The sequence below is a fragment of the Neovison vison genome, chromosome 4 (assembly GCF_020171115.1).
Source record: "Neovison vison isolate M4711 chromosome 4, ASM_NN_V1, whole genome shotgun sequence".
NCBI lineage: Eukaryota > Metazoa > Chordata > Mammalia > Carnivora > Mustelidae > Neogale > Neogale vison.
Genome location: NC_058094.1, coordinates 49894342 through 49999844, shown reverse-complemented (window position 1 = coordinate 49999844; position 105503 = coordinate 49894342). Strand labels below are relative to the sequence as shown.

At 37.3% G+C, this 105503-nt stretch overlaps 3 protein-coding genes and 1 pseudogene across 7 annotated transcripts; 3 read left to right on the top strand and 1 right to left on the bottom strand.

Annotated features, from left to right (window-relative positions):
* Positions 1-8948: 8948 nt before the first annotated feature.
* Positions 8949-46144, top strand: LRRCC1 (leucine rich repeat and coiled-coil centrosomal protein 1). Of its 4 annotated transcripts, XM_044245375.1 has the most exons (19): positions 8949-9316; positions 11908-12113; positions 12397-12462; positions 15437-15604; positions 17849-18024; positions 18115-18321; positions 26800-26996; positions 27248-27395; positions 28554-28702; positions 32190-32394; positions 33089-33228; positions 34905-35106; positions 35491-35676; positions 36465-36639; positions 37533-37696; positions 41494-41702; positions 41793-41930; positions 43399-43534; positions 45256-46144. In XM_044245375.1, the coding sequence occupies exons 1-19, from the start codon at positions 8964-8966 to the stop codon at positions 45376-45378; spliced, it is 3348 nt and encodes a 1115-aa protein (XP_044101310.1). In that variant the 5' UTR covers positions 8949-8963; the 3' UTR covers positions 45379-46144. The 4 variants fall into 4 exon arrangements, with proteins under 4 accessions (XP_044101310.1, XP_044101311.1, XP_044101312.1 ...); XM_044245376.1 differs by lacking the exon at positions 18115-18321 and having other exon boundaries at positions 8952-9316; XM_044245377.1 differs by lacking the exon at positions 11908-12113 and having other exon boundaries at positions 9171-9316.
* Positions 46145-51337: 5193 nt separating this feature from the next.
* On the top strand, positions 51338-51437 carry LOC122905783 (annotated as a pseudogene).
* A 5836-nt stretch (positions 51438-57273) lies between these two features.
* E2F5 (E2F transcription factor 5) lies at positions 57274-86694 on the top strand. Of its 2 annotated transcripts, none has more exons than XM_044245383.1 (8): positions 57274-57762; positions 76977-77086; positions 78055-78216; positions 79734-79777; positions 81200-81264; positions 81806-82073; positions 84470-84514; positions 85897-86694. In XM_044245383.1, exons 1-8 carry the CDS (start codon positions 57529-57531, stop codon positions 86004-86006), a joined length of 1038 nt encoding a protein of 345 aa, XP_044101318.1. In that variant the 5' UTR covers positions 57274-57528; the 3' UTR covers positions 86007-86694. The 2 variants fall into 2 exon arrangements, with proteins under 2 accessions (XP_044101318.1, XP_044101317.1); XM_044245382.1 differs by having other exon boundaries at positions 57275-57762; positions 84467-84514.
* Positions 86679-91622, bottom strand: RBIS (ribosomal biogenesis factor). Its single transcript, XM_044245384.1, has 4 exons — positions 91532-91622; positions 89262-89378; positions 87098-87214; positions 86679-86807 (listed from the first exon to the last, which is right to left on the bottom strand). The coding sequence occupies exons 2-4, from the start codon at positions 89373-89375 to the stop codon at positions 86736-86738; spliced, it is 303 nt and encodes a 100-aa protein (XP_044101319.1). The 5' UTR covers positions 89376-89378; positions 91532-91622; the 3' UTR covers positions 86679-86735.
* Between the last annotated feature and the right edge of the window lie 13881 nt (positions 91623-105503).

The following is a 105503-nucleotide window of genomic DNA, read 5'->3' as shown; positions in this document are numbered from 1 at the left end:
GTTAGTAAATCCAGGTACAAAAAAAGTATTATATTTATAGTGATAACTCTAAAGGCATGTCTAGTTTAATTAAACCAACACACTTCATTTAGCTATTATTCGTTAAAGATTAATCCTAGATCATGTGAACTAAAAAGCATTTAGGTTAGTTTTTATATTTCTGAGGGTTTTAGAGTAGCCAATCCTTACAAGTGCTTGCCTTCAAACTAACTATACAGAGCTCTTCTACGAATTCTGGCAATACACCATCTGTAAAAACACTCCAGACATCTACAACATACTATACACATACATATACCTATATATAGATATATGAATTTTCTTATACATAGTTCTATAAAAAACTTCATACACATATAAGAACTTACATATACAGTGTATATATATCTATATATATAGATATATATAAGAACTTTCCCCTGTGTCCATTAGTTTTGTTTCTTAAATTCCACATGAGTGATACCATATGGTATTTGTCTTTCTCTAACTGACTTACTTATATATGAGCTTCCTCTGACTTATAAATACATTTAACTTTCTCCGACTTATATACATATGAACAGATACAGAGACCCGTAGTTACTAATATTTATAGTGAAGATTTTTCATTTGTCCAATTTCCAAATACTTCCTCTTTCCTCCAAAATTTCTTTTTTTCTTTTCCTTCAGTTGAGAAACCTCTCCCTCAAGTTTGCATTTCAAAGTATTGCTCTTTGGTTGAGCTGTGAAAAGAAAATCTACATCACAAAGGCACAGAGAGTATCCAAGTTTCTTTGGTTACTTTGGAAGAACTTTGATTTTTTTTTTTTTTAAGATTTTATTTATTTATTTGACAGAGAGAGATAACAAGTAGGCAGAGAGGCAGACAGAGAGAAAGAGAGAGAAGCAGGGTCCCCGCTGAGCAGAGAGCGCAATGCGGGATCTGATCCCAAGACCCGGAGATCATGTCCTGAACGGAAGTCAGAGGCTTAAGTAACCCACTGAGCCACCCAGGCGCCCCCTCTCTTTTTTTTTTTTTTTTTAATTTAAATTCAAGTTAGTTAACATATGGTGATTATTAAGTTCAGGGTAAAATTTAGTGATTCATCAGTTGCATATAACAGCCAGTGATCAGTACATCAAGTGCCCTGCTTCATGCCATCACCCATTTCCCCATCCCCCTACCCACCTACCAAGCAGCAACCTTCAGTTTATTCTCTGTAGTAAAACTCTCTTTTAGGTTTGTCTTCTCTGTTTTTTTCTATTTTATTTTTCCTTCTCTTCCCCTATGTTCATCAGTTTTGTTTTTTTTTAACTTCACATGAGTGAAATCGTATGGTATTTGTCTTTCTCTAACTGACTTATCTCTCTTAGCATTATACAACCTAGTTCCATCCACATTGGTGCAAATGGCAAAATTTCATTATTTTTGATGGATGAATAATATATACATATACATATATATATATAATGTATAAACACACACACAAACACACACGCACGCACGCACATATACATACCACATCTTTATCCATTCACGGTCTTGGCATTGGTTAAAAAAAAAGAATTTTAGTATATGTGCTGCCGAAGCAAGCACGGTTAAAAAAAAAGAAAAAGACAGATTGACCTTGAATTCTTTCTGGGTCCATATTTCTAGTTTTGCAAAGATTTGTAATATAAGGACAGTAGTTCTCAATTTCTCAGAATATCACATTGTAACTTAAATGATAAACTGATATATCTATCCAACTTTATTATCGTCAATTGCTCCTTTCCTTCTGGTACATAATTTTCTTTTAGCTTAGGGGAAAAAGTCTAAAAAATTCTTATCAGCTCTGAATATCGGCTTCCCACCTGGCCAACTTTTGACTATGGAGCTTTTTTTTTTTTTTTAATTCTTTTAAGTATCTTGTCAGTTTTCAGCCAGGATAAATAGCAATTTTTCTGGTAGCACTGAATAATCCTTCCTTGGGTTTAAGAGGAGTCCCTAAAGAGGATTCAAAGGATACTACCTTCCCAAGATCCAGTCACTCCCCAAAATAACCAAAAGAACCAACAATCCGCATGCCTCAGGTAGGCAACAAAATGAGACAAGCAAAAAAGTAATAGTTATCCCTGGGAGAGAAAGGATCAATAGCCAATGGGTTTGATTTAGAAAGGAAGGATCATTGCGAAATTTTATTTTCCTTTTCTATCAGCCCCTGAAAATCAGTCTTCAATTGATTGATCATTTGTAGGAGGGCATATGAGAAATTCTGGTTATCTCTTTGCACTATGAGAAAGAATGACCAATGATCTTTCTAATTCTCATCTAAATTTGGTAGAATCTTCTGAAAAGATATGCTGCTCTCCAGGGGACATGAATTCTTTTAATGGGGGTCTAAGATTTATTCACAGAGGACATTACATAAGAAGGCCAGAAGCTGCAAAGCCTGATTACAGAGTAAAGGACAATGAGTCCTACTGTCTGTCCCAGGGGCTTCTGCTAAATTCACTTCCTGACTTTCAGCATTTGCTTGAGTAATCCACCCACTCTAAATCTTGCAACCAAAAAAGTTAGCTAAAACAGGAAAATGGGGCCAGATTTTGAGAAGGAAAATTTACATTTAATTTTTATTCTGAGTCTAATTTCTGCTCTTATTCTTACATCTTATGGGAGTCTCTAAGTGTAGTCATTGCATTTCATTGTGTACTCCTTTTAATTTGGTCTTCCACAGATGCCAATGAATCATTTAGGATGACAGCTCCCTAAAAATTTTTTCTTTCAAATACAGCCAAATCAAAGGATCCATCATCTGATCATTGAAGAGGAGTTCTCAATAGTGACTTAAACCAGTAGGCCTTTTCATGGAAAGACCTGGAAATAGCTTTCCTAGCTCAGAATAAATTTTTACCACAGATTCAAGAGATATTCCTGGAGTAGGTATAGACGATGTAGCCCCCATGATTCAAAAAGTTCACTCTCAAAATTAGTCTAAGACACCAAAGGCCTTCAGTGCAGATGGTAAGGTGTCTCTAGTCTCCTGAGAAAACATGAGAAGCCTCCAGTCATAGACTTGCTAATCTGTGACAGTGGGCAGGCACTACTGGAATGGGATTTTTTCCAACATAAGCACAGAAACAAAGGTTGAGATGATGAAAGCCACTTTGGACTAGGGTCTTTTAGGATGATTCCCCTGAGAGCTGACATAGTTGGACGAAGACTATTGGATCCACATAGGGCTGTCCACCAGATTCACAGCAGTACATGCATCCTCCAGTTGTCAGAGATCAAAGAGAGTATTCTCACTGGCCAAAAAGCCAAGCTCTCAGGATACAGAATGACACAGCAGACAGACCATCTCTGAAAGGAAAAGGATTAATAAAAACCAAAAGTGCTCATATCAAATAACCAGTCACTGAAACCAAAGAGCTAGTTCCTCAGATTTTTCTCCTGCTAATGTACGTTTAGAAAAGGAAAAAAAAGGACTCTCACCACTCTGCTTCCACTGGACTCTGCAGGAGTCTGATGTGGTAAGAATTCTTACCTTTTACAGTTCTATGAGAAGTCCCAGGATCTTTCTACTGCAACAGCTTCAGAATGAGCCATGCCTAGCCAGTGAGGTCTCCCGGGCTCACCAAAAGTGCTGGTGAAGAAAAATTTTCCTCTATCCTTCAAAGGTTTTTCCAGCTGTTCTAAAATTTAAAGTGACATGAGACAGATTAACAGAAGAAAATCAAATTTAATTTTATACATATGGGAATCCCACAAACATGAGAGGTTCAAAGTCTGAAAGGTAACATGAGGCATATATGGGGTACCTGGGTGGTTCAGATGGTTAAGCCTCTGCCTTCAGCTCAAGTCGGTCTCCAGATCCTGGGATGGAGCCCCATGTCAGGCTTCCACCTCAGTGAGGAGTCTGCTTCTCTCCCTCTGCCTCTAACCCTGCTTGTGCTCTTTCTGTCTCTCTCTTTCAAATGAACTAAAAAAAAAAAAAAAAGGCATACATGCTATCCTGAGATAAGGAATGGAAGAGGAACGGAGGCCGTTAATGCACTGGGCAATAAGAAAAGATGATGGTTAATTAGATGTTTGCCCTGTGATACAGATGGGTCATTCAGATAAAATTTCTCTCTATTCAACTCTTACTCAGAGAAAGACTCCTCCAATTTAGATTCTTCTAAGTAGTTAAGGGAGGGGCAAAATGTTATCTTGAGCCCTTAGGGTCTTGAATGCCTTCAGCTCAAAATAGTCTGCATGCTAAAGTGGCATATTTTGAAGAGATTTGCTCTGAACCCCTTTGGCCCCATATATTTTAGGAATTTGTTGCAATTTATTTGTAATCCAGTGAATGTTTAAATTTACTACAATGAATTGTATTACTTCTCATGTTCACATTTATGTACATGCATAGACATGACTAAATAGATATAACAAAAGATTAATAGTAGTGTAAGATAACAAGTGGTTTTTACTAATTTTCATACTTCACAACATTTTCTATAGTTAGCCAATATTATTTTCATAAGAAAAATAATTTTCGGGCGCCTGGGTGGCTCAGTGGGTTAAGCTGCTGCCTTCGGCTCAGGTCATGGTCTCAGGGTCCTGAGATCGAGTCCCGCATCGGGCTCTCTGCTCTGCAAGGAGCCTGCTTCCTCCTCTCTCTGCCTGCCTGTCTGCCTACTTGTGATCTCTGTCTGTCAAATAAATAAATAAAATCTTAAAAAAAAAAAAAAGAAAGAAAAATAATTTTCTAATACCAAAAATAATGTTTTATATAATACAGTAAATTTTTATGACAATAAGATTTTAAGAATATATGAAATTATATTTGATAAAATTTAAGAATGTAGGATAGCATATAGAGTATATTAGAAAATATTCCACCAAATTTAAAATTTTAAGGATTAGTTCCATGTGAAAGAAGTCCAGATATCCAGAAAGTTCAATTTTGTGAAAAGAAATAACTCTCCAAATATTCTAGATAAAGTAATACACCAACAAAACACAAATTACAAAACTATTGTACGTAATGGTTGGCATAGAGAAATGTACAAGCACAGCATGTGCTTGGAAGGGGTGGCATAGTCGACTAAATGACTGGAATCCATGAGTAATGCAATTTTTTCAAGGCCAGAGGTCACAAACCTGATTGATTTTACAGGCCCACACTACTCACTGGAAGTTCTACACTGAGATCTGAATGTATAAAGTCACTGTAAAATTTTAAAAGGTTTGGGTTTTATTTTTTTAAAAGCTTAACTATATTTTAGATGATTAAAAAGCTAAATGATAGCCTGGTGTATCTTGTCAGAGAAATTAAGATAAAGTGCTATGTAGATTCTAATAGAAAAAACAAATACAAATTATAGACTTTAAGGGCACCTACATGGTGCAGTCAGTTAAGCATCCAACTCTCGGTTTTGGCTCAGGTTGTAAACTTGGGGTCATGAGATAGAGCCCGCGTGGGGCTGAGTGCAGAGTTGGCTTAGGATTCTCTCTCCCTCTCTTCCTCTCCAGCCCCCCTCACCTGCTCTCTTGCTCTAACTAAAATAAATATAAAATAAATCTTTAAAAAAAATTACAGAATATTAAAAAAAAAATTACAGAATATAATACCACCATTATATTTTGATCCTTCAAGAATTCAGTAAAACACTAAAGGATATTCCAAATCAGAAAGGAAGGAGAAACAACCATGGTTACCTTATACGCTATATCCAAATCAAGAAACAAAGCTTATAAAATCTAACTTACTAATTACTCCTCAGGTATTCTCCTCTCATCATTCAGACCCCTAGGGACTTTGTCCGGTCCTCCATTTTCCTCATGTGGTTTAATGCAACAACCTTATTAATTTATATAGTCACCTCTAATCTCCCTCCAATTCAGCCTCTATTCAATCTCTAGAGATGTCATAAAACACAAATCTAATCCTGTCACTTCCCTGCTTAAATACCCTGTCTTGAGTTCTTGCATCCCCTCCCAACCTCACTCACAGCTGTTTATAACTACCACACTCTCACCCCATCCCAACCTTCCTTCAACAAGTATCAACTTCTAAACTGGCCATTGCAGGTTCTCAAGATCTGAGCCAAGCCTAACTTTCTAGGCTCACCTCTTGCTTTCCCATGTGCACACACACCTTCACCACACATTAGTCTATCTAAGCAACTTACCATTTCCAGAATAGACAGTATTCTTTCGGCCTCCCCCACAATGCTACCTTGCTGACCCTTCTGACTGCCTATCTCATCCCCAATCTCACACTGGTAAGTCTGATTTCAAATATATTACCCATTTTGCACCCATAAATACTTTACAGATCGCATAAAAAGCAAATCCAAAACAAACTGAAGTTTTGTTTAAAAATATAAAACTACTTGGGGCGCCTGGGTGGCTCAGTGGGTTAAAGCCTCTGCCTTTGGCTCGGGTCATGATCCCAGGGTCCTGGGATCAAGCCCCACATTGGGCTGTCTACTCAGTGGGGAGCCTGCTTCCTCCTCTCTCTCTGCCTGCTTCTCTGCCCACTTGTGAACTCTGTCAAATAAATAAATAAAATCTTTAAAAAAATAAAATAAAAAGGGACGCCTGGGTGGCTCGGTTGGTTGAGCAGCTGCCTTCGGCTCAGGTCATGATCCCAGGGTCCTGGGATCGAGTCCCACATCGTGCTCCTTGCTTGGCAGGGATCCTGCTTCTCCCTCTGCCTCTGCCTGCCTCTCTGTCTGCCTGTGCTCGCTCGCTCTCTCTCCCTCTGTCTCTGACAAATAAATAAAATCTTAAAAAAATAAATAAATAAAAATTAAAAAATTAAATAAAAATATAAAACTACAGAGCGTAGTAACTGAGAAGTGTTGTTTACATATTGTTTAGAATATTAATGATAGCCTCTTTGAATTTGAGAACTAAAGTGTCCTATAGAAACTTATTTAACAAATTTTGTTTAACAAGAAAGGAATTTTTTTTAAAGATTTTATTTATTTATTTGAGAGAGAGAGAGACAGTGAGAGAGAGCATGAGCGAGGAGAAGGTCAGAGGGAGAAGCAGACTCTCCATGGAGCTGGGAGCCCGATGTGGGACTCGATCCTGGGACTCCGGGATCATGACCTGAGCTGAAGGCAGTCGTCCAACTGGCAGTCGTCCAACCAACTGAGCCACCCAGGCATCCATGCAAGAAAGGAATTTTGAAGCAAAACCAGTTTCTAAGCATTTGTGCTAAAAAACAAAACAAAACAAAACAAACCAGACAAATAATAGTAATACTAGTTCATCTAACTATCATTTTAAAAATTCAATTCTTGGGGCACCTGGGTGGCTCAGTTGGTTAAAGATCTACCATTGGCTCAGGTCACCGCCAGGGTCCTAGGATCAAGGCCCTGCTGAGCAGGGAGTCAGCTTCTTCCTCTCCCACTTCCCCTGCTTGCGCTCTCTCTCAAATAGATAAATAAAATCTTTAAAAATAAATAAAAAGTCAATTCTTAAGTGCTAAGGCAATTCAGATACAATCTACAATTTTTGAACTCCACTAACAATAATCAGTATTTTTATTAATTAATTATAATGCCCATGACTTTGGAGGAAAGACGCAATACATTTAATAACATTGCAACATAATTTGTTTCTTATATCAGTTATTTGGTTTTGGTTACAGTATAATCCTTATCCTCTTTGAAAATTTAGTTTAATAGATATTCAGTCATGGATTATTACTCATACTATTATCAATCATGTTATCCTACATAACACATTTTCTCCAGAATTTACTGGCTTAACACAAAACACTTTATTTAGCTCACATTTCTGTTATTTTGCACTTTGGGGTGGGTTCAGCTAAGTGCTTCTGAGCTCATGTATGTATCTGTGCATCCCTTGCTGGAGTGACTTGTTTTTGCTCTGTGTAGTAGCTGTCCTCCAGTTGGCTAGCCTGGTCTTGTTCAGATGGCAGGTCAGCCAGTTTTCCAAGATGGGGAACAGAAGCATACAAGGTGTCTTGAGGTCCATCACTAGAATTAAATGAATTCTATTGGCAAAAAAAAAAGTCACCATTGAGAAGTCACCATCAAGAAGCCACTGAGAAGATTCTACTTCCACTTCTTATTGGAAGGGGCTGCAGACATATGGCAAAGCTCATGGTTATAGGAAACAGGGAATTGTGGCTACACATTTTATGTGAAAGGTATAGCTAAATAATAGGAGACTAATGGCATTTAAAGTCTGGAAATATCTTCAATATTAGAGTAGAAAGGTAGGTTTTTATTTGACTGCTAACAGATGCCACCAAAGATTTGAGTTCCAGATAGTAACAGGTTCAGAGTTGACACAGCTTTTTTTTTTTTTTTTTCATTTTTTAATTTTTTTAAACTAGGCTCTTTGCCCAAGGTGGGGCTTGAACTCACAACCCTAAGATCAAGAGTCAGATGCTGTACCCACTGAGCCAGTCAGGCGCCCCTGATATTTTTTAAAAAAATATTCCCATGAGTTAGAGAGCAATCTAACCAGGTTCCCCCCACCACCACCACCACCTTCTACCACTATTGTTTTCCTACCTGGAATGCCATTCACTTCCAGAATTCCCCTTGACCTAGCAAGGATCTGCTCAGTCACCAAAAAACTTTTTAGAAAACTGTCCCGCTACGCACATCACTATACAGTGGGTTTAAATGCTCCTGTGCTATTTCTAGCACTCACCCCGTTGCACGGCAATTCTTTGTTTCCTCCATTGAACTGTGAATGCTTCCAGAGAACGAGAATGGGCTTCAACTTATTCCTCCTGTCACAGGGAAGTGCCTGGCATTTGTAAGGCATCTCATAAATGCTTACTAAATCAACAGTAGGTGCAATGGCCAGTGGGGGAATAACTTATGGGTATGTATGACTACAGTTCTGTAAAGACAAACTGCTGTTAACTCGCCTTCAAGAAGTCAGTCGCCTACAACGCAAAAATCATACAGGAGAGCGTCTCAGGAAAAACCCACTCTTTACTCAACAACCACACACACACGGGATGATGTTTCCCTTTACGGAAAGTCCCAAGAGTCGCGCCGTGGATACCGTAAAAGGGAGGGAAGCCCTTGGGGAAGAAAACCGGGCTTCCCGCTTTACGGCACTCGTCAAGGCGGCAAAGTGCCCGGCTGTCAGTTGGAGGGGGGCGGGGGGCCTTTGCCCCCGCCCCCTCGGACTGGACTTCCGCTCACCGAGAAGGCGTGTTCCGGGCTCTCCCACCCAGCTCTGGGCGCCGGTTAAGACCACGGTCCCCGTCACCGGTGCCATGGAGGCGCCGGTGGAGGCGGAAGTCGAAAATGAAGACGGCGACAGCATCTGCGGGGATTTGTGCTTCATGGACAAAGGCCTGCGGAGGTAAAGGGTGCTCCGCAGCCGGGAGCGGCCCGCGCGTTCCGCAGGCGGCCGCCGTAGATAGCAAGCCGCCCCGGAGCCGAGGCGCCACAGCTCTACCCAGACGGCACACAGACGCTGTCTGGCTCCCCGCTGCCTTACTGCGCCGTAACTGCTCTTCTGAAGTGCCAGGTCCAGCGAGTCCTCATTCCTTTCCTCCTTGGCCTTCTGAGTAGCCTGGACACTGCCCTACGATCTCATTCTCCACCAGTCTTTGGCCGGCCTCCCTCTTCACTGGTTCTCCTTTCTTTTTTTTTTTTTTTTTTGTTTTTTTTTTTGTTTTTTAAAGATTTTTTATTTATTTGTCAGAGAGAGAGGGAGAGCGAGCGAGCACAGGCAGACAGAATGGCAGGCAGAGGCAGAAGCAGGCTCCCCGCCGAGCAAGGAGCCCGATGTGGGACTCGATCCCAGAACGCTGGGATCATGACCTGGGCCGAAGGCAGCTGCTTAACCAACTGAGCCACCCAGGCGTCCCTTTCTTGACGGATTATTCTTCCTTTGCCTGCGCTGTCGTGGTTGGTCGTCTCGGGTTCCTCTTGTGTCTGCTACTCTTTCTCTTACCTGGACAAAAAGTGGCGCTTTGGTTAAATTTGGCAACCGTGGAGGGAAGGTGTACTGCTCTTAATTAGGTTTTCCTCGATTCTCTTTGCCTCCCTTCTAATTTCTCCTTTGCAAAGCACTATGATCCATATATACATAAACTTTTTGAGAGTACTCAACATCATATTTAGCTAATCATTTCCTTCTTACATGCAGCCCAGATTTATACATGTCTTACTAGGGTCTTGATTCTTTACTGACTGGTCCCTGTCTACCTTTTCGGCATTAACCTCTTACGATTTCTCCATTTCTCTGATTAGCCATAGTGATCTACAGGCAGTTCCTTGCTGTGCGCGAACAGCACTTGCTGTTTCTTCGTGGCATGCCCTGCTTTATGCGGAACCTTGCTGCTGAAAATTAAACCGTCCTTTTCTGGATGGTGATCTCAAATTTGCCAGAAGACCCCAGGGAGATGGCTTTTAAAGGAATATTTACATTTATGTTTAATAGGTGCCATTTACTGAATGCCATCTGTGTGTACATACCATATATGTTATCACTACTCCTCACAATAATTCTACAAGGTAGTAATTTTACAAGTGACAGATCTGAGATTCAGAGGATGTAAATAGTGTTCCCAACTTCTTCCGGTTGGCAAGCCACTAAGTGCAAATTCAAAGCTATTTCTATCTAATTTCACTTTCTGCTTTTTCTACTGTGGCAGATTATCTGCACAGTACTAATTTCCAGAAACTGAAATGTGTGAGAAAATAAATGACCGTCATTAAGAGCATGTGTTAATAGGAAGCACAAGGATAGCTCAGTAAACGACAGGAGCCAGGGAATTGGAAAATACTTCAGCAGTCACATTTAGAGATTGATAGTTTCAAATTTACAAATGCTTTTATCTTTTTCTGCCACACGTTAGTATGTGCTTCATTCTGAAGTTTAAGGGAGGAGCTGAATGACTTTATGACATACTTAAAGTGGTTTTGATTTTTTATTTTGAATTTGAGATTCTTGATGCTAATTTGGAAGCACACCAGAATTCTTCATTTTTTTTTTTTACTCCCTGACTGCTAAACTTCTCACTTCTCTGCTGCCACAGTTGTTTCCTCCACAGTAGCTGCTACAGAACATTGAACAGATGCCCATGACGTTGTGTGGCCCCATTCCCCACTGTCCCTCTGCCCAGCACTACTGAACTATAGGCACCATAGTTTTTATTCCTGGAACTACCATCTTTAGGAGAGGTTCTGGTTATAAATAGCTGAACTTGAGAGAATGAAGAGATGAGTTCTATTTAGGGGAGGTGCATTCCAAATGTATAGAAGGAAGGATGGACTTTTTTTTTTACTAAAAAGAGTAATAACTAGTGGTTTCTTTTGAAATCCGACTACATTCTGAGTTAAATAGCTGTTGCAGACAGTAAAGAAAGTAAGATTACAAAGTACAGTGCCAGATCTGGACTTACACTGCCTCAGGTAATAACTATAAGAACTTGGACAAGTTATTTAATTTCTGCAAACTTCAGTATCCTTATGATACCTATTGCTTAGAATTGTTGTGGAAATTAAATTAAATTAAATGAGGGAACAGAGGTTTAGAGAGGTTAACTCATTTGTTCAAGTAATTTAGCAAAAAAAAAAAACAAAAAAAGTAGTAGAATGAAGATTTGAACTGGGGTATTATGATTCCAGCATCATTACAATTATAGCTTTCATTATATGCTCATGACTTGGTTGCTTATAGAAGGGAGAAATGCCCAGGGTCACTTGCCTCTCTTGAGTGGGTTTCTTCTTTATCTGTATGGTCCAGAATACCGATTAGTGGTAAGAAGCACTGTACCTTACAAGATGTTAAAAGGCTACCACAAGTAGGAATGATTTTATTATAAAATGAGTAGAGCACATGCATATCATCTACATGCTATTTGGTTGATCTTAATTACATTTGGTCATAATTTTCAAATCTGTTTTTTACTTGCTTTTGATAATATATATTTTCTCTTGTAGCATATCAGAATTATCTTTAGATTCATCCCTTCATGCCATCAATCTTCATTGTAATAACATCTCAAAAATCGAAGCCATTGATCATGTTTGGAATTTACAACACTTAGATCTGTCATCTAATCAAATAGATCGAATTGAAGGGCTAAACACACTGACAAAACTGTGCACTTTAAATTTGTCCTGCAATTTGATCACAAGAATAGAAGGTTTGTAAGTGATTTTCATGTGATATTTTGCCTAAGGAAGATGATTTAAGTCCACTTTCCTTCTTCCCAAAAGAATGGAATAAATACTATCATAAACTTTTGAAAACTGACCTTAAAATTTACTACATAAAAGTTTTCTTCCAGAAAAGTAAACAATTTTTTAAGTATTTTGCAAAATACCAATAAAATTGATTTTACTGTTACCAGACTATAGATTTGCTTCAAAACTGTCTGAAATAGTATTGTAATCTATATAGCATTATTTTATCTTATTTTATTTTAGGACTTGAAGCACTAACTAATCTGACTAGACTGAATTTATCTTATAACCAAATAAATGATCTTAGTGGTAAGTAGATAATCTTGTGTTTTCTATAATGCTGAATGTTTGCCAAATGTGAGGAGTTAGGCTAAGCTCAGCATGCTGAAAACTGAATATTCCTGTTTTTGACCAAAAATGCCATCTAGAGAGTGTGCTTCAGTCTTAAGTATTTTTTTGTTGGTCCCAGAGCTATGGCTAAATAAAAAATAGGAATACAAACTAGGTGAAACTAGGTGATCAGTAACAGAAAAAAACTTGGAGGGCCTAGCTTCAGGAGAATAAGATTTTAATCTTAAATAATTGATCAATATGCTATCATATAAAGAATTATATAAATTATTATATATATTATATTTATTATTATTGTATAAAGAATAGTTCCAGTAGAACTTTTTACAGTGATGAAAATATTAAATATCCTTTCCGACATGGCGACAAATAGCCAGATGTGTCCTTGAGTGCTTGAAATGTGGCTTGTGTAGTGCGGAACTGAATTTGTAATTTTAGTTTAAACTCACAAAGCCACATGTGACTAGTGCTACCATATGGGATCATATAGCATATTGAACCATACTACATTCCAAAGGCTATATTGTAAATTGAAGATCAAATAATTTTCTTTTTGACTTTTAAGCAGGTCTAAGAAGGTTAAACAATTTTACCTATTTTTTAATTGATTAAAGTGATACACTGATAAAATGAACAAAGTTTAATGATTATTCTAAGAATTATCTCTTAGAATTGGCAGAATTCTTCTAATTATCATCATAATCCTGGCAATATTTGAAACAGTCTTATTCATGTGTTTATTTTTCTCCCATACTAGAAAAATACTAGCCGATTCCAGGTATTTCTAATACAAAAAATTAAAGCAGTCTACTCCCTGCTGTTAAACCGGAATAGCAAAAGTATATTAATTTTTTAAAACTTTTGCCCCCAAAGATGTGAAAGTAGTGGAGTTGAGTATTAACCCTAGCTCTGTCACTGCTGTGTGATGTTGAGCAAAGAATGTTACTGTTTGGATGCAGTTGCCTTATCTGAAAAATGTGAGTCTTGGATAAGATTGCTCATTCATTTACTCAACAAATATTTATTGAAGATAACTGTATCAAATAATGTTCTGTAGTGATAAAAAAAACAACAGATAGATAAGGTTCTTGTCATAGGGCATACCCTGTAGTGGGGAAGAAAAGCAAAAAATAAGATAATGTCAGCCCCTCAAAAATAAGCAAAAGATTTGAGCTAACCATTTCCCAGGAGGAAATCTAAATGGCAAATTAGTAAGCACGTGAAAAAAAAAATGTTTAGCATCTTTAGTGATTAAGGCAATACAAATTACTACTTCATACCTACTAGAATAGATAGTTTAGAAATTTGTAATTTATAATACAAAATACTGATGAGATTATAGAGCAACTAGAATTTGCACACATTGTGAGGAGAACTGAAAATGAAACAACTACTTTGGAAAAGAGTTTGAAGGTTTCTTACAATGTTAAACATACACTTACCATATGATCATGCAGTCCCTCTCCTAGGTATTTAAGAGAAATGAAAACATGTCTGTTCAAAAACCTGTACATGAAAGTTTATATCATTATATAGCTTTTTATATAATATTGTTTATATGATTCTTTTTTTTTAATTTTTTTTTTAATTTATTTGACAGAGATCACAAGTAGGCAGAGAGGCAGGCAGAGAGAGAGGAAGGGAAGCAGGCACCCCCCCGAGCAGAGAGCCCAACACGGGGCTCGATCCCATGACCCTGGGATCATGACCCGAGCCGAAAGCAGAGGCTTTAACCCACTGAGCCACGGAGGCGCCCCTGTTTATATGATTCTTTATAATTTTCTGAAACTGTAAACCATCCATATGTCTGTCACCTAGTAAACAAATTATGATTCATCCACCTGATAGACTACTGCTTGGCAGTAACGTGAATAGATCTAAAAAGAATTAGGCTAAGGGCAGGGAGTGAGACACAGAAGGATGCACTATATGGTTTCATTTATATGACATTCTGACCAAGACAGGCTATAGGAGCAGAAATCTGATCCCTAGTTTCCAGGGGTTGAAGATGGGACACATTGGCTAGAGTGATGGAATGTTCTGTATCTCAGTTATAGTAGTAGCTATACAACTGTATATGCTTGCTTATGTAGATTGAGCTGTACACCTGAAAGGGTTCATTTAGTGACTTCATATTGGATTATAATAAATATGAAGAAAATATAATAGGCAACCATGTAAGTTTTAATAGATAATTCTTAGAATGATAATAATTTATGTGTTCAATAAATAAAGGCAGTGTATATGATAAGTGCATGCAAAGACACTAAGGCATCTTTAACCTTGTCATGATAAAGGAAGAGAAAGACAGGTAATATGGCTAGAGCATAGCAAATGAGGGATTAGTGTGCTAATAAAAGAGATGAGAAGGTAGGCAAAGGCCAGATCACAGCTTCATACTCTGGGTAAAAATGTTTGCATATTATTCTAGGTGCAATAGGAAGCCATAAGAGGGCTTTAAACAAGTGACGTACTGTTTTTAAAGGATCACTTTGGTTGCTGAGTGAGTGAAGAATGGATTTTAGGAGAATCAGAGTGGAAGTCAGGTGACCAGTTAGGAAGCTATTTCAGTGGTCTAGGTGAGAGATAATGGAGACTTGGACTAGGGTGAAAATAGTATAGAGGAGCACATGTACTTCTCACAGAAGTACACAGAAGTACTTCTCACAGAAGTATGGGAGGTCCATACATTCTGTTTGAAGAGAACCAGGGACCAGGAACCTCTGGGCTAGGGCTTTAAGAGATGCTAAACCTGTTTCTTCAAAATAACAAATGTCTTTACTCATACTGTTTATTAGGTATAGCTATTGGCAGACTTCTTATTAATGCTTCTTTGCCTCAAAATCTACTCTGTATAGAATTATTTTGAATTAGCTGTTGGAAAAATGACTTTGGTGGCTTCAAAAGAGTTTTTTTTTTTCCCTTACTGCAGGTTTGATTCCCCTTCATGGAATTAAACATAAACTTAGATATATTGACCTACATAGCAATTGTATAGATAGTATCCATCACTTACTTCAGTGTGTGGTAGGATTGAACTTCTTGACTAATCTTATTTTGGAAAAAAATGGAGACGATAACCCTGTCTGTCATGTACCAGGTATGAGCAATTAATACTTTTTGTAACAGTAATACTTTTGTAACAGTTAATATTCAGAGCTCCTTTGTTTCCTGTAACTGGTATTTGTCACCCTTTAATTTGTCTTAAGCTTTGCAACTTTTTATAATATATTTGGAAAAACATAATTGCTATTAAGTAATTTTATCAAGACAAATTCAGTTAAAAGAATGTTTATCTGATAAATAATTCTCTTTAGACAGTTTTATATTTTTTTAATTTATTTTTTATTTATTTTCAGCATAACAGTATTCATTATTTTTGCACCACACCCAGTGCTCCATGCAATCCGTGCCCTCTATAATACCCACCACCTGGTACCCCAATCTCCCACCCCCTGCCACTTCAAAACCCTCAGATTGTTTTTCAGAGTCCATAGTCTCTCATGGTTCACCTCCCCTTCCAATTTCCCCCAACTCTCTTCTCCTCTCTAACTCCCCATGTCCTCCATGCTATTTGTTATGCTCCACAAGTGAATGCCTCAAAATTAGATTGTTATGATCTATTCTTAAACAGTATAATACTATGCAGCCATAGTATTATACTAAAAAAAAAGAATGTGGAATCTTTAGCTATTGATAGGCAGTTATCTCCAAGATACACTGTTGATAGAAAAAAGCAAGCTCGTTTGAAAGCATTCCATGTAATTGGTTATCATTTGTATGCAAAGGGTAACATATGTGTGTTTATTTGCTGATTATATATATAAAATATCTAGAAGGCTATACCAAAAATTGTTAACAGTGGCTACCTGCAGTATTAAGTAGGTAGGAATCAGGAAATGCAGAAAGAGTGGAAAAGGTAGCTGGGAATCAGGAAATATTAAGAAAATTTTTTCCTGTGTACCTTTTTTATTTTGTTTGTGAATGTGTTAACTTAATAATATGATATATAGAAGATTCTGCGAAAAAGCCATTTGATCTAATTCAGAATCACTGAAGTTGGTAAGTACAAAGCAGACCAGACTACTATTTCTTATTATCACTTATTTCAAATGGCTTAACCAAGCAATAAGATACAAATGTAAAATACAAATATATACTCTAAAGATCAGCTTGAATAGAAGTTGGCTACAGAGTTGGCTCCAAACTGTCATTAATATGCAACTTTATGAAGGCTTTTCCCAGAATAGAAACCCATTTTGATAATTTTATTTCATTGAAGAACATAATAGATGTGGGATGAACTATTTTCCTAAGGCCATATAATAGAGAGTCTACCTAAGTATCAGGACAGACCTCAGTTTTCTGGGGAAACCCTGTTTTTTGGGGTGGGGGAGGAGCTTATTTCTAAAACAACTTTATTTTTGTTTTCTGTACTCACCCAAGTTGGATTTTTTCCCCTAACAATTTGTCTAAGAATCTCTGGTTCCTACAGTTTGAACCTTTGTTTTTCACTTTATTTGATGAGGTATTTCAATACGGTTGCCCTCCCCCTAGAATTGAAAGGATACTTACTATTACCAAAATAACTTTTTTCCCCTCAAAATTTCTAATATTGATTTGCCAGATTCTTTCTTTCTTTTGGAGTTCTTCCAACCACTTCATTGGCCTTTTTAGAAATACTTGGTTTTAACATTATATTTCAGCAAAGTTAAAGTGTTTCTTTTAGCCTAAACACCAAATGTAAATTTTTCAGATTTCTCATATTTCATTGTATGTAGAAAATATTCTTGAATAGTTTATAGATTGCCTATCTTAATCTTAATTATATCTAATTTCAGGGAGAAAGATGGGGACCTTTAATTGTAAAATAAAATAAAATAATACTTATAATACTAAAATAAAATAATATTTAAGGCCTCATTAGCAAAATCTGAATTTCTGGTGGTTACCACATTATCTTGATTTATATTTATACTACTCATATTACAAATAAAAGACATGTTTGGCTTTCTGTTCAGAATAAATTTACCAGTACCGTGCATTTATAACTTTAAAGCAATTTCACAAAAGATAAATTCAGCAATAATGATTTTTAACTTTCTGATCATCACCAGGAGGATTATGTGGGAGGCGTGGTGGAGAGTGTTTTGTTTGTTTTATAGTTAAAACGATTACATACTAGAGAAGGACTAAGTAGCTTTTCTTACAAGTATATTAGTTGTATTCCAAGACTAATTTTATCATTCAGGTGATATAGCTGGTAGGTGATAAATTTATTGTATTTGAGAAATAATTAACTTTTTAATGCCTGACTTTTCATTTTGAATGATTTGTTTCCAAGGGTACAGAGCAATTATGCTCCAGACGTTGCCACAGCTTAGAATCCTAGACTGCAAGAACATATTTGGTGAGCCAGTAAATTCGTCAGAAATAAATTCATCACGCCTACAGTGCTTAGAAGGTCTTTTGGATAACTTAGTTTCTTCTGATTCTCCTCTAAATATAAGTGAAGATGAGGTATGGTATTGTTTTTTTCTAATAGAAAAGATACCTTCAAATTTTAATTCATGTAAATTTAAAAGATTTTGGTTTGTTTCTGTATCATAGATAATTGGTAGTATGCCAGTGGTAACACCACCCATTGATGAGATAGTTCCCTTGGATCAGTTTGCATCACCAACAGATACTGGTTTGACATCATTTATATCTATATGTCCATCTTCTGAGCCGGAGAAAGTTAACAATGAAAACAATTTTCATAACGACATGAAACTTCAGAAATTAGATGATCAAATTTTACAGCTTCTCACCGAAGTAACTATTTTTCCTATATTTCTAAGCAGTGTGTGTTGGGGAAAAAAAAAAAATAGTTAAGAAAAATTTAAAATAAAAATAACATATAAGCTAACCAACCCAAAACGATTTATACTTAACAGTCTGTTGTGTATGTATGTTTTTTTTTCCTTTACAGAAATAAGATTCTGTTTCGTAATAGTAGTAGAAAATCATGGCATACTTTTTTAACTTTTTCCTTATTGTCCTTCAAGAGTTTATTATTAATTCCTTTATTCTGCTGTACATCACATTTTTTTCTGTCCAACCAACCTTTTGACCTTGAGCAAACTCAGAATTCTTCTGACTCAATGTTTATAAACATAGAGGATATGTGAGTTACTTTGGGCCTCTACTATCTACAGTTGTTTAAAGGTCAAAACTACTTCTAGAATTTAGAGCTGAATGACAGGTTAACTTACATAGTTCCTGTTTCAGTTTCTGTTTACAGCAGACCCTCACCAAATTAATCTCTACTTTCCTGAGATATTCTTTACCCCTGCTACTAGTACACTGGCTTTTAGAATCTTGGAATTGTGAGAATGGACAATGCCTAGATTTTATTGGTGTTTGGGTCTCCAGTCTGTGCTGTAGCATTCTTGAATGTGATCTACAATAACAGTTGTTTTCTTAAGCACCACACTTCTCAGAATGCAGTGGATTATTATTTAGCCCCTATCTGGATAAAGGATAGACATATTGTGGTACAGGCTAAAGAAGCTATTAGTCAAATGTCAGTTTAACCTAGTTATTGTAATTAAATTTTAATATTCAAAATTTTTTTCTCCAAATGAGGGGGGGTGTGGAGTAGAAAATGCTAATGGTAGAATTATGATTCAAAAGGTTTTTAATACTTCTGAACTATTATCATAGTTATAACACTAACATAACAATGCTAGATAAACAAAAAGTCTGCCTTGGGGCAGTAAATGAATAGGGCTGTAAGGATTTGTGTGTGCTAGAAAACCCTAGACACCACTTGAGGCGCAGAGGTAGGTAGGAATAGACCTAGGATAAGAATGCCAGCTTATATATTCTTTGACATCCTTGATAACGTGTCACTGAGCTCTTAGTTCTTAGACTTACTGTTTCCTCAGATTTCATCGTTCCTCTTTTCTAAAGGCTGACTCTTCTGCCAGTGTCAGAACTTAGATTTAATTTTAATAACCTGAATTTGAAGTGAGCTTTTGCAACTTCTTTAATGCCATCCTCATTTCATTCTTACAACAACCCAATCAAGTAGCTAGGGATCAATATATCATTCTTATTTTATAGAAAAGAAATTCAGGAGTTTATGTAAGTGTCCTTTAGTAGTAAGAGTTGAAGCTTCAGACCCAAATCTCTGATATCCAGCCCAGTATTCTTTCCACCAATATGCTTCATACTCTGTTATAGTGATAATTCTTCCTACTTTGTAACCAAAAATAGGAGTCTAGCTATCTGGGGAAAAAACATGATTCATTGCTCTGCATATTAAAAAAATTAGGTGAATGCTAACTTGTGTGAAAGGTAAACAAACAGTTTTAATTTCCATTGATGTATATACTCAGTGTAATTTCAAAAGTAGTAATTTATAAGTCAGGTCATAAAATTACTGAAAATGTGCTATATTACCATGATGTTTTTTCTTAACTATGAGACTTAAAATTATTTCACTGATTTTGAGGTTCTCTGTGAAGACTTATTATGTCTTTTAGTTTTTCCCTATCATTTTACTACAAAATTTTCAAACTTAGAACAAATTTATAAGAATTTCATAGTGGATTCCAGTATACCCAGAAACTAGATTCCACTGTCAGCAGTTTACTTTGCTTATATCATGATATATCTATCCATTTATTCGTTGTTCAAACTATCTTATGACACATTCCAAAGCAAATATGTGCATTGGTATATTTCCCTCAAAATACTTAAGCATGTATATTATTAACTGTAAAGTTCAGTATTTTTTTAACCATATCTTTTGATGTAAAATACAGGTACGTGGGAGTGCCTGGGTGGCTCTGTCATTAATCATCTGCCTTCTACTCAGGTCCTGATCCCAGGGTCCTGGGATCAAGCCCAACATCGGGCTCCCTGCTTGAGGAGCCTGCTTCTCCCTCTCCCTCTGCCTGCTGTTCCCCCTGCCTTGTTCTCCCTCCCCCTTTCTCTCTCTCTCTGTCAAATAAATAAATAAAATCTTAAAAAAAAAAAATACAGATACATGTTTTCCCTGAATTGACAATATACAAGTATATACCTGTTACCAACTTCTATGAAGATAAACGTAACCATCATCAACCCATTCCCAGTCTTCCCCCACCCAAGGCAATCACTTTCCTCCCTTTTTCACCATAGATTATTGAATGCTTCTTCCAGAACCTAATATAAAAGCAGTTGTACAATACTCCTTTGTGTAAGGCCTCTTTAATTCAGTATAACTTTGAAATCATTCCATGTTGTATATCTGTTCTTTAGATCTTTATCACTCTCAGTAGTAGTTTCAGTATATAAGTTTTACATACCTTTTATTAAATTTATTCATAATTATTTTCTTTTATAACATTGTAAATTGAACCATTTCTGTGGTTTCATGTTCCATGATTGCTGCTTGTTTGTGAAATACTGTTTATTTATTTATTGATCTATATCTGTATCTATATCTTGGATCCTGTGACCTTGCTAACTTTATTTAATAGTGTTAGTACTTTTTTTTATATTTTCCTGGTGATTTCCTACATAAACAGTCATATGGAAACAGTTTTCCTTCTTCTCTCACCTTTATGCTGGCCCTTTATGCTTTGTTGCGATAGCTAGGGTTTGCAGCGCAATACTGAAGATGAATGGTAACAGTGAGCACAAGGATCTTATTCCTGATCCTCAGAGAGCCTTCTATATTTCCCAATTAAGTATGATGTGAGTCTTGTGTTTTTCATAGATGTCCTTTATCAAGTTAAGGAGTTTACTTCTCTTTCCAGTTAGCTGTGTTCTGATGTTATTGAATTTTTTTTACTAAATGCTTTTTCTGCATCTGTTGAGATGATCATATATTTTTTTAATTTTTGACTCACATGATAGTATGAATTACATTGATTAGTTTCCAGATGTTAAACAAACATTACATTTTGGGGATAAACCTCATTTAATCATGATAAATTATCTCCTATATAATTGGATTCAGTTTGCTAATATTTTATAAAGGTTTACAATTTCCTCACGAGGGATATTTGTTTTTACTTTTATAGTGGCATCTTTGGTATCGATACTAGATTAATGTTGCCTACCTAAATGAGTTGAAAACTGCCCCACTCCTCTAAAATTTTCTTAAAAATTTTTATAAGATTGGAATTAATCTTTCTTGAATGTTTGATAAAGTTCACCAGTAAAGTTATCTGGGCCTAGAAGGTTTGTGATCATGAATTCACTCTCTTTAATAATTACAAGGCAACTCATTTTCTATCTCATCATGTGTTGCTTTAGATAAGTTGTGTTTTATAATTTGTCCATTTCATCTAATTTGTCAGCATAAAATTATTACTAATATTCTCTTATTGTCTTTTTAACATCTATAGGATATGTAATGGTAGCCTTTCCTTTATTATAGATAATGATTTGTGTCCTCTCCTTTATTTTATAATTTTTTAATTAACTAATTAATTAATTATTTTGTCTTGGTCAGTTTAGCCAAGTGTGGGGTACCTGGGTGGCTCAGTTGGTTAAGCGTCTACCTTTGGCTCAGGTCATACTCCCAGGGTCCTGGGATCGAGTCCTGTATCACCTGCTTCTCCCTCTCCCTCTGCCCTTCCCCTTTCACCCCCACCTCCTGCTTGTGTTTCCTTGCTCCCTCTCTTGCTCTCTCAAAGAAATAAAATCTTTTTAAAAATTTAGCCAAGATTTTGTTTCTCTTACAAAGATAGTTTCGTAAATTTTATTTGCTTTCTGTGTTCTGTATTATTGATTTCTACATTTTATTTTTTCTACTTACTTCGAATTTACCCTTCATTTTTAAGCTTAATGTAAGTGCTTAGATTATTAATTTTAGAACTGTCTTCTAATTTAAATTAACCATCTAAAACAGTGAATATTTTTAAGCACTGCTTTAGCTACATTTCACAAATTTTTATACATTTGTTTTCATCATTGTTAACCTAGAAATATTTTCTAATTTCTCTTGTGATTTATTTCTTCATCCAAGGATTATTTAGAACTGTCTCATTTAATTCTCAAGTATTGTGGTTTCTAGTTCTGTTCTGTTAGTAACTTCCAATTTATTTTCATTTTGTCAGAGAACACTTTGAAATTTACTGAGACTTATTTTATAGCCCAGCATGTGGTCTGTCTTGGTGATTGTTCTTTGTGCACTTGGACAGAATGTTTATTGTACACTTGTTAAGTCAGGATGGCTGGTAGTTTTTTCAGATAGCTCATGTCATTACTGATATTTTTATCTAGTTCTATCAGTTACTGTTACTGATTTTTAAAAAATTTACTTGTCTGATTCTGTCATGTGTATGGAAGATGTTAAAATCTCCATCTAAAAGTGTTTCTCCCTTTAATTTTCTTAACATTCACTTATTATATTTTGAACCTCTGTTATTAAGCACATACATGTTTATGGCTGTGCTGTCTTCCTAATGAAGTATTCCTCTTTGTCTTGGGAGTATTCTTTGTCTTGAAGTCTGTTTTATCTGATATTATATAACCATTTCAGCCTTCTTATGCTTATAACTTATGTGATAAATTTTATCCATCAGTCAGGTTTTTGTTTTCTTTTTAAATAACAGCGTTACTGAGTTATAATTCGCTTACCATGAAATTCAGTGGTTTGTACCCATTGCCAGTCACTACCATTTTCTTCCAACCCTAGGCAGCTACTAGTGGATTTTATTTTTATATGGATTTGCCTGTTCTGGAAATTGCATATAAATGGAATCAACTATATGTGGCCCTTTGTGATTGTATTCTTTCATTTAGCATGATGTTTTCAAGTTTTGTCCACTTTATGGCATATATCAGTACTTCATTTTTTTTAAAATGTAAGTTAGTTTATTGTATGGATATACCACATTTTATCCATTCTTCATTTGATATGTTAATTTGGGTAATTTCCACTTTTTGACTATTATGAATAACACTACTGTGAATATTCAGGTATATGCTTTTGTGTGAACATAGGTTTTCATTTCTCTTTGCTATATATAGTAGTGGAATTGCTAGGTTAGATAGTAACTGTGTTTAACCTTTTGAGGAATGACGAGACTATTTCCAAAGCAACTGCACCATTTTACATTCCTTATATCATTGTATGAGGGTTCCAGTTTCTCTACATCTTCACCAACTTGTTATTATCTGTGGTTTTGATTGTAGTCATCCTACTGGGTATGAAGTGGTAGCCCATTGTGGCATCCATTTTCTTTTTACTTGCTTTATCTATATATTGAAGTAAGTTTTATATATTGGTGTGTCCTGTTTTTAATTCAGCCTGGCCATCACTCCTTTTGAAGAGTCCATAGTCCATTGACATTTACTATAATTGTTGATGAAGTTGGACTTAGATATACCATTTCATTGCTTTCTGTTCACTTTTTTATTCATTTTTCTACTTTTTCGATCTTGTATATTTGTTATAATCCAGTCTTAATTTGTATTTGGTTCTTTAGTCATACTTTTTATTTCTGTGTGTGATAGCTCTAAAAATAGACTTTTCAATACTATATTCATATAAAATGTAGAATTCTTATATCTATTACACTTTGTTATAGTTGCCAAATGTATCTCATTTGGCATTATAAACTCCAGAGACAGTGTTTTAATTTTTGCTTTAAAGGAATTAAGAGTAAAAAATATTTAAAAATTATTTGTATTTACATGTATATAAATCATATACGAAGGGCTCCTAGGTGGCTCAGTCAGTAAGCATCTGCCTTTGGCTCAGGTTACAATCACAGGGTCCTGGGATTGAGTCCCACGTCCATCTCCCTGCAAAGTAGGGAGCCTGCTTTTCCCTCTCCCTCTGCCTGCTGCTCCCCCTGCTTGTGCTCTCTCTCTCTCTCTGTCAAATAAATAAGTAAAATCTTTTTTAAAAAATAAAAATAAATCATATATGATACTTTCTTGCTGGAGATTTAATTTCCTTGTGTTATTATTTTCCTTCAGCCAGGACTTTCAGCCCGTACTTACTGTAGCAAATCCTATAGTGGCCATCTGAGAACAACAAATTCTCTTCGTTTTGCTTTTTTGAAGGACGCTTTTTGCTGAATATAGGATTCTATATTGACAGCTTTTTTTTTCTCTGTCTCCTGGCCTCCATAGTTTTGAACTCAAAGTCAGCATTAATTAGAATCCTTGATTTCCTGTATATAATGTCTCATTTTTCTTTGGCTGCTTTCAAGAATTTACCTTTACTTTTGATTTTCAGCAGTTTGGCGACATTGTGCTTAAGGATACTTTTTCTTCATATTTATCCTACTTAAGGTTTCTCTGAGTGTTTTAAGTCTGTAAATTGGTCTTTACCTAATTTAGGAAATTTTTGACATCATTTCAAATATTTTTCTGTCCCATATTCCCTTTTCTCAGATTCTGCTTAGACCTTTAGATACTCTTCTATGGTTCCCTGAGACTCTGTACATCTTACCAACTTTTTTCCCACTGTGTTCATTTTAAATAATTTTAATAATTAAATAACTTCAATAAACTGATCTTCAAGTACACTTACTCTTTCATCACCCATTCTCTTCTTAAGACCAGCCAATTTTTACTTCGGGTGTTGTATTTTTCAGTTGTACAATTTCAATTTTTTATAATTTCTTTTTCTCTACTGAATTTTTCTTTTCATTAAAGACAAGCATATTTTATATCATTGAATATGGTTATAATCTTTATTTTAAAGTTCTTATGATTTTTTTTTTTAATATTTTATTTATTTATTTGACAGAGAGAAATCACAAGTAGACAGAGGCAGGCAGAGAGAGAGAGAGGGAAGCAGGCTCCCTGCTGAGCAGAGAGCCCGATGCGGGACTCGATCCCAGGACCCTGAGATCATGACCTGAGCCGAAGGCAGCGGCTTAACCCACTGAGCCACCCAGGCGCCCCAAAGTTCTTATGATTTTTAATTGAAGTTTAGTTGATAAACAGTGTTACATAGTTTCAGGTATATAACATAGTGTTCTGACAAACTGTGTATTATGTTCACCACAATTGTAGCTACTATCTGTCACCATAAAATGCTATTACAATACCATTGACTGTATTCCCTATTCTCACTTATTCACTCCAGACCTGAAAACCTCTACCTTCTAATCTCTGACTCATTTCACCCACCCCTTCATTACTTCCCCTCTGGCAACAGCCAGTTTGTTCTCTGTATTCATGGGTCTGTTTTTGGGTTTTTTGTATGTTTGTTCATTTGGTTTTTTTTTAGATTCCACTTACACATGAAATCATAGTGTTTGTTTTTCTCTGACTTATTTCACTTAGCAGAATACCCTAGGTCCATCCATGTTGGCACCATGTTGCCATCACAGATGGCAATATAATTCTTTGTTATAGTTAAGTAATATACCATTGTTCGTTGCTTATTTGAACATTTGAGTCCTCTCAGGTTAGATCTCCATTGATTGTGTTTCCTTGGAGAATAGGAGAATATCCAGGACATGGTGGACGTTATGCTGCGGAGACTTTGGACGCTATTATAGCTAGCTCTCTGAAGAATGTTGATACTTTTGTCATAGCAAACATTTAACTTGCTTTCACTTAAACTATAAATTTGTCTCTTGGGCAGCAATTCTTTTTTTTTTTTTTTTAATTCTGTACTGGGCTTCTTACGGTCTGTACTATCCAGTGATTGTTCAGGCCCAAAAGTCTGGTTTTTCAACCCGAGTTTTAAGACTCCTTGTGTACTGCTGATTGTGGTAAGCTCTCAAGTGAAAAGTGTAAAAACAGAAACATCCTGTTCTGATCATTTTTTCCAACTGTCCGCTCCTCTCAAGAATAAGCCTTCTTGGGATACCTGGGTGGCTCAGTTGGTTAAGCAGCTGCCTTCGGCTCGGGTCATGATCCTGGCATCCTGGGATCGAATCCCACATCGGGCTCCTTGCTCGGCAGGGAGCCTGCTTCTCCCTCTGCCTCTGCCTGCCATTCTGTCTGCCTGTGCTCGCTCGCTCTCCCTCTCTCTCTCTGATTAAAAAAAAAAAAAAAAAAAGAATAAGCCTTCTTTTGTTTGCTGTCCAGGGCCTCCAAATAGTTTCTGTTTCTAGTTTTGTTTATATTTTTCCTAGAGTTTATCATTGCTATCTTGAGAGTCAACCTCGTAGGAGCTTTCTTGTGCACACCAGAAGCTAAATTCCCTGTCTTTAATTCTGAACGTACCTAGTTTACGAACTTTTAATCTTGTAAAAAGTCATAATGTCCTGGAAATTTCACATTTAAATCTTATATACTCTACTGAACTTTTAACAAACTTTGTTGGTTTTTTTATTCTAGACTTCTGATTCTTTAGTAGATAATGTTCCTGAGAAAGATCTCAGACCAAAAAGAGATACAGATATGACTTCTGAAAGTGACTATGGCAACAGAAAAGAATGTAATAGAAGAATTCCTCGAAGATCAAAAATCCCATATCATTCCAAAACTATTCAGACTATTAAGCACCACAGTAAAAACAACAACCCTTTTATGAGGTAATTGTTTTTGTCTTAGAAATTCAAATGAGGCACACAGTCAGAAGTTAATACTGTTGGCTTATTCCTTTAAGCTTTTTCAGAGTGATAATACTTTTCTAATGTCAGAGATTTGATTGGTTCAGTATATATATATAAATTTATACAAAAGGATCTCTTTCACTGATAGACTGTCATTACCTAAGTTGTGCAAACTAGTATAAATAACTGTACATTTCTTTGGGTTATTACCTATGTTTTATTCTTTGCAGCTGTAATCGTAAAATGAAACCACCTTTCTTTAAAGATTTATATATAAGATCATCTTTAGCAAATTGTAATATGTTAGAAGAAGCAGAAGAACAGAAGACTGAAATCATTAAAGTAGACAACAGTAGCTCAGAAGATCCCACTTACCGGGTATGATATGAGAGATTAAGTGGGCATCTGGGTGGCTCAATTAGTTAAGTGTGTGACTCTTGATCTCAGCTCAGGTCTTGATTTCTCTTCTTAAAAAAGGAGAGAGATTAAGAAAAAATGAATGTGAATAGTCTTAGTTTTAAATATGAAATTAGTCCCAGTAAAATAATGCATGTTTTTATGAGCAAAAAATATTGAATATAATTTTACGGGGGAGATGGATTGGGTCATTTTTCCCTTCCTGACTTCTAGATTTTGTGTATTTTTGTAATTTGTAAAGGAATGGAAATTAAACATTTATCTAAGGTCAGATTTTAGTGAAGTCATTTGTGATAGGTTTGTGGAGGCAAAAAACAGATCAAAATTTTCAAGTTCTTATTTCTTAAAACAGTGGTTCCAAACTTTGGGGTCTCAGACCCTCAGATCCATAGCTAAGGAGATTTATGGGTCTTCTCAGAGAAGCTTTATGCACAATCAAAAACTGTATTTAATGTCAAGGTTTTCATGACTCTGCTGAAGTCTGGTTTTGAAAGCATGGATCCCAGATTAAGAGGCCCTAAAGAAGGGTACCTGGCTGGCTCAGTTGGAAGAGCATGAGACCCTTGATCTCAGGATTGTGAGTTCAGGCCCCCACGTTTGGCAGAGAGCTTACTTTAAAAAGAGAAACAAAACCAAGAAAAAAAAATCAGGCCTTCAGGAATTTAAATATTCCTCAGTATTTGCCTTAATAATTCTCATGTTGTTAAGAATTTTTAGTACACACTGATTTTTGTTTTTCTAATATTAACTTGCTTTTGTTTTACTTATGAAGTGCTGGTTACACTTTCAATTATAATGTGCACTGTTCTTCCAGTAGTATAATTGCTTTTTTAACAATTTCAAACCTTCCATGCCTGTTCTCAAGTAAAGTGCCTTTAATGCTTGAAAATAATAATTATCATTAGGACAAAAGTAATAGCAGCTAGCATTTATTGAGTGACTATTATGTACCACACACTGTTCTGCCCTGTTCTGTATACTTTACTTCCACTAACTTAATTCTAACCACAGCCCTTTGAATTAGATAACTATTATTCCTATATTATAAATGAGAAAACTGAGGCAGTGAGAGGTTAGGTAACTTTTGCTGGTTCATATAACACTATTGTTTTCTTTCAGACACTTATTGAACAACTAGAGCAAGAGAGAGAGAAGAGATGGAAAGCTGAACAAGCTGAAAAGAAACTTATGGATTATATTGCTGAACTACACAAACATGCAAATGAAAAAAAAAATATTCATAGCCTGGCTGTACTCACCACAGATAGGTAAGGGGAAAATCTATAAACTGAAAGATCTCTCCTAGAGCAAAGAATACTAAACCTGGAACTGGAATACTTTAGTATACGGTAGGTGTAGTAAGATCAAAAACAATGTATGTGGTTTTAGTTTGTTTTCAACTAATTTTAAAGATTTAATGCTTTTTTGTCATATAGATGGAGGATTCAGGGTACACTTACTTGTGCCTTCAAGCTGGGAAGTGTTAGATTGAAAATAAATATAATAAGTGAAGAAGAGCAAAAGACTAAAACAGGGATTGGCATTTTTTTTTCTATAAAGTGTTGGTTTCTATAAAGAATAGGGATTGGGAAACTTTCAGCTTCGTGAGTCATATTTGGTCTCTCTTGCATATTGTTTTCTACAGTGGGCTCTGATACCAAATAACCCTGGTGTCTCTGCTTTTCTATCTTCTCCATTCCATTGCTCATTTTATCTGTTTTTTTTTCTGTATACTCTAATACAGTTTTGTCTTATTCTATTCTCTGAAAATACCAGTTTTCTGAATTATAGTAACTTTTATCTTCTGTTTCCTGCAGATAATTATTTCTAAGGTTATACTTTTCCTCAAAGGGTTATAAGACTTCTCCATAGAGTTCTTGTTGATTTTTATCTCCCTTATTGTTCTTGAATGAGCACTGTGTTTCTGGATTTAGTATTTGCCAACAAGTACAGTTTGGGAAGTTGCTTTCTGTTTCATTTCCTGTCTGTTTATACAGTGGATAAATTCCTTTCTACTATCTTAATAGATTAGTAAGTTCATATACACAGCTGCTAACCCAGTTCTCAGGTTCTTTTAGGTATTTAACTAGTAAAATTTTATGATACTCATGTGGTATTTTCTATCCCCAGCAGCTATTTTTCTTGTACTTTGTACCTTTGGATTATAAGGAAAATTATAATACCCATCATGAGTTCTATGAGAACCTCTCAATTATGCAAGCTGTGATGCATTATACTATTACTAGCCCTTCCACACCACCCACCAACTTCCTGCCTTATTTGTTTTAGGAATTGCTATCTTTGATACAAGAAGATACTAGACAGAGGTAATGGAACAAGATGGATAGATTGACAATCTCTGACTACCTCAGAAAAACAGCACTCTCGTTGCCATTAAGTACCTAGGTAGCTAATAGAGTGGGATAGTAGATTTATAGAGCTTCTGTGACCTTGAATCATGAAAGAGAGAGAATTTATCTTCCTTTTTCCCCCCCAGAAAGATATGGTTTTATGAGGCTAAGCCCGAGTGTTCTAGCTGTTTTTCTTTTAATTTTGTTTTGTTTGCCTTATAATTGAAATTTTTTCTAGACTTTGACATGTTTTTTCTTGTTTTTAATTTTATGTGTATGAATTTTTGCTTTATTCTGTATTGTAGGTATCTTTTAGTGGTATATTTGAGGAAGCAGTGTCTGGGGCTGCTAGCCAGATTCCATTTAAATCGAAATTTGGGCACACTTCATCTTTATCCTTCCTTAACCTTTCCATTGTTGTCCATGTTTACCATGTTACATATAGATTATTTTCTTGAAAATCCAGCATCAATCTTTTCTGATTCTGCTTTTATTTATACCTCAGATACTTGTTTGGCATTAGATCCTCACATTTTTTATTTTCTTACATAACTTGGTAGGAATTCCTTATCCCTAATACAGAGCCTATCATCTAGGTGCCATGCTTGAGTATACATTATTTCAAAGACCAAATTTTCTTACTGTGATTTTTAATACCTAATCTATAAGCTCCCAAATCTTTATCATCCAAACCTCCTTGATGAACAAATTTTTTTTTAAATATTTTATTTATTTGCTTCTCAGAAAGAGAGACCACAAGCAGGGGACGCAGTAGGCAGAGGGAAAAGGAGGCTCCATGCTGAACAAGGAGCCCAATATGGGACTTGATCCAAGGATCCTGGGATCACAACCCAAGCTGAAGGCAGATGCTTAACCAACTGAGCCACCCAGGCATCCCCTGAATGAGCAAATCTTACCAGCTAATAACCTACTAGAAATGCCTTGTGTACATTGCTCATAAGTGTCTTAAATCAATATGTCCATACTGTACTTATCTTGCTCCTTATTTTATATTCTCTGTCCTAATAAATATTGTCCCATCCAGTCAGCCACCAAGGCTAGCAATTCAGGAGTCTTCTTTTTATTCCTTTCTTGTTCTATCCCACAATCAGTTGATATTGCTGTCTTTTTTATTCTATTTGTTAAAAGAGGTTGAACTATCTTTTACTATCACTTTAGTTTAGTCCTGTATCTCTTGCTTAGAGAATTGCTTTAATTCTAGTGATCTGTAGTCACTCTGTTCCCACCCACCATCTAGTCCACAGAGTAAAGTCCAATACTCTTCATATAGTATACCAAACTGGAGTTGAGAGAGTGAACAAAGGAAGACCAGTTTGGAGACTACTCTCAAAGGCAAGAGGAGAGATAATAAGAATAAGAGTTAGAGAAATGGCTAGTATAGAAGCTCATGGATATATCGCTTTTTTAAATTATGGCTTGGGAATTACAGCAGATACATGTAGGAGTGGCTACCTAGCTTAGTATTTTTTATGAGGCTGTCTTTGCTATTTGTTGTCCCATTTCCAAATGCTAGACTTTTATTCTATTATCATTCACCTCCCTGCCTATAATATTGGTCTAGAGATAAACACCTAGGGGTACCTGGGTGGCTCATTCATTAAGCAACTGCCTTCGGCTCGTTAACCATCTGCCTTCAGCTCAGGTAATGATCCCAGGTTCCTGGGATCAAGCCCCGCATCAGGTTCCCCGCATCAGCCTGCTTCTCCCTCTCCCATTCCCCCTGTTTGTTCTTGCTGTCTCTCTCTTCTCTCTCTTCTGTCAAATAAATAAATAAAATCTTTAAAAAAAAAAAAGATGAACATCTGACCCAGGCTGGGTAAACATAGTGCCTTAGTCCTCAGAGGTGTTAGAATGTGAGCCCAGGGATATTTGTAGCTTTTTCCTTCTCTCCTTCATACTTTACAAGGATCCCTACTGTAGGAGAAATGGAAACCAGCTCGTAGAGAATCACAAGATGAGAATCCTTTTGGTCTTCGTGGCTTCAGTGGTCTCTCATGCTTTCAGTGGTCCCTCAGAATCATCCCCCCCATCCTCTGAATTGCTTATGTAGGTCAATAAATTCTCACTTTTAATTTCAGTAGTTAAGAGTTTTTAGTTATAATCAAAGGGTTTAACTGATAGAAAGCTAAAATCCATATTTTGTGTCTGGGGAAGATATAGGGAAGTCAAAGTTGACTTTCAGTCATCTATTTATATATCATTTCTCTCTTACAGCTTTATAACTGTATCCATGTCTGTTCCCTCTCCTAGGTGTTGGACTCCTTGAAGGCACAAGCTTTATCTTAATCCATCTTGCTTGCTCTTAAGCCCTTTAATATTAACTACATTTTTATCCTTTTGTATGTATAATACATATTAAAGTCACATTTGTTTTCTCCTTTAGGCTAAGGGAAATTATTTTTAAAGAGAGAAATTCCAAAGTACAGCTCGAAGTTATGGTTCACAAACTTCAAAATGAAATTAAAAAACTAACTATTGAATTAATTAAAGCAAGAGATCAACAAGAGGATCACATTAGACACTTAAGAACTCTGGAAAAAGCATTAGAAAAAATGGAGAGACAAAAAGGGCAACAGCAAGCAGCACAGGTACTTCTCCCTTTTTATCCATCAGTCATATGAGTTAACACAAATTCATAGTTGTATCTTGAAACAAGTTATATTGTTACAGAGTAAACTTAAAAGATTAGTATATATGCAAAAATTAATGTAAACATAACAATTCCTGTGGATTTTTTTTTCTTTTTGAAGATTTTATTTTTGAGTGGTCTGTACATCCAACAATGGGGCTCAAATTTACAACCCTAGAATCAAGAGTCGCGTGCTGTATGTACCAACTGAGCCAGCCAGGACGGATGGACGCACACACCCCATGCCGCCACCCACCCACCCCTCCACCACCCCCCTTGGAATTATTTCTGACTGGCCCTCGCAAAGCAATTATAAGAATAGTTGGTGGAAATAGTGTGGGTTGTTAGGCTTATATTCTGAGAGCCAGGTTTCAAAAGTCTTTGGGGAGCCTGAAGATTGCATTTTCATACTTTCCGAATGGAAATTATTGAGATCTATGATGTAATTAAGCTATAGATAATGCTAGTGTATATGATGCTTCTAAGGCTATACTTTATGTGACCGTAACATCATTAATTTAATGAATTTTCAAAATCCGCTTAGTCACAAGTTCCTATTATTGAAAAGGCACTTTTCTTTGGAGAAGTGGCGTTAAAATAGAAGAAGCAGGGACAGTATTATCTAAATACTGTAATGGTGTATATTTACTTAGATGCGACTAATCCAAGAGGTGGAGCTCAAAGCTGCCGCGGCTGATACCGAAATAAACTTACTTAGAACTTCTCTTCATCAAGAAAAGGAACAAGTACAGCAGCTTCATGAACTTCTTGCATTGAAAGAACAAGAACACAGGTAAATGAAAGATATATCAGGAAAATAATGACTTTTTTTTTTTAAGATCTTTTTTTATTTATTAGAGAGAGAGAGTATGTGTGTGTATGTGCACACAAAAGCACATAAGTAGGGGGCGGGGCAGAGACTCCCCACTAAGCAGGGAGCCAGAGGCTTGACTCAGTCCCAGGACCCTGGGATCATGACTTGAGCCGAAGGCAGATGCTTATCTGACTGAGCCATCCAGGCACCCCAAGTAATGACATTTAAAAATAGAAAAAGAAAAGTTTCTTGGTCCCTCCCTACCCTACTCCCTTACCTGAAACTGGACTGATTGATCAATGGTGAAATCTAACAACTGGCTTGTGAAAAATAACATGTTCATGTATACATTAAAATCAGTATTACATTAAGAACTAGTAGCTTAAAAACAAGTCGGTGGCTTTATTGAGGTAAGAGCTTATAACAATGAAGCTTATTTTGTATTTTTCCAAACACAACCAAAAGTTGGTCATTGTAATACAGAGAAAACTGTTCTAATTGACCTTCAAGTAACTGCCTATTAAATTAATTAGTAGTCTTTTTTCCTCTAAAGAGCAGGAGTCAATGAACTTTTTCTGTGAAGGGCCAGATAAAAAAGTCTGAAAAATATTTCAGACTTTTCGGACCATACCAAACTATATTTGTGTAGTAAAACAAGTAGCCATAGGGAATATGTAAATGAATGGGCATGGCTGTGTTCCAATAAAAGTTTATTTCCCAAAAAAGAGTCTCAGGCCAGATTTGGTCCATTACATATAATGTGCCGGCCCTGTTCTGTGAAATCCGCAATAATTTGAATACTTGCAGCTAGTTATCTACGCTTACTGCCGTACCAGTTGAATTGTGTATTTGCCATGGATTAATTCTGTTTGTTCCCAAACCTGTTTTGTTTTTAACCTTACATAAATGAGATTTTTAATGTATAAATTAAATTTTGATGTGCCAGGGAAAATTGTCATCATATGCAGGGGCAGAACGACTATAAAAGATTGGGGGAGATAATTGTAAAAATCTAAAATTTTGTACTTAGTTTCCTTTAGAAATATCTTTTAACTTTTTGTCCTAGTTCAAAGAAATATAAGCTAGAAATAATGGATTTTGTATTATGGGTTTGACATACCTAGGAAAAATAGTGGAGAACTCTAAAGAATGAACTCACATTTAAATTTAAAAAAAACAAAAGCAAAAACCTTACCCTGTGTATCAGAAGATTGGTAAATAATTTCACACTTCAACTGACTTTTTTTTCTGTTAACCAACCACCAGTAATGGTCAGACTGTATTAGTTGTATGTCAAAGATTCAGCCAAAGTAGAGGATATAGTGCAGGAGAACTTCACCTCTCCAAATGCACCTAAAGAATTTTAGAAGTCATATAATGACTCTGTACTATCTCGGTGTAGAAATGGCACACTCCTTTTATCCCCATCACCACTGAGTATACAATCAAATAATACTCATATCTCCTTCCTCTACTATCCTGTGCCAGTTTCTCTGCTCCAAAGTGAGGAGCTGATTTTAAATTAACAATAGAAAAAAATAGTAATAAATAAATTAACAATAGAAAATATAGACTATTTTAACAACTATTTTAAAACCTTGAAAGTTTTCAGGTGAATAAGTATCCTGTGATTTTTTTTTTGTTTTGCATTCCAGGAAAGAACTTGAAACAAGGGAGTTTTTCAGTGATGCTGAGTTCCAGGAAGCCTTAGCTAAAGAAGTAGCTAAAGAAGAAAGAAAGCATGAGCAGGATATAAAAGAATACCAAGAAAAAATTGATACATTAAACCAACAATATATGGATTTAGAGAATGAATTTCGTATTGCTCTAACTGTTGAAGCCAGAAGATTTCAAGATGTAAGAATTGGCATCTAGCTTTTTATTGAAAAGAGAATCAGCAAGATATGGTTGGATGAGATATTTTAGAATTCTAGCCCTATTTACACATTAGTTTATGATTTTAAGCAAATTACTTAAAATTATTAGCACCTTAGTTTCTTCACATAAATAATAGCTACTCTTCAGCGTTGTTGCAAAAACTAAGTGAGATTATAAATGGTCAAGAGCACTAGAATAGGAATTGGGCAGCCTGAATTCTTCTATAACTGTAGAGCAGGGATTGGCAAACTAAAGCCCAGGGCCTATTTTTGTAAATAAAGTTTTATTAGAACACAGCCATAGAAACAGTTAGTTTCTATTTATTTTGAGAACTGCTATTTATAATGCAATTTTGAAATATAGGTTAAAGATGGTTTTGAAAATGTTGCAACTGAGTTAGCAAAGAGCAAGCATGCTCTTGTTTGGGCCCAACGAAAAGAAAATGAATCTTCCTCTTTAATTAAAGATCTGACCTGTATGGTGAAGGAGCAAAAAACAAAACTTGCAGAAGTTTCGAAATTAAAACAGGAAACAGCAGCAAATTTACAGGTAAAACACTGTCACATTTTATTTCCTTTTTAATTTTTTATTTCATAGTCTCAATTTAATTTTTATTTATAACAATTTTAGAAAGTAACACAATTATAAACTTTTAAATAATGCCAATTATATATACCAATTATATATACTTGAGGTATGTGAGAAAAGTAATAGACGTAGATTAAACCATGATTTCACAGATGGTATTGCTTACACTAAAATAATATTTGAGTAAAATAAGTGAATTTAAGAAATGTCCTAGGTAAATAGGTGCCAGTTGTATAGTGATACAGCAAAAATTATGATGGTGATACTCAGATGGTATCCTGAGTTTGGAAACACCATGCAAATTGCTGATAATTTTGTGGTGATAGTAGTGGTTTTTAGATATACCTAGCTGTAATAATTTTTATGTTTTAGTGCTGTTTTCTCAATTTCAGACATTAGTGGTATTTTTCCCAAGAGAACTTAATTCCTGAAAGTGTCCTTTAGGTTATTGATATAAATGCTGGTGAAAATTTTTGAGTATTCCATGCATGGTTACTCTTTTAACTGATACTAGAATAAAATTCAGGGTTTTTAAAGGGATAAACTCTTAAATTTTAACTTTACTTCATGACCTATAACTGTTTTTAATAAAATTAAAACTTTTTCTGATGCAAAATATAGGAGCATTTACTATATATCTGCTCAAATAACATCTTTTCTCATAAAATGCAAAAAGTAAAAAATAAGCACTTAAATGTAATAATTACTTTGCTTTTCTTCCACTCCTCAATGTTTCTGGGGATGTACAGAATCAAATCAACACCCTTGAAATCTTGATTGAAGATGACAAGCAGAAGAGTATTCAAATAGAACTTCTCAAGCATGAAAAAGTCCAGCTTATTTCTGAGCTAGCCGCCAAGGAATCGCTAATTTATGGTTTAAGGACAGAAAGAAAAGTATGGGGACATGAGCTGGCACAACAGGGTAAAATTTTCAGATTTTCAAAGTGAAAATAGCCTATTCTTCTAAACCAACAGATCTGAGTATTGAGAAAAGGAAGGGCTTATTAACTCTGCCTAAGACACACCAAAAAGAAAGTGACACTTTGTATGGAAGAATGAGTAGGCATTTGCCAGCCCAACAACCAAATGGAATGTCTCCTAAGATGCCAGTTTATTATACTAGTTAGGAAGTTACAGCTGTGATTTTGTTGTTGTTGTTGTTGGTTTACTTCCCAATTTGGTTACTTTTCTGGACAGGTATACCTTTACAGTGCTACAGCTAACTAAGTCACTGAAATAATTCTTTCCTAGTGCTTTTAAATTATTTGTATAGTATGCAATATTCAGCTTTTTTCTAAAAATGTTGGTAACACTTACTGTGTTATGCATGGAAAAATGTGAGATAGTGTATGAATGAAAACCACCTTAGGTATAAGTAAGTTTACTCTTAGTCTCCTTTCTTTTCCTGTCACTATAAAGCAAGAGCTAGATACTATTATTTGGCATTTGTAGATGGACAACTTTACAAATTACAAATAGGTAGATGTTGGTTTTAATGGAGAATTGCTCATTTGTCCATTCCATATAAGAGTCTTGAATATGATTCTTTTGTTTGAATGCCAAAACTCGACCAGTTAAATATTACATGTCTGAGTTACTTGTTCTTGATTTGTAGTTTTAGGTTTTCCAAATAGCCACAGGTGTTTAAAAGATCTTTTGGTTGTCTTCCCCTTTCCTTTCTATTATACTTTATATATTTCGGTTTTTTTATTCAGTTTTTATTTACTGTATTACACATTGTTAGATTAGATGCTCATAAAATACAAGTCTTCCAAGGTCTCTTAAAGTTTGTTACTGATGATGTTTATTTCTCAGGATCAACTCTAGCCTTAGATCGTGGGAAATTAGAGGCTCAGATTGAAAGCTTATATAGAGAGAATGAGTCTTTGAGAAAGGCAAATGAATGTGATAATGACGCATTAAGAATTAAGTGCAAAATCATAGAAGACCAAACTGAAACCATTACAAAATTAAAAACCGTAAGTTTGATACTTTATTTTGGGGAAAGAACATGTGGCAGATTTATAAATTAGTGGGTCAAATTATCAAATAAATATCTATCTCAATGAATCCAAACTGTTGTTTAATTTGGACAGATTGTCATGTGTTTCCTTGTATGATATATGCCCTTTGCCTTTAAAAAGGACTGTATGGCTTTTATTTATTAATTTTAAATTGCTTTTACCTCAAAATTTTATGGAATGATGTTATTATGGCCTGTGAAATAACTAGAATTAGTGTCAATAAAGCGTTGGGAATCTTAAGAAAATTCATGTTTTATATCTTCAAAATATCCTTTAAGAGCATTGTTTAGGATGTTCCAATATTGCTAAGTCGCATCTCAGAATTATGACAAAACCAACTATTCTATATTTAAAAATATAAATTGTTTGTAAAAGATGCTTTCCCAGGGGAGACCATGTTTTTACCCTCTTCTTCAATATTGCCTTTCTTAAGAGAGATACTAACAGGATTTCTTATCTTGAGCACTGAATCAAATCTCCAAAATTTTCTTCAAGAGATTGTCTCTTAAAGTATAAAAATGGAGAAAAGAGTTAAGAATCTTCTAAATGAGATTATCACCCATTAAAGAACTCATTCTTCAGAGTGGCTATAACTGCCCAAGATTTCTTTTTCTTTTTCTTGGTCATTTTTTAAAAAATTCCTTGGGAACTTTATCAAGTACAGAATATCAAGATTTATCACTATGTTGCTATATCATAGCTAGATTTAGGCTATGAATGCCTGAACTGTACCACCCTAAACAATTACATCGGTATTCCCTCAATGGAAATTTGGTTACGGTATATCCAAAAATTCAAATATATATGTCATATATGCCAAGCAGTACGGAAAAATCACTGAAATTTTTTTTTTTTAAAAAATTCCTTGGGAACGTTATCAAGTACAGAATATCAAGATTTATCACTATGTTGCTATATCATAGCTAGATTTAGGCTATGAATGCCTGAACTGTACCACCCTAAACAATTACATCGGTATTCCCTCAATGGAAATTTGGTTACGGTATATCCAAAAATTCAAATATATATGTCATATATGCCAAGCAGTACGGAAAAATCACTGAAATTTTTTTTTAGCAGTAAACCTTTTTTCTTGTTTTAAAAATCTAGCCAAGCATATTTTCCTTTGAGTTAAGCTAAATACGAAACACAGAGACTTGTGATTTGCTTTTAAATTTCACAAGGTAAAACAGATAATGCTCTGGGTATAATACATTGTTACTAACAAAGCTACTTCCATGGAAGACTGCTGCCTTATTGTCAATCTCTGAGCAGGAAGGAAATGACTAATTATGAATGATAACAGTTGATCTGAAACACAGAAGAGTTTTGATTTTAGGTTTTTGGTTTTTTCCAAAAAAAGTTCAGCCCATCATTTTTTCCCCTACAATTTACTACATTTATTCTAAACAACATTGCATCAGCCTCAAAGATACGAGTATTAGTGGTGCCTTCCCATTAATCATACAGCATAGAGCGATAGTTTGGCCTAATACTTTCAGCAGCAAATTCATCATCACTAATACCTAAAATGGATAATGACCCTAATTCATTGTTAAATTAGATTTGTTCATAAAATAGAAATTCTCTGGGTCTTTTAAAGTTTGTTACTGATAATATTGTTTCTCAGACTTGTCTCTAGCCCCAAATCATAGGAAACCAAGGGTTCAGATTGAAAGTTTATGTAGAAAGACAAGTCTGCAAAACAAAGTCTGACAAAGCAGACAAAACAAGTCTGCAAAAAGCAAATGAACATGATAAAGATGTTTGATGTTTTCAGATTGGGGTTTGATTTAAATTAAATAGATTCTGTTAGCTTCTGATTTTGGAAATCAGAAGCAGAAATTTTTTTAAACTCTTTTTCTTCCTCATATATTATTTTGGTATTTTTCAGTATATATGGCTTACAGTACTCTCTAATGATGCAGTGTTTATTCTTTTTTATTAATGGGATTATTTCATAAGACTGTTCTGCTCATTAAGTGTTTCAGAGAGTCACAGGGAGAAAATAAACAATTCATGGCTTTTATGAAGATGTTGGTCAAGACTACAAGACTACCCGACATCTTCACTTAGAATTTTTAGATATGTGGGGCACCTGGGTGGCTCAGTGGGTTAAGCCGCTGCCTTCAGCTCAGGTCATGATCTCAGGGTCCTGGGATCGAGTCCCACATCGGGCTCTCTGCTCAGCAGGGAGCCTGCTTCCTCCACTCTCTCTCTGCCTGCCTCTCTGCCTACTTGTAATCTCTCTCTGGCAAATAAATAAATAAAATCTTTTAAAAAAAAAAAAAGAATTTTTAGATATGTAACACACTGAGGAATTAAACCACCTCCTTCTAATACGTATGGATACATACTTGTTACCCTTTTCCAGTATTTGTTTGTTTGCCTCCATCTTCCCAGAAGGAAAAAGGGCAAGGTGGGCCAGAGGAAACGGGGTTAAAAACTACCCTATTTCAGAACTACCAATTTCATCTTTTTCTCACTCGCAGGGACTAGTATCAGTAGATGGTATATAGCAGGGCTATCCCAGACATCCAGGCATGCCCACATAAAGCAAACAAATGTTCACTGGAGTAAATAACTTATATGAGGCCTAGTACCTGCAAACTTCTAACAATACCTATGGTGGTTTTGATCTTTCATTATCGTCTGATTTTTACTATGTAAATACAGGATAAAGTCTGGCTCATGGCATAGAAGATAGAATAAAAAATGTTTTGAGAGGTATAAAACCTGTTTTTTGTTTGTTTGCTTGTTTGTTTGTTTTTTAGATTTTATTTATTTGGCACACAGAGAGAGAAATCACAAGTAGGCAGAGAGCAGGGGAAGCAGGCTCTCTGCTGAGCAGAGAGCCAATGCGGGACTCAATCCAAGGACCCTGGGATCTTGACCTGAGCCGAAGGCAGAGGCTTAAACCACTGAGCCACCCAGGCGCCCATAAAACATGTTTTTTAATGTGGCATTTTAATAGTGATAAAACTTACTTTATTTTGAAGTAAAGTATTTGCTCATCCTGATGCAGAAAGCACTTCTGTTTAGCACAGCAGAAATAGCAGTTTAATTTGTGCCATGACTTATACTGTGAATATCAGTCTTGGCTGTATCAGTCATCCACTCAAGAGTTTTTTTCTGTTTCTGTCATGAAATCTTTTCAAATGTGAAATTGTGGTAATTGAAATTTTTATTGTGCTGCTTTCTTTTCCTTCTCTCTCACTCTATGATTGATAATTGCCTAATTTACTGAAATAAAAAATGTGAGAGGAATAAAAATTTTTATTTTTCTTAATAACACTTAAAGTAATAATGATGTTTCGTACTGATTATGATTTCAAAATGTCCTGAGGGGCACCTGGGTGGCTCAGTGGGTTAAGCATCTGCCTTAAGTATATGTCCTATAAATCTCTTTGAAAACACTCAATAAACATTCAATTTATTATTTTTTTTTAAGATTTTATTTACTTAGTAGAGAAAGAAAGCACAGGCAAGGGGAAGGGACAGAGGCAGAGGGAGAAGCAGGCTCCCCACTGAGCAGGGATTCCCAACACGGGGCTTGATTCCAGAATCCCAGGACCTCTGGTATTGTGACCTGAGCTGAAAGCGGATGCCTAACCAGTTGAGCCACCCAGGTGTCTCTCAATTTATTTTTTTAATTTGTAGTTTTGAGAAAAATTTTAAACCATATCTAATTAATTACAAAATGAGACATTTAGGGTTAATAAAAGTAAAATGCTGATTTTTTTTTCTTCAAGTGTGTACAAGAAAGAGAAGAACAAATCAAAATACTACAAGAAAAGATCACTGAAATACAAAGATGTACTCAAGAACAACTTGATGAGAAATCTTCACAACTGGATGACATAATTGAAAAACTGGAAAGACACAATGAAAGAAAAGAAAAACTAAAACAACAGTTGAAAGTAAAGGAATTAGAACTTGAAGAAATTAGAAAAGCTTACAGGTATCTGGTATTTCCTGTTGAGAAATAAAATGTGGCTAAATAATTTCATATAACCAGTTTTATTTTTTAAATTGTTTCTTTTTGTATTAGTACACTTAATCAGAAATGGCATGATAAAGGAGAGCTTCTAAGTCATCTTGAAATGCAAGTAAAAGAAGTGAAAGAAAAATTTGAAGACAAGGAAAGGAAACTTAAAGCAGAAAGAGACAAAAGTGTTGAACTACAAAAGTAAGCACTGAGTCCTAGAGGATGTGGGAGATCTTTAAACATAAACACTGAATTGGAATGGGTGAGATAATGTAAAAAGAAGGACAGAGGAAAGGGTTAAACGTGTGTTAGACTTAGTTATTTGCCAAGTACTTTACTTCCATTCTATCTATAAAATGTAGATAATAGTTCCTACCTCAAATGTTTGATGTGAGGTTTAAATTTTGTGTATATGTATATTTATGTATGTGTATTTATATGGCTTATAAGAGTTAATTAGTACTTAGTGCCTGACACACAGTAATTGCCGTGGAAAAATATTATATTCTATAGAAAGTTTTAATGGATAATACAGTTACGTGTATCTGTTCCTTTTTGCTTTCAACTATGCTAATTCAAGGACCATGGCTTGAAACCTATTGTAATTTTCTCTCTTGCCTGTCACAATTTGGAGTATTTTCAATCCTAAAAGAAATAGCATCTTCTTTAAATAGCAGTTTCCAAACTTTAATATAAATCATAAAGCCTGATAGTTTTCAGAGTCTCTTATATTGCATTATTATGTTAATCGCAAAACAATAAAGACCTGATTTTATACATTAATACTTTCATGACTAGGATTAGTATATATGCATATATGATTTTTGACTTAATAGAATTTTCACAAAAACATTTTATTTATATAGCCTTTTATAACATATAAATTGATTTTTTTTCTCTTATATCTTAATTTGAACCCAGCAACAGTTCTGTGAGGTTGGCAGAAGAGTAGAATTATCCTTTTTAATAGTTACTAGAAAAACTTAAATGCAGAGCTTGTGACTTGCTTTTAAGTCATATGGCTAATAAGTGTTGCAACTGGGAATAAAAACCTGATTCATGGACCTAATTTCAATCCATTATTACTATGGGCTATACCAAAAGCAGAAAGTGTGTTCATTATGGACTTAACTTTCTTATATTCATATTTAATATAAAGGAATTTGGGTTTGGCCTCTAAGAAACTCTTAGCACTAAATTTTGTGAATGCTATTTAATGTGTTTATTAATATAGAGTATTATCTATTAAGCATTAGCATAAAGAAGTCAGACATATAATACATATGCATAGACTCAAATCTTCCCGTAGTGTATGCCTCTCAAGTTATACTACAAACACATGGGGAAAAAAAAGATTGATAGTAGTCATCTGCAGATGTGCTTAAAACTCAGATCCTTAGACTCAAAATAAATGAGAACCAGAGTACTCTAACTTTTAGAGGGTAAAAGTATAACAAGTTTTCCTTGATGTTACCCTACCCTGTTGTGTTACTAACAGATGCCGCTGGATGATGAACCACTTATATCTTTAGTTACCCAGGATAGCCCTTTGCTACTTAATGGAGTTATACTTCCATCAAAATATGAATATAAGAGTTGCCATCCAAGAAGAGAAAAAAATGCTAATTTTTACGCACAAAGATAATATGGTTTTTGTTTTATTTTTAAGGGATGCAGTGGAAAAGCTTCACAGTATGGATGATGCCTTTAAAAAACAAGTTGATGCAATTGTCGAAGCTCATCATGCTGAAATAATACAACTGGCAAGTGAAAAGCAGAAATACATCGATTCTGCAAATTTAAAGGTACTATATAAATAAAAAGTATAATCCATCACTATTTGGGAAAAAGTTCCAAAGAGTATTTTATTAATTAGGGTTTAAGACTGTCACTGATTGTCTTGAATGAGATCATTTAATATCAAGATATCATTTAATATCATTGACAGAGATACTTAGGGTGATGATAAATCAGAGGTGGATATCAGAATCACTTGTAGAGCTTTTTAATAGTACACATGCATGAGCTTCCCCCTCAGAGACTTTCATTTCCTGTCTCTGGTTAGATCCAGGTATTTTAAAAATGCAACAGGTACCCCCTGTTTAGTTTGATATAATCCCTCTGTTGACATCCACTAGGTGAGTGAAGAGTTGTAAATTTCCATTTTCTCTTGATTTTGAAGCGGCAGTAAGAAACAGATATCTGTGAGACAGAGATTGAAAATCAGCTAACTGGGAAAGAGTTCATAAACAGAAAGAGTAACTCCATAAAATTTTAATGACAGTTGTGTGATTAGGTGACATTACCCTCAGGAATCTATGTGGAAAAAAAAAAAGCAACAAGGTCTTTGGAAATAATGACAATAAATAAGGAAGTATAACTTGTTCAAAATGTAGCTCTTTATTTTATTTCAGGTCAACAGATGTTTCAGAAGTTTTCTTTAAAATCTACCAAGTGTTAACAAGGGTGCATCAGGTAATACCAAATAAAGCATAAGATTAGGCCCTTAGCTGAAAGGAAATACTGAGTTTGATTTTGGACCTCTGGTGCCAATATGGTGTAATATCAAAGGGATGTTAGAGAGTTACAGAAATGGCACCAGGGCTTAAATGTGATAACTGAAAAAAATTACAAATTATTACATAAAGATGATAATTTAAATTAGGAGAAATATTAGTTTTCTAAGGGAAAAAGTTTAGGAAATCTGTATTAGAGATTCAGAAGAGGGAAGTAAATAAAAAGGAATGGTCATATTGCTAGCACTATCAGGAATGTTGCGTCATAGGAGAGAGAATTTCAAGCAGAAATTAATAGTATACAGTACAGAGAATCCTAGGAGAATATAGGTTGGGAAGAGATGATAACCAACAGCAATTTTAGAAATACAGTAGACCAGGGGCACCTGGGTGGCTCAGTGGGTTAAAGCCTCTGCCTTCAGCTCAAGTCATGATCCCAGGGTCCTGGTATCTAGCCCCACATCGGGCTCTCTGCTCAGCAGGAAGCCTGCTTCCCTCTCTCTCTCTGCCTGCCTCTCTGCCTACTTGTGATCTCGGTCTATCAAATAAATAAATACAACCTTAAAAAAAAAGAAAAGAAAAATACAGTAGACCAGATTAAATAGGAAGGGAGGTTATTTCAGTTTTAAAAGTCTGTGAGGAATTGTTTTAGTTGAACTCATGACTCCTCATTCATACGTAACATAAGTCAGAAGACTGAGTTTCTGTTCATATATGCTACTGAGAAATTGCACAGCCTTGAACAAATTTTCTAAGCTCTAAAATACAGTTAAGTTAAATTACTGTGTACTCATCACAAGAACCTGTGAGATCTAGACAATATAAATGTAAGTACTTTGTATACAGTATTAGTATTTAAACAAGTTACATTGTATATACGTCTTTGCTTTAAATGAATACCACAAGTTACAAAATAAATGAGAGTAAAGTTTGACTTTTTCTTTCAGAATGCATTTTTTAAATATATTTTCTTTAAAAAATTTAAATGCAAAATTTACATGTTTATTTAGGTTCATCGGGTTGAAGAGGAAATGCGTGAACTTCTTCAAGAAACATGCAAGAACAAAAAAGCAATGGAAGAAAAAATTAGACAACTTGCTTTTGCTCTGACTGAAATTCAACAAGAAATGTGATGGTTCCAAGAAATGAATTTAATTGAAATGGAACAGCAGACCTATTGTAAAAATGATTAAATATTGTAATAGTAGTAACTGCTACGACTTTGAAATGTCTCTTTCTACACATTTCATTCTGATTATATTTTAAAAGACTTTTGATCAAGTATTTTTTAATTGTATATGTAGGTTTTTATAATAAATTGTTGATAATTATGTGTAGAAAAACCTATCAAAATAACTAGACTTACAACACTTTCTTGTTTCTGTGCTATACATTGTTTGGTAATTACACATTTGCCTTCAAATATGTAAATGGAAATTAACGTTAGTATTTGGACTATATGAGGTCAAGTATTTTCATCGTTGTTGTTACCCTATTGTGTTGATGAACTAATTATATTTATTGGTCATCCTGTAGTTGACGTAGCTCCATTTTTTTTTAAATGCTCATAAGTGTAGCTGAAAAGTATTTGAAGTCTGTATGATAAAAGATATGGCATTCTTAACAAAGCATATGTAGCCATCTCCAGATCACTCATAATGACCCCCTTTTTATAATGCATATGAGTTCATTAAAGATTACATGTAAGGTTTTATAAATATCGTTCCTCAAGAGGAACACTCCTGTTCCACCTTCATTTTCCTTTCTAATCACTGTATTTGAAAGAATTCTTATTTTCATTTTTGTCATCTCTTTTGTTAGTATGTATGCAGAACTAAAACCTAAGTACTATTACTATTTCTAAAAGAAAGAATATAATATCACATTTTTAACTAATAACCACTGAATTAAATTGTTTGGGGTTTTCTTTGTTTGCTTTTTCTCATGGGGTTTGAACTCATGACCCTGAGATCAAGACCTGAGCTGAAATCAACAGTCGGACACTTAACCCACTGAACCACCCCAGCACCCCTGAACTAAGTTTTAAAAATTAAATGCAATCAGAAAAAAAGTGAATGCTTCTAAAAGAGAGGGCTCCATTTCGTGAGAGGCAAGCTTCTTGAAATCTATGGGACAAATTCCAAGCATACCAACATGCACAGTGGGGGTGGGAGAGCAGGGCATAAATTGGAAAAATAATAGCCAAAAATTTCCTAAATGTAATGAAAAGATTAACCCGTAGATCCAAGAACTTCAGTAGAACCCAGGATAAATACAAAAAGAACCACACCTATACACTTAATAGTCAAACTCGTGGTAAATTCGTGAAAGCAAGAAAATATTCATGTAAATGAACAATATAGTTAACTGTTGACTTCTCATCAGAAATAGTAAAGGCCAAAAAAAAAAAACCAAAAACTGGGGCCAGAAGGCAGTGAGTAACATACTTAAGGTATGGAGGAAAAATAAATTATCAGCCAAGAATTCTACATCCAAAAAAAAAAAAAAAAAATCCAGCAAAACTGTCAAGATAAATGCAAAATAATGCATGTCCAGGCAATAGACAAAATTTATTGCTAGCCAACCTACCTCAAAAGAAATGTTGACGTTCTTAAGGCTGAAAGAAAATGATTCCAGATAGTAACTCAAATTCACTGGAAGAAATGAATATTGGGAACAGTAAATATGTAGGTAAGCTCTCCTAAGACTGTATAGATATTTTTACTGTTAATTAGAATGCATTATATACAGCAATAATTGTAACAGTATATTGAATTTACAGCATATGTAGGTGGGATACATGTGACAAAAATAGCATGAAGTTGGCAGGAGGAATGGCTATTTTGCTAGATTAATACTAATCTAAAGATGACTGATAAAATCCATATTGTAATTCCTACAACAGTCACTAAGAAAACACAATTATACTTGAAAAATCAACAGAGTGAGTTCCACTTCTAGAATGGTAGCTCAAGGAGCTCTGTGGACATGTTTTCTAGCAAAACAACCACAACTGGTAAAAAGTATTTTATTTTTTATTTATCTATTAAGATTTTATTTGCAAGAGCAGAGGGAAGGACAGAGGGGGGAAATGGACTCCCTGCTGAGGGGGGAACCCAGCTTGGAGCTCTATCCCAAGACCCTAGGATCATGATCTGAGCTGAAGGCAGACACTTAACCAACTCAGCCACCCAGGTGCCCTGTAAAAAATATTTTAAAACACCCATTTAAGGTCTGAAAATTGTCCCAAGAGCATACAGCAAATGAAGAAACATTTCTTCAAGAAAATTTATTCTCTATAAGAACAGCAAAAGCTGGGGCGCCTGGGTGGCTCAGTGGGTTAAGCCTCTGCCTTCAGCTCAGGTCATGATCCCAGGGTCCTGGGATCAAGGCTTGCATTGGGCTCTTTGCTCAGCGGGGAGCCTGCTTCCCTTCCTTTCTCTGCCTGCCCCTCTGTCCACTTGTGATCTCTGTCAAATAAAATCTTAAAAAAAAAAAAAACCAACAACAAAAGCCTACAATAGATTCCTTAAAATGTCCGGTTTTCACCTAGAAAGAGACTTGTAAAGAAATAGAAAAGAGGGACCCATAGAGAGGGCAAAAAAAGCAGGGAAAAATACTTGTAAGAGGGCCCAAATATTAGATAAAAGACTTCAAGGCAACCACCATATGTTCAAAAGACTGAAAGCATGCTTTAAAAGTAAAGGAAGCTGGGTTAGTAGTGCTTACCAAATAAAGAATAAAGAGAAACATTTTTTAATAAAATTTTACTTTAGGGTCTCTACAGTGCATTTGAACCAGTAGAAGAACCTGAACTTGGAGATTACACAATCTGAAGAGAGAAAAAATACTGAAGGAAAATTAACAGCCTCAGAAATGTGGATCGCATTAACTGCACCAACATACATTGAAGTACAAAAGGAGAGTAAAGGAATGATATATATGAATTCTAAATAAAGTATATATAACTATATAACCTATATATTAGATAGTGGCTCTAAGCTTGCCAAATTTGATGAAAATCATGAATTTACACTCCCAAGAAGCTAACTTCAAGTAGCAAAAATTAGTAGAGAGCCACATAGTAAAAAAAATACTGAAATTGACATAGTAAAAAATGCCGAAATTGAAAGAAATGTGAGAAGTTCCCCAATACTTGCAAATTAAACTGCAACTTCTAAATAACCTATGAGTCAAATAAGAAATGTCAGAGAAAAGATGGAATAAGAGGAATGGGCTCTATATTGACCCATGTTGTGTCTGGGGGTAGGGGGGAGTTAAGAGAAAGAGTCAGACTCCAGAGGTTTAAAAAATTATTTGGTTTTCTGAGTTGTGGGACCCAAGAAAGGCTGCCCACGCTGTTACCTATATCTTGACCCAAAAATCTTTTTTCCCCAGTTGTATGAAGATATAATTGACACGTAATATTGTAGAAGTTTAGGGTATACAACATAATAATATGATGCATGTATTGTGAAATGATTACCATGATAAGTTTAATAATATCACTACACAGTACATTTTTTTCTTATGATGGGAACTTTTAATATCTGCTCTGAGCAACTTTTAAATATACAATACACAACTGTTTACTATAATCATCATGTATATTACATTCCCAGAGCTTAAATATAACTGTAAGTTTATACCTTTTGACTACCTTCATTCAGTTCACCCAACCCCTGGATCCAAAATCCTGATTTAAAAGTACCTAGACTTAAAACTCTCTAGTCTTCTAGTTTCTGTTAGTACATACCAGCCACCAAATTCCTAAAGCCAAGATACACTGTCTTCAATACTAATACTAATACTAATACTGCAAGGTTAGGATGTTAGGTATAGAAGTTCTAGTTTAGTACTCTGGGGGATAATTGGAAAAAATATTCTACTTGCTCTCTACTGAAATCCCAGAATGTTCACTCACATCGCCAAATCCTAAGTGTAGTTTATCCTCTCTTCTTTTGAGTTACTCGAAAATAAACAGCAGCTGATACCCTTCTTCATTAAACCCTACTAATGTACAGTGGATGAAGTAGTAATGTCCTTAGGTTGATATCACAAGTTCCAGTAAATGAATCCAACAATTAGTCTATATTTTATGGAGTAGGAGAGTAACCCTGCCAAAGATGTGACTACTTAATTCATTTGGAAGATTTTCATTGAGAAGTCTTGATACCCCATCTGATTTGTGATTTATGGGCTAGTGATACCACCACCCACTAATGGTGGGGCTCAGTTGTCTCTACTTCCTTTGGCAAAACAAGACTGCTGCTCATGACTAATGTATGCCTTAAATCACAGTGACCAAGGAAGACACAAGCAGCTAAACATATTGGTATAATTGACTCATTTATACATTAAGTGGTTATAACCACCATTTTTGTCTAAGTGCCTGCTCTAGAAAACATAGCTTAGTTATTTCAGAGTGCCTGGAGTCTGTATTCTTTTGTTATGACTCTGTCATGCTGGTGTTTCCAACATTTATTGCCTCATCCTGGGGTATAAACCACAGTCTGACCTAATTGCTTTGCATCAAATAGCTCATGCCTTGTCCTACCGAGAACCCCCTGCCCAATTTCTCCACTGTCATTCCCTGAAAGATGTGTTGAATCAACCACACAGCCACCTACAGAGCAAAACAAGCACCTATTTACTAAAACTTAGGAAACAAAACCTAGAATCCAAACAAACCTACCTGGTCCTTATCCTTACCTCAGGGTCTTGTTGAAAGATTTGCTCAGACTTTCCGGAAATGGTAAGAATCACATATATGTGTGTATATATTCTTTTTATAGTGGGTGTGCTTTCTTTGGTTTTACTGGAAGTGAATTTTAGGAGGATCAATCCATGAGATCTTCTCTGACACTTATCAAATCAAATGCTCTCTACTGAACATTCTTTTCCAGGAAGCTGCTGTGCAGTTTTCCAGCATGATTCCTACCAGGCTTTGGAAAGGCTATATTTAGAAGTAGTTACATCTGTTAGTTGTTAGTTATAAATCTGTAAATAGACTGAATCCTTATCTTTCTTCAAGAAGTGTACAAATTCTAGTCTTTTCACACCTACAGAGATCTAAGTAAGCAGTGCTTTACAGATGAAGTTGGATTTTGTTGTTGTTGTTGTTTTTCTACCAAACTCTTGGCATATCCTTTTATTTAAACCCAAAGAGATGATCATCTTTACAACCTTGAGAATTTAGAGCCTCAATACTCTAAGAATCTTTGAAATCTTTCCAGAATTTTGATTACTGTCAGGCAGTACTTTCCATAGTAGATAACTCTTTGACACTTCACGGGTGTATGAATCGCCCTTGCCTTAGGCTGCCCTTGTAGTTGCCACAGCTTTAAATGGATTATTTTTGTTTGCCATTTTTTCACTTTTATCTCCATACTGCTGTAGTTGTTGGTAATGTAACTGCCTTGCTTTTATTTTTTATTTTATTTTATTTTAATTTTTTTATATTTTTCACATCCAGTGGGACTCAGTCTCACCACCCTGAGATCAAGACGTGAGCTGAGATCGAGAGTCAGATGCCAGGGTCACCTGGGTGGCTCATTGGGTTAAACATCTACTTTTGGCTCAGGTCATAATCCCAGGGCCCTGGGATCCAGCCCCGTGTCAAGCTCCCTGCTCAAGAAGAAGTCTGCTTCTCCCTCTCTCTCTGACCTGCTCCCCTGTTCATGCTCTCTGTCTCTCTCATTTTCTCGTTCAAATAAATAAGATCTTTAAAAAAAAGACACCTAACCGACTGATTGTCTTGCTGTTAGATTCTGTTTTCTTAGTATATGGCTCATCAAGGGAGACTGAGGGTCTGTCTATGCTACTTCTTTCCACTATTTTTAAACCTTTAAGGTGGAAGGGCTTCCTGATTGGCAGATAGTTTCTTCTGAACAGTAATGAAAACAATATTGGTTTGCACTTTTACAAGCCTGGAATGCCCTTTCTGCTCTTGGTGTTTACAATGCTGGCATACCTCACCTACTATTTTGTGAACACTGTTGAACTTATGAAATCTACGTGCTTGCTCTCTTTACTGATATAACCCATATAAAGATTCTGAACTTTGAGAGCATATTCTTTGTGACGCATAAGGGGCTAAAGATTAGAAGAGTGCCCAGGGTGCTATAGTTCCTTGGTAGTGTATGCAGCCTATTGATTGTATGGGTTCCCCTAAGGGACCTTGGAGATAGCCCTTTCCAGTGGGCGTTGATGTCTGACCTCATGCTATCTCTAAGCTAGGATGCAGACAGGTCTGAGGAGTGCTCTGGAAAGCACAGTGGCCAGGGTCCATGTTGGACAAGCCATCATGTCCATCTGTACCAAGCTGCAGAACAAGGAGTATGTAATTGAGGCCCTACGTAGGACCAAGTGCAAGCTCCCTGCTGCCAGAAGATTCACATTTCTAAGAAGTGAGGTTTGACTTAAGTTTAAAGTGGATGAAATTGAAGATATGGTTGCTGAAGAAAAAGCAGCTCATCAGAAGGCTATGGAGTCAAATGTATCCCTAATCATGGCCCCTTGGATGAATGGTGGGCTCTGTAGTCAGAGAACCTGGGCACTGCCTATCAGTGAATCCTATTTCCTGTCAAAAAAAAAGACTAGAAGAGTAAAATGTTTTTCTTCCTCTCAGCTAAAAGATAAGTGTTTACTAAACTTTAACTGGTTATAATTACTAAAGAAATTGATACACTTAAAAACTGGTATAACATCATCAGTTTTATCTTATGATTTCTAGCATATTTTCACACTACCCAAATTATTAGTTTCTTATTAGTTCTCCTAAAACTAAGTTTTAAAAATTAAATACTTTTAGCCATAATTTAAATAACATAAGTTAAATCACTAGTTTGATGTTCTGGTTATGTTTGTTTTAAAATTTTCCCAATTCACATTAAATTAGTCATGCAAGTATTACAATTAAAAGGTGACCATGTAATCAGCTGAAGTCATTCTGTGTAATACCAGTAGGATGCGCATCACAAATTACAAAAGACAGACAAACTGTTGGATGGTCTACTGACTAATGAAAGATCCCAAAGGTAATATTTTGGCTTTTCCATTTTTCCCATTTTACAAAGCATTTTTTCTCAGAGATTCTAAAAGCATATATTATTTGATTTAGTAATGTTTATGGCTAACATGACATAGTTGGAAGATATCCACGAACGAGTCTGAATTTTTGCTAAAGTATTTTTTATAAAAGCATACATATAATTATGTAAGTATGTGTTTTATAAATAAAATAGTTTAATTACAGTAGAACAAGACAAAATAGTACATACTTAAAGGTTAGCTAATTCTTGGATAACTTTTGTCATTACCTGGAAGGATTTACTTATTTGTTTGCATAGACGGTTTTATTTTTCGTTCTAGGGAATAGGTTTCTGGTACTACACAAGGAACTGAATGATGTGGGGGTCATTAGTGGTGAAAAATTATCTTTTGACAACACTTTTGACTTGGAATCACCCCCTCTTGATGATAAATCCAAAATATGTCAACACTCATTTGACACAGGGTTTTAGTTGCCAAAGGGTTTGTACCAGAGGGTACTATGCAGAAGTTTGGATCTTAATTGGGGCAATGTATTATGAACGGGAACCCTTCATGTGATGGCTCATTATTTAGACAAGCTTTGGTAGTTTAGTGATAAGTATTTTTATCTTACTAAAATTTCAAAGAAATGTGTTATCAATCATATTTCCAATGAAGAGAGTTGCTAAGCAACTTGATTTTGCATGAAGGTCTAAATGACATTCAGCTTCAATAAATGTTTGACCCGATTTGCATCCTCTTTTTTTTATCTGTAAGAGCAGAGGACTGTTCATGCATAAGGAAATAGAAGATTGCAATGTATCCTAGTTGAATTATATTTTGCTGTAACAACTGGATCTCTTGTTCTTATATTTGAACATGTATTGTTGAAATTCAGACCCCACATATCAGATCATAAGCATTAACCTAATGACGATAAGAATTAGCGTTTTTTTCCCTAAGATTTATTTATTCATTTGAGAGGAGAGAGAGATGGGGGTGGGGGTGGTAAAGGAGCAGAGGGAGAGAGAATCCCAAGCAAACTCCAACCTCCACAAGGAGCCCAACGTGGCCCCCATCTCACAACCCTGAGATCACAACCTGAACTGAAACCAAGAGTCAGATGCTCAACTGACTGCGCCACCCAGGAGCCCCAGGCATTAGAATTCTTTTCTTTTTTTTTTAAAGATTTTATTTATTTGACAGAGAGAGAGATCACAAGTAGGCAGAGAGGCAGGCAGGCAGGGGAAACAGGCTCCCTGCCAAGCAGAGCCGACTCAGGCAGGGTTCGATCCCAGGACTCTGGGATCATTACCTGAGCCGAAGCAGAGGCTTTAACCCACTGAGCCACCCAGGTGCCCCTGCATTAGAATTCTTAATTCTTAGAACTCTTCAAGGAAGAGGCCACTATTTCTCTGCTTCTTTTAATATCATCCCAGATTTTTAATATATGTGCTCTTTCTGTAAACTGACTTGATGGTGTAGTAGGGTAGAATACAAGTCACCATATAAAATTTAAATTCTAATGTATGCAAATTATATTTTTATATAAGTTTGTGTAATTTGCATTTCCTGTTTCTACTTATAATGCACAAACTTGTGAAAACAACCTCTTTGGGGCACCTGGGTGGCTCAGTGGTTTAAAGCCTCTGCCTTCGGCTCAGGTCATGATCCTAGGATCCTGGGATCCAGCCCCACATCAGGCTCTCTGTTCAGCAGGGAGCCTGCTTCCTCCTCTCTCTCTGCCTGCTTATGATCTCTGTCAAATAAACAAATAAAATCTTTAGGGAAAAAAAAAGAAAAGAAAACAACCTCTTTATTTATTATATTGTTGTACCATTCAAGTTTTGGTGGGCAAAGAATAATGTTCTTTATCATAATGAGAAGATGAATAATCCTTGAAATGTATTTCTTAACTAAGTTTGTTGTTTTTTGGTAGTATTGTTTTGCTTGTTTATTTTCCCTAGAAAGTATAGAAGATAGATGTTTGTGTGTTGCAAGGTTTGGACAGGAAAAACAAAAACCTAAATTGTTTTCTTACTAACTTAGAAAAGATAATGCAAGGGAGTAATAAAGCTAATGAGGTAGGTAGCTTTTGATGGAAATTCGTTAGCTCAAAGGAGACCTGAAATTTGAAAATTCCAACCAATCCTGACCACTAAATAGGCTCATGCATTTAAAAACTGGTATGTCATCATTAGCAACCAAAATAAAATTTGGTTGGGGTGCCTGGCTGGCTTGGTTGGAAGAGCATGTGACTCTTGATCTGGGGGTTGTGAGTTCAAGCTCCACATTAGGGGTAGAGATCACTTAAAAATAAAATCTTTTAAAAAAATAACAAAAAAAAAACCTTTTAAAAAATGCACAATTGTGTCATAACATGGTAATTAAATACTTAAGAAAATCCAACCAAAGTTTTTTGAATTTAGTTTTAAGTTTTTTTATTTTTAAATCTCTATACCCAATGTGGGGCTTGAACTCACAACCCAAGATCAAGAGTTGTATGCTCTACCAACTGAGCCAGCCAGGCACTCTTCTTAATGATTATTTGTATTTTGATTTTTTAACTTCATGTTTCTTAAACAATTTCATTAACAGAAATTTCCGAAAAGATTCAACAGTATATTTTTTAAAGATTTTATTTACTTATTTGACACAGAGAGAGAGAGCACAAGCAAGGGGAGCTGCAGACAGAGGGAGAGGGAGAAGCAGGCTCCCCGTTGAACAGGGACCCTGATATGGGGGGCTGGATCCCAGGGCCCTGAAATCATGACCTGAGCCGAAGGCAGACACTAAATTGACTGAGCCACTCAGGTGCCCCAAGATTCAACAATATTAAGAAGACTTTTGTGTTATCAGCCCCTGATCTTTAGTTGTTTTTAAGGGAAAAGATAATTTCCTTTTTTTTCATGTTGTTATTCAGTATTTCTCAAAGAATGACCATGGGTATGAGAACTACCTAAAACTGAAAATTGCAGATCTAAAAAAAAAAAAAAAAAAAAAAAGAAAATTGCAGATCTCTAAGTCAAATTCTCATATCAAATGCTGATTTCATCTCTGAGGTTTGGGTCCAAGAGTTTGCATTTTTAACAAATACCAAAGATGATTTTTCTCAGTAAAAGCTGGGAACCAGTGTTGTAAGTGGTTTTTAGCTTTTTCAACAGACATGATATTTTGAAGACTAAATGAAATGATGGCTAATTTGTGAATATTTTCTAGTTGAATCCCAGCTACTTTAAATAAGTGAAAAATCTATTGTGAAAAATACAAAAACACTGCAAAATAAATTTCAAGTGACCTATTAGCATCATTAACAGTATAATTGCCTTTAAGAAACCCTTTAAAAATTGAAATTAAAAAAAATCTATTTTCAAAATTACCAAAATAGCTTTTATAAAGTAATACTACATGCTATGGAATGAATCGTGTCACCCCCAAATTCATGTTAAAGTGTGATGGTGTTTGAGGAGGGAGCCTTTGGAAGGTATTAGGTTTAGAAGAAGTCTTGAGAATAGGGCCCTCCTGATGGTATTAGTGTCCTTATAATAGACACTGGGAGCTTACTCACACTTTTTGTCTCTGTCTTGTGAGGACAAGGAAAGAAAGTCTGTAAGCCAAGAATAGAGCTCTCACTAGGACTTGACCTGGTGGCACCCTGAACTTGGACTTCGGGCCTCTAGAACTGTGAGAAAAACTATGGTATTTTTGTTATGACAGCCTTACCCAACTAAGGCACAACATAAATGTAAATTTTTTTAATAATAATAATTTTATCAATTCCTGTCCAAGCATGTATAGAATGTTGTCTTCAAATTAAAAATAGTTTTTATTAATTTTATTCATCAATAAAATTTTATTAATAAAATTAATTTGCAAAACTTGTCACTGATTTTGCTAATGACAAATCACACAGGAAAAACCACTTTCAGATCAATTGTTTGACTTTTTTTAGCTGAATATTTCATGTTTTATTTCAGATTTTTAATTTCAAGTTTTGCTTATAGAGTTCTTTAATTAAATTGAAGACTATTTGGTTATTAGAAAGTTCTATGTATAGGAAACAAATGTATTATAACGGTTTCGTTTTACTTGTGAATGCTGCTGTCTGAACATTTCATTTAGTCACCTATTTTTGCTAGTTTGTTACTTTAAGTAAACTTTTGCATGAAGCTTTCTTAATTTTGTCATATAGAATTCCCACATTTACTATATTCCAAGGGTCGTGAAAACAATTCATTTAAAATTTAGACCTGATTCTCAGAAGTTTGTAATCAAGACAAAAGACTTTTTTTTTTTTTAACCTCAGATCTGTGTGCCATCTCATTTATCAAAAATGGCTTGGGGTATCACTGAAGTACAAAAACCTACGAATGCCTAATAGTCTAAATAACACAGAATAATCTGTTTTCAATAAGGCATTAAGGACACCTCTAAATGCAGGCGATCTTGGGGTCTAGCTGAGTCTAGAGTTCACAACCTCTCCCGTTACACTTCAGTTCCTCTACCTACAAAGTTAAGGCCTTGGGAATAATTGCTGATTAGGACAAAACCATCCCAAACCTGAAAAGATGATCTATGGAATAAATCCCTGCACTTAGTCCCAGTCACTGAAATGTTTGCAAAAGATTCTAAAGCTCGAAAAGAGCGCTCAGCAGGTAACACCCGAAGACGGTAAACGAGCCAAATCTGATCTCCTGCGGCTCTACAAACGGAGCTCAGAAACCGATGGCCAGTGCGCATAGTGTTTTTCTGCCCCAGAGATGTCCTTGCTTTCTCCCGCTGCAGCTGCAGGAGGTCGTCCTTCCTCGCGGCAGCTCACGAGCAGCAGGGAGGCGAGTGTGAAACACACTCACCGACGCTTCCCCTCCTCCCTGCTCACTCCTCCTTCCCAAGGAAAAATGCGTTTCCAGGCAACGGCGGGCCGCGGCGTCACTTCCTGCCATTTAAACTCGGGTCCCCACCCCTCGCGGCCCCTTCTCTCAGCTTCCACTCCCCCTCCCCTCGGCCGTGGGCTTCATTCACGCTTCCCAGGGCTTGGGGAGGGGGCGGAGGCCGTCGCGCCCAGCCGCCCCGAGACCAGTGGGCGCCGCGCGCGCACCTGTTGTTGCAGGAGCCCCGCGCTCCTTGGCTCTGCTCTCGGCCGCCGGCGGCTGGAGCGGCCGCAGGAGAGTGGGCCCGGCAGGTGGCCGCGGGCGGGGGCGGACGAGCCGCTGGGCGCAGGGGCCGCACCACCGCGGCGTGGGGACGCGATGGCGGCGGCGGAGCCCGCGAGCTCGGGCCAGCAGGCACCGCAGGGGCAGGGCCAGGGCCAGCGGCCGCCGTCGCAGCCTTCCCAGGCGCAGCCTCCGCAGCAGCCACCGCTGCCTCAGCTCGGGGGCGGCGGGGGCGGTAGCAGCAGGCACGAGAAGAGCCTGGGGCTGCTCACCACCAAGTTCGTGTCGCTGCTGCAGGAGGCCAAGGACGGCGTCCTGGATCTCAAAGCGGTGAGCGCGGGAGGCGGGGATGGGGGCGGACTTCGTTGCCCGAGGCCCCCGAAGAAGCCCACCCCCTTGAAGCGTGGGTCGGGCCGCGTGGTGTGGCGCCTCGCGGGGACGGGGCGACCCCAGAGCTAGGGCCATGTGGCCGGTGCCCAGGCCCAGGACTTCGGGATGGGGGAGGGACGAGGGACCAGGATGGCCCCGATCGGCCGCACAACCAATAGGGCCCGGCGCCGCGCCGGGCTCTCGACAAAGAGCCTAGGATTTGGAGCGCGCCCGCGTGGCTTCTGGCGCAGGAACCCGAGGGCTACCGAGGGTCCTTGCTGCTTCGCGTCCACCTGTGGCAGTGGCGCAGGAGGTCCCGGGGCACCTTGCCTGGAGACACCTGGGGATCGATTTTGCTGTTAGGAATGACGGTTTTAATAGGCTATTCTAGTTGAGAGCGTGTTCCCCTTGTTCGAAACAAAACAAAACAAAAAACCCGATGTTGCCACCGCTTCCGGATGAAACGGAAAAAAAGTGAACTTTCCACACTCATTCCCCGATGAAATAATAATAGTAATAAAAACCCGCTCTCCTGCACAATTCTTTTCATCATCATGACGGCTGGGAGGGTGATATTTGATTTTTGATTTAATATGGTGTCTGATAGAGATTTCTAAAAGGGAGACTTGCCATCACACAGAAAGAGGGTGTTCCAGAGCTTTGACTCAAGAAGCGCTTAGTAAACTGTTTTATGAGAAAGTGTGCTTCGTCGTTTACTACAGTTTTTCAAACAACAACATGCATCAAAACTGTTCAGTTAAACAAAATGACTTATCCGTTCCAGGCAGGATTTAGAAGGATTCCCCACAACAGGAGAATGTGATTACTTGAATTAAAATTCAACCAGTGCACCAAGTTTAAGTAAGAACCAAAGCTTTAAAAACAAAAAATTTTTAAAAGATTTTATCTACTTATTTGACAGAGACCGCAAGAGAAGGAACACAAGCAGGGGGAGTGACAGAGGGAGAAGCAGGCTTGCCGCCCAGCAGGAAGCCCATTGAGGGGCTTGATCTTGGGACCCTGAGATCACAACCTGAGTGGAAGGCAAATGCTTAACTGACTGAGCCACCCAGGCACCCACAAATAAAAATTACTGAGGAGTCGTTAATTGCCACAGACCCCTCTGAGGCATTTCCCGGAAATCAGATTTTACACTGTTGATTGGTCCCAGCACCCACCGGAGTGCCAGTGGAACCACTTGAGAGTGTGACCAAGATCTTTAAGGTTGTGCCTAGGGCAAGGGAAACAGCATCTGAGCTGGATAGCATTCTGTAGTACTCCCTGAAGGTAGAGAGGAAGCCCCCTCCCCACTTGAAGGTATTCTACTATAGGTCCTCCTCTGAGTGTAGCCCAGGGACTGCTGCTGTTTGACTTTGAGTGCCCTTTCCTTACCCTAAGCACAGAAGGTGTTCATTAAGTGATTACTGAAGTTGAATTATCTGAATTCAAATGAGGCATGATGTGTGCATTTTGCATGTTGGCAAGTAGTTTCCACTGTCTTCTTTTTTATTTCTGGAATTTCCCCCTCAACTCTAGAAATACCTTTTTCATTCTACAGCCTTTTCCTCCCTCGCTTCCTTCCTTTCTAACTCCCGAAAGTGCTTTATAGAATATATAAAGTATTTAGATTGTCAAGAACTAAAATGGATTCAGTTTAAAGAATTTCATAGGAAGTCGCGAAGTCATCAACGAAAGCCAGAGAGGTTACAAAACATGGCCTGCAAACTGCTGTTCAAAATCTAGATATTGAGTTGTATCCTGAACTTACCATGTAAATGTACTGTGGTTTCAGTGAAGGGAATCAGGGAAGTTTTGGGTTTTCCAGCTACAGCTGAACTTGGGCTTTAACTTTGAGGGCTTCTTTCTCAGCTCACCAGGGAATATGATGGAACTTCGCCTTACTTGCCTTTAAATTCTTTGTCTTTCTCCTGTTTCATCTACAGCCATATAAGTGTTCTCCAGAAGTCACAGAGAAAGTGAGTAGGAAGTGGAGTTTAATTTATCGTAACAACACTGTTTCACTCACCCTGGAACTTTCCTAAAAGTTTCAGAGATTTCTGCAGTAAGATTATGTCTCTTTATATTAATAATTTTTTATTCCTAAAGAGCACTGTGTCATTCTGTTTCACATATATATGAAAAAATACATATTTATTTACATATACTTTTCATTTATTTACATAGATGTATAAAATCTTATTTATATAAAATTCTTACAGTGAAATCTTTCCATGGTGTTTCTTATTGTGAACCATGACATCTACTACTGAAAAATAAGAACATAACACTGTGTCTTAGTGATGCATTTTTTCTTCATAATATACCTGAGAAAATTGCCTCATAAATCAAATAAATTCTAATAAAGCTGTTCGAGTATACTTTAACAATTAGGAGGGATTAGAAATACCTTGAAAGTGATTTTTGAACCTTATATAATCTCTCCCTCCAATTCCCACACTGTAGGATTTTATTTACAAAAATGGGGTGCAGTAGTTACATTTTTTTTATTCGAGTGAGATGACACATTATACTTACTCCTGTCAACTTATGCTGCTAATAACTATCATTTATTGAGAGTTTGTTCCAGACTTTTCACATATGTTAACTAATTTTATCATCTTAACAACTTGGAAATTTGGCCCTAACATCCCTATTTCACAGATCAGAAAATTGATACATTGAGTAACTTGCCCAGTGTCATACAGTAGAAAGTGATTTGAAAGTAGACCATTTTTCTATTGTGTATGCTTTACTGCCTTTTAGTATTCCTTAGAAAAACCAAAACTTCTCATTTAAGTTTTTCATCTGTATAAGAACGTGGAATGTTTCTTCTAAAGAAAAACACATGATTATTTTTATTCCTCTACCCATGGCAGAAGAGAGAGGTATTAAGCTCTTTATTTTTTTTTAAAGATTTTATTTATTCATTTATTTGAGAGAGAGAGAGAGAGAGAGAGAGAGAGAGAGCACACACATGCACACAGCAGAGGAAGGGGCAGAGGGAGAGGGAGAGAGAATCCCAAGCAGACTCCATGCTAAGCATAGAACCCAATTTGGGACTCAGTCTCACGACCCTGAGATCATGACCTGAGCTGAAATCAAGAGTCAGAAGTCCAACCTGCTGAGCCACCCAGGTGCTCTGAACTCCTCCTTTAAAAATGAGGGTATTGATGGCAAATTCCACATTATTTCACAAATTAAACTAGGGTTCTACTTTTCCAGAAGTAAGAATTTAAGGAACTGTTAAGATAGTCATGACTATCTATATTTTGTTTTGGAAATTCCTATTAAATATAATTTCTAACTGAGTTTCTATATTTTGTTTGTCATTTTGATGACCTGAATTTTAAAGCATGATTAAGATTGTATTATAATTGTTTATCTTACAAATTGCCTGCATGATATCTAGGTTAAAATGATAAAGTATTTATGATATTCCTTATCTCACAGGTCCCTGACTTGTACCCATTTATGATTAGCTAGTTAATACATGCCTTGGAAGAGATAATTAATCTAAGGCCTTTGTGACATAAAGCAAAGATTTGGTGTCACAGGATAAAGATTGGTTAGCCTAAAAAAAAATATATGAGTAGGACAGGCAGAACTTTAGGGCATAAAAATTCTCAGGACAATTTAGGGCTTAAAAATTCTCAGGACAATATACTTTTGAGTGTATACCCCAAAGATTTAGAAACAAGGTCTTAAACAGATAATTGTATATCCCATATTCGTAGCATTATTCACAAGAGCCAAAAGATAGAAGCAATACAAGTGTCTATCAACAGATGAATAAGTAAACAAAATGTGATCTGTACCTACAATGGAAGACTATGCAGCCTTAAAAAGGAAGGAAATTCTCACACATGCTACAACATAGATGAACCTTGAAGACATGCTAGTTACAAAAAGATAAATAGTATGCTATTCCACTTACATGAAGTAACTAGAGTAGTCACATTTATAGAGACAAGATAGAAGAGTGATTGCCTGGGGCTAGGGAGAAGGGGAGAACGGGAAGTTGTTGTTTCATAGTTCAACATGTTAGGGCTGCACTGTGTCCTCTCAAAATCCATATGTTGAAGCCCTAAACCTCCATACTTCAGAACATGACTATATTTGGAGATAGGGCTTTTAAAGAGATGCTGTAGTTAAAATGAAGTCATTGGGCTAGGCACTAATCCAACTGGACTGGTGTCCCTAGAAGAAGGGAAATTTAGACACACAGATGCGAGGATACATCCCCCCGGAGAAAAACCCATGTGAGGACACAACGAAAGGGTGACCATCTGCCAGCCAAGGGGAGAGGCTTCTCAAGAAACCACACTTGCCAACACCTTGATCTTGGACTTCTAGCCTCCAAAACTGTAAGAAAATAAATTTCTGTTGTTTAAGCCACCCAGTCTGTGGTCTTTTGTTACAGCAGTCCCAGAAAACTAATAGAATGGGTATAAAATTTGCCAGATGAGGAGGGTTGCACATCAGTGTGAATGTACTGAGTCATACACTTAAAAATGGTTAAGATGATTAATTTTATGTCATGTGTATTTTACTAAAATTAAAGAAACCTATAAAACAGCCACACGAGATACTATGACATAACTATTAGAATGGCGAAGTAATCCAGAACACTAGTGATACTGAATGCTGGCGAGTATGTGGAACAACAGGAACTCTCATTCATTCCTGGTGGGTATGTACAATGGTATAGCCACATTGGAAGACTGGCAGTTTTTAGAAAACTGAACATATTCTTACCATATGATTCAGCAGTCACACTGCTTGGTATTTACCCAAATGAGCTGGGAACTTAGGTCTACCCTCACATGAATGTGTGTAGCAGCTTTATTTGTAATTGCCAAAACTTGGAACACCCAAGACGTCCTTTGGTAGGTAAATGGATAAATAAACTGGCCCATTCAGAGAATGGAGTACTATTCAGTGCTTAAAAAAAAAAAAAAAAAAAAGGCAACAAGCCCTGAAAAGACATGGAAGAACTTTAAATGTTTATTACTGAGTGCAAGAAGCTGATATGAAAAGGCTACCTACTGTATCATTCTGAGTATATGGCATCCTGGAAAAGGCAAGACTGTGCAGACACTAAAAGCTCAGTGGTTGCCAGAAGTGAGAGGGCAGAGCACAGAGAATTCTTAGTGAATGTACTGTGTATGGCACTGTAATAATGGACACATGTCATTACACATTTGTCAACACCCATAGAACATACAACACCAAGAATGCACCCTCATATAAACTATGGACCAACAGTGATAACGACATGTCAGTGTTGGCTCATCCATTTAAACCAATGTCCCACTCTGGTGAGGGATGCTGATAAGAGGGGGCAGCTCTGCATGTGTGGGAGCAGGGGTGTAGGGGAAATCTGGACTTCCTGCTCAGTTTTGCTATGAATCTAAAACTGCTCTAAAAAAATAAAATGATTCATATGCACATAGAAAGCTGATCTGGACACATCTATTCCGGCATATCATTATTCAACATGAATACAAGATGCTTGGCTAAGTGGAAAAAAATTCTCAGAAGACTAAAGCTCTACAACACTAATAAAACTTATTATTATTAGCTAGAACCAAATGACTGGCACTATGCCTGATGTTTACTTGTATGAACTCATTTAATCCTTAGAACAAATGTATAAAAGAGAGATTCTATCATTTTGCTAATAGAAAAGTGAGGTGAAAGGAGGTGTCGTGACAGTCAATATCCCAGCCCCATGTTGGGCATAAAGCTTCCTTTAAAAACAAAGACAAAAACAAAACAAAAAACAATTTTGGGTCATCTGGTTCATTCTGTCGGTGGAGCACGTGACTCTTGATCTCAGGGTTGTGAGTTCCAGACCCACATCTGGTGTAGAGCTTATTTAAAAAAAAAATATCCAGGGCGCCTGAGTGGCTCAGTGGGTTAAGCCGCTGCCTTTGGCTCGGGTCATGATCTCAGGGTCCTGAGATCGAGTCCCGCATCGGGCTCTCTGCTCGGCAGGGAGCCTGCTTCCCTCTCTCTCTCTCTGCCTGCCTCTCTGTCTACTTGTGATCTCTCTGTCAAATAAATAAATAAAATCTTAAAAAAAAAAAAATATCCAGAGTGAGTGACCTACAAGTCCAGGTAGCTTGATACCACCATGCCGAGCATATAACTATGTTGTTTAAAGTTTAAAGGTAACTACTAGCAGGCCAGAAACACTTTGAACTGCTATCTCATTTTAAGGGGGGAAAACAGCACAGCTTAAGTCCATGAAAAAGAATAAAAGGTAACATCATGAAAGCATGACACACAAAATACATCAAATGAGTGATAATTGGAAACTGGGTGTTTTCTGTATTACATACAGAATGTATGTAATACATATGAATGTATTCAATTCCTTTTTCTTTTTAATAAAGTTTATTTTTATTATTACTTTTTTTCTTTTTTTTTGAGAGAACGTGACAGTGAGTGGAGGGGAAGGGCAGAGGGAGAGGGAGAGAAAGAATCCCAAGCAGTCTCCATGTCCAGCATGGGGCCTGATGTGGGGCTTGATCTTAAGACCCTGAGACCATGACCTGAGCAGAAATCAGGGTCAGATACTTAACTGACTGAAGCCACCCAGGTGCCTCTTTAATAAAGTTGTTTAGATGAAAAAGAATTCAGGCATCTGTTGCTAACAGGAAACTTGCCAATAAAGGTCTCAGAACGTTTATGGTCTACCAGGCAAAAAAGAAAGAGAAAAGAAATTTGGAATGAAAGTAACAGTTTTCAGATAAAGGCTACTTTAATATCAAAAGTAGTAAATGGTAGGAGCACCTGGGTGGCTCAGTGGGTTAAAGCCTCTGCCTTTGGCTCAGGTCATGAATCCCGGGGTCCTGGGATCAAGCCCCGCATCGGGCTCTCTGCTCTGTGGGGAGCTTGCTTCCTCCTCTCTCTCTGCCTGCTTCTCTGCCTACTTGTGATCTGTCAAATAAATAAATACAATCTTTAAAATAAAAAGTAATAAATGGTATAAATTGGCGTTTTGGAGAATAATATCACAATCCAAGGATGTATTATAAAAGTCAAGCTGACCGAAGGAATGAAAAGTTTGAATAGGATTGTCTGTTAATATGGATTAGGCATATATTTGGGTGTGTGAGTTGTATTATGCTGTTTATTTAATATAGTAAATATATTTTCTAAAGATTTTATTTATTTATTTGTCAGAGAGAGAGAGTAAGTATGGAGAGCAGTAGGCAGAACAGACATCGGGAGAAGCAGGCTTCCCACTGAAGGAGCCCTATATGGGACTCAATCCCAGGACCCTGGGATTATGACCTGAACTGAAGGCAGACGCTTAAACGACTGAGCCATCCGGGTGTCCCTAAGACAGTAAATTTTTTTTTTCTTTTTTAAAATTTTATTTATTTATTTGACAGAGAGCGACACAGGGAGAGAAGGAACACAAGCATGGGGAGCGGGAGAGGGAGAAGCAGGCTTCTCACTGAGCGGGGAGCCAGATGTGGGGCTCAATCCTAGGGCCCTGGTATCATGACCTGAGCTAAAGGCCCTCGCTTAATGACTGAGCTGCCCAAGTGCCCCAATAGTAAATGTTTTTTATAAATACATTGTTTCTTAAGATTTTGCCAGTTAAAACTGGATTTTCCTAATTATTCTTTCTTTATACATTAAACTTAATATGTTTGTGGAAGGGAGGATTTTTTTCTGATTGACTTTTTTAAACTTAAAGTATAATTCTTGAGGTAACATACAAATGGTAGAAAGCTCAGAAATAAATTAATATATTCTAGAATAAAAACTACCCAGTATGTCGTCTCCCAAAGAGAGCCACTATCTTCCATTTTCAATATGTCTTCAATTTGTTCCACCCTTTTCTAGCTGAGATCAAATTTTATCTTTCCCAATTGTAAACATAATTTATGATGGCCTTATAAGTTACATCCATCCCATTCGTCAGAATTAACCTTTCTCATAGACAGGTATATAAGTCGTTTCTAGTTTTTTTCCCATCTCGTTCAACAAAGATGAGTTAACCATTGTGTGCCTCAGCCCCTTGCTTTAGTAGACTGCAGCTTACGGCTGTAGAGGAAAGTCGGGGACATGGGCAGTTGCACACTTCTTACGCTATAAGTTGGGTTCGGAACCACCTACTGATCTGTGGGGATTGGTCATGGGAGAGCCACGGAAGCAGGGAATAGTGGGAGCTGAACGGGGCACGAATGGACTCAGCAAGGCAGATGACATTGATATATGGAAGAATTGTAGAATTTAAGGTCATGTTGCTCCTCTACTTAGAACAACATCCAAACACCTACAAGACTTTACCTCCTCTGGCCCTCCTTCCTCTGATGAGGTCCAAGCCCACTCTCCTGGCATGCTCACATGCCCTCCTTCTCGGTCTTCAGGCTATCAGACACACAGGCTTTTCCCCTCTGCTGGAGCACATTTCTACACAAATACACAGTCATTTGGCCATTTCTCTAAACCGTCTGGTCTCAGTTTAACTATTTTCTCATCTGAGATGCTGTAGTAGTGGAATAACCACCCCTGCCCCACCAATTAATGTCTCGAATTGAGAAGATTCCAGACTTTGGTATCCGTTGGATTTAGCAACAGGTCCAGAAAACATTTTTGGCATTTGGACATTTTGAATTATATCTGCTTAGGATAATCTGCACTAAAGAATTGCTCGATCAAGGGATAATAAACATTTTTAAGGCCTTGATGAACATCGCCAAATTGCTTTACAAAGAGATAGTAATTTATTCTCCCACTAGCAGCATGCAGTCATGACTGGCCACCTTACCACATCAAAAACAGCATAGTGTAGTGGTTAAAAACATGCAGCCTGGGGTTATGTCCCGACTTTACCATGTTCAGTTGACTTGAGCAACTTACCAAGGCTCAGTTTCCTTTTGCAAAAGTGCAAACAATAATGCCTACCTTATATAATTATTATAGGAGTTGCTAAAGTGAGTTTAAAGCATTTAAACAGGGGCGCCTGAGTTGCTCAGTCAATTGAGTGGCTGCCTTTGGCTCAGGTCGTGATCCTAGGGTCCTGGGATCAAGCCCTGCATGGGGTTCTCTGCTCAGCGGGGGGTCTGCTTCTCTTCTTCCCTCTGTCTTTAACTCCTGCTTGTGCGCTCTCTCTCTCTCCCTCTCTCAAGTAAATGAATAAAATCTTAAAATAACGCGTTTAAACAGTGCTTAGTACATAGTGCTATACCGGTGTTTGTTAGACAAATGATAGAGAGATATTATTAGATAAATAATAGATTAGATAGATAAAGAAGAATAGTGCATATTTAGATGTTTTCATATTTTGTGAGTTTGGTAATGAATAACTTTTTTTTTTACCATATATATGTATATATACATATATATATACTAAAATGCTCGCATTCTAAGGGTACAGTTCAATGGTTTTGACAAATGCTTCTACCTGTAACCACCACAGCCAGATGAAAATCTTCACCCCAGTTTTAGTTCTCTGTGCCTCCCCCCAGGTAGTCAGAAGCTTCACCCCCAGCCCCACTAACCATTAGTCTGCTCTCTTGAATTAAAATGGTCTTTATAGGTCTTTTCATGTCCGTGAACTCACAGTATGTGCTCTGTTTAGTTTCTCTCACTCAGCATGATGTTTTGAGATTCACCTGTGTTGTTGCGTATAACGGTAGTTCATTCCTTTCTCTCCCCACATGGTATCTCGTTTTATGGACATGCTACACTTTGCTTATCCATTCACCTGCCACTTCCAATTTTGGGCTGTCATGACTAGGTACAAGTCTTTGTGTGGATATATTTTTTCATTGTTTTTGTTTGCATTCATTTGATTATTCCTTCCATAACTCATTAAAAGTTTGGAAAATTTTTTCAAGAATGTTAACAATTTTTTGGTGTAATTTCATTTTTTTGTCCATATTTTAATTTGTGTTCTTCATGCTTATATCAGTTTTAGTTATTGGGATAGTCAACTAATTTTTCATGTATTCTATTGAGTCAACATTTAGAAGTACCCTGTGAAGGAAATTTATGACATTTTGTTGTATATACTTGTGCATGAGTTTGTGTGTGTGTGTGTATGTGTTTGAGAAAGAGATGCCTTGGTAAGTCTGAAGGATTTTAATCAGTTTTCTGAATAGGCTGTTGGTCACAGTTATGAAGGAAGCTAACATGAAAGTTGTATGTAACTCAGTCAGATTTGATATTCACTATAATCCCTTGAGTTTTTTTTAGATTTATTTAGAAGTCCACATCTGTCTCAAATATTCTTGAATATGACAAATTCTAGTGTCCTGAAAACCATTGTTGATTCCTTATGTAATGAGGTTTTGTCCATAGCTGAGTTTTCTGATTAACTGAGAATTTATATCAATTAATAACATTCTTTTTTTAAAAAAATTTGTTGTTACAAGTCATTACATTTTTTTAAAGATTTAATTTTTTTTTTTAGATTTATGTATTTATTTTAGAGAGAGAGAGAGAGAGAGCGCACATAAGTACACAGAGGGAGAGGGAGAGGAGAAGTAGTTTCCCTGCAGAGCCAGGAGCCCAGTGCAGGGCTTGATCCCAGAATGGTGGGATCATGACCTGAGTTGAAGGCAGATGCTTAACTGACTGAGCCACCCAGATGCCCCTAAGATTTTAAATTTTGAAGTAATCTCTACACCCAGCGTGGGGCTTAAACTCAGCCCGGGATCAGGAGTCGCATGCTTCACTGACTGAGCCAGGCAGGCACCCCAAGAACATTGTTTCTTATTAAAAAAAAATTTCATGACTTTTGTTTGAAAAATTTTCAGAATGCATTGCACAAGTCTATGTCTTCTTATACTGAAAACATTGTGAGGACTTTACTTTTTTGGTCACTGAAGATAGTCATGATGAATATTATTTTTTGTATTTTTTGGAGATGATAACCTCAAGCTATCTTTTAAAAGAGATTTTATTTATTTATTTGAGAGAGTGCATATGCATGAGCAAGAGTGGAGGTGGGTGGGAGCAGAGGAAGAGGGAGAAGCAGGCTCCCTGCTGAGCGGGGAGCCCTACCTGGGGCTCCTTCCCAGGACCCAGGGATCAAGACCCTAGTCAAGAGCAGATCCTTAACTGACTGAACCACGCAGGCGCCCTGCCTCAAGGCTTTTCTCTGTTGGACTGCTGTCCTGTCCATTGGTCTCAGCTTTGTCTGCTTGTGCGATTTTTGTCCTTTATGTAGTTTCTTGTCCTTTGATTGCTCTGAGGTGCCTCCCTACTGTCCCAGATGGCACTTCGGTTCTCCCATAGACATTGAAATTAAATAGCCCAACTGTTAGGAATCCTATAAAAGAAGTAGTAAGTAGGATCCAAATGGAGTGAATGTTTTGAGTAAAGACACCTTTTTAAAAAAATCTATTTTTGCTCTTCAGAAGCCTTTTTTCCTACTTCATTGAGCTTGACTGTATTCCAAAGTGTTAAAGTTAATGACTTAGTGAGATAGATAGAGGTGTTCTATTTTGTTCCATGATACACCTTCCAAGAACAAAATTTTCTTTCTACTTTAGGGGAGAAATTGGACCAATAATGGTGATAATAGCTACCACAACTGTGATGTCTATGTGCCAGGCACTCTTCTAAGTGTTTCAGATCTACTCATTTAATCCTCATGATAACAATAATCTTAACAGTAATACAGATCAAGAAATTGAGGCACAGAGAGGCTAAATAACTTGCCCCGGGTCACAAAGTTAGTAAGTCAGGCCCATCCCAGAGACTATGCCTCTCACTTCTGTGCCGGTCACCCGCCTGATGGCATAAAATGTGCAGAGGCAAACCCAAGTGGTAGAAGAGCAGATAGATGCACATGATTTTGCTCTTTTAAAAAGTTAGTACTTGTGAGAAGAGAATTTCCAAAGCAGTTGAAGACTTGAAAAAGCAATCTAGAGGTTGTAATTTATAGATTTCAGTGTTTCAGTGGGCTTTTCCTACTTAAACAGATACTTCATGTCTTCTTTTTTCTTTTGAATAATCTTTGTAAAACAATGAAAAGTTTCTTTATAAAAGTTTATGGGTGGGGGACTCTGGGGAGGGGGCCCCTGGGTGGCTCAGTCATTAAGTGTCTGACTTTGGCTCAGGTCATGATCCCAGGGTCCTGGGATTGAGTCCCGCATCGGGCTCCCTGCTTGGTGGGAAGCCTGCTTCTCCCTCCCCTTCTGCCCCTCCTACCTGCTCATGCTCTCTCTCTTACTCTCAAATAAATAAAACCTTTTAAAAAATAAATAAAAAATAAAACCTTATTCAGGATTTAAAAGGCTCAAGCCTCTAGTTATAAAATAAGATGTGGGAATACAGAGTATAACTGGGGAATATAGTTAATATGTAACAACTTTGTGTGGTGACAGTAGCTAGGCTTAACATGGTAATCACAACATATATAAATGTTAAATCGCTAAGTTGTACACCAGAAACTAGTAAGTTATTGTATGTCAACTATCCTGCAATAAAAACAAGTTAAAAATTAGAACAAATTTAAAACTTATGCATTTCAAAAATGTTGGTACATATATATCAATATCATATTTACAAATGGCAATTTGGGGTAGCAAAAGTACTGGAGATTTTTTTTTTTTAAAGATTTTATTTATTTATCAGAGAGAGAGAGGGAGAGAGCAAGCACAGGCAGACAGAATGGCAGGCAGAGGCAGAGGGAGAAGCAGGCTCCCTGCCGAGCAAGGAGCCCGATGTGGGACTTGATCCCAGGACGCTGGGATCATGACCCGAGCCGAAGGCAGCTGCTTAACCAACTGAGCCACCCAGGCGTCCCTGGAGATATTTTTAAGAGGAATTTCTTTGGGGCTGTATACTGACTAGGAATTAAAACACTGTGCGCTTAGTGCTGCTTCTTGAGGGAGGCCTTTGTATCCATAAGGTTACTTCTTTATTTTTGGTATTTAATTTCCTTATTGATTTAATGTCCCCTGCAGCCCCATTGAAAGCACATAGCAGCTTCTTGCAGGAAATTTCTTTTTTGCCTCCACCTTAAGTAATCTCTCTTTTTTTCAACCTCTTATAACAATTTATCTCTACAGTATGGGACTGTTCCCATTTTTATACCACACTCTCTAACACAAGTTGTTACCCACAGTGTTAGACATGGGTACATGTCTTTTGTTATGATTCTTTTGTTTTGTTATTCTTTTGTTATAAGTTCTAGTGGTGCTTAAATTGCTTATTAAGTGCAATTTTGTTAGCTTGGGAATTTTGATGGCACACCACACTTATTTAAAATCTTGAAATTCTAGAGCCCATTTGAAAATGCTTTGCCACAAACTTATTTCATGAATATATCATTACTGTCAAATTCCATTTGATTATCTGTTAGCTTTATGAGTCTGTGTTCTATAAAATGAGGAGAATTGTACCTACTTAACAAAATGGTGTGAGCATTAAATTAGATGATACTCTTTGGAAGATCCTATTACATAGTTATCCTGTTACTGGCTTATAAATGATTCTTCTGAGTTGTGATTTAAAATCAGACTTTCTGTAAGTTAATTACCTTTAACTGTATTTGAAATTAGCTAATAATCAGTCCAAACCTTATCATAAGGGAGATCAACAGAAAACACCACATGGCACAATTGAAAATGAATTCACTCGGTTTTAAAAAGTTTTTAAGATATTTTCTGGGCACACTGGGGGCATCACTGGGTTTTCACCTTATTATTGTCAGCATCCTATGATCTGCATGTGTGTGCACGTGTGTATACAACTAACCGACTTGATACAGTGTTTCCCTGGCGCACTTTCTACTTTTGGATTCTGGCCCCACTGACTGTAGTGTTGGTTTCTGAAGCACAGTAGCTGAAACACTGAGTACACATGTGTTAACAGTCAGGGTCCTGGAAGAGAGTCAAGTACCTGGTTTGCAGATGGAGAACCTGAAAGACGGGATGTTTCCCATATTCATTGTCGGTCTGTGAGCGCAAATGAATGCAACATCATGTTCCATCAGAAGAACACTGTTGAACAAATGGGCTGCAACTAATCTTAACTCAAATAAACCTACAGCATAATCTCCCTCCCTCCCCCAGAGTTGACACTGGGTCTTAGAGGACTCATTTGTTCAAGTGAAGGGGTGGGTCCACGAAATTCTTAGAGCCTTTATTAGCACTTTCATGCAATCTCTCTCAGTTCTCTGGAGTTATCTTGCCCACCTCTAAAAAAGCATCCCACGCTTTACTTTTGTTTGCAATTGGTGACATATTTTTAGAAAAGGGTTTACTGTTTGGAGGGGAGATGCATTTCTTACAGATGCATTTCTTACAGATGGTTATTTTCTCCCCAGTTGAGTTGATTTCGTACGTATAGATGTTTCCTTTTGTTGTTTTATAGGTCAAATCTATAATAGCAAATGGAACCTTTTAAAGTAAATTTGATACATGCACAGGTGTGTTTATTCAGTAGCCATGTGGCAGCATGGGGTGACGATGTACCCATTTTACTCTCTGGCCTGCCCCTCATCAGTACCCAGGCTGTTCTCCAGGGCTGGAGAAAAGTGCACACTGACGCTCATGGGTCTCAGTTTAGATTCACGACGACTAACTGCAAGAGGACTAATATTGGGTCAGCATTCCTTCTACAGTATTTACTCTTACTCTCCTGGATGTATATTTCATCTTTCTTCTTTCTTCTAAATCATTAAACATACCCTCCTCTCTTCACTACCCACCGCCACCAACCTCCACTTTTGAGAACATAGAAAGCAACCAGAAGGAAATGTCTGAACTCTCCCCCTCCTTTGTCTATTATCATACCTACATCTACCCAACACTCGGCTGGAATGCAGTTATTAATATGCCTTGTTGTTCTTATCTAAGGCTAATCATCAGCTCATCTGATTCACATTCTCTCTTGCCTATCTACCATGGTCCCTTCTCTTTCCCACATGGTTAATTATTCCTCTTCCGTTACTGGACAGTTACTGGACGGTTTTTACCAGCATAACTTACGTGTTGAATTAGCTCCCATCTTTAAAAGAAAAGAGAAAGGAAGAGGAATAAAAACTTCCTGGAGGTATCCCATAACACCCTACAGCCACTACCACATTCTTCTGTTCCTCTGTGCACTAGAACTCTTCAAAAGAGTTGTCTGCTGTAGCTTTCCTTCTACTCTTTGTTGGAATCTCTCCCTTAAAGCTTTGACTCCATTACTCCTCCAAGACAGCTCTGACCAAGGTCACTAGTGACTTGCCAAAGTCAAATCCATGATCAGGTCTCACTGCTCATCTGACTCACCCCGATAGCAGTACCTGACCTGGTCACTCTTTCTTACACTCTTCCCTTGGTTTCCAAGACTCCACTCTTTCTAGTTCTCTTGCTTCAGTGGCAAGTTACCCCATACTTCCCAGATCTTTAATACTGGTGTACCCTGGGGTCTGCCCTTAGACGTCTTCTCTTTCTATTCTTACCTCCTTAGGTGAATCCAGTGGGTTCCGTCCTGTGACCTAAAATGTCTATTTACTGGTGACTACTGAAATTGTATCTCTAGCTTGGACTTCTCTGCTAACCCACACACTCTCACGTCCAGTGGTCTTCTGAACTTCTCCCCTTGGAGATCAAATTGTCCAAAGCCAAGTTCCTGATTTCTCGTGCCTCAAACCTGTTCTTCCACGGTCTTCCTCACCTACAGTTGCTCATGTCAACAACTGTGGAGTTGACTCTGCTGTCTAGATCTACTCCTTGCGGTTGGGCGCCTGGGTGGCTCAGTGGGTTAAGCCGCTGCCTTCGGCTCAGGTCATGATCCCAGGGTCCTGGGATCGAGCCCCGCATCGGGCTCTCTGCTCAGCAGGGAGCCTGCTTCCCTCTCTCTCTCTCTCTGCCTGCCTCTCCATCTATTTGAGATCTCTCTCTATCAAATAGATCTACTCCTTGCTATACCTTTGGAATATAACCTGAATCACACCATTTCTCAAACCTCCAAAGACACCCCTTCATTCCAAGGCACTACCATCTCTTGAATGGATTATTGCCATTGCTTTCTCCCTAGCCTCTTTTTTTCTACCCAGAATAGCCAGAGAGAACATTGTAAAGCAGGGCATCAAATCAGCATGTGCTTAAAGCCTCTGGTGGCTTTCCATTTCACAGGGAGTAAGAGCCGAAGTCTTCACAATGGCCTGCAACATCCCAGTGACCTGGCCCCTTGCTATCCATTGTTACCATCTTTAGCTGTCTGTCTCTCACTCCCCCTTCTTCCCTCCTGTCTTGTCTCCCTTCTTCCCACCCTCCACCCCCCTCGTTTTCTCACTGTTCTCCCTCCTACTCACTGTTCTGGCCATCCTGGTAAGCATATTCCCACTTCAGAGCCTTTGCACTCCTTACCCCTCTTTGAGGGCAGGGACTTTGTTCTGTTACTATTCTATCCATAAGACACAGACAAGCCTGGCACATCATAGATGCTAAACAAATGAAGGATGATGGTGGTGAGGCAGTGTAGGATTCTGTTGAGTATGAGGTCTTGAATTACTTCATGAAACTTTAAGAATTCACACAACTTTTTGAAACACTACATAAAATGTGATCGGTCTGTACATACACAAACTCTAAATCTCATCCACGATCCGGGGTTTCAACCTGTGTTTGATGATGAGGCTGTTACTTTCCAGCCTCAATGTGTTCATTATGTAGCAGACAGTTGTGCTAAGATGATCTACTTTAATCCCCACAATTCAGATGTGTTACTATTGCATTTTACAAAAAAGGAAATGGGGCTTCATGAGTCTGAGATCAGCTGAAGATAGGAAGTGGCGGTGCTGGGATTGGATCCCTGTGTGGCGAGCTCCAGAACCTAACATCCAAAAAATGACGGGGCTGCTGAAATAAAACACCTGGGGAGGCTTTTTAAGTGAAAATGTTCTGCACATGCTGGTCATTTATATGTTTATATACTTAAATAGAAAAGTATTTAAGAAATAACATTTAGTTTTGGAAATATAGGACTAAAATTTGTAATGTTAAACAGTAATGAATTATAAACAAGATGATAAACCTTAAAAATTTTTTGATCTAAAAAGTGAGCCCTGATGGCTCTTTGGCTGAAGACCTTGGAGGGCTCTTGCAGTCTGGTTCACACAAAAAGTCCTAAAACCCTAACTGGCGAGCTGTTGCTATGGTTTTGAAGGCTTCTGTGTGTGAGTACATAGATACGGATAGCGTAGAGCTGGCTTCAAGTGCTCCGGGTCACTTCTCAAGAAGGCCTCTTCGGAGGGAAGTGAGAGATGAATCCTCAGCTTCAGATTTTTACAGTTAACTTGGCAGGAGATTATTGCTCTTTAGAAAAACAGCCTCAAACTCAAGCAAGTTTATGAAGGTCAGTAAAACAGGAAGGAAATTGCTAAGGACAAGGGAAGAGGAGATCAATGAAACCATGCCTAGTCCTACTTTTAATGTTCTGGTTTAGTAGAAGAGATGGAACTGAACGAGTCAGAAAAGCCTCGGTTTCTGGTTCTTCATTCTTTCAGCCACATCTTACTTATTTTCCTGGTCCACTGATTGAGGCATGAATCTCCTTCCTGAAGGCCTGAATGATTAATCAGACAGTGGTAACTTGGTATTTTGGTAGCACAATAAATGAATTGATAGAATCAACATAAACAAACAAACAAACAAAATAAAAGGCCACGTGACTGACAAGTCTTGAGCGTCTACCCTGCTAGGTACTACAAGTACAACATCATGTACAATAACTATCATCTGTTCACCTGTTCTAACATGACTTTAGCCCTCAGATGTCCCACTTTTTTATGCTGGAAGAAAGCTAAGACAGAATCAGTCCTCATGCCAAACAGTATCTTTATAAGCTATAATGATTCTTGGTTATTTAAAGCAGAGTTTGCCTTCCTCCTTTTTTTCTGATTTACTGGAAACTAATAATTTAGGCTGTGAATTGTATCAGACAGAACCTATATGCATGAGTAACTTATTTCAACAGTATCAAAATCAATAGTCGTTGGATTTGCTACAAAGCAGAACCTCTGTATTCCAATTTATAATATATTTTGCCACACCTCAAATAAATTCTGTATAAAAAAAGAATCAACATTAAATGCCTGTGAAGTTGGTTACACTTGCTCCTGTATAAAGAAGGTCCAGATTGTAAATAATATGCTGTCCCAGACTGTGTGTGTGTGTATGGCCTGTGTTTTTAAAGAATCAAGAAAGTAGTGATGCCTTGGGAGAGCTGGTAACCAATTACATGAAACTAAATTCTGTTCATTAATTTGGATAATGTTCAGAGTTTTGTTAAGGACATAAATGTGTTTTTTCTTTACTACCATGACTCTTACCACACGACTCCATGTTCAAGATAGGTAATTGTCTAATTCACCCTGAAAAAGAGCTGTAGGATAACCTCTTTTTTAAGGTTCTGTCTAGGCCATTGGAGAAAAGCTCAGAAATATGAGTGGTAACCAACTAGAGAAACAGTATAGCATTCCTGCACTTATTCATAACATGGTAGCATGGAGTATTTTTGTTGACCTTACTTTTGAGTCAGACTTTTAATACAAAGCTTTTGTATTATATTTGCTGGCACCACAACTTTGTGCTATAGATTTTTGATTTATTGTTGATTTTATACTTTGTGTCACTCTTCCATTTTCATTGTGAGATTAAAAAATGTAGATAGTATATTTCGGTACTACAAGTGTAGGTATAATTTAGAATCCCTCCCCTCACCCTGCCACGTCTCTAGACTTAATTATTAACAGGTTGCTGAGATATATTTTTTCAAAGTTTCAAAAAACAATTAAGGCTGTTTTTAGACAAGACGGTCTATGAACAGAGAAATGAAATAGGAAGTGACATGGGTAGACAATTAGTACTCGCCCTCAGGACTAGTCCATAACGTGACATGAAGTATTCTTAATTGTGTTCTTTTATTTCTGTGGGCTTTATGTCATGACCCTTCATATATTTTTTTCCTCCACTCTAACATCTGCTAGCTTTTAAATGGGATAATTTCTTTGGTATTTGCAACGTTTGAGAGATGCTTTGAACATACCCACCTATTGTTCCCAAGCAACTGACCAGGTCAAATTTGGGATTGGGCTCTCATGCTGTGAACTTATTAATCAACCCTTTTTGGCTTTAAAATATAAATTGTCCCTTATCTCAATGTCCTTTGTCTCCCCCTTCCCCCCCTCCCCTTTTTAAAAACAGGCTGCAGATACTTTGGCTGTGAGACAAAAAAGAAGAATTTACGATATCACCAATGTCTTGGAGGGAATTGACCTGATTGAGAAAAAGTCAAAAAATAGCATACAGTGGAAGTAAGTTTGTACTGGGTACAAACCAGTACCCTACTCTAAAACCTTTGTTTTTCTTCCTAACACTCTGGGAAATGTGCACTTTCTACTGTTTAGCTCTCCTAAATCTTCTCTCTTGGCCCTCTAGTCTCACCAGGCCTCTTGTCTTTCCCCGGACCCAGCTCTGGGCCTCTGCAAATGGCACTCCTCTATTGGCACACTCCCTTACTCTGTCCACTGTTTGATTTATACTCTGAACATTCAAATCTTGCTTTCTTCCTCAGGCTACTCATTTGGCATACAGTGCATACTGCATTGTATTATTAATCCCTCCCTGCCCAAGTGTTCAGGGGCTTAACTAATATCAACTTCTTAAGAACAGGAACTATGTCCTGTGTATAGAATATGTACCTTATATAGGGTAGTTGATTGAAATGCGTATTGTCATTTGTTAGCTGTTGTATGGTTGTATGTTCGAATGTAAAAAATATTTTCTGTTCTGCAGATTTGTCCTCTTTGGCCTTAGTTTTTGGTTTTGCTTTGTTTTAAAGCCAGAGTCTCACCAAAATATTAAAAGGTCGCAATTTATTTTACCAGCATCTTAGTCTGTCATGGCACTTCCAGGTGGGACTGCTTAGCTTTGACATCCTTTTGATGCCAGTCGCCAGCCTGGCCTTTCCGATGACAAACACCATTCTAGAACATACCGAGAACTTTTTTTGGACTTTATAAAAATTTTTATTTTTCTGTGTGGCAAAAGCATTGAGAATTTTTATAATTTGATTGTTCTTGTCAATAAATTTTCTAAGCAAATATATTCAGAGGTATGATGTTTAGATTGTCTAAGGATTTTAATGCTTGCTTTTTTAGGAGATTATAAAGATTTTTTGTCTTGAAAAATTACTAATTAAGTCAGTGTTTATTACTATAAAAATTAAGTGATGTTAACCTGGGCCTGATACTGGCATTATTAATTCTTGTATGTTTTTAAGAGGTGTAGGTGCTGGCTGTAATACTAAAGAAGTCATAGACAGATTAAGATATCTTAAAGCTGAAATTGAAGATCTGGAACTGAAGGAAAGAGAACTTGATCAGCAGAAGTTGTGGCTACAGCAAAGCATCAAAAATGTGATGGACGACTCCATTAATAATAGATATCCTTTTAAATAAGTTACCCACAGGGGCGTAGAGTTTGTATTTATGTATTATCCAGTCTGAAGATCAGTTACTTTATTGTAGTGTTTTGAAAAGTTTTGTAAGTGAATATAGCATTTTAATTTTACAAAGTCATTCTTGTCACTTATACTGATATTTGAAAAGTTTTTACCTCTTAAAGTACATAATACATCTGTTAACATTATTCATGTGTTGTATTAAAAAAAAGTTTATCCACTTTCAGTCTACCATTGATAGGATGCAATATGCTAGCTAAAGTGGGCTTAGGGGGTCTCTAAATATTAGAAGTCATTGTTAAATGCATAGGTATATTTATTTATTTTTTTAAAAAAGATCTTATTTATTTATTTGACAGAGAGAGATCACAAGTAGGCAGAGAGGCAGGCGAGAGAGAGGAGGAAGCAGGCTCCCTGCTGAGCTGAGAGCCTGATGTGGGACTCTATCCCAGGACCCTGAGATCATGACCTGAGCCGAAGGCAGTGGCTTAACCCACTGAGCCACCCAGGCGCCCCTGCACAGGTATATTTAAATAATTATGCTCAGTGTTCTGAAGTAGCAAAAATTCAGTAACTCTCAAAGTTTTGAAAAATTAATTTTGGCTTGAAAATAAAATATCATGGGCCTGCAATCAATCCAGGAAACTTTCTGCCTAATATTAACTCAAAGATAGTACATGCTTGAGGCTGGGGACCGAAGCTTATGTGTTTATCATATTATGTGGGGGAATTAGTGATATACTTCATGTGTTGCTTAAAAATCACTTTTCTCTCAAATACCAATGTTTGAAAGGGGGAAGCAGGCTCCCTGCTGAACAGAGAACCCAATGTGGGGCTCGATCCCAGGACCCCGAGATCATGACCTGAACCAAAGGCAGAGGCTTAACCCACTGAACCACCCAGGCACCCCTATACAATTAATTTTTTATGTGTTTTGTAATTTGTTGAATAAGTCCATGATCTCATTTGCAATTTCCTCTCTACGGATCGAAGCTCCTTAACAGTTTGATAACAATAGGATTTTCAAGCTGTGCCTGATGGAGCCCCAAGATACAGAAACCACTGAATTAGTTGATCTTGGACTTTGCGGCACTGCATTCCAAGAATCTGGCCATTCCCATTCCCTAAACCATGACCCAGGGAGATTCTCAGTTTGGTCACTCTCCACTGCTAATGGCATGCTTTTCCCTACCAATACCTTTCCCTACAGAAGCCGTCTGTCTCCATGAGCAATATGCACTGTTTTCCATCTTTCTCTTAAAAGGCCCTCTCCCAGAAAATCGAAAGTGATTTCTCCTTGGAGCAAAGGATGGGCACTCCTCTTTGGACCTTTGTCTTTGCCTTTCCAAACTGAAGACCTTTTTTTTTTTTTTTATCTTAGCATATGTGGCAGCACCTTTATGCATTTGGTCATTTTGTTTTGGCCTGGAAATTTATTATCTTAACTTAAATGCCTAGACCATGGTATACATATTATTCCTTAACTCTTATGACAGTACATTTTCCTATGTAACTCACGAAGACATCTGTAATTGCTTTAATGGTAAGTACCATTAGTCAGTTTGTTCTAACATTCTTCCTCTGATCGACATATTTAGAGTAGAGTGATTCAGCTTTCCCCAGGCACTCACCCGAGGTCATTATTTTCAGGAACTGTGGACATTTTGTGTCAGCTTACAGTGCTCTGTAGTTACAGGCTGCTTTTGTTTCTGTTCTCATGACAATAACTGCTTTTCAGTTTTCACTTCATTGACTGCACTGGTAGGTGTAAACTGTGTGGTGGAGGGGCAGCTAAGTCAGAGAGACTAAACAAGTCTCCAAGTCACAGATCTGTAGTGTCAGTGACCAAATTTGAACCAAACATGGTTCTCGTCACTGTTTACGAAACTGTGTGCAGCAAGTGTGCTGGTCACAAATGAACTCAAAGAAAGCATGAAGGCAGAGTTAGGTGAATCCATTGTATAACCAGGACAATTATTCCTAACCCTGTTCCATCCCCTGCTCCCTGTTTTCCCCTTGAAAGGACAATACAGTATATTAATAACTATAGCAGGAGGTGGGCTGTATTCCCATAATCATAACCCAAGTAAAATGAAATATTGTATACATATTTATATTTAGTTATGCATGGCTTATTAAACAGTCTTGTATATTATGCAAGCACCTTGCCAAGTGATATCTGGCTTTCTAAGACTATGTTAACACTGTGTGGACTTACGGCTTTAGTCTGCCACCATATGTCCTGAGCTTGCTTGCCTTTTTTTTTTTTAAGATTTTATTTATTTGAGAGAGAAGGGAGTACACCAGACATGAGTGGGGCAGGGGCAGAACAAGAGGGAGAAGCAGGCTTCCCACTAGACAGGGAGTCCCATGTAGGGATTGGTCCTAGCACTCTGGGATCATGACCTGAGCCGAAGGCAGATACTTAGCTGACTGAGCCACCCAGGGACCCCTGTCCTAAGCTTTCTAAGAAAGTTTGGGGAAAGTATTTTTTTAATCCTCAACGCCACACAGTCTGCTATAGAATTCAGCTTTAAAATTCAGTTCACTTTAGCTCAAGATTTCACAGTATGGTACCTAATCTCTAGTACCGTTAGTCACTTAAGTAATTTTAAAATCTCAAGTAGACAATGTTATTTGCAGCTAAAGGTTTCAAGAATTTTAGACCTTATACAAGACTGAATGAAAGCAAAGTTCACTTAATCTGAATTTGTTAATGAGAATAACAGAGCAAACACTGAGTATTTACCCTCTTCTAAGATCTATTACATGTATTACCCCATCTAATCCTCAGATCTATGCAGTAAATTGTATCTCCCCCATTTTGTAGAATTAGGAATCAAAGCCCAAGGTCACCTAACCTGGGATTCAAACCCAAGCATTCTGACTCCAGAGCCCGTACTCTTGCCACTATATTCCAAGATCAATAGTATTTTCTAAAGTTTAAAACCATTCTTTTCACCAGGTGATACACTTTTGGCCATTCAGGCACCTTCGGGGACACAGCTGGAGGTACCTATTCCAGAAATGGTATGTAGGATAAGTTTCCTTAAAATTGATCTACTGTCTCAAGAGGGACAAATGTTTTCTTATTAGCTGAAGAAGATAACTAGGCGTGAACACTTTCAAATTACTGCTTTCAAGTTTCCTACCTGAAAGTATTGGTACCTGAATTTGGATGACTTTAGTAAGATTATAGAAGTGACTGAATTATTTAACATTTTGATTAAAAGCTTTATTAAGTTTGATTTTGATCTAGAAAATATCAAGGAATGAGCAATGATAAACAGTCACAATTCTTTAAAAAATCAGTTAAAATTACTATATCTGTAACTGATTTAACAATCCTGAGGAAAAAGGTCAACTTCAATATCAACAGTAACAGATTTGCTTTAAATTGGGTCTTTCCCAAAACATTTTCCAGTTGAGTCAGACATTTATTGACTCTGCTATATATAATTCTATGCTATAAAATAATTAGTCCCTAATAGCTTTATCTTAATTTTTAATGTTCCAAGGTAGTTGGAAATTTTAATATTTATTCATTTGTTTATACCCAATAACTTTCAAGGGTCAGAATGGACAAAAGAAATACCAGATCAATCTAAAGAGTCATTCAGGACCTATCCACGTGCTGCTTATAAATAAAGAGTCCAGTTCGTCTAAGCCTGTGGTTTTTCCTGTCCCCCCACCTGATGACCTCACACAACCCTCCTCTCAGCCCTCCACTCCAGTGACTCCACAGAAATCCAACACAGCAACTCAGAATCTGCCTGAGCAACATGCCTCTGAAAGAAGCCAAAATCTTCAACAAACACCAGCCACAGACTTATCATCAGGTGGGTCTAGAGCCTTTGTTCTAAAAAGTCAGAAGGGAGACTATGAATACTGTATTAAACAAGTTGGTGAGATTTTTTGACTTTGTCAGCTCTGGTTACTCACTCGATTACCAAACCCAGGAGGCAAAATGGTAAGCTTAGTTAAGTATTTTGTGTCTCCTGCATGCCCAGCACTGGGACAGGTATTATGAGGAAAATTTACAAACAGATCCTACCTTTAATTATACTACTATGGATTTGTTTTTTAGGTAACGTAGACATACAATCTGATGGTCTTTTCAGACACATACAGTTGAATGCAGTATAATGTGCCCATGACTGTGTACAATTATAAACAGTGACCAAGGAAAAGATAGTTAATGGGCCTATGCATGCAGTTTCCCTTAGGATTCACATTTGGAATTAATTGAAATTTGTTCATTTTCCCCCATTTTCATTATTTACATATGTCAAGGTTTTTTGTTTTTTCTTATCAGAGGTTTACTTTGAAAGACTCTTTTCTCTCTTAGTCATTCTAGGATGAATGTCTGAAATGTGTTCTAATTACCTTTAAGAAAAATCAGATGGGTGTACAGTATAGTGATGCTTGCCTCCTTTCTTCATATCCCTTATTGTTATACTTTTTATTTGGAAAGCTTAGTTTTATAGAGTTGAAAAAGGGTCTCAACCTTAATTTTGGGAATCTTGCCTTCCCAGGTTGTTTAATCTGAAATGAAAGTAACTAAAACTCTAAAAACTGGGCATCAGGAATAGGATAAACATCTAAACTATAAAAATTTCCTTGGGCACTTAATTTTTTCCATGGTTACGTGTCTAGGTATTTAGCAACTCCTTACGGATTCCAAATAAAAGGCCTATGGCAGGTATTCTCTCAATGGTTGCCAATGAATGACTTACTTAGTCATTCCAGTCTAGATGTAATAATGCAGATCATTAAGAACTACATTGTGTACAATCCCATGTTTATTTTTACCTTTGGCATTTGTCTCAGTGGAATGTGGTGTAAGTCTTACTACTCTGGGAGTTCACAGTAGTTAAGAATGAGGCTACAGGGGCACCTGCGTGGCTCAGTGGGTTAAGCCTCTGCCTTCGGCTCAGGTCATGATCCCAGAGTCCTGGGATCGAGCCCCACATCAGGCTCTCTGCTCAGCAGGAAGCCTGCTTCCTCCCTCTCTCTCTGCCTGCTTCTCTGCCTACTTCTGATCTCCTGTCTTTCAAAAAAACAAGTAAAATCTTTAACAAAAAAAAAAAAAAAAAAAAAGAATGAGGCTATAGAGATCTAATTGGACATAGTATTTTTCAGCTTCTTGTCCTCCTTTACTTCCTCTGTAACTATTTCTATACTTTCAGGTATAGAATGAGGGTGCACAGTGGAAGTGTATTCCTTAAGAAGCTTATGATCTAATTATAATCTAATGGGGAATGTATAAAGACAGACAAGTTTTACGTGGTTTAACACAATTAGTACATTGGCCTCCACAAAGCATTAAAAAATTTCTGTATATAGCTTCGTATTTGGAAATAGTAGAGAGAATAATTTGGGGTCCGATTAGAGAGAACCTTAAATATCAGACTGAGTTGGGACTTTAGCCCATAAGCCAATGAGGATTTGTGAGCAGGGAAGTAGCATACTTAGAACTGTACACTGGTGAGCACAGGAAACACAGGGAAGATGCTTTTGGGAAGCAGAAGGATTAGAGGCAATGGAGATTGGAGATCTGATGTCTGCAGTTATGCAGCCAGGAGAGAACATTAAAGCTAAAATGGATGGTAACAAGATTGGAAAGAGGATTTGAGAAACTCTGTTTACGCAAAGTATGAAATAACTTTGATATGTGAGATCTGGAGATAAATTTAACAGGAGGAATGGAAAGTTGAAGTTTTAAGGTTGGGTGGCTGGGAGAATTATACCACTGACTTTGTAAAACCGAGGAGTCAATTTTGGGAGAATGATGATGAGTCCTTTGATCTACATCTTGAGTTTGGACGTTTAAAAGTAATGCCAAGCATGGGGTGCTGGGTGGCTCAGTGGGTTAAAGCCTCTGCCTTCAGCTCAGGTCATGATCTCAGGGTCCTGGGATCGAGCCCCACATTGGGCTCTTTGTTCAGCGGGGAGCCTGTTTCCCCCTCTCTCTGCCTACTTGTGGTCTCTGTCAAAAAAATAAATAAAATCTTTGGAAAAAAAAAAAAAAGTAATGCCAAGCAGAGTTGGTACTCATGAAAGAGGCATCTTTCCATAAAGTTCTATTATTTTAAAAATGTTAATCAAGCTGCTTTTTAAATTGTTTAAATATATGCTGTTATATATATCCTGCATTTAAATATAACTGCCTTTTACTATTAAAATATATGAACAGAAATGTAACAAAACTTTATCACATTTCTGTTCCCAGCAGGTACTATTAGTGGAGATATCATTGATGAGTTAATGTCTTCTGATGGTAAGTAGTTTAAAATTTTACTATTTTACATATCAATGCTTTTCTAGAATTTGTAAGTGGCCTAAGATTTAAAAGAAATGCAGAACCTATGTTTTTTAACTGCGTAACATACTATGACGATTTATGAAAAATCTCCCACTGAACAGTAAATTGTAGGCATCCTTCAGAATTTTAATTTTTCTGCATTTTGAGAAAAAAGGGCCCATGAGGGGATACTTATTACCATCACCGACTGAATTTCTACAGTTAGCATACTAGCCCTTCACACATCTGAAGAATTTGGCCAAGAAGAGTAAAATAACATATTGGTAATCTCAAAACCCAGTTTTGTAAATACCCTACTAGGGCTAACTTCAGGCTACCAATGTGAAGTACCTGAACTATTACTAACATTAGCCAAATTGTCATCTAATCTGAAATAATTTTTTAAAACATTTTATTTATTTGACAGGCAGAGATCACAAGTAGGCAGAGAGGCAGGCAGAGAGGGGTTGAAGCAGGCTCCCTGCAGAGCAGAGAGCTCGATGCGGGACTCGATCCCAGGACCCTGAGATCATGACCTGAGCAGAAGGCAGAGGCTTTAACCCACTGAGCCACCCAGGTGCCCCAAATCTGAAATAACTTTTTAAAAATCCTAAAAATACAAATTTTTTTTTTTGTAATTACTTTAATAGCTCTTTTAGCTTCACCTTTCTGTAAGTTCTTGGATTCAGTTCTGGTTCCTAACAAACATAGCCAAACCTAGGAAGCTGAAACTGCTAAATAATAAATGGTACAGTAGCCATTTGAGATTAAGCATTTCTGTAGGAACAGAACGTCAGCAAATTCATTAAGCCCAGTTCCTACTTCTGTTTACAAAGTAGTAACTTATTTAGCAGATCAGAGGACAGTGCTTGACTGATTTTTTTTTAAGATTTTATTTATTTGAGAAAGAGAATGAGCATGAATGGGGGGAGAGGCAAAGAGAGAGGGAGAAGCAGACTCCACGGTGATGAGCAGGGAGCTGGATTCAGGGCTGGATCTCAGGACCTTAGGATCATGACCTGAGCTGAAGACAGATGCTTAACCCACTGAGCCACCTAGACACCCTGACCAATGTTTTTAAAGCACATATTTTAGCGTAACAAGTTCAACCAATACAAATTTTCTTTTTCTCATGCTATACTATGCATACCCATGCATGAATTATCTTTAAATGAGAATCTTTCAAATTACACACTAGATACAAGTCATTAATTTCATTATTACTTTTTCTATTATATACTGTAAAATAGTCTTATATGTAATTTAATTTGGATAGATGTACTTGAGAGAGTATTTTGTTAAACATAATTAGCCGTATGTAAGAACCGTGCTTAATACCTTATTTGTTTTGCTTGCAGTGTTTCCTCTCTTACGGCTTTCTCCTACCCCCGCAGATGACTACAACTTTAATTTAGATGATAATGAAGGAGTCTGTGATCTGTTTGATGTCCAGATACTAAATTATTAGATTCCATGGAAACTTGGGACTGTTATCTACCTCTAACTGTAACATTTTAGACTTCTTAATAACCTAAGTATTTAAAATAATGAATGTAACATCTTTTTAGTTCACTGATTCTGAAGTGTTCTCTAATACTTTCTTTTTTACTTCACAAAACTTCAACCATAAAATCAAAGGGCTCTTTCAACCACAAAAACAAAGGCTTTTTTCAGGGGAAAAGGTGATTTAATACTCACAAATCCCTTCCATCCTCACGTAATTAGATGCTGGGATTTCAGCTTTTCTTCCAATTCTGAATCCTTCTTGTTTTTCCTCTTATGAGAGGAAGGTTAAAATAGATCTAAGGCCATCAAAAACAAAAAAAGTTGGCCAAAGGCTTATCACTTGTTTGTCTTGTATTTTTTTACTGCCACGAAACTGTCCGTATTTTTGTGTGTCCTCCTATCCAAACACACATTCACTGCCACTTATAAAGTGAAGGATGTAAAGTAGGATTATATTAACTGTTTAAGTGAACAGATTTTGTGAAGTGCCTTCTGTTTTAGCACTTTAAGTTTATCACATTTTGTTGACTTCTGACATTCCACTTTCCTAGATTATAGGAAAGATCTGTTTTATGTAGTTTGTTTTAAAAATGTGCCAATGCCTGTACATTAACAAGATTTTTAAAAATAAAACTGTATAAAACATTTAATTTATTGGTCTTTTTGGGGTATTTGATGTATCTCCAGTGTATTACAACTGAGCCATTAATCTTGTCGCTTCATCAACATTAACTGGTTCATTTTCATGACACTGCTGAGGAATCTGAAGGGAAAAAAATACTGTATTTTAAAATGTAGATAAGAGTAGTGAACAAAAATGACTTGTATATAATTATTTTCTGACTTAATTTCTTCTAATCATAGGAAGTAAAACAATAAATTCTCATATTCAGACTCAATGTTTTAGTCTGAATATGACTCAATATGCTGTATATACTACAAGGCCAAGAATGGCAGAAAGCCAAATACTAAAAACTGCATTCAACTTACTGGCTTTACAAAGTTGGGAGTTTAACTTATTAACAATAACAAAAGGAACCGATTTCTACTCACCAGCTGTTTCTGCAAAGGTTCAAGGGAAAGGCCTTTTGAGAAATGTGCAAGTTCCTTTTGTATATCTACAAAAGCTTTATTCACTCTGGTAACTTTTTCATTATTCACAATGTTTATCTTTTAAAAAAGAAAAAAAGCATTAATTTACAATCTTATAACCATTAATGATAAAATATATCCAACTTTATTTTAACCTTGTTAAACCTAAAAATTCAACAATCCTACTCATTTGTGGGGAAAATTCACACAAAAATTCTCATGGTTTTATTGGGAAATTTTTAGACAAAAGGTTGTGTTTTTAAAAATAAGAATTATGTGGTCATACCTCATATGTAGAATTGGTATAGGCACACTAAATACATGACCACAGTCCTAGAAGGTACCTAGGTACAGTCCTTCTAGGACTATGGTACCATCATCTCTCATTGTAAAACGAGAAACCCAATCAGATCAAATGACTTACTCTCCTTGAACATTCTACCTCTGAATCCTTCCTTGACCTTCTTGCTTTATTGGAAGTCCCTTCCGGTCTCGTGAGGACATTTTCCTTTGCAGCACTCCTCCCTTAAATCTAAGAGGAAGGATCATATTCTTGTTCTTCGCTGCTGTTCCCAAACCATTTCTCCTTTAAAACTCAGCTCTTCAATTTCAGGGTTCTTTTTCACTACCTACCTCAGCCATCCACTCATATGGATTACTTCTGGCTACATCATTACTTGTAACTTCACACATCCTGTTTCTCTAGTTCACTTAGTTTGCTAACATTAACAGTTCTTGAGTCTTACTGAAACTGTCTCCCACCAATGTCACTATTTTTCACATTTTCATATCCTTTTTCCTTTAGCCACCAGAGATTCCATGACCGTTATTTGATCAATCCCTTCCTAACACTCTCTTAGCTTTCCTTCTCTTCTCTCCCTTAATCAAACCTGCTTGGCCACCTAGTTAAATTCAACTGACAGCTTTTTCTGAGCCTAAAACTGAGGAAATCGTGACTGACTGGCTGGCTTCACTTTAAGTTCATGACCACAAACTTTAATTTACCATTTATATAGTACCTGGCAATCTTACAACCTCCACTTAGGAAGTTAGGCCACTTTCTGAGAAAACTATTAGATTATTTCTGCAACCAGCCTGCCTATCCAGATTTCCCTCTCTTAGATTTCTCCCTTAGCATACATAAAGCTTCTAGTACTTCTATTCAAACAAAATGATCTCCTATCAAATACACAAAGTTTTCCCCTAGCTTGGGATCTTTGTATTTGCTTCTCTCTGCCTAGAATATGCTGCTCCCAACACTTAACAGAACTTTAGATTACTTGGTCCTTATCATCTGGATCTGGCTTCAATGTCAACCTGTATCATATCACCTAGCTTTATTTTCTTTATAACATTTACTAAGTCATAAAAATTCTTGATCAAAAAGCGTAATTTAGATAGTTCATGAAAACTGAAAGATGAAATGTTACATTTCTATCACTATTATGATAACTACTAGGCCCTAGAGAGCTGACTCCACCTACGACTTAAACTTGAAAACATTTCTTTGAAGAATTTTCTTAAAGAATCTACTTAATCTCAATGAAATTTCCCATTTCCCAAATATTGTGAAAAAACAAAACACAAAAAAGAAAACTCCTTTCTTTTCAAATTTTGCATTTTAAGAAAGAAAATATCTATCTTATTTTATAGGTTTTTGTTTGAGTTATAGATATCTTCAGGGAGGTAAGAATCACACTGAGGAGAAAAAGAATGAGTGCTGACCAGCATTTTCTGTCTTGCTTCTGTTAAGAGGTTCTTGAATATATTTGAGTTCAGAGATAAGAACTGTTTCCCATACCATGGTTTTTGTTTCTATGCTCTGATAAAGCTTTTAAAACTTATTTTGATAATCTTTAAAAACAAACAAACAAACAAACTAGAAACTGTTCTTTGGAGCCTCATGCATTTGCAATTAAAGTGCCTTTTTTTTTTTTTTATACATCCCCATCAAGAAAGGGAGGTAATTTTTTTTCACTCTTTTTTAAGTAAATGTTTAAAATCATCTTTCCTTTGTGAGAAAGGCTAAGAACCTGTTTTAAATAATAGCATTCAGTTTTCGAGTGGCTTTACAACTATGCTTTGCTTGTAAACAATAAAGTCAGAGTGCTTAGCTAATACTTACCTTCTTAAGGTTAGTGGTAACTGGTTTTGCTTTGTTTTTAGACTTAAAGTTTTTTTGGCTGGCTATATGAAATACATTCCTGGACTTCTGCCCTCTTAGTTTGTTCTTAGCCATTGTCTAAGTAAAAAAAGAAAAGGAGCTCAATTAGGTTGCTCACATTTATGAACTATAAATCAACTTAAGTTTTTATAGTAAAGATACCAATTTAGTCTAAAAAACTCCATTTTATTCCTGATTGTTTTTAAAGTTCCTGCATGTATTAAATTATTTCCATGTCTTTAGTCACTACTAGGTTTTCTGCTGTTTGAGTGCAGAGTATGTATCTAATTCTTTTATCTGTAATACCTCGCCTACAGGAAGTACCAGCCCACAGGAAGTACCACGTTAATTTCTGCTGGCTGAATTTGTTAATACTATCAACACAATCGCCTTCTCAGCTCTTTGCAGCATCTGACAATGTTAACTATCACCATCCATCCTGCTAGTTGACATACTACTTTACCATTCTGGCTCCTATCATCCTGCTTTAGGATGGACTCCTGTCTGCTTTCTCCTTTTTCACTCCTTTTCACTTGCCTCACTTTCTCTCCTATGTACACTTCTTCAAAATGAGTCCTTAATCCCAACTTCCTACCTTAAATTACCTTCACAACTTCCATATCACTTTACGTGAATGGCTCTTGTCTTGAAACTACATACTTTCTTTGCTCTGTAGCTAAACACTCACTGAGTCTGTAAATCCTACCTTAAAAACATGTCTTAAATCTGCTTTAACAATGAATATGAGGAAAATTTTAAAAAATATATTAAGATTTGTTGAGCTTATAATGTGTATAACCACTATGTGAACATTTTATATGCTTTAATTTACTCTGCACAACATTTTGTGGGGTGTACTATTATCCCCATTTTACAAATAAAACTGATGCAAAGAGGTTAATTTGCCCAATGTCACACTGTCATTAATCAAGAAGTGACAGGATTCAAAGCCGGGGAAGACTAGATCCAGAGTTAAAATTATGTGATATGGCTTCTCATGTATAAATAAACATCATGCAGTACTGACTAGTTCAGGACTGGATTACTGCTGTAGTCTCTAGGTCTACTTGGTTAGACCATAAACTGGCAGACTATACCAGTGGACCAAATTCGTCAGGCACCTGTCTCTAAGTAAAGTTGTAAAACACAGCTATGTCCATTTGATTATGTATTGTCTGTGGCTACCTCCCTGCTACAACTGTGGTCCACAAAGCCCAAAATTTATTTATTTATTTCACAAACATTTGGCCCATTCAGAAAGACTGCCAACCCCTGGCTTAAGTCAAGTGCATTCAAATCTATGCCTTGTGCTATGTGATGAACCATCCCAATATTAAAAACTTTGACTCTAACAATGCATTAGGGGCAGGGTGGTTTGTCCTGGGATATTACTGCTGGAACCCCAAACCTAAGATAAATATGTCAAACATAACCTGCCACCTCTCTGTACACCCATCCAACTCTACTCACTGCTCTCCAAAGATACTTTGCATATTCCTCCTTTCTTTCCTTTGTTCAACTTGTATCTCTCCACTGAAATGTATATCCTCCTTCAGTGTCTAGCTTCAGTAAACTACTCAGAGACAACAATGCTTACAAACACCAATGGTACTCCTACCTAAAACAAACGAACATGAGCACAGTAGGAAATTCACGATTACTACAGAGGAATAACTAAATACACATCATATCCCTGCAATTAAATAATCTAAGATCCTTCCAACAGTAACCCAAATCCCGTCATTTATGTAGTATTCATTAATAACAATTTAGAATGTGCCAGGTGGGGTATAAAAGTGACAGATACACAAAAAGTGATATATATACATGTATGTGATACAGACACAGACACATGATACGTCTTGCCAGAGGAAGCATACAATTGGGACACAAGAGGGAGAAGTCCACCAGAGTTGGGGACTTGAGAAAGGTTCGTGGAGAAGGGAATACCTTGGGGGCCTGCGGCAATATTGAAATTCTGAGAGCAACGTGAAAACTTGGATGACAAGAGACACAACGAAAAACTGGTACCCTGACAAGGGCTTAAGGCTCAAAAGGCACCAGGGTTTCGGGCCTGGGCCAGCAGGCCCGCTGCCCACTAGGATTGCTAGAGGCCGACCGCGACCGAGCCCAGCCTTCGGGCCTCACTGACACGAGACCCACCAGTCCTGTCCTGAGCCCCCAAAACTACACGCCAGCCTGCCAAATAGTTTATTAACCTCTCACCGTACCTTCAATATCCTCGTGCAACAACTCACGCTCCGGGTGACGCCATCTACACCCACAGGATCTTCCGGAAGTTCCGGGGAGGAAAGGAGCCAGTCAAAATTCTTCCCACAGGCCGTAGTTCCGCCCACCGGGTTAAGCCCCACCCACAGAGCGGAGTCCCACCCACAGAGCTCGGGCCTGACTACACGAAGCCCCGCCCGCCAAACGTATTTCCGCTCCCAAGCGGGTTCCCACCCTCGTAACGTAGCCCCGCCCACAGGGCTAACTCTCTAAAGTATCTTTTAAACGTAGGGAAGCCCTCCTCCTGCCGGCCTATTGCGAAGTTCCACCCACCCTGGGAAAACCCACCCCAAGAGCATCCCTTACTTTAGGCAGGATTGAGGACCAAAACTGGGCTCGGGCGAGCTAAGGGCGTTGGAGATGCGGCCAAGTCTGGATTTCCCGGGTGGATAGGATGTGTACAGAAAGCACTGAGGCGTTTCTGAGGTTGCGAGCCGAGAAGTCTGTCACCGCGTGGGCCCTCAACCGCAGATTCCCGGCTGGATCTGCCCACGCTCCCAGGAGGTGGCGCTGCGCGCCTCTGGTTGGCGTCGGGGCAGCCCGGGGCGTGCGGAGAACCTTGTGGCTGGGAGGGATGGGGAGCTATAATGTCGGAAGAGAACGTTTGTAATGAAAGAGAAGATGGCATGTTTTTCCCTTTTCATTCAAAAAGAGTATTGCTAACAGTACAGCCCAGGCACTAGAAAATATAAAAAGAGAACAAGTGTCAGGGAACGAGGAGAAACTGAGAAACTTTTTTTTTTTTTTTCCTTCTGGTTGTGAATTTGTATTTCTCAATTAAGACATTTTGAGTTTTTCTAGAAAATTGACTCAATTCTACCAAGAGGAATTCTACATTAAGGTAACAGTTTTTATGCATTTCTGAACTTATTTTGATGAGTTCATAGGAAAGCCAGATTTTAAACAAATGTAGAAGTATTTACATATATCCGTTTATTATAAAAATTTAGTCTACATTCTAAGTATCAAAATAAGGCCGTAATACCACTCCCTTTTTCAAGGAAGACACTACTAAGGCTCATATTTGAAGCTGCTGGCTGGTGTCTACAAAGCTAGTAGTGGACAAAACCAAACTAGGATCTGTGTGGGTTAGCCCTCGCTCAAATTTTCTTTCCTCCAAATCAGCCACTGGCCTCCTTATAGGAAGATGAGGCACTTTTACAGTAAATCGTGTAATTGTGTTTATGTCTATCACAAAAAAGTAGGGCATATATGAAAGAAAGAGGAATAATTACCTGGCAATGTATGTTTGTTCAAATTTTGTATTCTAAGATTGACTTTTTAAAAACACCTTAAAATGCTGGTATAAAATGCTCATAATGTTTGGGGAAAAACCAAAATAAAGCTGAAGCTACAGAAAATCATCATCAGATCCTTTTACTGGGCCTGAGTCATCCACAAATATTGAAGCAAATAAGGCAGGTAGAAGTATGGTTCCTTGAATGTGAAGTTGTTGATGTATATATGGAAGACAAAGAAATAGATGGAATGACATTATAGTATTCACAAAACTTTATGGGCCTTTTTTTTTGTTGTTGTTGTTGTTGTTTTGAAATGGTTAAATAAAGACATATACACCAAGAAATAGCATGGTTATATAGGCAAATGCAGAGGTATTATCTGAAGTGTGAGTAAGGCATCATAGATTTCTGGTTTACCTTTCTCACCAACAGTAGTGTAATTATGAAAAAGTTACTTTATTTCTCTGTGCTTCCCTTTCCCATATGTACATGACCATTCAGAGGATATGTTCACCCCAGAGAACATCCATTTTCTGCTCAGAATCCTTTCCAGGGAACAATTCTTCCTCCATTAAGTGGTCCTGGTTGAGCTGATAATTATAGTCCTCCTCTAAAGATTTTTCAGCTAGAGCTGGTAAAGAATGCTATCTCCTGCATTTAGTGTCTATAAAAGAAAACAGACCGAACAATAGAATGCTGGACCCTGATGATGTGATTTGAGTCTTTAGATTCAGCCATAGATGGGAGAAAGATCTATCCTTAGACTTTTCAGTTACCTAAGCAAAAACATTGTTTTATTGGCTTAAATTGTCTTGAGTTAATTTTTTAAAAATCATTTGTACGTGAGAGTCTTTACTCCTGTCCAACCTACTTCTCAGGAGTGTTATGCAGAGTTCATAAAATACAAAGTATGAGAGCATAAGATATTACTAGGACAAAAGAAAGGATTGCATTAATTTTCTGAAAGTCATTTACTTATGAACCAAATAAATCATATATAAAGAAAAAATAACTTCAAGTTTTCTAATCTTTAAAAATACATGCAAATACATTTCCAGTTTTTCTAACGACCTTAAAGATCAATTAAATCATAAGTAGAGAAAACATTTTTGAGAAACCGTAGTTTTCCTGTTGACACTCAGCAATGCAGAGTTCTGTAACAGATCTGGTCCTCAAAGACTGGTCTTGAAAGCAGTTCAACAAGTAAACAGGGATAGTTAGGAAGAAGAGAAAAATGAGAGCACAATAAATAATTGCAAACCATTCATAACAAATCTCATAGCCCTTTATTGGAATAAAACCAGGCTTGTATAGATGATACTTTATGATAAACTTATTTCACTGATTCAACTTTATTCTCCCCACTGCTCAGTTTCATTCAGTCACAATAGTTTGACACTTTAAAAAATAAGTCTATTTTGTAGAATGTTTCATAACAGAGTTTTTCTGTTTCCTCATGATTTGATTCGGGATATACTTTTGGGAGAGAAGGTAGACAGAAGTACCACAAAAGTGATGCTGTGATCTCATTGCATCCTGTCAGGTGGTTTGTAATTTAGATTTGTCTCATTCTGATAACATTGTGATGTTAACTTTGGTTGCTTAAGATTTTTTTGCCAAGTTTCTCCACTATAGACTTACTCCTTTCCTTCTTTAAATCAACGAGTATTTTATGAGGAGCAATTTGGAGCTATGCTGATATCCCACTCCTCATCAAACTTTCATGCTGATTTTGGTACTTGATGTATCTTGGGTAAATTAATTATTACTGTGTGGATTCCCAAATTGTAATTTTTATATCTCTGTCTTCCTTGTATAGTCATCAGTTGACATTCCATTGTAAGTAAAAACTTTGTTCTCCATTCATTTATTCATTTATTTATTTATTAGTACAGGCTCATGGGTTGCTATTTTATTCAATGGATTATAGCCTTTTCTTATCATAATTTATTTGATGTTCACATTGCTCGAGATTTGGCCCATGAGCGCTCCTTCACATATATCCCTTTGACTTGGCCCCATCCTTCTCTGACCACCTTCTGACTTTTTGGCACAGCAAAGCACTACAGGTTCATTTGAACCTATACATCCCACGTTCCAGAATCAGTCATTTCTCCACGGATCCCTGGTTCCTTTTAGTGCGTATAATATTTAGAAGCCAAGCTCTGAAATGTTGCTGCTTCTAGGCCTCAGCGGGTAGATCTACGCAATATATGCATGTTTATATACTATTTGCCTGTCTAACTCTCTGTACACATTCACACACCTCACCAACTGTATTTATTTCTACATGGAAAACCATGAGTTTATGTTAGTATCTCCAATTTGAACTGAATACTATAGGATTTATTTTTTTCCTGCCTTTTCATATTTGTAATTTATTTCTCCCATCAGTGAGAAACCTGGCTCCCTAAGTATAGTATTCTATGTATATTATTCTAAATATAGGTACTAAACCCTCATTTGGTTTATCCTCCTGTTAGTAACCAGTCTTCTTTCGCTGTTGCCTCCTCTCCCACCCCAGCTTCACGAAAGTGCCCCCCTCAGCCCCGCTAGGCTCACACCATCCATTGTGTCTTCACCCTGGATGCTGCTACCTGCAGGGATAGTGCTCTTACCCTGCTTGGGCTCGGACTTTCCCAAAGATGCTGCCATCTCCCCTCCCTTATTAAGACCTAATGTCTTTTAGACTTAATTTTGAGGGAAGGCTGCGATGAAAGAAGGAAAAAAAGGAGGAGGGAAGAAGGAAAGATGGAAGAAGAGAGGGAGGGAAGAAAGAAAGGAAGGTAGGAAAAGTGAAAGAGGGAAAGAAGAAGGGGGGAAAAAGCAGATAGCAAAGTTTGGGTTTTTATTCTATAGAAAATAAAGCACTCCCCTTCCCTACACACACACACACACGCGCGCACACACACACACACACACACACACACTGTATGGCTTTTTATAGGGAGCTAGTTTAATTGGCAGCAAGAAAGTAGTTTGGAAGAAGGAATGGTGGCAGTGAGGGGGCAGGGGTTCAGGAAATAAATAACAGAGAGCCTGGGACACCAGTGCACCCGATATGACTCCCCTGAGTATTAGTGCATGAAGAACAGTCAATAAAAATGATATGCATTTTGCCATGCTGCATAGGTTCTTTGTGGGCCAAGTAAACAATTAAACTACCCTCCAGTGAATCTGCATTTCTTATGAGGGGCCAATTAGATCATGAAAATTTTCATGGTTGATTATGGAAATAGGGATTCTTTTTCCCTCTAACCCCTCAGTGACAGAAGCATTTAATTTTAGACTAAGAATAAACATATCTGTAACACAGTCTATATAAGAAAGTGGAACAGAACAGGCAGGACCCTCCACCTTTCTAACTAGGTCAAATTCCTGAAAATATCTGGACGGTTAGAATCAAGAAATGAAAAGAGATCATTAACCCTTTTGGGGGAAGAAAAAAATGACTCACTTCTGCAGGTTATTATAAAGCTGCAGGAGGAAACTCACAGGCTTTAGTGTTTTACTATGTATTTTCTATATTTCAAACAACGTATTACTTGTATGCATGTTTGTCTCTTGATTTTCCATGTACTCTTCAAGGGCCAGTTTTTATTTATTTATTTTTTTAAAGTTTTTATTTATTTATTTGACAGAGAGTGAGATAGTGAGAGAGGGAACACAAGTAGGGGTAGTGGGAGAGGGAGAAGAAGGCTTCCTGCTGAGCAGGGAGCCTGACATGGACCTGGGTCCAGGCCGAAGGCAGACGCCTAACAACTGAGACACCCACGAGCCTCTCTGGGGCCAACTTATTACTCAGTCACCAATCCCATGTAGTATTTTGTATTTCCAATGCATGGGAGGAATGGTATAAACATTTGTTAAATGAAATAAAATTCCCTGAAGTGTAAAAAAAGCAAGCAAGGTATTGTAGCCAATATACTAGAAATGACTTTAAAGCTCTATCACCTTTACCATGACTAAAAATACCCAGAAGAACACTTCTTTTTATCTTCTTGTAGCACTGTTCCTCAGGAATGCTAGGTGCTCAACAAATGTGTTTTAAATTAATTGAACAGATTTTTATCCAGAGTAATCTCCTGGCCAAGTGCCTAGAAACCCTGAAACTAAACTAATTATAGTCATAAAGGAGGGCTTGTATATGCAATATTTGAAAGTTAAGAATGTTCAAATACATAGTGCAAAGGCAATAAAAATATACAAAGGGTACATGAAGTCCTTTCACATTTTTTATGATGCTTGGTTAAAATCCAAGTAATGGTTAAAAATTGCAGGAATTGTGGCATATTTAGCAAGTACATGTTTAAAACTCAGAAAATTAGCAAAGGTAAAGAAGGCAGCGTGCTGTTTAATTACAATTTGACACTCTAAATTTCGACAGTATTTAAAAGTAAAAAGTGAAAGGATGCTGTGCTTTGTAATTACCAAGTTTAGTTGATAATGCAAATATTCAAGCTGTCTAAAGCTCAAAAATAATTTTGTTTTTCAGTTGAAATTGTAGTGTTCAGAGTCTGTGAAGACTAAAGTCAATAGTTTTTTACTTTTTTCTTTGTGTTTTATAGCAAACCTGATGTGCTGAAATCCTACTAAGAATTACATGGCCATCTATATTTTAACAAACAAGAAATACTGAGGACTTAAAGTTCTCACAAACATTTGGCTCCTTAAAGACTTGATTTTCTTTTGGATTAGAAAAGTCATGAAGGGTCTTTGTAGAAATGGAAAATTCAGAAAAGTGTAAAGAAGAAAACAAACAAACAAAAAACACCCCAGCAATGATTACATTCTGATTTTACTCTCCATTACCTTCCTCTCATTTGGGTTATCGGAATAGCTTTCTAATTGGTTCTCCCGCTTTAATCTCTATGCAAACCCAGTGGCCAGAGGAATCCTGCCAAAATGTTAAGCAAATCATGTCATTCCTCAGCTCAAAATCCCCATAGTTCCCCACGTCATTCAGAATAAAGACCAGAGTGCTTACTACAGCCTTTGAAGCCATATGTGACTGCCCCTTGCCACCACTGCTTTCCTCCTGTTCTGTAATCCATGCCAGGTGTGTTCCTCCTTCTGGACCATTCTGCCTTGAGCACTCTCTTCCTAAATATCTACCAGGCTCCTTTCTCACCATTTTTCAGACCTTCGCTCTGTCTTCTCAGTGGGGGCTTCTATAAAGTGACTACTTCTATAAAGTTCCAAGTCTTCCTACATTCCTTCTCTGCTATCACACTATTGTCCCATACAATAATATATTTATTCATTTTGTTTTTGAATCTGTCTCCTCCTGCTAGAATGTCAGCTCCATACAGGCAGAGCCTTCTGTCTGGTTTTGTTTGTTTGCTGCTGTATTAGTTCTCTCATACACAACAAGTCACCACAAAATTCAGTCACTCACAACAACAATCCTTGGTTACCATCTCATTATTTTAGTGTGTATGGAATTTGGGAGGGGTTTGGCTTTATGGTTCTGGCTCAGGGTCTTTCCTGAGGTTCAGTTGGGTGTTTGCTGGGCCTGCAGTCATCTGAAGGCTTGCCTGGGTCTGAGGGATCTACTTGCAAGGGAACTCACTCCTGTGGCTGTAGGTTGGTGCTGATTAGTGCCAGGATGCCTGAAATCCTCTCCAGGAGACTTCCCTGTAGGGCTGTTGGGGTATTCTTACAGTGTGGAAGCTGGCTATCATCAGGCTGAGTGATCCAAGAGAGCAAGTGGGAAACTGCAATGTCTTTTATGACTTAGACTCAGAAACCATACACTATGACTTCCACTCTCTTTTATTTTCATATATGCCTGTCTTATTCATTCATTCATTCATTTTAGGCAGGGAGGGTCAGAGGCAGAGAGAATCTTAAGCAGACGCCATGCTAAGTTAGAGCCTGACTTGAGGCTCGATCTCATGACCCTGAGATCAGGACCCTTCGCTCATGACCTGAACTGAAACCAAGAGTCAGACGCTTAACCAACTGCACCACCCAGGGACCTCAAAACTGCCTAGCATCTAAAGGTAATCTCATAAATATTTTGAACAGTGAATAAGTTCTATGACTCAGATTTTCAAAAATATATTTCTTTGCAGCTTTTTTTTTCCTAAGCAGTTATGCTGTGTTGTTTATTAAAAATTGGAATTTCTTTCCAGGTAAAAATTTATAATCTATAAATATAAGCATATATACTTATTAATAAGTACATTGAAAATATATTTATGTCTTTTTAAAATTATGTCTTTTTGATATATAATAAGTTACTTCAACTCTCTTATGACTGACATTCTGTTATAAATACATTATAATAAACATATTTGTGCATAAACCTTTGAGAGGATCTCTTAATATTTTCTTGGGGAGCCTGCCTAGGAATAAAACCCAAGGTTATAAATACTTAAAATACTTGATTTATATTACCAAATTGTTTTCAGAAAGACCGTATATTTTACAATTCTACCAAGAGTGTATGAGCATTCCAAATTCACCACATCCTTATTGAGCTGGAGTCTTGCTACTTTTTAAGAAGCTGAGATTTTGATTAGGAAGAAATAGCAGGAAGGCCTTTTGAAAATTACTCATCTTTGGAATCTTGTTTCACATTTACAGTTTAATTTTCTGTTTTATTTCTTTGTCATATCAACTGGTTGTTTAGAGATTAAAATAGACAAAATTTGGAGGGGAAGGGAAAAAAAGAAAAGCAAGAATCAGTATGACTATTAAGTTTTGACTTGCACAATTGGGTGGGGGGTGGTGCCATTTAATAAGACAGAAAACTGTGGGAAGGAAACTGAGATGGGGAGGAAAGAATTGATTCCATTTCAGACCTTAAATTGCAGCAGTTGGATGCAGTTCAGTGGATCTAATGCTATGCTGCCCAATACAGTAGCCACTCACCACATGTGACTATCAGTCACTTGTAATGGGCTAGCCTAAACTGAGGTATTCTGTAAGAGTGAAATACACATCAGATTACAAGACTTAGTAAGACAAAAAATGCGAAAGATGTAATTGTGTTAGTTAAGTTCTAACGAGGAGACAAAAATCATGCAACAATTTTTTTTAAAGATTTATTTATTTATTTAAGAGAGAGACAGAATGCGAGAGAGAGAGAGAGAGAGAGAGAGCGCATGAGATGGGGGAGGGTCAGAGGGAGAAGCAGACTCCCCACTGAGCAGGGAGCTGGATGTGGACTCGATCCTGGGACTCCAGGATCATGACCTGAGCCAAAGGCTGTTGCTTAACCAGCTGAGCCACCCAGGTGCCCCACATACAATAATTTTTAACAGGAAAAGTTGACATAAGGAATTAACTATACCAAGGAATAAGATGTAAGAGAACTATAAAGAATATCCACCGGCTAAGGGGGAGTTTCCAAGGAAGGACGAACTTGGAAGTTGCCCTCCCCTCCAAGGTTGGGATTCAGATCACTGGAGAGGTGTGGTTGTAGCCCACTGGATGGATGGCAGAGAAGTTCATGGGATGCCCCATGGCAGAGTTGGTCCATAGCTGCCAGGCAAGCAGGAGACACTCCTCTGGGGTTCAGTGGGCCAAGTCTGGCATGAAGGGGTGCAGCGGAACTCGGGATTGGGAACCATGTCTCTGCAGGGTGATACACAACTTAGAGGGCAGTGTCTGTGTCAGAAGCACCAGGGTGCAGACTGCCTGAGGCTTGTGGGTAGGTGTGCAGAGGACTGAGGCATCTGCTTGCCGGCAGGGTGGCAGGAGAGCTGAGATGTGTGGTGTTTGCTTCAGGAGTTCTGAGGAGAGGGTTACTGGTTTGGGGCTGGGACTGTGGACTTGCTGAGGGACTGCACAGTCTTGGCATGAGGCTGGGCCACTGCGCCCCTGCATGTCTACTCACACCTCTCTCTGTCAGAAGGCCAGTGGGAGCAAGAAGAAAACAAAAATGCAGTACACAAAAACCAGGGAAACAGTCTTTTTCTGTGATGTCCCTCTACTGAAAAAAGGTTAGCATCATGCTTGGCTTGGCTTTTTTGAGTTTTCAGCTTGCCAGCTCATCCTGTAAATCTCAGGAGTTGTCAGTATCCATAACTGTGTGAGCCAATCCCTTACACAAAATCTCTTTTACACACACACACACACACACACACACAGAGAGAGAGAGAGAGACAATGTGTGATTCTGTTTTTCTGGAGAAAGGTTACTAATACAGTTGGGTATAAAAGAACCCAAGGAATGAACACCGAACAGTATGGATGGGCAGCAAATGGGAGCTATGTGTATGTTCAGGGAGTGATTTTACTTCTAAAAAGAGGAAATTCTAGAATGTATTAGAATGCTAATGGCAATGATCAAGAGGAAGCAGAGTTGGACTCAGAGGTTATAAAGGGTATAATGGTATATGTTTCGTGGGAGTGGAAAGTTTTGCTAGGTAGGGCTAGTGCATCAAATCTTTGTGGTAAAATGGTGGTATCCAGCAGAGAACTTCTTGGAGCAGGGGATCTACCAAACCTTGCTTGATGGTGAGATGAGGATTTGGGTGTTGCTCTTGAGAGAACACACTGTCCTTCCCTAGAGGACAAAAGGGGGTAGGTGAACCTTATAAGTGCTGATGACAGAATGCCTGTTAGCACCACTCATTCTATCTGTCATTATATTTCAAAGAGTTGACAGCAATAGAGTGAAACTGACTTCTTTCCAAATTAGCCATTCCAAGCTAATAACAATTAATTAAATTCTTGTCTGACAATACAGGACAAAATATTTGGCTCCAGTTTCTTGAAGTTATTATCTGGAAAGTGATTTGAGAGGTGATTCACCAAAGCTACCTTTTCAATTCTGGTCTGAATATTCCCATCTTGACATGAAACCTGCGTCACTTGGGCAAGTTCCTTTAGCCCCTTTAGGAGATTGCCTTACACAATCCTAACCTTAGAATAACCTTAAGATAACCTTAGGAATGGGACATTAAAGAAATCAAAACCCCCACATAGTATCAGCTCCATAAAACCCACACTCTCCAAAGATATCAAGTGATAAGACATTCCTGTGGTTAATAAGTCCCAGCTGTGCAAATCACAGGACTTGAATGAAAGAAATGGGCACAGAGTGGAACACCTTGGACTTGGGACTCTGTAAATTGGGGCTATGTCCTCAAATGTGTGCCCTGCTTCTCTAGGTAACTGAGGAACTTTGTTCTTCTCAGTTTACTGCTTGAAAAGCCATATAATAATAGCCACTTGGGTTCACAATCAGTTTCTAAAAAGAATCCCTGAAAAAACGTGCATCTTAGAGGAAGAGTCTGTATATATTTATTTGTGCCCTCATAGAACAATACTAATTCATACTTTGGTATTTTCTCAATATGTTACCATTCTTAATGAAATATTTTTATGGCTAGAGTTATCACTTATAAATGCTGTTCGTAACACACAGTGATCACTGAAGAAATGATCTGACTTAAGCATGCTTTGTTGCAAAGATACTTGAACTGGATCTAATTGAATCAAGAGTGAAGTGGAGATTATGGCCACATGTTTGGTCAGGAATCTTGGGTTCCCTGATCAGTGTTAATCTTCCTCTACGTGTTAACACTTCATGGTTATGAACCTGGAGACAAAGGTTCTTTGTTAAGGAGAAAACCCACACCTAGTTATAAAAGGTTATTTAGCAAGCTAGTGGGTCATTAATTGGAGGAAATACAAGGTTTCCGTCAACCCAGATTTTTTTTTTTTGAAAAATTTAAAACTTAACAACAACAAAAAAAGTAAGAGTTGTAACATGAGGACATCCTTCAGCAAAATTCACCAATTTTCGACTGAGACATCTGAGAGTCAATCTCAGACAGGAAGTTACCTCGGCCCTATTGCTTTGACATTCATCTCCTAAAGTATTGCCCGTACCATCACCACATCTATGAAAATTAACATCAATTCAATAATATCACCTGTATGTGGTCTGTGTTTACAATTCTTTAACTGTCCCCAATGCAGGGATCATGTCTTTCTTTCCAATCTAGGACCCAGTTGAGGGTAACACATTACGTTTGGTTGTGACATGTATTTTGTCTCTTAATCCCAGGCTGAATGAATATCCTAATCCCTAATAGCATTTCACCTAGAAATTTTAACACTCGTTACTAATCCTTACCTGAACCAGATATTACACCAGTCTTGCAATATTGATGGTTTTATAATTCTACCACTTTATCTGTATTTAGAGCTTGCATTCTCTCATAAAGAAGCATTTTCTCTCTCTTTCAATATCACTATGGACTCATGGATATTTTGGGGAGTGGAAGTCACAGTCTATTACTACTGTTATTTTTTTTGATGGCCAAATTGTCCCAAATTTAGCAGTGTACCTCCTACATGCTACCTCCTCTGTGTGTGTGTGTGTGTGTGTATGTGTGTGTTTGTGTTTTACATGACTTCATTAGTATTTTGTGAGTTTATTTTGCTAATTTTTAAAAAAGATTTTATTTATGTATTTGACAGAGACCCAGTGAGAGGAGGAAATTAAGCAGGGGAAGTGGGGGAGGGAGAAACAGGCTTTCTGCCAAGCAGGGAGCCCAATGCGGGGTTCGATCCCAGGACCCTGGGATCATGACCTGAGCCAAAGGCAGAGGCTTTAACCAACTGAGCTACCCAAGTGTCCCTATTTTGCTAATTTTTTTAAAAAAAGCTATTTATTAGAGTAATTTTGGATTCACAACAAAATTGAGAGAAAGGTACAGACAGAGCCCATAAAATCTCCAACATGCTTAGGCTCCTTCATTATCAACTTGTTCCTCCAGAGGCTATATTTATTTCAAATGATGAACTTAAATCCTTATCACCCACAGTTAATAGTGTACCTTAGGGTTCACTCTTGGTGTTTTATATCCTGTGGCTTTGGACAAATGTATAATGACATGTACGAATCAATGTAATATCATATGGAGTATTTTTTTTAGAAAAGGAGGGAGTGTGGTAAGGAGAAGAAGGAGAGAGAAAGAGGGAGAGAGAATCTTAAGCAGGCACCATGCCCAGCACAGAGCCTGATGCAGGGTTCCATCTCACATCCCTGAGATCATGACCTGAGCTGAAATCCAGTGTTGGACACTTAACCGACTGAGCCACCCAGGTGCTCCTCATACAGAGTATTTTTATTGCCCTAAAATTCTTCTGTGTTGTTTACTCAGCACCACCTGCCCCCCCTCTTGGCAACCACTGATCTTTGTACTCTCTCCATAGTTTTGCCATTTTCAGTATACCATATAGTTGGGAGCATACGGTACGTAGTCTTCAGATTGGCTTCTTTCATTTACCAGTATGACATTGAAGTTTTTCTATGTCTTTTCATGGCTTGATAGCTCATTTCTTATTAGTGTTAAATAATATTCAGTTGTCTGGATGCCCTATAGTTTAATTATCCATTCACCTACTGAAGGACATCTTGGTTGCTTTCAAGTTCTGGCAATTAAAAATAAAGCTGCTATAATCATCCATGTGCAGATTTTTATGTGGCTTTTATGTGCAGATTTTTATAACTCTTCACTTGGATAAATACTGAGTACTGTGATAGCTGGATCGTATGGTAAGAGTGTGTTTAGTTTTGTAAGAAATTGCCAAACTGTCTTCTAAAGTGGCTGCACCATTCTGCATTCCCATGATGAATGAATGGAAGTTCCTATACTTCCACAGCCTTGCCAACATTTGGTGTTGCCAGTGTTCTGGATTTTCACTATTCTCTTAGGTATGTAGTAGTATGTCATTATTGTCCTAATTTGTATTTTCCTGGTGACATATGATGTGGAGCATCTTTCATGTGCTTATTTGCAATATCTGTATCTTCTTTGGTAAGATGTCTGTTAAGGTCTTTGGAACATTTTTTCATCAGGTTGTTGTCTTACTGTGGAGTTTTCAAGAATTTTTGTGTATTTTGGAGCACAGTACTTTAATATATATTTGCCTATAAATATATACATATATGTATTTTGTCTTTTGTAGTGAAAGTGAAATATAGGTAAAACTTTGAAAGTTTGGCCACTACTATGCCAGCATAAATGAACCCAATTGTGCCAGAGAATATGGAAGAGAAAGCTTGTGCTTTCCCTTAGGTATAAGAGGAGCATAGATTTGATTGTACTTATGGCTGTATAAAAATTTTTTCCCATTGCATTCTAACCTCATTAAGATTTACAGAAGCAGAAGGAAGTGCAGGCTGCACTATGGGGTATTTAGGTCAGGTCTAAAGAAGAATTATTCAAATTGATCTTTATTTAGTGGTCCCTAAACAGTACAGTGGTTACCAAAAGAGGTACCCTCCTGGGACTTGCAATTACCACATTAAGCAGCTGCTGTGTGGATGGCGAGAGAAAGTGGATGATGATCATTGAAGAGCCACTCTTACATCTCTTATGGAAGGCTCATATGACCATGGAGAAGTTCTTTGCCTTAGTCTGTCCATAAATAACACTGCACAGTTCGGTCTGAAATTTCAAATTGACCCCACTCAAACCCTTCTGCAGCTGGAACAGTAATTATAATCCTGGCAGGTCTCAGAGTTCTCTTTGTTTTTCACTCTGAGCCCAGAACACCCACTACTCTAGGACAGAAATTCAAGGCTCTGGAGTCAGTTCAGCTCTGCTTTCAGCCCTAGGACAGCAATCCTACCATGCATCCAAGACAAGACAGAATGAACACCCTCCTCTCAGTGGGGACAAAAGGGCAGCAGAACTTCTGGG

Excerpts from the sequence above, each read along its gene's own strand:
- E2F5 (XM_044245382.1), top strand. The coding sequence starts at position 57,529 with ATGGCGGCGGCGGAGCCCGCGAGCTCGGGCCAGCAGGCACCGCAGGGG. Across the intron at positions 78,217-79,733 it reads GACGACTCCATTAATAATAG|ATTTTCCTATGTAACTCACG; the intron begins ATATCCTTTTAA and ends TTATGACAGTAC. Across the intron at positions 79,778-81,199 it reads CATCTGTAATTGCTTTAATG|GTGATACACTTTTGGCCATT; the intron begins GTAAGTACCATT and ends TCTTTTCACCAG.
- RBIS (XM_044245384.1), bottom strand. The coding sequence starts at position 89,375 with ATGGCTAAGAACAAACTAAGAGGGCAGAAGTCCAGGAATGTATTTCAT. Across the intron at positions 87,215-89,261 it reads TTACCACTAACCTTAAGAAG|ATAAACATTGTGAATAATGA; the intron begins GTAAGTATTAGC and ends CTTTTTTAAAAG. Across the intron at positions 86,808-87,097 it reads AACCTTTGCAGAAACAGCTG|ATTCCTCAGCAGTGTCATGA; the intron begins GTGAGTAGAAAT and ends TTTTCCCTTCAG.
- LRRCC1 (XM_044245375.1), top strand. The coding sequence starts at position 8,964 with ATGATGTTTCCCTTTACGGAAAGTCCCAAGAGTCGCGCCGTGGATACC. Across the intron at positions 35,107-35,490 it reads AAGCCAGAAGATTTCAAGAT|GTTAAAGATGGTTTTGAAAA; the intron begins GTAAGAATTGGC and ends TTTGAAATATAG. Across the intron at positions 35,677-36,464 it reads AAACAGCAGCAAATTTACAG|AATCAAATCAACACCCTTGA; the intron begins GTAAAACACTGT and ends GGGGATGTACAG.